This window comes from Pleurodeles waltl, chromosome 1_2, assembly GCF_031143425.1.
Source record: "Pleurodeles waltl isolate 20211129_DDA chromosome 1_2, aPleWal1.hap1.20221129, whole genome shotgun sequence".
NCBI lineage: Eukaryota > Metazoa > Chordata > Amphibia > Caudata > Salamandridae > Pleurodeles > Pleurodeles waltl.
In genome coordinates this window covers 671935386-672079564 of record NC_090437.1, presented here as the reverse complement: position 1 = coordinate 672079564, position 144179 = coordinate 671935386, and the positions used below count along the sequence as shown (strand labels likewise).

General features: G+C 45.0%; 1 protein-coding gene across 1 annotated transcript; it reads right to left on the bottom strand.

The window, feature by feature from the left end:
* Positions 1 to 68781: 68781 nt before the first annotated feature.
* Positions 68782 to 120036, bottom strand: LSM6 (LSM6 homolog, U6 small nuclear RNA and mRNA degradation associated). The gene is made up of 4 exons (XM_069242616.1): positions 119848 to 120036; positions 117270 to 117370; positions 79989 to 80102; positions 68782 to 69120 (listed from the first exon to the last, which is right to left on the bottom strand). Exons 2-4 carry the CDS (start codon positions 117361 to 117363, stop codon positions 69086 to 69088), a joined length of 243 nt encoding a protein of 80 aa, XP_069098717.1. The 5' UTR covers positions 117364 to 117370; positions 119848 to 120036; the 3' UTR covers positions 68782 to 69085.
* Between the last annotated feature and the right edge of the window lie 24143 nt (positions 120037 to 144179).

The window sequence follows — 144179 nt, the reverse complement described above, 5'->3', positions numbered from 1 at the left end:
ACTCCGGTTCCGGTCTGCTTGCAGTTAAGTACCCGCATTGTCGGAGGGCAGACCAAGGGGGTCTTGAGGAGTACTGGAGGGGCACCAAGTAGGCACAAAAACCACACCCTCAGTGGCATGGGGGTGGCCGGGAGCAGTGTGCAAACAGGGCATCGGGTTCTCAGTAGAACTCCATGGAGGGACCCCAGGGTCACTTAGGCGCTGCAGGCAGGGCACAGGGGGGCCTCTCGGGCAAGCCACCGACTTGGAAAGGGTGAGGGCCGCGTGCTGGTTTTTGCTCCACCAGTGGTCGGTTTCTGTCGGACCTGGGGGCTTTGGGGAAGTGCTTCTCCAGGTGACGGATATCTTCGTCCCGGGCAGTTGCGGTCGGGGGGGTCCTTGGGATTCCCTCTGCAGGCATTGTCGTGGGGGTGTAGAGAGGTCAGCCCAGGGTGGACACATTGTTGGAGCTGCCTGGGGATCCCCTCTGGCTAGTTGGTTTCTCTAGACACGGGGCGGGGACGTCGGGTGCAGAGTAGTTGGACTCACGCTTCTGGAGTGAGGTGAGAGTCCCTTTAAAGATGGTTTCTTTGTCTTCTTTTAGGACAGGTCCGCTGTCCACTGGAGTTTCTTGGTCCTCGGTGATGCAGGCAGTCCCCCGGAGGCTTCTCAGAGGTTCCTGGTCCTGCAGAATGCGTTGCTTCTTTTTTTGCAGCTTTTTGAAGCAGGAGACGGGCCGGTAGGGCTGGGGCCGAGTAAGTTGGTGTCTCCTTCTCTTCTCTGCTGGGTTTTCATCTCAGCAGTCCTTCTTCTTTCTTGAGGTTGTCAGGTATCTCTAGAGCTGGGTTCTGGGTCACCCCTAAATACTAAATGTAGGGGTGTGTTTGGGACACAGGGCAGTAGCCAATGGCTACTGTTCCTGAGGGTGGCTACACCCTCCGTGTGCCCACTCCCTCTGGGGAGGAGGGCACATCCCTATCCCTATTGGTCCTAGTCCTCCAAAGTACGATGGAGGATTTCTCAAGGAGGGGGTCACTTCAGCTATGGAAATCCTAGGGGTAGTCCTGGCTGAGGGGGTGACTCCTTGTTTTTCTGATTTTCCCTCTGGACTTGCTGCCAAAAGTGCGGGCTTGTCTGGGGGTGCAGGCAACTCCACTAGCTGGAGTGCCTTGGGGCACTGTAACACCAGGCTTGAGCCTTTGAGGCTCACTGCCATGTGTTACAGTTCCTGCGGGGGAGGTGTGAAGCAGCCATTGTTTCTGACCACAGAGTGCACAAAGGCACTCACAGCATGAGGTCAGAAACTCGTCTGGAAGTGGCAGGCTGGCATAGACTGGTCAGCTTACACTAGCAGTTGGGCTACACTGGCATCAGTGTGAGCTTATCATGCTGAGAAGTTTGATACCAAACTTCCCAGTATTCAGTGTAGCCATTATGGTGCTGTGGAGTTCGTAATGACAAACTCCCAGACCATATACTCAGTATGGCTGCCCTGCACTTACAATGGCTAAGAATTGACTTAGACACTGTAGGGGCATAGTGCTCATGCCACTCTGCCCTCACCTGTGGTATGGTGCACCCTGCCTTAGGGTTGTAAGGCCTGCTAGAGTGGTGACTTACCTATGTCACAGGCAGTGGTTTGTGGGCATGGCACCCTGAGGGGAGTTCCATGTCGACTTTGTTTTTTCTCCCCACTAGGACACACAAGCTGAAAAGCGGTGTGCATGTACTGAATGAGGGGTCCCTGAGGGTGGCATAATACATGCTGCAGCCCTTGGGGACCTTCCCTGGCCACAGGGTCTTTGGTACCAGGGGTACATTTTACAAGGGACTTAACTGTGTGCCAGGGCTGTGCCAATTGTGGAAACAAAGGTACAGTTTTAGGAAAGGAACACTGGTGCTGGGCCTGGTTAGTAGGGTCCCAATACACTTCCAATCAAAGATGGCATCAACATTAGGCAAAAAGAGGGAGGTGACCATGCCAACAGTGGCATTTTCCTACAACTTCATTATATCTAAAGAAAATAAACATAAAATAGTAAAATCCTCAGTTAAAAGTTTACAAAAAAATGTGAAGAAATATACATGGTACAAACATGACCTTAGAAGTGTGAAAAGTGAGCTCAATCACCTATTAAAGCAACATCATAGACACAGTTCAACATCAGTGTGACTAGTTCTCAAATGCCCAGGAAAAGTATAAACAGCAACATAATTGAGAAAAAAGAAGTATTTTGAAAGACAAAGATGGTATGATATCACCAGGTGGGCTGACAATCATGATGCAAAAAAATTCTGGAGGTTAATTCATGGACTAGAGCATGCATAACTGAAAAGCAATAATATTGGCAGAGACATCTGGTGTCAATATCTGTCCAACCTATATTGTAGGCCACTAGTGCGGGAGGGAGATCATAATGCACCAGGCTCAATCAACTTGGAGATATCAATAGAAAATATAACCAAAGCAATCTCCACCTTGAGAAGCAACAGTGCTCCTGGACCTAAGGTTGTGCCTATTTCAGTCAATAAAAAAAGATCCCAACATTTGGAAGGGTCCCCTGATGCAGTAGTACAGAGCATCCTTATCAATGGAAATGATCCCACAAACCTAAAAGTGACCAATACTGTATCCAGTTCATAAGAAGGAAACCAATTCTAATCACCAAAATTATTGAACCATTGCAGTATTTGATAGTGAAGCCAAAGTCTTTGCATGAATACTAACGGATGAACTTGAACAATGAGTGAACAGCTCAAAAATATTAACAGTCCATAACACAGCCTGGCCTTCAGGAACTTTTCTGATACTCCTGATAACATCATGACAATGAATCTATTAGCTGAAAAAAGCAATACCCAAGGAACATCTTTATTTGCCTGCAATGTGGGTTACAGCATAGCAGTTGATAAAGTAAACAGAGCAACTCAATAGAGAAAATAAAATGACTGGAACATTCTGGGCCACCTGTTCAAAACTACCCGCCTCCTACAAACAAACACCTGGGTAAGGATTAAGCTTAGACAGGGAGGTTTTGTCTCCAAGAAAATATATCTACCAATTGGGTGCTCAATCAGGTCTGTGTGCTTCCCCTCCTCTCTTTAAATTATATACTGCTGACCTAAAACAGTCACTAACGTATCCACAGATTTATAATTAACTCAATGATTTCATTGAACCTGTACAATACAAAGATTGTGCATGTTGGAAATGGCCCTCTCCACGGGGTCACCCCCAAACCTTTTGTCTTTCTCCTCCTACTTTTTGCTGGATTTTTGCTTGTTGGGCTTAGGGACTCTTTGCCTTTTACCACTGCTAACCAGTACTAAAGTGCTTGTGCTCTCTCCCTAAAACATGATTTGATTGGCTTAAACCTGATTGGTATACTTAATGTACATGTAAGTCCCTTGTAGAGTGGTATACCATATACCCAGAGCCTGTAAATTAAATGCTACCAGTGGGCCTGCAGCACTTGTTGTGCCATCCACTTAAGTAGCCATTAAAAAAATGTCCCAGGCCTGCCATTGCAGCCTAAAGGCAGTGTCCCACTGCCATGTTGACTTGGCATTTAAAACTGTTTACCAAGCCTAAACCCCCCCTTTTATTACATATGCCACCCCTAGTGTAGGCCCTACGTAGCCCATAGGGCAGGGTGCTGTGTAATTAAAAGGGAGAACATGTACGTTTTAGTTTTACATGTCCTAGTAGTGAAAGACTCCTAAACTTGTTTTTTCACTACTGTGTGGTCTACCTCTCCCAGGATAAAATTGGGGATGTCTTATTGGATTTAATACGTTTTAATTCCTAGATCAGAGGTGGTAGGTATGTTTGGTATCTATGAACTTGTAATGATAAACCCTCTTTAATGGTAAAGTCGGATTTATCATTACAAGTTTGAAAATACCACTTTTAGAAAGTTGGCATTTTCCTGCCCTTAGCCCTCTGTGCCTGCAGCCTGCCTTAGCCATATGACTGGATGTAAGTGACAGATGAGACTTTGTGAATTCACCCCAGACAGTCACCCAATAGTGGGATTAGCAGAGCCTGAATGGGCCATTAACTGACTTGATGGGGGAAGGAGGTAAGTCAATCCCCAATTCCATCTGAATAGCCTGGGCTCTGCCACCACACAATAGGCTTAAGGCCCTGTGTTATAAGTGTAGCGAGCTGGGAGCCAGGGCAGGGGAGACAGGAAACTCCTGGAACTTCAAAGAACCCTTCTGGAAACTTCTCCGAACTTCTAGGAGCAGGGCCTCAGGGTATAAAAATAGGGCTCTCAGACCTGCGGAAGGACTCCCAGAGGCCTGTCTGCTGCTGGGACCTGCTGTGCATTCTACCACACTGCTGCTGTACCTGGAAGGACTACTTTGCTACCTGGGGCCTGCCTTGAACCTTTATAACCCAGCCCTGCATCTTCACCTGCACTCAGGACTTCAGAAGTGACTCCAAGGGCTAGTTTAGCTGGCCTCTGTTCAAAGCTACAGGGACATAACAGACTCTCACTGTCTTGAACCCATACTTGGACTCAGTCTGAGTGAGTCTTAACAGGTCTCCATCCACTCCTGGACTCTTGGTTGTGGTGCTAAAGGTGCCCAGGGTGCCATGTTCTAAAACTGAGGACTTGCTATTTTCAACCTTAAACTTTAAAAATGCATAACTCTTTTTTTAACTAATTGGATATTGATGGTTTTGGTGTCAAATAATTTATTAAACTTTTCTCTATGTGTTTAAATTGGGTTTCTTGTGTTCTGTTTTCACTTTATTACTGTTTGTGCACTGCAGAAATACTTTACACATTGCCCCTAAGTTTAGCCTGACTGCTTTTTGTGCCAAGCTACCCAGAGTTAAGCACAGGTTAAATTAGTGACTTTTTGTGGTTCACCCTGCAAGAGATTGTGGCTGTTGCTTGACCAGGGCCCACACCTCAGTCAACCAAAACCCCAATTTCTCATAGTGCACATCAGAAAAAATAGTATGTAGGCACTTGTGGTGGATTGGGTGAATACAATTAACAACAGATTCATAATTATACTTGGGAGTGTGGCAAGACCAACAATTAAATATAAAGAGACATCTGCATGCCATTTACAATTGTTTGAGCCATATGCAGTACCATGTAAGGAAACTGTACAGAAATGTAAACAGTTGAAAGGGCAATTAAATGTTGGAGTTACTCAAGGCAAAAATAATTCCATCAGTAACACATGGCTCCCCAACGTATGGCAACAAGCTACACACATATTTATAAAAATCTTTCTGGCAGCAGTCACGTTCGTATTTGGGTTAGCCAACTGCACCCCTATTCGTCAACTCAGATTGGAATTTGGCCTACTTAACTTCTCAACAATTACAGACATTCAATTGGTAAAATACAGTCTAAGGTTAAAAACACCTTTCTCGGGTGCATTTAAAATATAATTTAGAATGCCCTATGTGAATAACCAAACATAGACAGTCAAAATGGCATTCCTAATCTAGATAGAATTCTCAAATAGATTGCTCTGAATGAGATTTGGATCAACAACAGAGATAACTGCTCATTTAAGACACAGAATAGGACCGGAGCAATTGCAACTTCATTTGGAAAGAACATCGAGGATAAAGAGAAACTATGTAGAGGACATTTACTTATGTCCTGCCTTAATTTTACTTGACTATGAATGTGAAACAACCAATCAGACCGAAATGTTTGAGATTGAGGTTTCAGTTAGATCCATTAACATCTCTTCAGTATATCTAGAATCTACTACATAAGACAGGATTCAAGTTCAAATGCTGTGGGAGATGTTGATATTGCCTTGAGTCTTTGGAGCATGTTGTCTGCATATACCCTTATCTGCTGGACCAATATAAGAGGTTCCATTGGCCATGCTTAAATAGAATTTGAGTTTGCATATCTGGCAAAGTGATGACAGCATGTGTGCAAGGGTACGGGCCTCAGCTGTTATGACAGCTGGTAAAATACCTGGACTTGGCAGTTATAGAACTGAAAACAAGAAAGGGCAATTTCCACTCAACACTCTGTACTCAACACCAATAAAAAAACAAATGATCTGTTGAGTCCAAAGGTAAATCAGCTTAGGCAGTGCCAACTGTCTAGCATAGTTGGTAACGTTATGTATATGTCTAGCTCATTAGGGGACTTTAGTTAAAGGCTAGGGTCCAAGGGAGAAGATGATTAGTCAAATAGTTTACAGCTGTTCTGCTTGACAAGAAACAATTGTGGTGACTGTTCTGCAGAGAATAAGAACTGTTTTATTTCCCATGTATATAAAATGGTTTCTTTTGGTTGCCCCCATGCCAACTTATATTTATTCTCTGATATTGGACGTCAGTAAAGTAGAGTTTTCAGAATTTGTTTTTTTCTACGACCTAAAAAAGAGATAACTTTACAGTTTAGGTTTTAGCAAATAGATGATAACCTTTATTAGCTATAAACATTTAAAAATCGCATCTTTTTTAGATGATGTGGAGTGCTATGATAACAGGCTATTCACGTAAAAACATTTGTAATGATATATATTAGTCTAACAAAAAAGATCTGTGAGCTCTTAAAAAGAAAAAGCAAGAAATTAAATGAAAAAACATTATGAACCTCACCATGCAACTTCACAGACCACACCCCAATAGATGGATCCCCAATTTCCGATGTGTGCCATTTTAAGCTAAGAACGCAGAGCACATGGTGGGTAGTCCACACCAAGCATTGCATTTTTCTTATAACCTCAGCTTAGATCTGTAGCCATAATGTAAGTTTAAAGAGATTACAATTTCAGAGAGGTATATGTATGCTCAGTTGGAGAGACGGTACTATTTATACCTGTTATTGTATTTTTTCAAACTTTTGCACTGTTTCCACACCAAATAAGTCTCGGGACTGGCTCGCTAGTCACAGTCGTAGTTGAACCCTTGAGTTCAAACAACCTGACCCACTGATATTTTCTGCACTGTCTGTGACTGTGAGAGACTCGTGACTAGCCCAACTGTTTGCAGTTTCAGGTGTGGCGTCCATGTCAATAAATCTGGAGCACAATCATACTCTTCTCTATCGCCATAAATGTGTACTGTCCATTAATGAAGTCAATGGATTTTGGCATGAAGACCCACACGATGATAACTAGATATAACCAGTGCATAATTAAAAACATTTATTAGAATCCCTACCACTGGCACTGGCAAATGACAGGGTTTTCGAACTCCAAGATTGGCTAGTTTTGATTCCCCCTCCTACCCTCTTCTTTAATCATTCTACATTTGTTGTTACTTTATCTTATTTTCACAGGTTCTTAATCATCACTGCTTTCTCACTTTATCACTATGTTCCTACTATTAGCTCATTCGCCTTTTTTCTGATGACTGCAGGTAAGCCTTGGTCTCCAAAAATAAGTGCTGGTACTGACCACCTGCATAAATCAAGCACTGCCATCAAGTGAGAAGATCCGGAATAGATTTAGGGGGTTATTCTAACTTTGGAGGAGTGTTAATCTGTCCCAAAAGTGACGGTAAAGTGACGGATATACCACCAGCCGTATTACGAGTTCCATAGGATATAATGGACTCGTAATACGGCTGGTGGTAAATCCGTCACTTTTCCGTCACTTTTGGGACGGATTAATACCTCCTCCAAAGTTAGAATAACCCCCTTAGTGTCACTTGGCCTTCATGTACTTAACTCCAAAATGGATTAATATGCTTACTAAAATCCAAATTTCATTAATAAGCCTAACACATATTTACTTTAAATATTGTGTCAAACAGTGTCATGGAGAACTGTTTGTAGAATACACACTATGAATTATCTTTGGCAGTCTTCAAGAGAATCACGATAAAGAACTATTTCACAGCATTTGTTAGCACTTCCCTTACCAATACTTTTGAAAATTAGGTGATCAGCAAGTCCCCAAATATTCTATAATATTTCAAAGATAGGCAATACCTTCTCAGTGTTTTCATTCTTTGCATGTTCCTGATGGTCAACTTTGTTAGTAGTCATTCTAGGGCTCGCCAAATTGCCTCTTTTAATAGTGATTTTACTTTATCCTACTGAATGATTCACAAACCAGCTCTTTGCCTACCATGACCTCTATATATATAGTACTCTTTAGATAGTGGTTAATGTCCCTCTAGTCTTTTAAACTCTGTGCATAGACTTGCTAATACCTGTGATGTTCCTGTAACATCTGCCTTGGAAGTGTTTTACGCACCTTTAACATATCAATATATTTGTGTATGCGTGTCCTTCAGTGGGACTCAGCAAGTGGATACCTTGTTCCTACTTTCCTACTCTTTACTTTCATTGACTTCTTGTTGAATAAATGGCTGCTGAGCTAAAGCGCCCTTCAAGTAATTAGTCTTTTCTTTAAGCAATAGGAGTTCTCTGTTTTGCAGTTTATTTGCTCCACTTGTCATGGCATAAACCACAGATTATTACATTAAATGATTTGTTATTTATAAATATGTCCCTAGGACTATCCTTTCTCGTGTTCAGTTTAACCTCTGAAGATACATTGTTCAAGACCTCCCTTAACATGCCTTGTCCTTCAATTTCTCTTCCACTGCTGCAACCCTGAAACTCAATAGTGAATTTTCTTTAATGTTCCATCAAAATATTCTGTCCAAGATATAAAATGTGTTTCCTCAGTGACTGTAAAAACAATTCCTGAGTAAAATAAACCTGTATGTGCCAAGAGTACTTTTTAATAAGTAGATGCTGTGCTCTCAAAACCTTAAACATAGGTTAAAGATGCAGCTAACATTTGGCTACTGGATCTTCATTTTGTCCTTTGTAGGATCAGAGATTAGATGAAGTCAGCATGACAGATTAGCAAATATAAATATAAAATGTAATTTGCTATGCCTCCTAAAGTTAGTCACAAGTGTTCTAAGACACTGGGCATCAATTACACGTACACAGTTGGATACAGCTAGTGGCTTTAAGAATTTGGCTGCGATTAATCACGCGCTTGTGAGCCTCGTTAAAATCAACCACTTGTTGTCACACTGTGATGGAATGGGTTTGAGATCGTAATGTAAAATGGTGGGAAGACCAAATGCATTAAATGTTGCACTAATGAACACGTCATGTATCTTACAATTTTCAGGATATAAAAAAAGCACTAACTTAGCTCAAACCTAGTATCATTCCAACAGAATAGTCAACACTTCCAATGCGCTCAAAAGAAGTGTTAAATGTTTATCTTAGGTTATACCCATATTGCTCTATATTAATTCCATGCATCTTTAAATAATGCTAGAAGTAATCATCCCAGTACCAGTTCTTTATTTTTTTTTCTGTACACTCAGACAGACTGAGCAAACACACCTTATTCCTTCTAAAGGAGACTTCAGTCAATGATTTTTGCTACATTACTCTCTGTTATGCTCTCAAATCCATAACTTCTTTGCAATGTCTGATGATTATATCTTCTCAAATGGACAAGCTATGCTCAACCTCTGTCATTCTGTTTTTCAGTGGATGCACTTAGTGATAAGGTGAACCTCTTATACACTACTCGTTTGCTATCTTGCAAGTTAAGTCTTTCATTTTACAGTTACGTGGTTTGCCCTCTTCCTTTGGTTTCACCTGTTTCCACCCAAGTGCCATGAATTGATAAAAACTTAATTAGCACACTGTCCTTAAAAATTATAACTTTTGCTTTATCTTTATTTCAACTTATCTGAATACTTTTCAAGGTTAATAAAATGCCGTTTGCCACCTGTCCTTAAATTTAAACCCCAATCTGGATGTTTGATATCTTTTACTAAGTACTGTAAAGGACATTCTGCTTTTTAGTCCCAATCCCATTTTTTAAAAGGTAAATACCCCTCTTCCATGTTAGTTAGGTATTCCCTTTTGTGGTTGAATTCGAGCTCTGTTTCACCACTGAATTAATGTCCCAAATCACTATTTAATAATAGTCTGCCTCATTCCATCAATCTCTCATGATATGGAGTAGTGAGAGATGTTTATGAAGCCAGCAGCACTCACTCTCCTACACCAAGTGGATGGGGAATAACAGTCGGATTTGTGTGGTGCCCAGCCACGTCCCACTTCTCTAAGTGTTGAACTATTTGGCAGGCAGCTATGTAGCTGTTGTGATTTTGGCAGATTATTATACTTAGGAGTAATCACTTTCCCTAATTAATAAAAACATATAAACATTAATTGTCTCCACCTCTTTTGTGTTTAAACCTATGAAAGAATTGCAATTGGCACCTTTGCCAATCATCCGCCATACACCTACTACTCTGCTCTCCACATTACTTCCCTATGATGCCTTTTAAGACATTCAAAGTGACAGCTTTTTTACCAAGCACCCAGCATACATTAGGCCCATATTTATACTTTTTTTGCGCCGCATTTGCGCCACTTTTTGATGCAAAAACGGCGCAAACTTGCAAAATACAACTGTATTTTGTAAGTTTGCGCTGTTTTTTGCGTCAAAAAGCGGCGTAAATGCGGCACTAAAAAAGTATAAATAAGGGCCTAGGTGCCTCTCAGACTTCTAGCATGGTCTGTTTTTGGAGAAAAGAGAGTACAACTCTGCTCAGTAATGCACACTCTTCAACAGTGGGTGCCTAGGTAAAATAGATAAACTAAGATTGAAGAAATGTGTGGAGAAGCTGCTCGCAGAAGCTGCAGTAATGCCTTACAGGGCTGGGCTGGCTATTCTGCCAAGACAAGTTACCAGTGGGTTGCATGCTAGGGAGCTACTTACTGAGAAGGATGGGCTATCGTGACCCAGCCATGCCCCATGGCTCTATGCTAGTTGCAGCCTTCTGCAGTGTGAGCGGGCTTAACATTTTTGCCAGGGCCAATATTGGTTTCTAGTCCAGCTTTAATTCTTCTTCATGGTCAGTGGAGGCTGGTTTGCTACTCCCTCTATGACTAAAAAATGAAGCACTTTGCTAAATCTCTTGCCCGGTTTACGAAACACCAAAATGCACAGGATGACAAATGCAGAGGCCGAGAAAAAGTAGGATACTGTTTTTATCTGACGAGTGGGCATGCTGTGTGGTAGGAATGTTGTGGATCCCCAGATTCCGGATCTTCGCATTACAGAAATGTGATTAAAATGTGTGTTTTTAGCAAATGTTTGCTATTTGCAGGGCATTCTGGGTAAGAAAAAGTAGTACAATTCACACAGGTCACACTACCCTGGACTCCGCTGTTTATCTAGTTTTCAGAAATGTTTGATATTAGTGAGATTCCGTGGGTGGGAGGGGGCATCAGAGCCTGGGCCCTATATTCCTATTATACCCTACATTAAGCCACCATTGACTGCATTTGTATACAGTGTCAAACCCTTTCTCTCCCACAAAGAAAGTACATATATAAACTCTAGAAAATTTTATTTTGAGAGAAGTGTGAGAATGATAAATGAAGTAAAATCTTAAATTAAAAAAAGAAGTTATAGACATGAAATAACTTTTAAAAAAAACTTTTAACTATGGGATAAAAATTGAGAAGGAAGATGGACCCTTACCTACGCAGTGTGGTATGCTTTAGCATTGGATCTTCCCAACTAACACTGTTTGTGTTGTCTGGTAGAGTTTACAGGTGGACCTGTATACATGGTTAAAGAGGTGTGTGTTTTTTTTAATGACATATGTCAGTAGACATTAGTGCAGTAAGCAGTCTCACTCCTACCTTGACCATCTGCCTTCTATCTACACAAAGCCCCAATAAAAACAAGTGTAGGCTAATCTTCGACTTCCTCTTCATGTCTATCTCACTCTGAGTTCCGACTAATATGGGAGGCCAGGTGAACTGTTAAAAATGCCTTCCTATAGCAGTCTGCTTAGGCTAAAGAGGACATTCGTGTCTTATGCCCGTGATGTGCTCTGTGTGCAAGACAGAAGCCCACTTCTGGTGGAATTAGGATCTTGACCATCAACATGACTCTCAAAAATACAGATGACAATGGTCACATCCATCTCCTTTCCCTGTGTTGTAAAGTTGGAGTACCTGAGGATACTCTGGAAACCATTCATTAGACAGTGTGAGCATATCTACATTTGAAAACTATGGTACAAATCCTGGTGCAGAATCCCTTCAGTTTTGCTAAAAATCACTTCCAGAAAGAAAGATATCAGCATACTGTACAGCACACGTATTTCATTAATGGAGGCAGGAGGGTGAAGGCTCATGCTAAAGCGCTTCCACATCAGCCCCTTACTTATTGAAAATGGGGAAAGCTTCCAGGCCCCTCAGAAGATGAAATGTCCTATAATGCTGAGGCCTTGACCTTAGCAGTTAAGTGGTTAACCAAGCCATAAACACATGCCAAAGAATGCTTTACGGTTATTTTAGTGCCTGTTGCCTTATTTTGCCAGCAGTCACCTTGCAAGTTTTGAGCCTCATTTACAAGGCTCTTGGTTGCTGGTGCATCATTTGTTTGACGCAGCGGCGGCGCTAAAACAACTCCAAATTTATAAAGTGACGCTATAGGTCTCTAGCGTCACTTTACACCTCTGGGAATCATTGTTCTTTAGCATTGGACCTGGATGCTTCACCAACAATGATATGCAAGGTAGGCGTCCCTCCTTAAAAATTCATGCAGAACTGATGTAGATGTATTTACAAGCTTTTCGGGAAAATGACACGCCCTTTGCAAAAGTTGCGCTGAATCTCCATAGCGTCAAAAAAATAACACCTGGTCAGACCAGATGTAAAAATGACGCATTGGCAGAAGTATATAAAGAGATTATATACAAATCACCTTGGCAAGTTTTAGAACAACATGGACTTTCTACTGCTTCAGCTTAGAGTACCAAGAAGACGGCGAAAACCCCCACTATCACTACCACATCATCCACAGAGGCAGCTCAAGAGAAGGGAGCAAATATATCAGCTGCAGACTTCACTCATTGGCCTCAGAGAGGTACAGGCAATCACATATTACAGTATGAGGAGGAAGTCCATTGTACAGCAGCTCCCTCTCATTGCGCCAAGACTACAGGCGACAGTCAACAGGGACACCTACATCCCACCACAGACCAAGCTCCTAGCTGTGCTACACATGCTGGCCTCTTGGTCCTTCCAGACAACTGCAGCTCGAGTGGCTGGAATCTCACAACCATCATTCTCAGCATTCTTTCCCTCCGTCCTGGATGCCATTTTCTGGCTCACTCCCTGCCACATCCTCTTCCCACACCCATCAACTGCAGCAGGAGTTAAAACACGGATTCTATGTCATCGCTGGATTCCCAAATGTGGTGGGTTCATGGATTGCACTACGTGCAACTCGTCCCTCCTACTGCAACAGCCTATCTATGCAGGAACTCCAAAAACGCCCACTCTATCAAAGCCCAGGCCATTGTTGACCATCGGGGTTGATCACAAATGTGCTTTCTGAATAAACTGGCAGCATGCATGACACCTTCATATTTTGACACTCCATCATCAACCAATGGTTCAAGGGTGGACAATATGGCAATGGCCTATCTGTATGTAAGCAAGCAGCAAGTATCTAACAGGCACAATAACAAATAGATATGGGGGGCACAATACGCAGCTCACTGTCTGCCTACATAGATAGGGACTTCAGTATGAGGGCTGTTCCACAACATGCAACATGTATCAGTCCACACATGCAGTGCATATCACCCTGACATACATGTGAATACATCTCAAGCCAGTTTTGCAGATGTTGCATGATGTAAAGGCACACACCCATGCATAGTAGGCAGGAAATCTGGCCAACATCACTGTGTGCAAGGGAAAAGTACCATGTCCACTGGGGGTGTTCACATGCAACACACATGGGTCATCACCCATGTCATAGCTCACCCACCACGAACTAGGTGCAAGCTGACAGTTGTGTATATGGACTTCTGAGGACCACTCACAAATCTAAATGACCCATGTGTTAGGTGCACAATGTTGGCACAGTGACATCACACATGTATGCAGTGTTCCCCCACCGTGACATGCAACCATGAATGGGGAAATGGCAGTTGTGACACCATGTTACTCACTTGGTATGTGGGAGTGCATACTGTGTAGATGGCATCATGTCAACTGTCCTGGACAATATTGATCAATCAAACACCGGGGCGAATGTAATGTAGTCCAACACCAAAATTTGGGAATGACCATGGCCCATGCATGTGTCTGTGTCAGCCATGTCCAGTATGTTAACACCTACATAGTCATGACCTACAAAAGAAATTCACATCCACATTCTGGCTCTAAACACATGTAGTGTGCACACATAACATTGAGGAGACTAGAGCAATGGGAAATGGCCTCCACCAAAATATGCATATGAAAACTGGCAGTCTGGATATGGATTGTATGATGTATCTGCTCATGCACTGCATTTAAGATCACATAGATTGATTGAACAGGCCCCTGTAAATGTCATGACACATGCATGATTCACACATCATGTGATCATAACTGCGAGATGTGCATGACAATACCACAACACATAACACACATGGGAAGGAGTTTAGCAAATACATATTGCATTAAGTCTGACACTGTCTCATTTCATCCACTTCAGCTGACCAAGGATGTGGGATCCAGCTGTGCGTGATAACCCTATATGCCAACCTGAAGACTGAGCCAGCGAAGGCCTACAACCAGGCACACATTTGAACACTTAGTGTTGTGGAGCAGACCTTCGGCCTTCTCAAGGCCCAGTTTCACTGCCTGGGTGTTTCTGGGGGGAGACTGTTATATTCCACCCACCCCTCCGGTTTGTAAAATTATTTTGGTGTGTGCCATACTGCACAATATGTGTGTGCACTAATGTTCCCTGGGAAGAACAACTGGAGGGCCCAAGGGAGGAGGAGGAGGAGGACAATGCACCAGCACACAATGGTGAAATACAGAACACAGCTGCTGGTGCACGTGGACGTACACACATTGTGCAGAATTTTGTTACATAAGTACTTGTCAGTGGATGTATAATAGTGCACCAACATGTAAATAGAAGATTTAATGCTACATATGATTTGGAGTTTATGTCACAGTTCAAGTCAAAAACAACTCACGCACATACAGGAAACCATAGGTAGGCCACAACAGTCGTCAATCAAGTGTGAACACTATCATGATCCCCAAAGTACTATACACAATGCACTGATCAATGAAATGTGTGGTGTGTAATGTTTGCTTTGTCTGTTGAACAAACATGTTGACCTGAAAACACATATATCAGTCAAATTTGTGTTGGTAAAAAATAAGAACAGATAAATCAGAACTTCATGTAATAAATTCTGTCCAAACTTGATGCTTAGGTAGTAAAATAGTAGTCAATGCCTCCAACAATAGATCAGTGAGAGATTATGTGAAAAGTCAATGGGCAAATTACAAATTCACCACATCCACCTCAGTTGCACTCACATGTATGACAAATAGTAATTGTATCACAGAGGATAGTGCACCTGTATGTGTAACCCAGTGTGAGTTAAATCAGTAATCATAGTGCTGGTATACCAAACAATGTCATAGCATGTCTCATACTCTTGGCAAATTGTATGAGTCAATCAAGACACAGACCTATTTGTATATTGATGTGGGCCCATTAGCTGTCAGGACTATTTACCCAATCCACCCTTACTCACTGGGCATTTTACAACAGATATAGGCCCTCATTATGAACACGGCGGCAAACACCGCACCGCTGGCGGTGGCGGTAACAACCACCAACAGACGTGCGGTCCGTACTGCCAAATAATGAACCAATTGAAACACAGGCACCCTGAAAACCACTCACCGCCAGCAGAGGAGTGCCGACAACGATGGCAGAGCCCGCCCACAGGCCGACGGAAAGGCCCTACCCGCCCATCAAATAATGAAGCACTAGCCCGCCGTCAGTACAGGGCGGGAACCACCGCCACGCAAAGCCAGGCGGAAACGAACCAAATATAAGGAAACACTCACCGGAGGCTTACACAACACGCCGAAGCAGACATGGATAGAGAGCTGCAGATCATGCCAGCCCTGCTCCTTGCCACATACCTCCACGACCGAGACCGCCGACGAAGACGACGACGGTAAGTACCGCAACCTACTAAACAAGGGAAGAAAGGGCACAGTTACATACCCACCCACTCCACCCACCCTGCAACGCTCCCCCAACACTTCACAGCAGCACAAGCCATACACCCCACAGCAAGAGGTGCTTACCTGACACAAGGCAAATCCAACCTGGCCAAAGTACATACATGTGCCCCACACCCACAAACAATGAAACGAGAGACCACGGCTCCAGAGTGTGCCTCCATAAACAGAGGCCACACATTAACCTTTATTATGCTCACTGAGCAACCAAAGTGCATATAAGGCCAATGGCCAGTCCTTCATAAAACAAGTCAGATGGGCCACAATGGCCCCAACCTGACTCCCACAAGTGCAACGATACTCCACCTCACAGGGGCAACAATGGGGCATCCAAGCACCTCAGGGAACAGGGGCAGGGGTTGGTGGGGGCGGGGATTTACGACTGGGATGGGGCTTGGATTTGCATTCGGAAGGTGGAGGGGTTTTGAGTTTGGCCTTGGAAGGTGGGGGAGTGTGCTTGGACCGGGTGGTGGCAGATGGAACAGGTTTAGCACAGGCCTTCTTCTTCTCTGGGGAAGGGGCACGGGAATGTGAAGGGCGGACAGGGGTGGGCTGTGACGTGGAAGGAGTGGACAGGGTAAGGAGGTGAGCACGTTTAGGGCCGAGTGGACCAGTGGGTTGGAAGAGGTTAACACGGGAGAGGAAAAGTTTCTTAAGTGCAATTGGGGTGAACCTGGAGGAAGGCGTGGGAGTGGAGGTAGAGGGAGTGGTCGTAAGCAGTGTAGGTGTGCGTGATGTGGGTGCAGGTGACTGGACAGTATGCTGAGGTGTGGTGGATGTGTGATGGGTGGGTGTTTTGGTGCATTTGAGTGTCTTGGGAAGAGGGGGGGTGGACACAGTGGGACAAGACATGCTGCCAGTGTGAATGTATGTTGTCTGGGTGTCTGCAAGTCTGGTGAGTGTGCTGCATGTGTCAACTAAAGTAGTTGTGGTGAGTGCAGGCGTGGTGTCTGGGGTGCATGAATGGATGTGTGCTATTTTGGTGACTGCAGGAATAGGGTCAGCAACAGTGAATGAAGGTGCAGTGCCTGGGGGTGTGCATGTACTGGGGACAGACAGGGAGGCGGAAGAGGTGGACACACTAGGGGAAGTGGATGTTGTTGTGTGCGTGTGTATGTTGGCTGTGTGTATGCTTGTGGTGGGAGGTGTGGTGCTTGTGTTTTGAAGTGTGCTTCTTGTGTGTTGAGGTGTGTGCCTGCGTGTCAGAATGTGTGCTTTGGAAGGGTGAAGGGAGTGGGGTGCTGGAAGGGGTATAGGAGGTTGGAGGGGGGACGGAATGAGCAGGGTCACTGGCTGACGTCCAAGAGGAGGCCAGAGCCTGAAAAGATCTCTGTAGGCCAGACACAGCACTGTGAATGCCACCCACATATGTCTGCTGCATCTCTGATGCTAGCCCCTGGATGGCATTGACGATGGTTGACTGATCTACAGAGATGGTTCTCAGGAGGTCAATAGCCTCCTCCGTGAGGGCAGCACGGCTGACTGGGGCAGGGGAGGAGGTGCCTGGGGCGAAGGAGACGCCCAACCTTCTGGGTGAGCAGGCACGGGCAACTCGGTTGGGAGCAAATGGGAGGGCGGTGATGGTATGGGGGTGGCGGAAGATGACACAGTAGGTGTGGGCCCACTAGGGTCCGCAACTGCCAGGGAGCTCCCATCGGAGGAGGTATCGGAGTCACTACCTCCAGTGGTAGTTGCCTCCCCCGTGGTACTCCTCTCGCCCTCCAACCCACTGGTCCCCTTGGCGTCAGACGACTCTGCCTCTGAGGATCTGTGGGCCGCTGCATACCCACTGAGCCGGTGACTCAACTCCCTCGCCAGATGATGCTGATGTTCACAGACAACACAAGAGAACAGGGATGGGGGACAAAACAGGAGAGATTTTGTAAACAGCTGAATGGAGGTACAATAGTGGTTCACACATACACCCACCCAGAAAACCCTGCAACAGGCAGCACCTACCACTATACCCAGGGCTATGCCCCTGACTAGTGGCCAGAACCCTGCTCTACAGCCATTCCCCAAATAACTGAAGGACCTGACGTGTAGTAGACCAGGGTCAAAACAGGAGAGATTTTGTAAATAGCTGAATGGAGGTACAATAGTGGTTCACACATACACCCACTCAGAAAACCCTCCAACAGGCAGCACCTACCACTATACCCAGGGCTATGCGCCTGACTAGTGGCCAGAACCCTGCTCTACAGCCATTCCGAAAATAACTGAAGGACCTGACGTGTAGTAGACCGGACCAAAACACCCCTGCTGCCAACGGGGGTCATGATGTAGATGGACATCAGTCATAGTCCCTGCAACTAGGCAGCATAAATCTGAATGCACACACACACATCCATCAAGGGTCAAAAATATGGTATGTGTACTCACCCCCTTGTGACTGCTGTGCAGCCTTCAGGTGCCCATCCAGGTCCGGGTACGCCACTGCCAGGATGCGTTGCATAAGGGGGGTCAGTACCCGACGGGCACCCCTTCCCCGTTGGGAGGACTTCCCCAGCTGGGCCTCGCAGATCTTTCACGCCCAGTGTTGCAGGTCCTACCACCTCTTCCTGCAGTGGGAGCTCCACCAGTTGTAGACCCCCAAGGTCCACACCTCCTTGGTGATGGCATGCCAAAGTCCCCTCTTCTGGTGGGCGCTTACCTGTAACGGACACACAGAAATGTAACACAGAGGTCAGACACTAGCCAATCATATACAGCTGGCTATACGTCCACTATGGGACCGACAGTTCAAACCGACTAACAACACACACACACGCAGCATGTCAGGAACCCTGGACCATCCAGTGTCAGAGGTGCACACATGTATGCAGCCAACACCAAACACCACACACATCCATGGCCCCCAATCCTCCTACTCACCTGTACCTCTGGCCGACCTTAGAGATTGGCGTACAGGGGCAGGACCCCGTCCACAAGCCTCTCCAATTCCTCTTGGGTGAAGGCCAGGCCCTTTCCCCTGCAACACGTGCCACTTCCATGACCAGAGGCAGGACACAGCAGTACACTCAGTGGAGTACCTGCTTGCACGAGATCAGGGAGTCAAGTGAAGTTGAGGTGACGAGTTCGCTTACACATCATAACAGTGTGCACCATCACCGCTGGCAGCGATCATGATACGCTAGGATTCCCCATTGACATCCATGTTAACCAATGAATTTGCACACAGCGGTAAACACCGCCTTACGCTGTTACGTCAACCGCTAGCGGTATGAGGCCACTTCTACAACAACAGTTCTGGATTACAGGGGGCAGACATTTTGCCCAAAACTACGCATTTGTAAAACTCTCAGCTGCACAATGCAGGCCCTATTGTGCCTCAAACACCCATTGGCATGTGACAAATAACATTATCTCACCTGACCAGCCCTGATCTATCATTGTGGTCATGTTGCTGTAATTTCACGCACACTATGCATTAGTGTCGACGACAATCATGCCAACAGTGCTGAATGAATAACAATGTGTGCAGATGTATGTGTGTTCCTCACACGTGTTTTCAACTCCTCCTAGGTACAGACCCTTGTGGCGAGGAAGGGCCCCATCGGTGTACAGACCACTTGTTGACTTGCGGACCATGGTGGAGCGTCACATCATTATCAATTACAGACTCACTCGTGCAACTATTCTTTAACTTTGTGCATTACTGGATCCTGCACTGACACCGGCAATTCGTAATCAACATGCCATCCCTACTGAAGAGCAGGTGCTCTCCATTTCCTGGCCATGGGCTCATTTCAAGTGACAGTGGGCATGGGTGCAGGTTTGTCACAGCCAATGTTTAGCATTACACTGTCAAGATTCCTGAATGCATTTGTACGACACCTGCAGTCCTACGTTATGTTTCCCCAAAGTGCAGACCTGCCTGCCATCAAGTTGGACTTCTATGCCTTTGCCAACATACCCCATGTGATAGGTGCCATCGATGGCACCCACATCGCTATCATCCCCCCAAAGTCAGTGAACAGGTGTACAGAAACAGGAAGAACTTTCATTCCCTAAACATTCAATTGGTGTGTACTGCAGACCAGTACATCACACATGTGAATGCCATGTTCCCTGGTTCGGTCCATGATTCATTTGTGCTGAGGAACAGTAGTGTGCTACACAAGATGGAACAACTACAAGAGGGCAGAGGGTGTATGATCCACCTATGGTAGGTGTTTCTGTCATTTATTGCCACATAGCAGACAGCCAGGCTGTCTGCCTCTGAGGCTTGTCAATGAAAGTTCTGTATTGCACCTTTTTCTAGGTGATTCTGGCTATTTCAACTTGCGTTGGCTCCTGACACCAGTGAGGAATCCTGGGACAGATGCAGAGAGGAATTACAATGAGGCCCATGGACGTACTAGGAGGGTGATAGAGTGCACAATAGGTCTCCTGAAGGCTCCCTGGCCTATGGGCCTGAAAAGGTGTGTAGAATAGTGGTGGCCTGCTGCATGCTGCATGCTGCACAACTTGGCTGTGAGAAATTCTATCCCCCTCTTGAAGGAGGAGTGTGCATTATATCCAGACCAAGTTCCTCAGAGAGGGGATGAGAGTGATGGTGATGATGAGGAAGAGGGAGATGTAAATTCCAGGACCCAACTGATACAACTCTACTTCCAGTAACTATGTGGGACAATTGGATGAGATTGGTGTCTGTTCATCATACTGTCAGTGTGCCTTGTCATCTAGGGGGGTGTTGGGTCAATACTAATTGACACTGTGACCAGGTCTGCATAGGACAGATTACAATTTAGTCTATTTTTTCAACACATATGTCGGCACAACAACATGTAAGGCGGGTGGTGCTTTTCATGCTACTCAGATACCAATAAAGGAGTTAGCAACCAGTTGCATCCATACTTCACTTTGTTCACACTTAATGACAGGGGACATTGTAACAGGTGAAAATGTGTTTTATTTGGTGAAGGGATTAAATCATGCAGATTACAGTGATGGGAGTGGGCTAATGGTGGTTGTCCAATATGACAACATGGTTGCAGCATTGTTGGCAGTATTGGTAGGTCCATCCAGGCTTACATGAGTTTGTAGTATTTGTAGCACTGTTTGGTGGTGGATTAAGTGGGACACTTGGAGGACAGTTTTTGGCACAGTCACTTCTTAGAGGGGGCCTTGTTCTTGGCAGGTGTTCCTGTGCCATATCTTGGCCTGAGGGTCAGTTTGGGCGCCTGTTGTTGGCCTGTAGGGGTTGAGATGGATGTCCCTGTGTCTCCTCAGAGGGTGGTTCATGTGAAGTTGCTGCTGATGCTCTTGTTGTCCAGTCTGTATCCTGTGCTGTAGTAGGGGCTTCCTGTTCTGTGTGGGCCTCAGGCTGTGTTTGGACAAGCTGCAGCAGCGTACCTGCTATGCTGGCCATTGTGCATTGTGCAGTTTCCACTGCTCCCTGGCCTCTTAGTGGTGTGCTTGCTGCATCCTCTGACTCTGCTCCATGGTGGATACTATCTGGGCCAATTTGTCCTTGGTATGGTGATATGCTCCCAGGACCTCCAAAATCAGGCATGGGCTGCAGCATCCATCCTGTGGCCTCCCCCCTGGACCACTGATGCCATCCCACTGGGCCTACCCCCCTGTGCCTGTGTCCCCTGCACAGGTCTGGTGATACCACTTGTACTGGGGCCATCGTCTTCATGCCTGTTCGTAGGGGGTGACTGTGGCCTCTGTACTTGTCTTCCACCAGTCTGTGGCCTGGATACACAGGTGTGTGGATGGTTGCCTTGGGCTGATGTTATTGCCTGGGTGGTAGGGGTGTCAGTGGTATCCTGGGTGGGGCTGCTGGATGGTGACAGTCCAGGACTGTGTGAGGGGCCAGGCTGATCATGAGTTTCCAGGGTTCCACCCCCAGCCTCTGTCTGCCTGTTGGGCACTGCCACTCCTTGTCCTGTCCATCAGGGTGGCATGGGTGGGGGTGCCTGTTGGGAGGAATGGACATGTCTGTTACATTAGCATGGTCGGGTGGGGTGCACAGGCCTGGGTGGGTTTGTGCAGGTTACACACTTCGGAGCCATGCAGGATGCTTTGGTGAGGTTAGCATTGCTTTTGGCTTGGGATGTGGAGGTGCATTGTGGGTGCTGAAGGCCATTATGTTTCCTTTCAGAGGTGGGTGTCTGTGCACAGGGGGAGGGATGTGGGCCTGTTAGTGGGCATGCAGGGTGACTGGATTGAGTGATTGTGGGCTGGGTGGGGTAGTGGTCTTGGTGGGTGTTGGAGGGGTGGGGTGGTGCATGCATTACAGGTGTGATGGATATGGGGTAATTGTAGACCAATTTCCCTGAGCCCATTTCTCCAGTGAGTCCAGTGAGGCCCTCAGGGTGCAGGATGGCCAGTACCTTTTCCTCCCAGTCATTGTAGGCGGGTGGTGTTGGTGGAGGTCCTCCCCCAGTTTTCTGGGAGCCATGGCCCTGACCTTCCCCCGCAGGTCATTCCATCTCTTGCGGATGTCGTCCATGGTGCGTGGATGGTGTCCCAAAGCATTGACCCTGTTGTCTATTGTCTGTCATAGCTCCATCTTCCTGGCGATGGGTGTGTGTTGCACCTGTGCCCCAAATAGTTGTGGCTCGACCTTCAGGATCTCGTCCACCATGGTCCTTAGCTCCCTTTCTGTGAAGTGTGGGTGTTTGAGGGGTGCCATGGTGAGTGTTGTGAATGGTGTCTTGTGTGGATCTAGGTGAGGGTGCTCTTGTGTTGTTAGGTGTAAGTATCGTGGACTGTGGCGTTCGGTGTCTGCTTCTGGTGTTCTCTGTCTTCGTTGGCCTACTTTTGTTGCAAAGGAGTGTAGGGTGTGTCTGTGAGTGTTTTATAGTGTTGTGGATGTGTGTTAGGTGTGTGGGTTTCTAACTTATCCAATGTGTGCACTTCTTACTGTTGAGTCCACTTGCAGCCCATGGCGGTCTGCACTGCCAATGGTCGTTCGGCTTCCACTGACCGCCGCAGTGATTTATGCTTCATTATTTGATGGGTGGGTTGTTGGTGTGCTCGGCGGTGGCGGGGTGGGAGGTCCAGCATTTCCGCCGACAAGGTCCTGGCGGTGACTGGTGGCAGGGTGATTTTTGTCAGATTCAGTTGTTTTCATCATTATATGGCGGGTTACTGTTCACCGCCAATGGCGGTCTTCTGTTCACCGTCACCACGGCGGTCGACGGTGTTTACCCCTGTGTTCATAATGAGGGCCATAGTCTGCAGCTGTGGATAAGAACTCATCACAAACACACCCATACGGAAGGACAGCAGAGCCACACTCATGTCCTTAACAGGACCAGGTACATTGTGAAGTGGTCTCACAGACTACACAAGTGCTACGTCTGGAGTCAAGATATGTGTGGGAGTCCCTCACTCAACTCGCCAGCAATGATTACGGAACTAATACTAGTGTGCTGCATGGGCAAATGACAATTAGGAGCATGAAGAACTGGACAGTGAGGATGAGGAAGATGAGGAGAAGGGTCAAACTGTCTCAGCAGTAGTAGTGATATGGCTGATGTACGATATACTAGAGAATCTGTGTTCCACCTGCGTAAATGACTTTCACAATGTCACAAGTTTAATACAAAAATCATCATTGTACCCACGTAAACCAACACATATAAGCACACCTGCAGCCAACTTACCTGCCCAGTCACAGTGTGAGAAAGCCTCCTGTTAGCATGGCCTTCCCAATACATATGACTGAAACTGGTGGTAACTGACACTGACTGTACCCTAGATCTGCTAACCCATCCCAGTGCCAGTACTCTGAATAAAATGTAAATTAGAAAGTGGTACAGTTACCATTCCCAATGCCCGACTCCTGTAAGTCCCTAGTAGATAACAGGGAAAGGGGGATTCAAACAACCTCTAAGTCGGTAGTATTTAATAGGACAGGGAAGTCTAGAAGCAGAGTAGAATTCCTGCACTGAACTGTGCTCTGCTGTGCTGCCTGCCACCCTGTCTGAAAGCAGCCCTGCCTTACAGACTGGCTTCAAAAAGTGAAATGTGTGCCAAATCTACATTGTGAGAAATTGTACTTCCAGAGTGTTAGGTCAACTTATTTTAACATAAAATTCACCTGTAAGGTCTCTCTTAGGTGCCCCAGGGGTGCGGTGCCATGTAACTATGCAGGGATTTTTGATAGGCCCTAGTGAGGGGAAAACTGCCCCACAAAATATGTTCTCATTGTAGAAACTTAGCTCCGTAGGCTAACATGGGAATCACTGATATAAGAAAAAATATTGCTATGAAGGAGCTCAATGAGTTATGAAAGGACTCCAGGGTTGGTAATTAGTTATTCAACAATGGTCCACTATAGTAGGTATCATAATTAATACCAGAAAGAAGACATAAGACTCCCTTTCCTGCAATCAAAATCACAGGCTGCTGGTGGCCTCACATGGGGTGGCAAGCAATGTTCCCTCTAATTTTTTTCCACTGTGTGCGGCAGTGTGAGGTCTCTGTGCACTGTAGCCAAGGATACGTGCGCCAAGAAATTGACCATTCACGCGAACGCATCGCATAACTACCAAGATCTTTGGCATTAGCCTCTCCATACCACTAAAGCAAAAAAGGGATATTTGTATAAACATTACTCCATGCAATAGGGCATTAAGGCAGTTTTGTGACCTGGTAGCACACCCCAAGGACATGACCTGTTAAGTGCCACCTACACCCCAGTTAGAGAAAACAGAAATCAGGAGGTTGAACCATTATGAAACTTTAATGAATACTCTCAGAGTGCTGGAGAGGGCCCTGCACATCAAATACAGACAGTTGTATAATTACTTAACATTTACAATTTGATGAACACACTGCTGATAAATGCCATGGTGCCCCTGCCAAGATACAGGCTGAGAAATGTTCCTACCCCACCCACACATGGACTGTAGGAGGAGCTGCATCATAGTTTAGACAAGTCAGGTGCCAACATTAGATGTGTGACATGTTTGTTTTTCTCGCCGATCCTTGCCATTCTTCCAGTGCTGATAAACTCGGTCTAAGTCAACTTTCCCATTTGAGAGGTAAGTCTTTGTCCTCATCAGCATATCTAGGTGACTCTCCTCTAGTCTGTTTCTTAATTTGGACTTGATTGAGTTCATGAGGCTGAATCCTCGTTCACAGTCTGTACTTGAAGCCTGGAAAGTTGCACATACATCAACAAGCTGAGATACAACACTATATTGTGCAGCATTACGCAGAGTGAAATTCACCATGTCTTGAAAGGTCCTAAACAATCTGTTTTTTATATACACTGCCACCACATATTTATAATCTCTGTACTGCCGAACAACATCATCAGGGGTGTCACAATCACCCAGGACCAAGACCTTCTTTTACTTTTCAACAAGTCTTTGTACATTCTCAGTCCCAAAATCAAACTGTGATTGTGTTGTTACTGTATGGAAATCAAAGCTTGTCCATTCCTTCAATTCATCTTCTGGGAACTTTCTTTCCATGTGCTCACAAAGAAGTTGAATGAAAGATAACATTGGCTCACTAACATACTCTCGGTCCTCTCTGCACAAAGCCATCAGATCTCTTACTGTGTTGCTCAAAAAGACAGTGTCGCCCAAGTACTGTTCCTTTATTTGGGTAATTTTTGCTCTTGCGTACTGTACAGCTTCAAAGGTGGTCAAAGAGCTTTTCTGAAACAACTTGCACAAAGATGCAAGTTCACCCAGAATGTCATTTAGTGCTGCAAAGGAAATGTGGAAGTTTGAGTCAGATAGTTTTTTGCAGCAATATTTAGCAATTGGGTCATTCTCCTCAACTCTTTCATGATCAAAGTATTTGAGAGCAACCTCGTAATTACGCAAGAGTGCACCAACAGCAAAATGCCTTGAAAGCCACCGCACCTCATTGAGTGGCCGAAAGGAGACCACTTCACATTCAGTGACCAAAGCAATTTCATCCAGCTTGGACTTCCTTAACGGAGAGCGGGAGAACACAGTGTAGACAGTCCTCAGTAATGTTTCCATTTCCCTGATCATCTGCACTTTTTTCCAGGCATCATCAACGCCCAAATCTTCTCTGTGTGCAAAACAGTGCTGCTCAACTAGATGGGGAATGGGTTGTTTGAGACGGGTAGCAACACCATTGTTCTTTCCCAGCATCACTGATGCACCATCTGATGTGAACATGACCATTTTCATAAGATCCAGCTTATTGGCAGTGTAGAAGTCCTTTACAGCTATAGTGATAGCATGCACTCAGAGTTACAATTCCCCCAAACACTGTTTTGTGCTCTGTTGATGTTACAGATCGGAACGTGAAGTAGAGGATGAGCATTTTTGTAACTGAAATATCTGTGCTCTCATCAATTATCAATGTGTGATACCGAGCACTGCGAAGTTCTGCCATGAAGTTAGAGCGTATCACGCTGTTGATGGCCTCTAAAAACTCTAAGGCATAGTTCTTGCTCCTCCAGCTGTCTAGTATCTTCACATACAATGCAACTTGGGCATGAATGTTTTGAACAGATAACATTGACGTGTTCATTTTGACTGCTAGCAACACATTGTTGATGAGAATCTTGATCTCCTCAGGCAGGGATCTTTGCCGTTCAACCACTTCTAGTCTGTTTGCTCTGTCACTGGCGGTTTCAGTTATCATGGTGCGCACTCCAAAACGCAGCCTGGCAGCAGCACTTTTATTTCTCAGTGTCACCAAAGCAGATTCATGAACTTTGCTACATAAATGGCGTTTCAAGTAGTCCAGCTTCCAGCCATCATTCCATTTCTTCCCAGTAGAAAAGTCCCCTGCAATCTTTGCTTCTGCACATACTTTGCAAATCAGGCATACTTCTGGATTGTATAGAAATAGCTCTCCGAGTTGTACGCGAACCATGCTCCGGGGCTTCTGTGTCTCTGTCCCCACAATTTCTTTCAGCCATTCTTCTTTGAACACAAGACAGCATTTCTTCCTTTGTGAAGCACTGCTCTCTGCAGAAGTCACAGCTTTGCACTTGAACAATTTGGTGGCAATCAGTCTGACCCTACTGTGCCGCAAAACCTGCAAAAAAAAGAGGGACATTATTTAAAGTGAGGAACATTACTTAAAAGTTGGTTTTTATGCTATTGAATGCAATCTTCCAGATAAGACTGAGCTGTCTCTTGGAAAATGTTGCAACTAGCGATAGTAGCAAGTAATTACCTGGGCCTTTCTGTTTGATCTCACACCTGCCTGTATATGTAACACTGTCTAAGATCTCTGCAATAGAAGAAAAAAAATGGTTACAGAACATGCTTGTGTTCCAGTATTTCAGATGTACTACAAGGAAAAACTACTAAATAATTACCTGGTCTTTCTGCTTGTAGTCACGTCTGCCTTTTCTAACCAATGTTAGCACTGTCTAAGAAGCCTGCAAAAGAAAGAAAAAAAGGGTTGAAGAATGTTGTTATTTTATAAGGTACTAGGTGCATCACAAGTGAAATCTACCAAATAATTACCTTGTTTTTCTGCTTCTACTCACATGCGCCTTTTAGTAATATATGAGGAGTGCTGTCGGCGATGCCAGCAACAGAAGAAAAGGTGGGTAAGGTGGTTAAAGTAGGTTGTAATATTCCACTTTACTAGTTGCACCACAATTAAAATTTGCTACATTATTACCTTGTCTTTCTGCTTCTACTCATGTGTGCCTGTTCAAATGTGTGTAGCAGGCTCTTCGATGCCTGTACAAGAGGAAAAAATGATTAAAGCACCTGAATGTTTCAATGTCTCAGTAGCACCATAAGGAAAAACTAGCAAATAATAACCTACTTTTTCTGCTGCTACTCCGGTCTGCCCATCCTCATCTATGACCAGTACTGTCTGAGATGGCTGCAGCAAAAGAAAAGATGGTTAACAGTTAGTTACAGCATGCTGTCATATTATAATGTGCCAGGTGACCCCGATGAGGTATCTATCAAATAATTACCTGGTCCTTATGCTTCTACACATGTCGGTCCATTCAAATCTATAACTTGCTCGGTCCGACAAACCTGTAATAGAAGCAAAGATGTGGATCATGAACATGATTTATGTAGAGACCCTTAATCCCACCTGGAACGTCTACAGAATTACCTGGTCTTCCTTGGTACTCACGCCTGCCCATTCAAATCCAAATGTTGACCGGCTGTAACTGGAAAGAAGATATTTAGCATAGGTTAAAGGAGTTACAAAAACATTATGCATGACAGTTCCAGAGCAAGTGAGTAGTTACCTGGGCTTTCAGTTTAGATGAACTCTGGTTCCATACTATCATCCGTTTGGAAACCTACATCACGCGTTAGACATTCGATGATGCAGCCTTTACAGGCCTCAAGTTATCTGCTTGGCCACTCGCTGTGACTAATCAGATTCATAAGGGTGAGCCATTTTTAGGCCTACTGGCTCGTTCTGGTAAGCTGACAAAAGAAAAGTGTTCTGTTCATTCGGACAGTGAATGAGCAATGAGGGTGCCTTTCATTCTTGTTATTGTCTTGTCACATTTGCTGTGGGTTCAACAACAGAAGTCCAGTGCCAGCTTATGTCTTCTTACAATTTCCTGCTTATTTTATCCTGAAGATTAATGGTTACTTTTATGCTCTGACTGCAAAGTTAGAGGATTTAATAAAGTGTGTTGTGGAGTTCAGTTTACAGGGGGGCAAATTAGCCAGAGCATTACATCATAAAAAGGACTGTAAACCTATTCCTGTAGATAGCTTTTGAATGCATCAACATGTTAATACTATGTGTAATACAGTTTTAAACGAGGACTTCCATTCAGTGACGTTAGTAGCAGGCTTGGACCTCCCAATACTACACATAACTATGCTAGATGGACTAGTCGGCAATTGTATTAATTGATATTGCATTAACAATTCATTTACCACTAATTACTTTTGTTTGCAGTTCATTGAAAGTGTTTGCACTATATGCATACAACAGGTAGTGAAAAGTTCATAAGAGCTGCAGAATATTGTTTTTAGCTTTACCTTGGGCCCCACTCAGTTTCACACTTCAATTCACCTCAATCCCTGGATTACCTACAAGACCACAACTGTGGGCCCCCATCTCCAAACAGCTGGAGGAGATTACTTGAAGCTCCAGTAGCCTAGGTTAAAGCATAATGAGGCTGATTGTAGCCCCTTTTAGGTTACACCCAAAGGCATTAAGGGTACATTTAGAAAGCTGACCTATGAATGTATTCTGCCCACTGGCTGTTGTTGTCATTTTCCTGCTTTCCATTTGCTAAAAGTGATGCTCCGGTGGCACTAGGGGCTCTTAAATATGCCCCTTACTGTGTATTACATTTTGTTGTTAGGTACATATGAGTCTCCATCTTGATTTACTGTGTAGGAATTAGTATGTCTGGTCAGGTATTGTTAGATACATGCCTTTGACTTTGCTAGTAGTATTTTGATACCTGTGTGACTAGGTGTGTTCCCTATGCGGAGGTAGCTGTCAGGTTGGGTATGGAATCACACAAGCTCTCTACAAACATCATTGAGCAGTACATGTGACAATCTGGTTGTGAATAGGTACACATCCCAACACAGGTATTCATATCCAGTTGATATGTGTAGGTAAGTCATGGGACATGCATTGGTGGGATGTTGTGGTTCTTGCTGTCAGCCTAATTCAAGGATGTTTTACTCACACACTGATGCATGCCCCTTACAGTCTCTCACTTGCATCATTTTGTTGTGACAGCAATGTTGTTTGTTTGCTACTATCCAGGGGTAGGGTGATGTAACTCACACCAATCACCTGTGGTGTGTGTTACATCATATTTAACAATGACTGCATGATATCTGTTGCACTACATGCGTGGGGGCCTCAGGAACTGCTTGCTAGTCAACATACACATCATGTTCATCACATATGTTTCACTCAATCTGTGTGGCGTTGTCTCTGGCTCTAACCCACTCATGTCCCTTTGGTAAGTAGTCATTGTATTTCCTTCAGACAATCCAATATGTTCCAAATGATCCTGCTTCAGACACACATACAACACACAGGTTGTAGTTAGTGCTTTTATTCACAGGTATAAAACTTAAGTGATGTACTGATGTATATTTCATGAGACAACAACTCCAAGAGATGTGTCAAGCTATTGGATGTCCAGGCAGAGTCCATGGGGAGCATGTCATAGGACATGTGTAGGAGAGGAGTGCTCCAGTTAGGAGGAGGACCACATTGCCATTACGGAAAATTTCCCTTGATGACAGTCCACAAATGTGAGAGGTGAACAGAGGGAGAGTCAAATTGAGGACAGTGCCAGGTGTTTGGACACTGGCATGATCTTAAGCACGGGGCAAAAGAGAAAGTGGTTATGTGCCACATAAATTGCTAACAAACTGTTTTTCGCCAAAAGATGAGTATTCCACATCTTCTTCCTTTGATGTATGCTGTGCCTCCTGTGAGAGGTGTGTTATAGGTGTTGAAGTAGATGGAGGCACACACACATCAGGGGCCAAAGATGTGGATCCCGTGATCGTGGCAGCTTTCATCTGTGGCAACACATAAGGCAGCACGGAAACAAGGAGGATCTGCTGGTTTTGTAAAACAGCAGCAGCTTCACGGTGGTAGGCACCCTAGCTGCCAATGAGGGAGTCCTGCTTCCGCCCCATGGACTCCAAGACATTTTGTATAGCCCCCAGTCTGTGAGCAAATTCACTGGTGCCACTTTGTAAGGGCATTTGCTCATGCCGCTGCCTCATCACACCAGCGATGTAAGCCAGGAACTGCTGGAGGCCACGAAGCGGAGAGAGGATGCCTCGTATGGCAGTCGTGTTGTCCTTATTCAGACTGAGGCATCTATGGACTGTCTGTAGATTGCCCACCATGGTCTACATTGCCACCCACACATGATCTGCCAGCTCATGCTGTACTCCTACCCCAGTCTTTTGGAATGTTAGTTCTGGGTCCTGGGAGTCCGGCCTCTGGGTGGGCTGGCAGGTGGTGTATGTTGGATGGATCATCTGGAGACCCCGCAAACCTGTCAAGCCTCCCCACAATCGGAGATGGTGTCTGCATGGCACCCAGGATTTCCTGGAGGGTGTAAGAATTTATGTTTTTCAGCTGGTCATCCACATCATCAGAAGAGTCCAGAATAGTCAGCTGGCAAATAGGGATGGGCTCATCCTCTGAAATGAGCTACAGATATGTTAATGGTGATCTCTGCTAGGTGTTGACATGAGTAATTAGGTTGACATTCAAGGATTCAGATTTAGCACTTTCAGTGCCTCATTTATGAGGTCTTAGAGGCACACTGCATAACCGGAATGTAATTTCTTTTGAAATGTTTCTTTTGACGCTCAGTGGTGCTGTGTCCCAGCCCATTTTCACAAGCCCACACAAAGCCATCTTGCGTGGCTTTTCATGGCCTTGTAAATATAGATCCCTTTCACACATGACACTGCATGTAAGGTGCGTTCCATGGGTGCTGCTACGGATGTTCCCACACAACACCCATGGAATCCAAAGCAATCTGACACATTCCCAGATTTACAAGTCTGGGAATGTGTCCCATTTTTACACCACCTCAGGGGTGGCATTGAAGTGTCACAATAGGGAGAAATAAAATAGGGAGAAATAGCATTTTTCTCCCTGTTTTTTCCACTTTATATGTTTGCTGCATTCTGCAGCACACATTGAAAGAGGAATATGCCATTAATGATTGTTTGTGTGCAGTAAGGCATCCCTTCCTGCACATATTCAATCATCCCTGCAATGCAGGCACCCTTGCACCATGGTGCAAGGGTGCCTGTGTTGATACTAGGCAGCAGTTTGTGCACCTGTGCTGAGAGAAGTACAGGGATGGGTTGTATTTCTTTAAATACGACAAATCCCTGCACTTTAAAAATGACGCAGCCCCACACAGCAAGATGGCTTGCTGCACCATGCTGCGTCATTTCCTCTTATATGAGGCCCACAGTTCAACAGTGATGTGTAGCGAACCCATTTCTCAGATGTTTGATGGCTTGTCGCATTTCTTCTTTGGTTAGTCTGCTGTAATCGATTGACAAGTATTTTTTGTTGGTTGTATATCTGGTAGAGACTGCGGCATTGGATGGTTCAGAAGCTCTTCAAAGTGTTGCACCTGTCTTCGTTGTTGGCCTTCATTACTCAAGATTATCTTCCAAGCTTTGTCTTTAACAGGTCTTTTAGGCTTGCTGTATCTGCCAGAGTGTTTGCTTGTTTTGTCAGAGTTCCTTCAAATTGCCATGTCTGGTGATTCATGGGCTTCGCGGGAAGACAACTGATAAATCTTTGTTTGGATGCCCTTAAGCTTCTGTTTGATTCCTTATTGGTTTCAGTGAACTCACCTTAAGCTTTCACTTTTCCTGCTATTTTTCGGCTGCTGTTGACTGCACCTTTCTTTTCATTTCTCACTAGGATTTCGCGGAGGGTCACAGTGGAGACCCATTCTTTATGTTGGTGTTTCTTGTAGTATAGTACCTCATGACAGGCTGATGTTACTGTTTTTTTTATCTTCTCCCACTGACCTTCTACTGGCTCTCTGTTCTCTAGTGTCCTGCAAGACTTTAAACTTGTTGCTGAGAGTGACTTGAGTATTTACTCTAGTTCTGTGCATCTTTGCAAGGGGTGGTGTTATTTCACTTTTGTTGGTTTGTTGGTTCTATTCAGAATTTCTTCAGATTTAGCTTCAGCCTGGCCATGACGTGATAGGCTGACGCCACACCCACTCCTCTCATCACTCTCATGTCATGCATGGACCTCCGGAACACCCTGGTAATGTAGACATTGTCAATCTGATTCTGTGTTGAAGGGTCTGGTGACACCCATGTTTCCTTGTGTGTTCTTTTATGTGGGAATACACTGCCACCTATCACCAGGCTGTTCAGGGAGCAGAGATCTGCAAGCCTTTCACCATTCTTGTTCATGCCATCAAAGTCATGGTTGCACATGGCTTCTTCATACCCAACAATGTTGCTTCTAGTGTTGGCATTGAGGTCCCCCATCAATATGGTAATGTCTCTCGGAGGGAGATTCTATAGGATGGACTGGAGTCTGCTGTAAAACCGTTATTTTTCCTCTTCTTCACTATAATTTGTAGGTGCATGGCACTGGATAACATTTGTGTTGATACTCTTTTTCTTTGTGCAGAAGATCACTATAACGATTCTGCGACTGTGGGCTTCCCATCCAATCAGAGCTCTATTGGCTACTAGTGATAGCATTAGTGCTACTCCCGGAGTGTGTGGGAGTGGGCCGCACTCTTCGTCATGTCCAGAGTACATCCTGGAGCCAGTCTTTTCTGTCCAGACTATGTACATCTGGTCTCGCTGATGCCAAGCAGGGCAAGGTTGTAGTTCATCTCCGCTGCTACTTGGTCTGTCTTACCTGTCTCATACATGGCCCTTACATTCCATTTCCTGATGGAAATGGTCTTAGTCGAAAGCAGGTGGACCTGCTTTGTGGCTCTCAGGGTCTCTGGCTTTCACCACAAGGCGTCATAGATCTCCATGAAGGAGATTCCTTAATGTGGGATGTCTATTGGTTGACGTTTCTGTAGCTAGGATGTTTTACATGGTAGGGTAGCTAGCTCCGTGCATAGCCCTCCTTGTGCAGCTTGGCTTTTGACTGCCATGACAGCAGTAATAAATACAAATATGGTTAGACTCTGGAGAGGGGGTGGAGAAATTGGAAGGTACCATACTTAGCACGAAGTCAGAAGGGCTTAGGCAGGGCAGTAAACATACCTATTTAGAGATTTATTGGAAATTATAATTGGTACTAAATGCAGGTGTTGAGTTTAATGTAGTTACAGGTGATGTTTAAAAGAACCTTTAAGTTTACATGTTTCTTGTATTCCAAGGAGGACTTTCTAGTACTTTTCTTCTTTGGTAGTTCAGCGTTCAACGCTGTTGATTATAAGATCGTAATCCCGGATAGGTTTCCTCTTAAATCCGAATGATTCTGCATACCATTTTCCACCCTTCATTTACAAAAGAGGCAGTTTTGAACATTAAGATGACATATGAAAGATTTGTACACCTTTTCGAATGAAAGTTTAAAATCTGGCCTAATTCCGTTCTGTAGGGTTTGCAAACAGCTGCGCAGCAGAAAGAGTAACCTGTGAAGTGATCACGGAAATTACTTTCTGGAAAAAAACCTACACAGGAACACATTATATGAATGCATGGAAATAATGGTAATTGACAAAATTGTTAGACTTCATGTTGTAGTGTTTTATGAATTCAAGATTGTACAATAAAAGGTCAGTCTTGCGTGGCGGTCTTTTCCGACAGAAGCTGTTGAATTATTTCAGCTTTTTGTATGAACTGGAAGCAGAGGTGTTGGTAAAACTAAGGATTTCTAGGGCTATGCTTCTGAATGCCCAAGGTAAGTTCCTAAAATTATTACATTTGTATCAAATGCAATTGAAAAAGTATTTTTGTTAATGAAGCCCTTTCATGGGTAAACATTAATACAATTTTGCTGTATAGTTAACTATTTTTTGTTGCACTGCATGCATTCTGGGGAATGTACTTTTGTGACAGTCACTAGAGTGCAGTGCTCTGTGAAGTTACAGTAATCTCACTTTTTTGTTTAAATGAAATGCATTACAAAAAACTATCCATTTTTTCAAATGTCACTTAATATCCTGCATTTTGAATTATTTATTTTTCAGTATAATGGTCTAGATCAGAGGTCTTCAAACTTTTTGATGCCAGGACCCCCTGTCAAACATTTTTAGGTGTAAAGACCCCCTTCTGACAAACATTTATAGAATCTGGTACTCTGCATTATCGACAATCATAAATGTCCCCACTATTCCCACAACAAATCATTTTTACGGTCAGAAAATAGTATTAAACAGTGTTTAGCAAGTCAAAGGTCAGCGAGTGTGGGAGCGTGGTCAAAAATGTGGCTAAAATGAAAGGTCCTAATTTATGAGGAATTGGCACAGGGCAGTGCCCCATGTCTTCTTGCTACACTGCACTACGCCAATATAAAAGGGCAGGAATGGACCGTATTCATGAAATACAGTGCATTCCTGTCCTTTCCCCTGTGCTGGTGCACAAATTGCTGCGTAGAGCAAATAAAGGCAGGATTGTTTTGTGCAGGAAGGCATACCTTCCTGCACAAAAAAAATCCAGAGGGGCATTTTCCTCTTTCTATATGTGCTGCAGAATGCAACACACATGGAAAGAGGAAAAAAACAGGAGAAATTAAAACATTTTTCCTACGTATGCCTGCTCTGGGGATGCGTAAGGTTTTGGCACTGCTCCAATTCATATGATTTTGTCAATCTGGGGCATCGTCAAAATCCATGAGTGTTGCATGCGAACACCCACCACAACGCCCATGGAACGCCTCCTTGACGCAAAGTAAGGCAACTCAGAGACTTGTGCTGCTTTGCCTTACTCCATATATATGAGGTCATGCAAAGCCATGCAGGGTGGCTTTGCGTCACCTCATAGGTATGATTGAGAGGCTTGTGCTGCTGAAGCGTCAAAAGTGATGCTCCGGAAGTGCAAGTCTTTCATAAATAGGCCCCAAAATATTTTGCAAGTTTTTAAAAGTCTTTCACTGTCAGGTAGCTACATATAAAATAACAGCAAGGTTAAATGGAAAATAAATAAAAGAAAGTTGTTACTCATTGGGAAGTGCACTGTAGTGCATTATGAAACCTTTATTAGTTTATACACTGCAGAAGTCTGTGTATAACCGGGCAGCAACAGAATTAAATCTTGGTTGGTGCAGTGGAAAATAGCGACGTGTATTTTTAATGCCACGATCTCATAGCCTGTGACAAAAAGTACTATGAATATGTAAGGCATTATTTTATACTTGCATTACACACAGTATAAGATATGCCGCTACAAAAAGGTTTATGATAAAATGGTGCTTCCAAAATGTAGACTTAAGTAATAGACAAGCATATGCAGTACCATTTTTTAATAGCTGTCCAGTCAACATCTCCATATGAAGTAAGTGCTATGTAAATACAATTACAATTAAAAGCACACACTTCACAGAGCAGTTGTTAACTGTGCACTGCCACTCAAAAAGAATAAATGTTTGTCATCACAAAGCTTTGAGTGACTTGATCATTTAAATCCAGAACCAGCATCCTTTACAGCTGCAGATTACCCTTTACATTTGCAGATCTACTTGTAGCGCACATTTGCATTTCATTCAGGAAGCAAGCACCCTGGCACAAAGTTGTCTTTAGCTGTCTGTGTGGCTTTGTTTCACAGCACAGGAGACTCAATAAATGAAAGTTCAGCTGAGGAATTTTAATGATCGGACAAAGTGAGGCTGGGGGAATGGGCGCCCCACTGCCCAGGAATCAACAGCCCGCCGAGGGTCGGGATCCACAGATTGAAGTCCTCTGCTCTAGATTCATTTATATCAGTCTCTAATTTTCATACTGAAGAAAATATTCCAGCTTTTATAGCTGTTTTAACCACTTTTTGCACCCTGTTGCATAGGTGAATTAGGCATACGGCTATTCCTTCCCTTAATCATTTATTAACAGTTAGAGGGATTACTAGCAAGTATTGCTAGTTTTTATGCCTTCAGTGGCGTGTTTTGGGTGGCCCTTCCTGCAATGCAAAATTGTACTCTTTAGTGTTATGAGACTATGGCCCCTATTTATACTCTGTTTGCGCCAGATTTGCATCATTTGTTTTACGCAAATCAACCGCAAACTTAACTCCATATCTATAGTTTGACGCTAGACACGTCTAGCGTAAAAAATATGGAGTTAATGTCATTTTAAGTATGCGTGAAACCACCTTGCATCAATGAGATGCAAGGTGGGTGTTCCCGTCCAAAAAATGACTCAAACACCCTAGCGCCATATTTATCTAACAGGGCAAAAATGACGCAAAGTGGGAAGCGGACCCAAAAAGTGACTCTAACCCCAATTTGCATCAAATTTTAACGTATGGGTCAGGGCAGGCGTTAAAATTAGGGAAACACGCCTCTACTTAAGGAAAACACACACAAGCAACATTACAAACCAACAGGACAACATGGAGGTTCTACTGATGCAGCTTGCAAGACAACGCCAAGCACAGGACCAACGGCAGCAGCCACCACCACCCCAACGCGGCCCAAAAAGGCAGGAGAGACTTTTCAGAAACAGGACAACCCTCATGGCCTCAGGGAACAGGACATCATTCAGAGGTATCAACTCAACTGGCAAGCCATACAGCAGTTGCTGCGCCATATTGAGCGCACAGCTAGCCTGCAGACACCAAACAACATACCACCGGTGACCAAGCTGCTAGCTGTCCTGCATATGTTGGCAAGTGGCTCCTTCCAGACCAGGCAAAGGGAGCCCTGGTTGCTGGAGTACCACTGCCCTCATTCTCGACATTCCTGCCCAAGGTGTTAGATGCCATAATCTCCCTCACACCCCACCACATCAGCTTCCCCAACACCCAGCAGAAGCAGCTGGAGATAAAACAGGGCTTTTATCAAATCCATGGCTTCCCGCACGTGCTCGGTGCAATTGACTACACCCATGTCCAGATCGTCCCACCTGTAGCAACGTAGCACCTATTCAGGAACAGAAAGCGCACACATTCTATCAATGTGCAGGCCATAGTTGACCACCAGGCATTGTTCACAAACATCTTGGCCAAGTATCCTGGGAGTGTACATTACTCATTCATATTCCGGCACAGCAGGTCAATCAGCACTTCCAGCATGGACAATATGGCAATGGCCTTCTTGTCGGCAAGTAAATAGACCTAGCAATATACACACAGCACAACCCTGTAGGACACATAAGACATACACCACTACATTGACACATGGGTAGGGTGACACTGAGGTGTGACACTGGTAGTTATATTGTACACCCTGAAACAATGGGATACACACCTCTGGACAAATGAAGGCTGCCACTCTAGAGCACCAAGGGACCAATGTCAAAGCCCACAGTGACAATGACTTAGCCTGCACTGTAAGTACAACTTAGAACCATTTACAATTACATTAGGCCACATAGTCAATCGGCCACCCTCCCAAGCAGTAGGTAGCGTGGAAGAGGTGTGCAATGTGTGTTGCAGAAGGTCTAACACCATGAGACACATCGCATGATGATGCAGACTCACATGTAGGTGACACAGAAATACTGAGGCAGTACCAACATCATACACCACTCCTGGTGTGCTGTTTCCACGTTGCAATAAGGAAGTTGACTGTGCTATGAACACATATTGATGTGCCACCAATGCAAACAGCACACTGTTGCACACACTGAAAGAGCCAATTGTCCATCTAAATAGCATGTGTACAGGGAGATGGCCCTTCCTGCACAGATACATCAACCTCCACAAAGCAGTTAGCCAGGTTCCCTGGAGCAAGTTCGGTAGTGTAGGTGCACGGTTGCACATTAGCTACTGGCAGAGGGAACAACAAAGGCTTGCCTAGAAACAAGTCACAAATGGGACAATTGTGCATTGTCAATTCCGAATAGCTCAGTGCTGCCAACTTATGGCGATGTGTTGTGCATTGTCACCTAACCAATTCAAAGGGCCTCAGTGTTGCATTTCATCTGCTATGACATATGTCTAAATGTATGGAATGTCCAGGCCATGTATTGCAACCATGTTACCACCACATCTGAATCCATTGTGATTGTGGATGTAACATGTCCCCACCAGTGAAAGCACACTGAAACATGTGGGACACTACACAACGCATGGTACATACATACTGACCAACAGTTCAGAAACCAAATCATAGATCCCAGGCCAATGAGCCAAATACAAGTTGTCATGTCAAACAACCCAGTGCAGAGAAGACCTCACAGAAGCCCAGGAACTCACACAATACCACAAACACATATGAGTAACAGACGATGCAAGATATCAACTGCCATGCTACATGACATTCCTGTTGCAAGCACTAACAAAATACTCACTCCTATTATCTTTTGCAGAGGATCAGGGTTATAGGATCCAGCCATGGATCATGACCCTATTCCCCAACCCAAGCACATCAGCAGAGCGTGCCTATAATGAGGCACATCGGAGGACACGCACCATTGTGGAAAGGACTCTTGACATCCTGAAGTCCAGATTCAGGTGCCTGGACATCACTGGATGCCCCACACATTGTGCGTAAAATTATACTGACCTGTGCTATCCTGCAACATTTGTGAGGATGAACATCCCATTATATGAGCCGGACCAGGGACAGCCTGAGGAGGAGGATGAGGCGGATGGTAGCAGGGAAAATGAGGGGGGACAGCAGAACACAGCTGCAGGAATGCGCCGCAGACAGCAAATTGTACACAACTTGTTCACTTAATAGTCACTCTACACACCTTGTTAAGATATGTGAATAAACACCTTACTTGATCACAAAATCCTGCTCTGGTGTCTTCATTCTCCATCACATGTACCTTAGGAATGTGAGTATTACCTCAGGGAGCATGTTCCTAAGCCAAATCTGACTACTTCTGATGCAACATCACATGTGATGCATATGATTGTACAGCAAACATCACACACATATAAAAAATACTCATCTCTTGAATGTCACATATGAAGGACACGATCAATGGACCACAACATATGAGTCACATCCACGTTGCCAACATGGTTAACTGTAGCACATGACACACAACTATGACATCTACAATCATAAGGTAAATAAGGGCTCCATACATGAGGCAGTGGATCTGAAATATCAGAAGTACAGGAATGTATGACCAGACCCCTGACATTACTAAGTGTGACACTTGCAATGTTTGCAAGGAGCTTGTGTGACAAGGGAGGGCATCATTTGTAACAATGGATAGCATAATTGTCCCAGGTATGACAAGCAATGTTCACAACACATGCCCTGCGCAGTCCATCCCTGGAAATCAGTCCTTCCACTGCCATGGAGCCCAATCCTGACACAGGGTACACATGCCCACACACTTGGACTGCACACTTCTGTGGAATGCACATCTGAAAATATGTGAACACATGCAGCCAGGGCAGCAGGTCCACCACAGCAACATAAATAACATAACTAATTGTAAAGAGTCAAACTGATGTGTACCAAACATTTTATGGGTGGAATTAGGCACAGTGTCTCACAGTATGTACCAAACATGTACACATGTCAGACATTTGTGTAGTCCACACACAAGTCACCATGAACTCATAACCAACAATTAATGAAATATGAGGGGTCACATATACTACATAGCACTCATCAGCCATCCTCAATGATACCTGAGTTTTGTTTGTCGTCTGAAATGTAATGTCCCCCAAGTCAAACAACTACACACACCATATGAGCCAACACATGTTACACACATACCATGACTGTTGTAGATCACTGATTGCCATCAAATGTAGATACACATTTGGCACACATTCATACGTTTGCATGACGTCCAAAGTATTGCATGCTGTTCCTTCAGAAACACACAAACATCGTTGTTAGAGATCATTCACACCCAAATAACAAAGTAGCATGCTCTACCACATGTGGCCATACTGTATATTATACACTGCAGGCCATACCATCCTATCTTCATGTAGATACAGGGTGCATCCATTTTAAATCTTAGAAAATCACGCAATCACAGATAGAGTCAAAAATGTTGACGCAAATGCATTGAAAGCACCCGCAAAAGCAAACTATACATGGGCCCTTAGCGTGAATTCCCCCCATGCACCACACTCATGCGGATATCCATTAAAATTGAAGTATACAGGTAATGCGTTGTATTTTGCCTCACATGTAGGTGATGCATCGAAAATATTCATGCAAACATCGTATGAGTAAAAAAAATACACATATGACGTAAAAAGTGCCGCAAGGAGACAGGAAGTGATGTAATAGGAAATCCTGTTTACAGGCATGGTATAGTGGGTGTACTTTCACTTTCACTTTACAGTCTGTGCATTTGTTGACTGTGTGGCTGTATCTCGGTGTTGCTGGTGTGTTGATTGCATTTATTGTATCTTGTGGTGTCTCTCTTGTTGTGTCTTTTGTGAAATCTATGTGTTACTTGTACCAGTGTATGTAATTTTGTGTAGTTTAGTACCTTTCATATTGTATTTGTACTGTCGGGTGTCTGTCTGGGTGTTAGATTAATTGGGGTTCTTAAGTTTGGGCAGTAAGTTTCCGTTATTTTCATTTATTTTCTTTTTTTTCAATATTAACTATTTGAATTTGTGGTTGAGGGAGATGTCGGGAAGGGTGAGGCTGACACAGATGGGGGAGGAGCAGCTTGGGGGCTTTGTGTGGCTGGTGTGCCACTTCCTACCCATGATGCTCGAGATGGGTGGCCGGGTGATACAGGGGTATCACACAGAGACGAGACGGCTGCGGTGGGAGAAGGTGCTCCACCACCTGAAGAGGGTAGACCATACCAGCCGCAATGAGCACCAGCTAAAGCATCGCTGGGCTGACCTGGTGGCCAGATAACAGGATCTGCTGGCCACCTGTGTGTGGTGATCGGTGGCCCTGTTGGTGAGTATCACATTGGCAAATGTGAAGAGTAGAATGCTCCTGAGTGACAGTAGCGGATGTGTTGGCATGCTGTATGCAGTGTTTGCGGCCAGGTTGAATGCAAACAGAACAAAGTGTTAGTGTCCCAGTACTGAGATGGAGTCCACATGTCTATGGATGTTAACAATGCAGTTCAGAGGTTTGTTGAGTCATGTATGACTATCACTTAGGGCCACATGTACAAAGCTCTTTTTTATCGTCGCAAACGGCCCAGTTTGCAGAATTTGTCTATTTTCTATGAGAAAAAATGCTTTTTCCAATGCACAAACCCAATTTTGCCATTCCACAATCACACTGCTGAATCACAAAATAGGGTTTGCGAGTTGCATTTAGGAAGGGGCGTTCCCTTCCTATTTGCGAGTCGCAGTCCGATGTATGATTGTTTTGTGACTGCGAATGCCGTCACAAAACAATTGCAGTTACCACCAGTTCCAAGCTGGTGCTAACCCATTCGCAAAAGGGAAGAGGTCTCCATAGGACCCCTTACCCTTGTGAATGGATGTAAAAACATTGGTTTGGAGCAGGCAGTGGTCCCACGGACCACTGCCTGCTCTGAAAAAAAGAAAATACAAGTTATAATTTTTGTTTTTGATATGCATTCTGTTTTCCCTTAATGAAAACAGGCTGCATTTAAAAAAAAAATACTGCTTTATTTAAAAGCAGTCACAGACATGGTGGTCTGCTGACCCCAGCAGGCCACCATCCCTGTGAGTGCCGCCATTCCCAATGGGTTTGCAAATTGAGACCTACCTCATGAATATTCATGAGGTAGGTCATTTGCTACCCCATTGTGAATTGCAAACAGTGTCATTGACAGTGTTGTACATTAGATTTTCCTACTCGCAAATTGCGAGTCGCTAAGACTCGCAATTTGTGACTCACAAAACCTGACCTTCGTACATGTGGCCCTTAGTCACCCATTTCAGGTGCCATGGCAACACCTGTGCCCATTGTAGGAGGCTGGCCTGGCTTGTAGTGGGTACCAGAGGTACTTACACCTTGTGCCAGGTCCAGTTATCCCTTATTCGTGTAGAAGAGGTGTTTCTAGCAGCTTAGACTAATAGAAGGTAGCTATAGCAAAGCAGCTTAGGCTGAACTAGGAGACATGTAAAGCTCCTACTATACCACTGGTGTCATATGCACAATATCATAAGAAAACACAATACACAGAAGTACTAAAAATAAAGTTACTTTATTTTTATGACAATATGCCAAAAGTATCTCAGTGAGTACCCTCAGTATGAGGATAAGATTTATACACAAGATATATGTACACAAACCAAAATTATGCAGGTAATAGCAAGAAAAGTAATGCAAGCAGTGTAACGTTACAGTAGATTGCAATAGGAGCACATAGGTATAGGGGCAACACAAACCATATACTCCAAAAGTGGAATGCGAACCACGAATGGACCCCAAACCTATGTGAGCTTGTAGAGGGTCACTGGGACTGTAAGAAAACAGTGAGGGTTAGAAAAATAGCCCACCCCAAGACCCTGAAAGGTAGGTGTAAAGTGCACCTACTACCCCCAGAGAGCACAGAAGTCGTGATAGGGGGTTTATGCAGGAGGAACAAACACCAGCAATGCAACAACAGTGGATTTCCGGACCTGAGTACCTGTAAGACAAGGGGACCAATTACAATAGTCGCGACAGTGTCGAGAGTGGGCAGGAGCCCAGGAAATGCCAGCTGAGGGTGCAAGGAAGCAGACACCAGTTGGAAGAAGCTTTGAGTTCTGCAAGACAGAAGAGAGCTAGGAACTTCTCTTTTGGGGGATGGATGTCCCACATCGCGATGAAGCTTGCAGAGGTGTTCCCACGCAGAAAGACCGCAAACAAGCCTTGCTAGCTGCAAGGGTCGAGGTAGAGGTTTTTGGATGCTGCTGTGGCCCAGGAGGGACCAGGTTGTCGTCACTTGGAGGAGGAGACAGAGGGGACGCCCAGCAACTCAGGGAGCCCTCACAGAAGCAGGCAGCACCCACAGAAGTACCTGAACAGGCAGTTGGAAGAAGAGTGAACCGGAGTCCACGAGAAGTCACAAAAGGGAGTCCCACGACGCCGGAGGACAACTCAGAAGTTTGTGCACTGCAGGTTAGAGTGTCGGGGACCCAGACTTGGTTGTGCACGAAGGAAATCCTGGAAGAGTGCACAGAAGCCGGAGCAGCTGCAAATCACGAGGTACCCAGCAATGCAGCCTAGCGTGGGGAGGCAAGGACTTACCTCCACCAAACTTGGACTGAAGAGTCACTGGACTGTGGAAGTCACTTGGACAGAGTTGCAGAGTTCCAGGGACCACGCTCGTCGTGCTGAGAGGGGACCCAGAGGAGCAGTGATGCAGTCTTTTGGTGCCTGTGGTTGCAGGGGGAAGATTCCGTCGACACTAGGGAGATTTCTTCAGAGCTCCTGGTGCAGAGAGGAGGCAGGCTACCCCCAGAGCATGCACCACCTGGAAACAGTTGAGAAAGCCGGCAGGATGAAGCGATACAAGGTTGCTAGTAGTCGTCTTGCTACTTTGTTGCGGTTTTGCAGGCGTCCTGAGCAGTCAGCGGTCGATCCTTTGGTAGAAGGTGAAGAGGGAGCTGCAGAGGAACTCTGGTGAGCTCTTGCATTCGTTAAATGGTGAGATCCCCAAAGCAGAGACCCTAAATAGCCAGAAAAGGAGGTTTGGCTACCTAGGAAGGAGGATTGGCTACCAAGAGAGGTAAGAGCCTATCAGAAGGAGCCTCTGACGTCACCTGCTAGCACTGGCCACTCAGAGCAGTCCAGTGTGCCACAGACACCTCTGTTTCCAAGATGGCAGAGGTCTGGGACACACTGGAGGAGCTCTGGGCACCTCCCCTGGGAGGTGCAGGTCAGGGGAGTGGTCACTCCCCTTTCTTTTGTCCAGTTTCGTGCCAGAGCAGGGCTGGGGAATCCCTGAACCGGTGTAGACTGGCTTATGCAGAGATGGGCACCATCTGTGCCCATCAAAGCATTTCCAGAGGCTGGGGGAGGCTACTCCTCCCCAGCCTTCACACCTATTTCCAAAGGGAGATGGTGTTACACCCTCTTTCAGAGGAAGTCCTTTGTTCTGCCTTCCTGGGCCAGGGCTGCCTGGACCCCAGGAGGGCAGAAACCTGTCTGAGGGGTTGGCAGCAGCAGCAGTTGCAGTGGAGACCCCGGAAAGTCAGTTTGGCAGTACCCGGGTTCTGTGCTAGGGACCCGGGGGATCATGGCATTGTCCTCCCAATGCCAACAATTCCATGATCTTAGACATGTTACATGGCCATGTTCGGAGTTACCATTGTGACGCTGTGCATAGGTAGTGACCTATGTACAGTCCACGTGTGTAATGGTGTCCCCGCACTCACAAAGTCCGGGGAATTTGCCCTGAATGATGTGGGGGGACCTTGGTTAGTGTCAGGGTGCCCACACACTAAGTAGCATTGCACCCAACCTTCACCAGGTGAAGGTTAGACATATAGGTGGCTTATAAGTTACTTAAGTGCAGTGGTAAATGGCTGTGAAATAATGTGGACGTTATTTCACTCAGGCTGCACTGGCAGGCCTGTGTAAGAATTGTCAGAGCTCCCTATGGGTGGCAAAAGAAATGCTGCAGCCCATAGGGATCTCCTGGAACCCCAATACCCTGTGTACCTCAGTACCAAATACTAGGGAATTATATGGGTGTACCAGTATGCCAATGTGAATTGGTAAATTTAGTCACTAGCCTGTTAGTGACAAATTTGGAAAGCAGAGAGAGCATAACCACTGAGGTTCTGGTTAGCAGAGCCTCAGTGAGACAGTTAGGCATCACACAGGGAACACATACAGGGCACATACGTATGAGCACTGGGGTCCTGCCTGGCAGGGTCCCAGTGACACATAGAATAAAACAACATATATACAGTGAAATATGGAGGTAACATGCCAGGCAAGATGGTACTTTCCTACACCCATGCATTCTGTCAATGATGATCAGGTAAGACACTGTCAGCATACCAAATTTCAATGGATCCTGACAGCAAAGTGGGCAATCCATGTTTAGTGCTACATTGTCATCATTACACACACATGATCCCTGCCATTATGTTGGCAAAGGGGGCATACCCGGCTTAGGGAACACTGCCAATGGGGCATTTGTTACTAACATACAACTGTGCCACATCTGTCATGGACCACTGAACACATGATAATTGCAGACTGAACATTGAGCCACATATCCATCACACAGTAACTCAGTGTCCCTTGATGCACAATCCACAATACCTGAGTCACTTATATTGCAGTGCACTAGGGAAGTGCCATGGAAATTTTCACCCAAATACAAATCATGCCATGGAGTACATCTTAAATGGATTAGCCACATATGGTTGTTGTAGGGTTTAGCACCACATGATTATTAGGCCCAGTGCATGTGTGCAGATGTGTGGCTCTCACTCACCGGAGTGTCAGTGTCAATGTGAGTTTGCATTGGTGTGTCTGTTGTACTGTCTTCATGCAGGATCACCAGCTCACTCATATAAAATGTTACACACCGTGATATGTTGCCCACTTGTATGTACAGTGATATGACACTGAGCATATATTTCCATCCATGTCTTACAGGTGGACCTGCCCCCTATACCATTGGATAAGTGGCAAGATTTCAGGACCCAGACGTATCCAGTACGTGTGATAATGTCTGTCCCGTGTAGTGATTGCGGCTGTTGTGTGAGTGACTCTTGTGTGTTGCCCTCATTGCAAGATATGATGAGCTGACACGTGATCAGATATCTTAGTATGCTGGATGGTGACATAGTGTTCTGTGTAAGGTTTACCCATTCACAAGCAGAGAGTCATATCTTGGGTGTCTTGTGCTGCGCAACAGGCAGCAGCGTGTGAACAAGGTGATTAGTAGCCACATGTAGGCCCACATGTGACTTGGAAGTGCACCAGTGTCAGTATATTGGCACTGGGTCATACTCATTCTCAGAGCACAGTGATGGATCAGTTATCCACACAAATTGGTGCAACTCTGTTTTGTAATGTACATGTAGGACTGTAATGGTAATTGTCCCCCAGCATGTAGCCCCATAAGTTGTACTCCATTTACGTGACTCTTCTGTAGTATGTAATAGGCGTGTATGCAGGTCAAGGCCAGATGTCTGCAGGCATCAATGTGGGTGTTTTTGGAATTGTGCTGGCATATCAGGTGTTGATGGGTGTCCATACCTGGACACATAAATGTAGATGTGAATGACCCATGGATACCTTATTCTTAGGTATCAGCCCTCCTCACGTGTCAAGCCTCACGTGTCAGCCCTCCTCACGTGTTCCACTCACTAAATCCATGTATAAGTGGACATGCCTTCATGGTTGACCCCGACAGTTGTCATGATATATTGCATGCCCAATCCCCCCTGAGGCACAGGGGTAGGGGAACAACATATATGTAGGTAGATGTGATGGGCACAGTGTAGATGATAGTCATCTCATTCAGGCTTGCATGTGTCCCAAACAACACTGACCCCTTATAATTAGCAACTGCATACCATACTGCCAATTACATCTACTAGTCACTGGTGCTGTGTGCTTTGAAGTCAGCTCAGATGATAAAGATTAGTGGGCCTGGCTCATGTGAAGTAGTTGCTGCGTTTGCATTGTGACACATTGCACAAAATCAATGCACAGATTACTTTATTTGGTCCACTATTGTTGTGCTTTGCTTTGGTGTAAATGACATGATGGGTAGGCAGCGTTGCTATTCGTTCATCAGGGACATTGTATTATCTGGACTGTGATTCGGACTGCATGAGCAAATTAAGGCAGAGTGTTAGAGTATCATCTGTACATACATCACAGAATGATGACACCAATGGTTGCCTGTCTCAATTTAACAGCTGCCAACATGGATGTTGCGGAACTCCTGGCTTTCCAAAAGAGAGCAGTGCAATATCGCCATATATTGGATGTTCAGTCTGGGTCCCGCAAGATGGCACGACGCTATCGAAAAGAGTGAGCCTCAGGGAAATGGCGGGCATTCAGCCAAGGGGGACCCGCAATTGCCACAAAGAGTGGACCGAGCATCACACCTACACAGGGGCCCACAGCTGCCACCGTCACATCTGCCTCACCTGCAGCACCATCAACATCATCACCACAGCCCACCACGCCTGCTGCAATTAACATGTCAGCAATAAAGGAGCTCCAGAGGGATGTGAAACAGGTCCTCAAAAAGCTGGTCAGCCTACACAACGATGTGGACCGGAATACAAAGATACTGAGGGCCATCAAGAGGACACTCAGGAGAGCCAACTTCTGAACTCTTGCCTCCCTTCACCCCTAGTTCAGTCCCCTCCCTCCTCATTTCTCATCATGTTTTGTAGTGGGTTTAAGGGGGTTAGTGATAGGTTAGAGTAGGGTAGTTGTTTAGATGGGATAAGTAGGTTTGGGGGTGGTTTTTCATATTATTACATGTTAGTTTGTGGATGGGTGGGGGTTAATTTTGGGGCTTTTGTGTATAAAAAAAAATTAAAAATAAAAATATATATATTTGTTTAGGATTAGGTAGTATATGTTTAGGTTAGTTGTCCTGCATGTGTCTCGTCATATAAAGGGGGAGGTGGGCGTCCAATGTTTAGAGTGTGTTGTTAAATGTGTTAAGTAAGCTTAGCATAGGGTAATTAGGGCCAGTTGTGGGTAATGTATAGGTAGGATAGATTAGGTTAGTATAGGTGTTTTACTTAGTTTTAAGTTCAGTTCCATACATAGATAATAAACTTTGGGTACTCCCTTACTGCATGTGTCATATGCTTGGGGCTCAGGTTCTTTGCATGAGTGTACAGTGCCAATTGTCTGTTGGTTTGGAGATTCCGTCCTGCATCCACATCCCTCTCTTGACATGTTAATTCCCACTTCCAACTGAGCTGCCACATTGGCAGCTACAACAAATCTACTTCTCAATGCATCTGCCATCCAATGTACCCACCACTCAAGGTGACCATGGTTCCCATGTATTTTACAGGTAGGTGTGCTTTTCAAACTGTAATTGTTTGGATCCTGTATTGGGATGTTGGGCACTGTGGGATGTCTGCCTGCAGCCTGAAGTTCATGTCAACACTGCTAAACTGAGCAGTACAAAATTCAGAAGAGGTCAAGTATAACAATTTTATACCAATGTGTTTCACTTGTACTCCCAGCTGACGCTATTGGCCGAGCACTCTTACACAGCGATTCCTGCTGTATGTAGTGGGTAAGGCATGCATATTTTAAAACAAATGTCACATACACAGTAACTTGCTTCTAGGGGATGTGGCCAGCATTGACGTTCATCTTGTAGATACCTTGTGCGTAGATATCTGCGCACAATCTTTCTGCACTTTTGTACTGACACTCTGTGACCATAGACATGTTACACGCATCACAAATCTCCAGCAAAGTAGATGTGTCACATTACACAGAGGCAAGGTGGTTGTGTAGGTGCTGTTTATTTTAAAGTGCTGTAGTGCAATATTTACATTGTCCAGGTCTGTGACCCCATTAGTGTAAATCATTCTGTTGTGACACAACACAAGTGCAGGGTTGAGGGACATGTCATTGGACATGCTGAGGTTAAGTGTTGTTCAGTGCAGGGGAACATGAATTGCCAATGGAGTAGTGAGAGACAATTGCAGTCCATAGTGGAAAGGTTAACAGTGTGTCGGTGAAGAGTGCATGTCACCAATCTGTAGCAACACTGGCATGTTGTCAAGCACAGGACAAAGGGAAATCACTGCCCATGTGGCATGGGCTGGTGCTACCGGGTACTCCTACGGGTGAAGATGATCTGTTCCACATCTTCATCCTCTGATGTGTGTGTTGTCTCCTCTGCCCTTGATGGTGGTGGGGTTGAGGGGGCCACACACACTTCAGTAGTTGGAGAAGTGGACACCAAATTCCCAGCAGCTGCTATCTGTGGAAGTACTTATGGCATCACTGCAGCAAGGAGAAGCTGTTGATTATTGAGTATGGCAGCAACATCCCTGTGGTAGGCAGCCATGTCTGCCCTGAGGGAGGCCAGTTCCCCGTGCATGGAGTCCTGCTTGTTGTCATTCATGCAGCAGCAAGATTGGGAGGGCAGGTGTTGTGGCAACTCCCTCACAGCAGGGGTTAGGTCCCTCACACACTGTTAGACTCCATGCAGTGGAGATTGTGTGCCTTGTTTGGCTCCTGTCTGTTCAGTGGTCATTATCATGCACATGCGCATACCCTCAAGGCTGGCTGCCATAATTTTCATACCCACCTGCACCTCCTTGGCTAGCTCCCGCTGGACTCCCACTACTGTCCTCTCAAAAGTGGTCCCTGTGTTGTCAGAGTCCTCAGCTGTGTTTGAGCTGGCAAGTCATACTATTGGGTGGTGAGTGGGTCCTCTGGGAAGGCTACTACATGAATGCTCCTCCTTGCGACTGGAGGTGGTGCCTGGAGGGTTTCCAGGACATCTTGGAGGCTTCCCTGGCTGATGGTTGTCAGCTGGTCATCAGGGTAGTCCAGGACAGGCAGAGCCACAGGAAAGCCATCGTCCTCTGCAATGAGATATTGTACAATTAGCGTGTCTGTGTTGTGCCAGTTGTAATGTGACGTCACTGACTTCCTATTGGTGGTACATTGTCATCTTGGTTCCCATGCACTGTTCCTGTCATTAATGTTTCCAGTCTCACAACCCTATGCCCCACCTGCATGTCACATGTAGTGAAGGGCAGTTTGGGCAATTGTCTGCGTCACATCTTCTAGGTGTGGGTTCTGTCCAATTTATGGATTGCCACCTTCTTGTCCTCATCAACCCTCCCCCTCTGCTTCCGTTTGCATGGTGAGGCCTTGCAATGAATGTTGGTGTGCTGATGCCACAGCACCACACATGAAAATATGGCCCTGCCGCAGTCTTTCATTTTTCACATACACCTATGCGGTGCAGAGACCTAGCACCACACCATGCATCGCATTTCCAGGAGCCAATGCATTTGTTACCATTGGTAGTTTCTCATGTTGATGTTTGCTTATGTGTGCTACATTGCATTGCACTGATGGACCTGGCAGAGTTCCGTTTCCTTTTGTGCCTATGCGGGTGTGTTCAACTTCCTACACACATATGTCCTCCCCCTCAATGCAGTTGTCTTTGCACTATGATGCCTGAGATGTGGCATGGTGGCATTGCAGCTAATGTGACACATGCACGGGGCTCAACCCAGGGATGGCCAGCATGGGTATGAGATTACTGCTGTGTATATCATTATGTATGCAACAGTGCCTGACGGTTATTGAGGCTATCGACATGACCAGTTGACAGGAGTTGCACTTGGCTAGGGATTGATGGGGATTGATCACATAGTCATATTGAACCCTCATTTTGAGTGTGTTTGTTCTATGGGCACCTAACTGCCATTTCCTAATTGACAAGCGCAAACAGCACAGGTACTTGTGGTAACTGATGTCAATGGGGAATGCCGCTTGAGCCAACGGCCTGACACTGGGCATTTTCCTATAGTTTACATTCTGACAATACCAGCTGTCCTGTGACACAAGACCAGTTTTACGTTCTTCCCTACCCTTCTGGTCTGCTTCAGCATTTCCACCAGCCTTGGCATGGCGGTGTACCCCCATGCAAAGGTTGTTGGTGTTGCATAGTGCTGTGCAATGGTGGCATTAAAAAATGGTGCAAGACAGCGCTAAACTTTGATGCAAAACTGTGTTTGCGCAGTTTTGAGTCAAAAAGTATAAATCTAGCCCTATGTGTGCTAGGACCCTTGCGGCTCTAGGCAAACTCAACAAAGGAATTAAGTAACCTACTCGGGGAAATAAGGTGTGGTTAATAATGGTTATGATGTAATCATAGTGCAAGTGTGTGATCGTATGCTAAGAAATAAAGAAGTATGTCACAGAGCTCTGCGTGTGGCCTGTTCATTGGCATGCTCCCATGCTACAAATGGTGATGAGTAGGGGATATGTGCCCTAAAGAAACAAGACTGTTCTACCTGAGAGTTTGCAATGATACAGAAAACTGCTTGTGCCTGCCACATGCACCCAACATCGATGAGAAGTAGTTTGAAGTTGCCATGTGTGGGGTCAAAGCCCCCCTCCAGCCCATATGCGACTCTTGAAGAACCTGAAGGCCCTGCGGAAGAGAGAATTCAAAAAGCCCACCAGAATCCATTGGTAAGGCTGAAAGAAGAAATACTGTGTCGCCCCATAACGCAGAGCCTTCATCCATGCAAAGCAAACGTTAAAAGCAGTGATAACCAGGTATGATGCAAAAAGCTAAATTCAACCATGATGAAGTGCGAAAAACAGAACCGTTACTAACCCTCAAGAAAGAAGACGATTTACCACCTCAGATTGAGCATGATGACCCAAGTGAGAGCACATGGCCAGTGCTCTCAATGGTAGTAAAAAAAAGTGCATGAAATACGATGCAGTTCTGCTTCTGAAACCGCCACTCGCCTCTGCCAAGAAGAAAAATATTGGCTCCAGCTAGACCACATAGATGGAGGAGTTTGATGACTTCATAAATGCCCTAGAAGAAATAGATGATAAGACAATGAATAAGTACTTAAAGAACCTCACGGGTAGTATAAAAAATAAAAAAAAAGGGTGAGGAAAATCTTGCAGATTGATGCAAAATCATACCGTCAGATCAAAAAAACATAGAGTACCAAATTCAATCCAATGCTGACTATAAAAGGTAAGTTTTCAATCCAGCGAGACGGCAAGCTGGTGAGACGCTGAACGAATTTGTTGAAAGACTTGATGTTCTTAGCAAACACTTTAAGTTTAGTGAATTTAATGATAAAGAAGCCAAATGCCCCAGAGTCATTGGTGGCTGTTTCAGACTATTTCAGAAGAATCATGTTGAGAGAGACGCTCAGTTAAGAGAAAATATAAATGGCTGCAAGAGATGATGAAAGAGCAGATTGACAAGCTGCTGATACGGAAGCTGGAACAGCAAAAAATGAATCAGCATTGGTCATAAAAGCAAGCACAAGTAAAAGGTAGATGCATGCAAGTCAACGTCTTCAAAGAAAACAAAGTGTTTTCGGTGTGGGTTTTTATTTCCCTATGAAGGTAAATGTCCAGCCACAGGATAGATATGCAGAAGTTGCGGGAAAGAAACTCCCTTCATAACGGTTTGCAAAGTGAAAGAGAAACCAAGTATGTCACGGCGAGGAGAGAAAATGGATGCCAGAAGCATTCTCGCCATGCCCATAAGGCCAAAAAGCAGCATCAGTTAAAACAAATAGAAGCCAGACAAAGTTGATCGTCATCAAGCTCATCCTACAAAGGCTCTTCAACGTCATTATCAAGCGCCAGTGAAGACGACGGATGTGCGACGATTATATCGAACAAGGAACAACAGGCGCATGTTGGTTTGGCTGCTTTCAAGGAAGAACAAGAGCCAAAGGCAAACTATCAAATAAAACAACTAAATTAACTTCTACACTACCCCGAGAGTACAATAGAAGCCAACGGTTGCCCCATAACCTTTATCATAGACAGTGGTGCGTTGATTACCATCATGTCAGTTAGGAAGTTCAATACCCTGTCTGTTGTGCCATGCCTCAACCCTTCAAACACAAAGGTATCCACGTGGACTTCTTCTAAATCATTGCAGAGTTAAGGTCATTCACAGAAACAATGCAACAGAAACAATGCAACAGAAAGCACTATCAATGCAAGGGCCAATTCACGCTCTTCAAGGAACTTCATGAGGTGGATGTCTACTCAGTTTTGCCATTGCTATTGACATGGGACTGATATTTCTCAATTACAACCTCCACATGCAATCGGAAATTGTGAGTCAATTTCTGTCATTGTTTCATGACCCAGGAAGACTCAAGACAATGAAAGTGTGACTTTGCATTAATGAGGACATTCACCCTGTTGCCCAGCGGCCAGCAGAGTCTCATTTTACTTGCAAGAAGCCGTTGAGATAGTACTAAAAATGCTGTTGAAGCATGACATTATTGAGTGCTCCACCGGTCCTACGCCATGGGTTTGACAGTGGAGGTGCAGTGCGTATCGGTGTTGAAATGTGCCAGGCCAACAAACCAATTGTGAGAGAAAGATATCCTGGTCCACACTTAGTGGACATGTTCATGCAACTAAATGGTGCCAAAGGCTTCTCCCGCCTTGACCTGAACAAGGGATATCATCAACTTGTGTTGGAAGAGAACTGCAGGTACATCACTACTTCTCTGACTCATGTTGGTTTGCTCAGATACAAAAGGTTGAGTTTTGGAGTACTGTCAGCTGCAGAAATATTTTAGGGTGCTATACGTCAAATAATTCAACATAGCATGCGTGCTTTTAATCACAGTGATGACAAACTCTTATTTCGAGCACCACACAAGGAGTATAAAAAGTCTCTTACACCAGTGTGCCAGTTACTTGCAGATGCAGGTCTGACTCTGAACTCAGCAAAGTGTGAATTCCACCAGACCAATTATTTGGGTACATATTCTCTAATGGGGGAATGATGCCAAACCCAGATAAAGTGCAAGCACTGTCGGCTACTTGCCCCCCACTAGATGTCACCATGCTGTGATCCTTCTTAGGCATGGCCAGTTATTGCTGAAGGTACATTTGTTACTTTGCTACAGCGAGCGCCCTATTGAGACTTGACAACACGAAATGTCCCTTTCTGGTGGTCTGATGAATGTGACCAAAGTTTCAAAAGAATAAAACGTGCGATTGAGAATTCAATTGAGATGACCTATTTTGGCCCCAAGGTACATACTGATATCACAGTACATGAGCCCGGTGGGATTGAGGGCAATCCTTGCTCAACATAATGGTCCTCGAATGCTTAGACACATTGTGGCTTAGGCCAGTCACAGCCTGTCTGACACAGAAAGTGCCTATTCTCAGCCAGATAAGGAGAGTCTGACTGTAGTGTGGGCCTGCAAACATTTTCATATGTTTCTAAATAGAAAACGTTTCAATATCATTATTTATCACCAAGCTCTGCTCACTATTTTTGGAAACCTGAAAGCCAAGATGCCTCTTCGCATTGAGAGGTTGGGGTTGCGACTGCAAGAGTATGATTATGTAATTGTGCACAGGCAGGGTAAAGATCAGAACCCTGTTGATTACTTTTCATGAGTACCACTGCATCGTCACAGTGCGACATCCAAAACAGCTGAGGAGTACATAAACTTAATTGTGAGGTCCAGCACACCAGCAGCCCTATCCAATGAACAGATTATTGCTGCAACCAATGCTGATGCTCAAATATATAATTTCAACTCAATCGTGGAAGAGGAGCACTTGACCTTTTGCTGATGATGTTGAATTTCGAAAATTCTAAAACGTACAGGATGAACCGTCTGTGACCAAGGAAGGTGTTGTATTGAGGCTTGAGAATTGTCATACCTGAAAGCCTAAGACAGTAAGGCATTGAAATAGCCCATGTAGGACACTGTGGCATTGTAGCCACCAAAAGAGCCCTAGGAAACAGAGTGTGGTTCCTGCACCTATGTGAGTGAGTTTAGAGGGAAATAAAAGAGTGCCATCTTTGCAACTGCCTTTCCCCCAGAGTAATGCAGCATCCATTGCAGTCGCTGACCTTCCTGCACAGGTTTGGGAAACAGTTGCAGTTGATTTCCTTGGGCCCTTAGGAATCGGACATCATCTCATGGTAGTCATTGATGAGTATTCACACACTCCTTTAGTAGAGGAGTTTTCATCAATGACCCATGACAAGGTCATCTAGCGGCTGGACGACATCTTTGCAGCATAGGGTATCCCCGCCATTCTCAAATCTGACAATGGCTGCCATTCAATAGCAAAGAATTCAAGGAGTTTCTGATCAGACTAAGGGCCATATGTACGAACACATTTTCCCATAGACACAGAATGGGTAAAACTCTTTGCTACATCTGGCCCTAAATGTTAAGCATCAAAAGAGTACACCGCACCCCCGCAAGAGATTCAGGAGTACCCTCAAAAGGGTAATTCAACAAGCATCGATGGGAAGGTTGAGTTAAATCAAGCCATGTGTCAAGCCATCTGTGCTTATCTTTCAACACTTTACTCCACAACTGGTGAGTCCTGCCATCTTGCTATCAGGGAGAGCCATTGGAACCAAACTGCTACAGTGGACAATCCATGAATGCTTATTGAATGGTTCGTGCTTAGAAAAAGACATAGAGGCAAGTGAATTTTCAAACTATTGTTCTCACTCGACATCATGAGTCAATAAGTTTATTTGTTTTAAAATAATTGATTTGCGGAGTATAGCATCAAAGTAAAAAAAGAGAGCAGCACAGATCTGATGAGAGCTACATCAAAGCCATCATCTCAAAGCAATCTTTCACAGACACATAATTTGGCCTCATCTCAGAAACAGGTGGCTGTGGACGGAAACAAAATAGATGTAGTACAGGTTTGCATGTTTTGGCAACATTCAAATACTGAACCCTCAAGTAGCAAACGTTTGATGCTAAAGATGAGGCACCTAAGGATCCTTAAAAATTGTCCCACATAACATTGTTTAGTTTTATAAAAATCTAAATTCAGTGCTTCCACATTTACCACATTTTTATTGATTTCTGAAATTATACTCTTGCATTTATTCTACTCTAAAACTCGCATAAATAAAAAAAGCCTTCAAAATAACAATATGGCTTTCTTGGGTGCATACACTTATAGAAAAAGTTGCCAAAACTCACAACAAATCAAAATGCACAACTCTCACGTTTGTTACGTGCCCAAGATGTATTATCTCCTGATAGGTCTGAGAGAACTGTGTGGATCAAAACTTGTCGTTTCCTTCTGTTTAACCTGGTAAATTGGTGCATACCTACGCTTGCTTGAGGGTCAAGGAGGATCCAGGTCATGTAGACAGGAGCGTAAATAAGGAGGACTTTTTTACTGACACATTTTAAACAGAAGTCTCTGTTGGCGTTTTCTCCACATCATATATCTTTCTATCAAATTTCCTAAGATCTTATTTAGGGCAGTAGAAAGGCGTTTTGGATCATTCTTAGCCTAAATATCTTAGAATGCCTCGAGCCATATTTTTTTCCAAAGGGAGCTTTGTTTACGCTTTATGTGGTTTCATCAGGATGCAAACTTTTGGTTTACATATGACGTCATCCAAGCATTGGTCCCTTCCCATCTCAACAGAGGCAGTGCCTCTCCAAACAGCATCCTTGCGACTTACCCAAACCTTTAATACTGTGGCCCTCACATTCAAGAATTAAAAAAAGAAAAATGAGACTCCCTCTGAAACTCAAGCATCACCCCATGCCTAGTAACCACAACAAGATCTCTCGTTGCATGTGCACCACAAGCAGTTGTATCACCAGACTTTGGTTCAGACAGTGCAAGAATGAAAACAGGAGATGTCAGGTTTTCTTCTGCACTGATTTGAGGGTCTAGAACTTCATCTCAGTTCAGTTTCAACAATGTTCCATCTCCTTTCCTCTTCTGAAAGTAGCTGAAGACTCATCTCTAAAAAAAAACGTAGTATTTTGCACGTCAGGCATTAGACCCTGCTGCAAAGTTACCAAGCCACCATCCACCTTTCCTGCTGTTCTATAGCTAACCCAGCTTTTTTTCTTCTACTATTTCTCTTATGCCCGACAGTATATTGCAGGCCCCTTCTCTTGCATTGATTCACGCCGAATAATTACAGTCATAGACACATATGCTTGTTTGAAGCAGCTACCTATAATGCCAGTGTAGGCAAACAGAAAACAAAATGATGAATTATAAAAGGTTTTAATTTTTCTGTTAGAGGCAGTGACTTTTCATATGTTAGCCTTTTTGGCTCTATCTACAAGTCTTGGGAGCCTCATGACAAGGCACAAGGGTTTACAATATTATTTTTCTTATCTTGAACTTTTTGTGTGGCAGAGTGTACCTTTCCTGTCTGACTTCTAGAGGATGATGACTGCATGTAAGTTCTTAGATGAAAGGATTCTGAATGTTTTTCTTACTGTCTGGTGAAAGTGGTGTTGTCCATCCCAGTCCCTCTATCTTCTCAGATTTCTTTTAATTAAATATAACAACATACCTTCTATCTTTTACGCTACCCCAGCATCTTTTGCTTCGGCAACATGTATTTTAAGTCATTTACACTACATAACACAATAATATCTTATAGCAGTCTCTGGTGTTGATCCATGATTCTGGAACTCTCACCCAGAAGACATTAGAAAGGCACTTAAGGAAGCCACTAAGTAACGACCTCTCCAATCCCACTTGCATTGCCAACTCTTCGTCGCTTTACAGACAGATTGCAGGTTAAATTGGATTTAGGTGCAGGTATACCAGGTTGCCATTGTTGACTATTCCAGCTAGTATCCACACACCTAAATCTAGCTACAAGTTAATCCCCATGGAATGGCGAATAACTAGGTTGACCTTTTTTTTTTTCCGGTGAGCATCTCATTGCTGGTGCGGTGCAACTTCTATGACAAAGCATTCCACCTATGGTTTTGTAAAGGGTCCATACCCCTTTTTCAGGTAAACCACCTAGTATATAGACTTCAGATGGAAATGTCACACCATATAAAGGTTATTTAAAAGAAAAAAGGTAATTCCTTTAAAAGGTTTCATACTTATTTGCGGTCACAATCTATAGCTGGGTGGATGTACTAAATGGTTCATTTCCCCTCTCGCTGAATGTTATTTTACATACTCTTGCTGCATCATTCAAGATTCATATGTGACTAAATGGAACTTTATGAAATGCATATGGCAGAACATCTCGGTGATAAAGGGCAGCATCATTTTAGGAGTGAAGAAAGTCTAGAAGTAGAGGTGTCCACGTTTAAGAAAAAAAAACACTAGCTCTGATCTAGTCTTTGTCCTGAGCAGTTGAAAAGGGGCTCAATCCTCTTTCAACTGAATGGCGCATTGAATAAAATCCAATACAACTGAACGAGGGGAAAAAAAAAAAAAAACAATCAATGACAATCAAAATAAATATCCTCAAGGACTAAACTAAACTAAACTTGAGCATCGCCGAAATAATCGCACCCTCCAGCCCACAATTATCGCCGACCAACCCAGAATTCAAGTTCTCTTAAAGCAAAAATGTCGACCACATGTAAGTGAAAAGCTCAAGTCATTCTATTTTTACGAAACAAATCTGGTCTCACTAAATGTCAATGCACTACTTGTCTTCTCATTATTTCTCTATTTAAACAGTGGACTTTAATATGCTATTTAGCTGAAGTTAAACGTGTGTACACATTTGTTGAGCTGCACGCCCACACTCACGTGAGTAAAGAGAAGAGTTAAATACTTGCCAGAAAAGCCATCCTTTTTTCGAGCCAAATGTAAACGCGGCTTATTGAAGGTGTTGTGACGGGTCACCAAACAAGTGGGAATCAGTACTGATCTGTTGTTGTGTAAAGAAACCCGTATTTGCACCCGGATTTTTTCCATTACTCTTCAAAATGGTAGAGTGGTTGCTACGCCCACGAGTATGCAAGCAACAGAGGACCTCAGAGAAAACTAGAAAGTAAAGAAACGCATTTTCTTTGATAAAAACGGTCAACAAACATTTCATTTTAGTCTGTTGCGAAATAACAAAAGTCATTGTCTTTTGACTGACAGCTAAACAGGAAGAAGCTCTGGTGTAAATATCCTCCAGAAGTCAGTGCGAGGCAGGACGTCGACGCCAGGACGGACATCTACATAACGGACTGAGGATCAAAGGCAACATCAGGGTCCCTGGTGTCTGCTCCAGGGGCCGCGCGCCATTACTACTTGTACCAAAGGTTTAATGTCCCTAGCCACGCGGCTCTCGGAGCGGGACTCGACACCAACACATATCAAGACTCATGTCTTATGACTGTGAGAGGTGGAATGAAAGTGGGCTCAGCAGGTAGTCATTCATCATCAGTTTTAACAGAGAAACAGAATGAGTACCTGAGGATGTCTCTCACTCGCGCTCTCCTTCGGCTTCATTCTCCACCTGCTAATTACTCCGCCCCAAATCAAACGTTCCCCTTCCTACGGTATGGAAAACAGTGCTTGCAATGCCCGCTTTGAAATATGTGCAATCAGGGGACAAACAATGCACACAAATTATATAGATGGAATATATTGATAAAAATATAAAATCAAAGCATACAATAACAATTAGTATGCAAATGAGAGTGCGATAAATATTGCATATTACAAGATAAGTGCTGAAAAATGGGCCATAACCTGTATGTGGTGCTTACCACACCAAAATCTTATTACCCTGGTATTTACTGCACGTTCTGCCCCTCTCGCAGGCACATTGTGGCAGGAATGGGCTGTCACAATTCAGCGAAGGAAGAATCCAAAGATGCAGCTGGTAATTATGGAGTACCATAAACATTACACTAGTTGCAATTACTCTCAGATGTTTGCACAGATATAATAAATTACAGAGGCACTCATAACGGAGGTGTAAATCGGTGTTTTTTTCGCCTTCAGTTGCACCCTCACAGCAGCAGAGGTTTTTGTGAACAATGGGACAACTAATTTACTATTCTAACTCCAATGGTAGAATATTTGGGGAAGTGCAAGGAAAACTGGAATTGGGGAATGACCATTTTACACCCATGTTAGCATGGTTTGCCTTTTTTTTCCCTCCAACAGCCCCTCCCCAACAAAATTCTCCTTGTAACCGGAGCATCTTTAAATACTCATCTGCTCTTCTCATTTGTACTTATCAACTTTACACATGTTTCGGATGCCCCGGGTATGTGTTCGCATAGGGCTTTACAGAAATATGATGGCGTCCATTGTGAGCCCTCCATCTCTGTGGATAATACTTTCTCACTTATGTCTCCCCAGTCACCCAGAGAAAACCCGGATTTAAGACACAGAACATGCTCTTGCCCCTTTAAAATCTGAATTTGAGGAACATCCAGTTATTTTTTAGGATAAGCACAACCTCAAGTAGATCCTGGTTATAAGAGCAATGTCATACTTTTGCCTCCAGTTGACTGTTTTTCAGCAGGACAAAATGAATCAACTCTACAGGCTACTAGACCCATCATCTTAACTGTTGCTTGTTACGACCAAGGCCAAGCTGACTCTCAAATCTAAAATAATTTAGTGGCTTCACTTTCTTGTCCTCGATTTTCAGAATTTTGGAGAGGCTTTGCAGTGTCACATGAAAGTTTGCAGTGTAAAGTTTGATTGTTTTTGTAGTACTGGGGTTAGTAGCCACAGACTGCTGGTACCTTATTTGACTATTACAGTACCAAATGTCTACGATACGGAAACATCTGCAAATTGCATCTGTGTGTCAATGAAGCATTTCCTTGTACTCGCCCTGCTTGCCCGTTTCCTCCCTTTGACACTTTTCTAGAACATTCAAGACTGCCAGTTGATGGTTTTCTTTTCACAGACGAAGCTCCATATGTGCGCCTATTTCAAAACAATAGATGCTAGTCTTCAAAACCATATAAACACACCAGTGACTTAACTGGAATACTTTTGTTTTGATCTGGAGAGTTATTAAACAATAGATAATTATGGATAAGCCATCAGAAACAGACGCAATTGCAGTCAAGAGGATGTATTTGCAAGTGAACTACAAGGAATGGAACAACGCTTCCTAAAACAGGGCTATCTGAAAAATCTCTTAGACACGAACAAGAGAATCAGAAACCGGCAAGCTCTTCTCACTGCTCCCATTAAAGGTAAATGCAAGGAACGTAACAACTTGTCTCTTATTATCCCCTACAACACCCTCAGTCCTCAGATCTATAAGATTTTTCAAAACAATTGGTTCTATTTATTAGCTGACAACACCGTGATAAAAGGGATTACTGATAGACCTAGTATCACACATAGCAGGGGGCATACACTATGCAACCGGCTATGTCACAGCTTCATGCCATCTGTAACAAACGAAACATAGTTACCCAAACCACCCAGTGGCGTTCACAAGTGTGGGCATTGCAACATTTGCCGTGATGTGAAAGATCAAATAGCTACCTTTCAATATAACACCAAAACATCTTACAGGATCTCAAAGTTTATGAACTGCAATACCAGACATGTAGTATATTGTATAATATATATTTGTCAACGTATCTATGTGGGTAGCACCATCAGGCCTTTCAAAGGAAAAATTCAAGAGCATATTAGGGCTATTAGGCATAACAATACAGATTATCCTTTTGCAACCCATTACAACTCCACACATGGGCAAAGAGAAGTTCTGGGGATTACTGTTCATGGCATTGATACATTAGGCACCTGTCCAGGACCCTAATGTTAAGATGTATGGGGAGCAAGTGGATTGTTAAACTCAGAGCGGTTGAGGAGGGGCTCAATATAGAGAAGGGTTTACATGTCTTCCTGTAAAGTATGTATACAGTAGTCATGCAGATGTTTTTATTGCTCTTTTCTTCTTTTTTTTTTTTAGTTTTGAATCATTTTGGTATGTACTGCATATAACAATGTATGCACCATTTTAACATACTAGTTCTCTGCATACACTTATATTATGGCAAAAGAGCTTAAGTACCCACAGACAATTCGTCTTGTATAGATTTGATGGAATGTTTTACAGCAATATTTCTCTAGCAATGTTCTTTATAATGTGCCTACGTTTCTCTTTTGACATGTTTCATTATGCAGGTTTAGTGCGACTATGGCCATAGTCACGTTACTGTTATATTTGTCTGTGTGACACAACATATTTCCCATGTGCAAGCATGGTTTGCTCTACTCAAAATGTAAGGCTCATCACAACTTATTTGCAAAGATTTAGTTATAAAGCTTTTCTGTGCCTGATTTGTTATCTTGGATATACTTCCTGATTTGGGGTTTCTGCCATTTAATAACTATAATCTATGTAGTCTCTTTTCTCTCTCCAATGCAATTATCCGTTTCAACATGGAATTACATTCACTATACCTTTGGGGTTTATGCATGCTCCATGTATTTGCTTTTCTTCGATAATACTCAACACTCTTCTATAACTTTGCGTGCTTTTTGACACCACTTTAATATGGTGCTTTTTTCCTCCTCTGTTCCCCCACATTGAGCGCTGCTTTTAGTCCTCTTTTTACCACCATGATTTTTGCTGTTATATAGGACAAAATGGCAGCACTCGTACAACTTGTATACTCAGTTCAGCTCAGTACGCGGTATGATTTATATATGGTGAGGCGACATGCATATGTCTATCCCGCTGGTTCAGCGAAAATTTCAGTTTCCGCCTTCCACTAATGACGACCATAATTTTGCCAATGTTTCATTCTTAGACCTGCCCCGTTCTTTGTCGACATCCATGACATCATTGGATGTTTTGTACCTTCTCAGCATCTTATCTTACCTAACATCTTCGTGCATATTATTTTTTCGGAATTGCATATTAGACTTTTCCATGCTCATATTGTTTCTGTCTCGTTACTTTTCCTGTATCCGAACTAGTGGTATTTACGTACTTAACATGTCTCTTCAAGACGTAGGGTTTTTTGCTAAGCGCCCTTTCCTTATTTATGACTGTTTTATTTGAACACACAGTCTGGAGTATATTTATCGTACTATACAATCTGTCTATCCATTTTTTCCAAGCACAAGATATGCAATTTCACCCTCATAACAATACTTTTTTTTGTCTCTATTGTGGTATCCTCTTTCTATTCAGGCTGATCATGGCCGTGCCCACCGGCTATATCACGATGTCACAGGACTTGGTAACTTAAATTCAAGATTTATGCTTTTTCTTGAATTTTTGAACCTTGCAACATTTTTGAGACATTAGACTGTACTTACAATTGGAGTATGTCGTTATTTTCTCTATGTATTACTCCACCTTAGCTTTTCTCATCTTTTCTAAGAGGCCCACTTTCGAGGTTTTTATAGATTGCATGTTCTAAAGCATGTTCCACATCACCTTGTGGTGGTTGCTTGGTGAGAGATGGGTGTCGGGCCCAGCCGGTTGGGACATTTTTCAACCTTTGTTTTCTTGCACGTGTGGTTTTATGCATCTATTGTTTAGCGCTTTTTAGCATACACATGATACACTGTTAGAAGCATGCCTGACACGGCTCTTGATTTGGAACCTCACGAGAACTAGATTCCCTGTTTATCGTCCAGTGATTTCATTGTATTTCTTTGTTGTATGTTCACTTTACAGCCTTGAGAAAGTCTTGTTGACGAAACATGTGTTGGCTGTTGTTTCTCTGGATTCATGATGCATTGGATGAATAAAACTTTCACCATACACATACTTGTAGTTTGAACTGATTGCTACAACACAGCAAGGAGTGAACTGCTAGGACTATTGTTGTGTGCCTTGGTACAACAATATTGCATCTTTGAATACTCATCTCCTCTTTTCATTTGTACTACCTTACACATGTTTTGGATGCCTGGGCATGGGTTCGCATAGTGCTTTACAGAAATATGATGCCGTCCATTGTGAGTCCTCCATCTCTGTGGATGATACTTTCTCACTTATGTCTCCCCAGTTACCCAGTGAAAACCTGGATTTAAGACCCAGAACATGCTCTTGCCCCCCTTTAAAATCTGGATCTGAGGAAGATCCAGTTATTTTTTAGGATAAACATTACCTCAAGTAGATCCTGGTTATAAGAGCAATGTCATACTTTTGCCTCCAGTTGACTGTTTTTCAGCAGGACAAAATTAATCAACTCTACAGGCTACTAGACCCACCATCTTAACTGTTGCTTGTTACGCCCAAGGACAAGCTGACTCTCTAATCTGAAAGATAAGTGGCTTCACTTTCTGGTCCTTGATTTTCAGAATTTTGGAGAGGCTTTGCAGTGTCACATGAAAGTTTGCAGTGTAAAGTTTGATTATTTTTGTAGTACTGGGATTAGTAGCCACAGACTGCTAGTACCTTATTTGACGATGACAGTACCAAATGCCTATGATATGGAAACGTCCACAAATTGCACCTGCGTGTCAATGAAGCATTTGTAGAACCTTGTACTTGCCCTGCTTGCCAGTTTCCTCCCTTTGACACTTTTCTAGAACATTCAAGACTACCAATCGATGGCTCTCTTTTCACGACGAAGCTCCATATGTGCGCCTATTTCAAAATAATAGATGCTAGTCTTCAAAACCATATTAACACACCAGTGATTTAACTGGGATACTTTTGTTTTGATCTAGAGAGTTATTAAACAATAGATACTTTGCTAGTAATCTTTTCATACTTATTGAATCTAGTAACTACGCAGCTACATCTAGTCTGAGACAAGCAACCTTCTAGTTTACATTAAAATGCGTAGTTTCCTAACGTGAACCTTCCTGTGGCCCTATTACACACAGGGCACACTTTCTCTGTTTGCGCCACGGCGCACATTACAACAGGTGCGCCAGGCAAAATAGCGATAGCACTCCCCATTACATTGAATGTGCTGATCCCACAGCATTTGTGATCTTGCGCTACCCTGGGGGCAGGGCATTCAAGTGAAAAACAGAGTGGCTTTGAAGCAGCCGCCCAATGTTTCAACCTGCTTGCACTTTTAAGAGGGATTAAAGATCCCCATGTAGGCGGTTGCAATGAATGACTGCACCCGCCTGCAAGGGGATATCTGATTGGGTTGGCGGGTGTCCCATAAGACCCCTTTTCCTCCCTCCAGAGGGCTGCCATCAGGGGGAGCACTGTAAGTTCACCTCTTGACAGCGTCTTTCCCTCTGCGCCCGCATCTATAATTTGACATGGGTACAGAGGCAAAAGGATTCCCTCATTTGCACATGACCACGCAAACACCCTCTGGTGATACTGCTGGTGCACATGTAGCGCCAGTGCTATCTGTATTACAGAAAGGGCAGCAAAAGGGTCTGCAGCCCTTCCTGTAATACAAGAGGGCGCACAAAGCAGGCACACATGCCCGTTGCACCTCCGGGCACTTTCCATAATACCGGCCCTGGTCTTCTCTTAAGCAACTGTTGTTTGTACATTAGTAGCGTTAGAAAGGGTTTGGCTGGGGAGCAGAGTGCCGGGCACACAAGCATAGTATTAGGTATTTACATTTTGCTTAGGGTAAGTCCTGAAGTAAAACACTTCTAGTTTATGTGTAAATATTACTTATGCGTAAATAGAGACACCTTTTGCCACTCGTGCTTTAAAATTTTATCGCTACACAAAATTAAAACATTTCTGTTCATTGTAGAAGATAATTACAGCAGCAATGGGAATCTGGCACAGCAACGCAGTGTTTTTATCTCCCGACATTGCATATGCTTTACTGACCAGCTGCATAGTTTTGTTTTAGGTGTTTTTTTTTGTGTCTGACGAGCGAGAGAAATGGGTTGAATATTGTAGTGAGAGGTATGCTTTGTGGGAACTGGTTGCAGACATGGGGGTTCTAGGTGTGATCTTTGGGGCTGTTTTGGACCCACTAGCAGGTCCCATCATGCAGTTTTAGGAGGCATGAGTGAAGGCCCTTACATTCAGCCTTTTTTAATATTAACTCTGGGTTGCTGAATGTGCTACTTTTTCAGAAATCTAAAGGCAGAAAAACTGGTTTGGGGTGGGTTCTGTTTCAATTGCCTCTAGTGTGTTCTGTAGACACAGTGTGTGTAGGGATGCTCCTCACAGATGGGTAGTCTCCGGCCTGGAGCACCCACAACAACAAAGGCACAAAGACATGTGAACTATCTGCTCCTGGCTATGAGCAGCCACGAAGACACTGAACAGGAAGGAGACAAAAGGGTGGTTTTAACTAAAGACCTTTCTCACTCTTAACAGATTTTAGCCCCCTTCACCTCCACCATCCACCAAGCAGCAGTGCTATAGGAAGACTAATCAGGAGCCACTCAGCAAAAAGACCTAATCGAATTTATTGCCTCCTTTTCCCTCACCCTACTATCTGGGTTTCCTCCCTCTTGCATCACTTGCAATACACGTCCACTGACAGGTAAAACAACATCACTGTTATCTTGTACACAGGAACCAGGGGCTTTCAAAATAGAGACCATGGGCCTCCATCATTCTGCTTTGCTTATACGTACAATGCATGTACTACAATGGCCACAAACACAATATATACACTTGGATGGGATTAGATGACGGTATCAAATCTAACTGCGCATTGGCGAGATGCTCTCAGCCAGTGCCAAATATATATATATTTTTTAAGTAAGTGAGAAACAGTTCATTACAGAACAGAAAGGGATGATCTTTAAATGGTATCTTTTTTTCACACCAACTCCCTTGCTCAGCGTACAAACCCCATACTAAGGTTGGTTTAATCAAGAGAGTGTTTAAAAGGGCAGCCCTAAGCTTGGCGCTTGCAGAATTGGACGCTTAATTTTTAAATGTGTACACTCAGAATTGCATGTTTAAGCTGTCTGACCAGGATATGGTGCACTATGTATAATAATGTTTCTTGCTACAGTTGACATCCCCCAATTGCCTGTTATATTAGAAAGCCTTCTCCCACTATAATCCTAAAATCTGGCATGAAAAATTGACCGATTTACTTCTACTTGATAATCTCCTTTCTTTTTTCAGTGACCATCTTCATACATTCTACTGTCTGCATGACTTCTATTACTGAGCATAGCCTCCTCTCACGCCTGTCTTCATCTCCTACTGTAATTCTTCAATTGGCAGATACCTCCTTTCATAGATCAAAACCTCTCCTCTTTAAAACCCTATCCCTGTAACCTAACTTTATCCAGTCTCCACCAGACTATCTCACAAATCACTCACCCAAAATCACATAGCCCACAATAATGATCACACCTAACCGGTATTAATATAATCAATTACAAAGTAAGGGGAGTAAATGCATGCAATCTTTTCTTGAGTGCACATGACCAATTACAATAACCACTGGATTAACTGTTAAACTTGGGTTCCAGAGTATCATGCTACTCGATGTAAAGCGTGTTAACGCCGCATCTGAGTTTGTGCTATGCAAATAAAATACTCATGAGTTGTCAAGTGCTCAAACCAAGTAACGTTGTTATCTAAATACAGTGACTGTCTGGAGCACTGCAATTATATTAACGGTGTAGAACATGATGCAAAAATTGTTGTGTTAAATTGTGAACATAATTGTTTTTTTATTAGGTAAAAAAACTTCAAGGCTATTATCAACTGCAATATGAACAATTTGTACTTCATCTGTTATTAGTAATAGATCAATATGTGCCGGAATGCCCAGTGCTAACGTCTGGATAACTTATAACTATAGGTATAACGCAGCGAGGTTTATCTGTCTTTTCTGTCAGATGGTATGGCAGTCAGTAGCAGCCATTTAGAGGGTGAGTATTCAATTTGGTGTTGGTGCCCTCATGCAGATTTAGCAAACGCTAATTTAACAAAATTATTGTTGTATTAGGTTGAGCATTAATAATATGTTTGCTGTGCTCCAGGCAACCATATTTTCATATAAGTAAGGGCCTTGCTATCACTCATGACCCACCTTCTGGTAGCAAAGTTGTAGCCTGTTGTGGCATCAGTCAGACCTCTTACTTTGTCCACAATACAACCAGCCACTACAGTCTCAGAGAGGGGTTCCTAATAGCTAAGATAACTTTGTTATTCAATGAAGTCTAACAGTACTGATGACGCCGAGACACCAGTGGGAAATAAAACGTCTCATCATTGTAACTGCACACAGGTAAGAAAAATAGAATATAATGTTTTATTTGCATGTCTTTTAATAGATGAGCTCTTGAGGATTTCCCTTTTACCCAACGTACTATAGGAACTCGGATCTACGAAGCCTCAAGTCAGAGGGGATGGGGTGGAGGTAAAGCTCAGCACCTCTCCACCTCATCCACTGGAGCTCGGGTCTTGCACTAAGGTAGATGGGCTTTTATGTGCAACATCAAAGCGAGTGTTTGCTATCAGTTGATGAGCTGCATTAAGTGCACCGTTACTATTACTTACATTTTTCAGCTTGACTGCGGGATAATTTAAAGCAAGTGAATCTATGAAAGATTTAATACTAAAGAACAAGACAATGTCCAAAGAAAATAAACATCTTCAAATAGTAGGCTTATTTGCCGTTAGAAGATGGCTTGCATGTTTCTCACATTTTACATCATAACATCTTTATAGAAATATAGCAGACAAACTGTACAACACTGTTGTTTCACCTATTAGCCCAAGCCCTACCCTGTTTCACTTCACACTGCAATGAGCAAATGGCATGTTTTTTGGGTGCAAAGATGTTCCAATCCATTTATGGTGCAAGACTCGCTAACCTAGACAACACAAGCAGGTCTGATCTGTATATGTGACTTCACTGAAGTACGTCTATTACTAGCAGCATTACAAAATCAAAACAGTATCAAGCAGCCGTCATTGTAGTCCAACAAATAAAGGAGATTACAAAGATACTGTAGGGAAATGTTTTTATTTAACAAGGAACATAGAAGATACAAATGTGTGAACAAAGGGCTCTTCATGACAAAAATAGTAAACATATACACTTTTTTTTTTAACTGTTTCAAGTTCGCATTCGAGGCAAAAAGTACTTATTCCTTCCCAGCAATCTGCATCCCAGACTTCTTGATGGGAACACTGGAGAGCAATATTCCGAATTAAAGTATTAAACCGAATGAGGATCTTTTTGAATCCGCTGCCTTTTCTTTATTAAAAAAAAAAAAAAATACAAAAAAAAAAAACCTAAACATTTCCTTTGTCACATTCTCCTCTTCTGTGTGCTGATGTACAAAACTGAAACGGATAAACCAAAAAGGAAAGAATTAATGACTTTGCTACTTTGAAACAGTTTAAGCGATTTTCAGACTCAATAAGGCACTAAAATACATTAGGTGTATGGAGTATCACATTTGTTTCAATTATGCAACTACACATTTTCAAGCATTTTAGGGTGTCAACCTTATGCTATTAACTGCATTTATATACTACCCTTTCTTTTTTTTTATAAATCGCTTGGCAGTACTGACAACCAATACAAACAGTTTAGTTTGAACTTTTACCTAAAGGTCACGAGGAAAGGGAAAATATTTGTGATACTGAGGAAGGGGGGGGGGGGGGTGGTAACCAATTGTAGAGTCATGAAAGCTAAAGCTCTTCATTAACCCCCAAACCGTCACTCCTTCAAATCCACATGGAATCTGTTGTCAGGTTTCTCCCCAAATAGCATTCATAGGCTGTACGTCTAGGCCCTTATTATGTGTAGCACAGAAAGTGGGAAATTGTTCCCCAACAAGGTACTGGGAATGTCTCACCTGTCAGGAGTTCGTACACAAAATAAGGAACTCCACAGGTAACTTAATTTTGGGTCTGGCTTTCACCTGCAGTATTAAGATAATCTCAGGGTAAACATTAACAGATCCAATAAGTGTCAAGATGCTCTTCTCAGAGTGAACTAGCGCACTATAAATTATTTTCCATTTCAATCTGTGGTGCTCCTGCAGTCCTCAAAATTCTTATGAGGGCCAGTCTATTAGTCTGTCATAGAATGGAGACATTCAAGAACAGGGCACACTACCATTGAGTTATTTTTTATGTTAAAAGGAAGTCAATGGAGGGATCTCTGGGGTTCCAACTGGATTTTGATTTTAGGTTTAAACTAACAACAGAGTTACTACCATTCCTAGCATCCTGGAGCCTAGGCATTAATTTAGTTAACATGGTGGTGTCCAATGGAATGCAGTAATATACTGCAAATTGATAGCAGTCACACATCCCACTGCCTGATTTTGATGGATAAGCAGAATCTTCCACAGGTTATCCAAATGAAAAAAGCATACAAGTTTCATATCCATTATCATATCAAACACACAAGGTGATTGGAGGAATGCTTGCAATTTTCTACGCAATGGCAATCGCTCAAGGTACCATCCCAGCCCACTGTTCTTTTGGTTACCAAGCCACTTCATTTTGGACTTAGCCATATGCAAATCAACATAGAACATTCCAGCCCGACCTGCCATGTCCTTACTGAACCAGAAAACAAGCAATCTAGGGCGGTTTTCGCTCTGATAACGTAGTGGATCCATTTTAGTTTGCTTGGGTTTAAGAGTTTAGCTTTGCTTCGGCTTGGAGCCCTATGCCCTTTTACCTAGATAAACATGCTCTGCTTTGCTATTTATTTTAGCATTGCTTGAAGTTCTTGCATTTTGGAGGAAAGTTCTAATCTTATAATCAGTTGCCATTCTCTGAAAGCGTCATTATTAGTAATGTACGTATTGGATTGTCATCACGTCCTTTGCTTCACGTTAGACAGGAACAGAATGTGAACATGTCAGGCATTTGCTGTTATAGTGCCGATACAAGTTTGCGCACACAATCCGACGCTTAGGTACATACCCACATCAGGATGTCTGCACGGACAATAACATGGGCCTTATAAAAACACTTTGTGAGACCAAGGCCATTAAAAGGGGTTCCACCCAGGATATTCCATCTATACTGCATAACACTTTGCAGCAGACCTCAGCCTTTGTATCTCTACGAAGCCCGATTTGGAGGCTGACTGCCAACCTTATTATAAGGTAGTGTGGGTTGTGTCGCTTCTCATGGAAACAGCATGGGCAGATTAGGTTCACCAGGCCTTGCTCTCTTTAGGGTAGCAAATACGCTTTAGGGAGGAATTTGTATATTCATGTTTATTGCAAAATTTTGGGTTTGTTCATACTCGCATTGCTTATTCTCACAATCCTGATTTTGCCACCTGTTATTATCCTAATCATTGCAACTCATGATTTTTTATTGTATATTGCAGTCTTTTCAATAAATGTATTGAAAACATCCTGCATCATCTTTCTTGCCTATTTCTGTCTAAGAGGCTCATTTCTACCGAGAGATAAGAATAAAATTTGTTTCACCATAATTTTCCATGAGAGCTTTTTCAGAGTGCATGCGATAGGCTGCCAGAAATCACCTTCACTATCTGGGTTTTGGTGAGGTGCTGCTAGACAGCCAGACGTATTGGCCGGACAGCTGGAAACTGATGTAGGTGAGACTCAGTCACCTACAAGCAGAGGTGGTGCCACCCCTAATCCAGCAGTCTCGTAGAGATACAAGAGTCCTTATGACAATAAAGGATCGTCAGCCAGTTACAACTTGGTTCTAGTGGCACTGTGAGCAAAGACCCACATCTGTGCATACCCTTACTACTTAGGGCTGTACATCAAACACCCAAAACGTGTTGGAAGAATGCTTGCAATTTGTGTAACCACTAGCAATCACTCGGGGGAAGGATCCCAATTTACTCTTCTTTTGATCACCATGCCACCACAGTTTTGACACAACCAGATGAAAATCAGCATTGACCCTGGCCTTCATAGGAACAGTCCAGCCCAAAATACCAGGTCAGGTCGTCACTCAAATGGAAAACAAGCAAATTAGGATCAGTTTTGCCCTGACAAGGGCTCATCTGTCAGGTACAGTTTGGTTCCGATTAGGAGCAGGGTCAGTGCTGATTTGCCTATGGCTTGGTCCCAACAGCAGTGGCAGGATGAGTAAAAGAAAAATGGGTTGGGATGCTACCCTGAATAATTGGCAGAGGTTGGACAAATTGCAAGCATTCCTTCCATCACCTTTTGTGTGACAGATCCATCATCGTATATTTTTTTCAAACTCGGATCTGCGGTGGGTAGCCTCACACGGCCACAGTTGCACTGAAGTGGATAGCATGAGTCAATGATAATGGCCACGGCTGCTCTGACCTTGTTCCAAAAGAGGATAAGGTCATTTTAGCTTGTAACTAATTGCACATTGCTGGATTTCTTGCAGTCCCCAGGGCAATCGAGACACTCGATAAAAGGGAACAAAATATTAATGGCAATATTTAAATTGCAGATACATTTGTGACAAATTTGTGCCATGGGCAGACACTAAACCAGTAAATTGTGGACTAACTCACAACATTTATGGGTATACATGAACATAAAGGAGAGGGGACTAAGGACCCAGAGGTATTGCAAAAGAAAATATGAATGGTACCAAGAGGTCTACCATGTTAAATGTGGCAGGTAAGTTGATCAGGGTAGGTGTAGCTACATAGCACTTGATTACAGACCGTAAGCACAAAGGTATACATCCATTATTGGGGTACAATTCAAATTAGATGTATGCCAAGGAATGTTGTGTATTCATGAAGCCCTTTATACAATCAGCAGTTTAGCCATAACATAGCTATAATAGGTTATTCTGCACTGTGCAATGTATGGGCTGAACTGTACAGAGGTATGCTAGGGTTGCAACGTTCAAGCTTGCAAGAGCAATGCATGAGCAAGGCGTCCATTCCAGGCCTTTCCCTCTGCATCCTAGTACGTTTTGTCTGGAATTCATAATGAATAAACAGTACTGCAAGCATTAGAATACAAAGAAAAAAGAATCCTGGACTGGATGATCAACTATGTATGCTGAAAGTTTGAGAGATCCAAAAGAGTCCTATTTAGGGGCATAATAGGGGTTTTTTGAAAGTAGGCTTAAAATGAATTCAAACAATTATAAAGTTTAAGAGAGCCCAATCTTCTAGACGAAAGGAAAAGAGGTGGGAGAAGAACAGAGCATGTTATGTAACATCAGTCTCCTGTGTGCACATCCCAAGAATGCACACATAATCGCTCTCATTTGGGTTCTGCACTCAAGATTTATGTTGCTGGCAACTTATAGTACTGAATTCTGTACTGGTAGACCACATTCTGTCTCCCCCCTCAGGCTGGCTTTTAGCCACAAAGCAAAGCACATAAACACAGCTATTAACACCAAAATCAGTTACAGATGCCCCCCCCCTTATAATACCCACCCAGATGCCACATCTCAGTCCCTTTTTGGGTCTCCCATACAGACAGCACCGGTTGCTGAAGAATCAGTGTCTACAATACAATGCAAAGAAGGGGCCTTTGGCTCAGTCCCTAACTCATGAATAAATGACTCTTGTTTATCTCAGTTTAAGGCTCCAAGCTCCATGGCCTTCCATCATAATTTTGTTTTTGTCCTGCTCCTCGATTGGAAGCTTCTGTAGTGTTGGGGGCCCTAGGCCCTCATGCTACTAAAAGAACTCACGCAGACACTATGGCATGGTCGGTAGAACTGGCCCTGGGCACGTGCGCCCAGCCCTTTTTATTGGCAGGGTCACCTGACCGGTGACACCTGTGTTCAGTGGGGTGTAGATAGAAGGCCAGCCCTCAGCCGAGTGGCTGGCAAAATACTAGAATTTGTCCAGCAGGACACTACATTCTTCCAAAACTTTATTGAGGAACAAAAACCACCACCATCAGTCTCTCGGCCTCGAGAAGGCAGGCCGCAGGATTGCAGTGGACAGGTGCAGCTGAGAGCACACGGACACTTCTGCACGTGTCCATGATTTAACCAGGTACAGCAGGGCACGAACACTGTGTGGAAGAAGTCCGGACTCTGACAGTCAGATGGCTGGTTAAGTGTCCACTGATGCACTGTGGTTCAGTCTGGTGGGCACTCGTGGTGAGGCTGGTGGTGTTTACAGTTCAATTTGTTCGAATTGGGCGTATCATTCAAATTGGGTGCGTCATTCAAATTGGGTGCATCAAAGAGCGGTGATAGAGTCCGCTGTGAGTACGCTTGTTGAGACATCCTGGCTTCATGAAGGCCAATCCCGCGAAGACGGATGACATCTGTGATGGCGTGAAGTCGTCCTCTGAAGCCTTTGTACATCCTGACACTTTGTTGTCAGAGCTGCTTCCAGACCACCTCTCGTTTGTGGATTCTTCACTCTGGAACTTCCTTGAGGCCTTTTCAATGGATTTGCCACGGGATTGGCGTGGACTGTGCTGGGCTGCGTGTGGGCCATCTGCAGGCTGCTGCAGGCTCTCCGACAGGAGCCACGGTCAAATAATTCGTGCAACCACAAGGGGGGAACCTCTCGTTTGTGGATTCTTCACTCTGGAACTTCCTTGAGGCCTTTTCAATGGATTTGCCACGGGGTTGGCGTGGACTGTGCTGGGCTGCGTGTGGGCCATCTGCAGGCCGCTGCAGGCTCTCCGACAGGAGCCACGGTCAAATCATTTGTGCAACCACAAGGGGGGAATCTTTCGTAGTCAGTGCGCTTGCCAACATGGACCAGGTGTAGGTGGGCTCTCAGATGGTCTCAGGGAAATGGTCTCTCACGTTGCCAGGAGGATGTCTAGCTGGTGTCGTGTTAATTCACTGAATATAGTCTTGGTGTGCTGTGACCTGTTGGAGTCTCCATTGCACAGCCTTGCTGTCTCCTTGACTTCATCGTTGGGGCAATGTCAAGTCCTCTCTCACGCTTGGGAGGCCCTTTGTCTGGGTTGCCACAAGACTGCTTGTGGTCTGTGCAGGGGCTGCTTGTGTGCCACGTCAGGGCAGCTGCAAGACCTCCTAGGAGCCACTGCCTAGTCGCTCGTGCCATCACAGGGGTAGATGGATCTGGGTCACAACCTGCTCTTGCCACCGAGAGCAGGTGATCATTGGTTGACTGGTTCTTCAGAGCATCAAAGCAACGGTGTAGGACTCCAGTCTGGTTGTTTAACTGCTCCTTTGATGGATACCGTGATGCACATGGCAATGATGGTGCTTGCCATTCGGAGACCTGGACGACGAGTGATGTTGCTGGAGTGAGGATGACTGGAGGGACTTTGCCATAGCTAGTGCAGTCTTTCTTTTCCTCATGTGCAGATGCTGGCAGTGATGCCATCTGCTTTAAGCAGCCGGTGACAGGAGGCTTGGATGGTCGCACTTTGAAACGTGGGGCAAGTACGTGGTTTGCGCATGGCGTCTTACATTTGGTACTCCCGCTGAGCTGTCTCCAGTGACGTCATCGCACCCCGGTGGCTGTCTGGTCAGTGGGTGCACTCTTTCTTTGTTGCATGAGTCCTCCATCTCTCCACCCTGTTGATCTTCCGCTCTTATTCTTCTGTGGTCACCAGGTGTTGCAGTGTGACAGGTAATGTCACACAATCTCCTTTCTTCCTTCTTCATAGCGTGGTGTTGCGCCACGCTGTTTTCTCCTTTGTTGTGGCGTCTGGCCACTTGTCTTCCTTTTGTGTGGACCTTTCGAAGGTCCTGTCCAAGGCCTAGGGGCTCTTCCCCGTGTTGCAGTGGTGGCATCGTGCCACTCAGGGTGTAAGACTCGCCTGCTGCGAGTTGCTGCTGACTCCGTCTTGAGGCAGTGTGGGGGAGGACACTCCTTGATTCGTCTCAGGCACGTTGCAGGGCACTGACGGTGGGTCACTTTCTTTCCCGCCTCCTCTTCACTGAAGGGCGCAGTGCTTGCGCCTTAAGGCAGTGCCTTCTCGGCACTGGGTCCTGCTTGAACCTGGGTGTGCTTTGCAGGGGTTGGTCCATTCTCTCGACCTGCTGTATGATGGGCCAACGTTGACCATTCTGTGTTGCAGAAAGGCCGGTTGGCACGGCCTCTTGACCCGTGCATTACGTCACACTCTCGGGTGCTCTCTCCATCTTCGCAGGCGTTGCCTTAGTCGTCACGTTCTCTGGAGCAGCTCTCTGCGCATGTGACAATCTCTTTTTTTTTCTGGGCATCCTTTGTTAGCACCTGGCAAGTCCCTTTCTTGTCCTGCAGTGATGTCCATCACTGCTGGGACATGTGGCGTTCTTTCGGCGATGGCGGTGGATGGCCACCAGGGGCTGCGCAGTCCATGTGCGCTCTCCTCGTGCCTCACGTGGCACTTGCGTCCATTTCTCACTGCTTCAGCTTGGCTGGGACAGCTGCAGTCTTCTTCCCTGTGCAGCGTCCGCGTCGCTTCCATCTTCTGCGCCGTTTCCGTCTTCTGCCCCATTTTCCTCTGCGGGCGCGCTGTTGGTTTTGTGCAGTCACTCTCTGGGGTGTTGCTGTAGACTTTTTCAACAAAGTAGGTTTTTCCACTTTAAAATAGAACTAGGGTGCAGTACCGACTTTGGCCACTGGATGCCACTAGTGCACTTCTTTCATGCTTGAAAGACACTCTCTTCCTTTTGTGCCTCGTTTGTTGGAGACAGACACCGGAGAGGAACCAGGCAGGAGGGGGCTCTGGAGGGGGCTGCAGAAGCTGCAGGTAAGTGTCTTTTTCTTTCTTTTCCACCATTCTGTCTTCTTTTTTCTTTTTCTTTTCTGTAAAAGTTTTTTTTCCTATTTTCTTGAACAGCCTCGTTAAAAGAGGCAGGCAGACAGCACAAAGTTCAGTGGGGAGGGGGGGGGGGGGGGGGGGGGCTGGAGAGGGGACTCCAGGCCCTTGAATTCTTGACGGGTGCGTGTCAGCACCTCTCCCCTTCCTTCCACGCATTTTTTTTTAAGTTCGTTTGGGGCCGGCCCTTGGCTTTTGTACTACTTTGGTGCATGTCTGCACCACTGTATTTCACTTAGCTTTGGTGCATGTCTGCACCAGTGCACCTTCTGTTTAGTTTTGGCCGCGGCAGCCTTCCCTGATGCTGCAGGACGTGTTGGTGGAATTTGTTTGAAGTGGGGCGGCCCTGGGAATACCTTCTTCGGTGCGCAACAGCACCATTATTTAAAAAGAAACGGGGAAAACGGCCCGTTGCATTTTCTTTAACTTTGGTGCACGATTGCACCATGTTCTTAAAGCGCGGCCGCAGCACTATGGTACACGCTGCGGACCGCATTCTTTTCTTGGGGGCGGGGGCGACCGGCCCCAGTCATGGTTTGGCGCCCTGTTCCACACGATGCGCAGCCGCGCCGACACAGGGGGACACCTTGCGCCTCATTTACGGCGACCGCAGCTGTATTGGCAGTGCTGCGGGCACGCTGTTGGCTTACTGTTGGCGCACTGCTCACAGGGGGGTGGGAGGTGCGGTTGTCAGGGCGCTGCCACTCTTGCATAGAGGGGCGGCAGGATAGACCCTAGGTCGTGCGCTGGAGGGGCTGCAACGGCCTTCTTCTCCCCCCAGCACATCGTAGAAGATGCTCCTTGCGGCCACGTGGGATCGGACCCACTCGTCGCCAATGTAGTGTTGGGGGCCCTACGCCCTCATGCTACTAAAAGAACTCACACAGACACTGTGGCATGGTCAGTAGAACCGGCCCTGGGCACGTGCGCTCGGCCCTTTTTATTGGCAGGGTCACCTGACCGGTGATGCTTGTGTTGGGTAGGTGTGGGGTGTAGATAGAAGGCCAGCCCTCAGCCGAGTGGCTGGCAAAACACTAGAACGTGTCCAGCAGGACCCTACAGCTTCTAAACTATTGTTTTGACTGTATGACTTGCATACTCCACTACACAGGAGCAAGTGTTTTTTCCTCACACTTCCTACTTCTTCCCACAGCCACAGTCCTGCTTGTCCATTGCCCCCCACCACTTCCCTTCCATGCTCTACTTTATTTTTCACATTGCTTTTGTGAAAGCTCGGCAGCCACACACTAATACCGGGCTGCTAACCTTTCCTAATTTGCTCGCATCCCAGCTCATGCTTTATTTTCTTAACTTACAGTCCCAAAATTTTATAAAATCCAAGATGGGCCTTTGTACACAACTCTGTGGATGCAGTGTGAATTTTTTTTTTTTTCAAAGTATAAAAAGCATTTGAAGATGGCTTCTTGTGCATATGCATGGGTGCAGATGCTTAAGCAGCAAGCTTGGAATGGTTTATCTGTTATGAACAAAAAAAGTTTCCAGAGGACTGCACCAAAGCCTGCACATGGGCTCCATGTTTGTGGGCTCCATGTTTGAATTGTTTTTGTCATAAAGTATGCCAATCCAAACAAGTAAATCCAATAGTTAAAAGCCTGCACTTGAAAAAACTGGAACATACTGGCTTTCCCAATGAAAGTTCACTATACAGGAACAGAAAGACAATGGGATGGTGAACAGATCACAGATGGGACCCAGGAGAAGAGAGGCTGTGTATGAATAACAAAACAGTTACTTCAGGGACTAACTTGTAATCACTTGTTTATTATCTCCCTGTCGAACACACAAAGGGTAATGGGAGGAATGCCTGCACTAAGTCTAGCCACTGGCAATCATTTAGGGTAGCATTCCAACTATTGTTCTTTTGCCCACAATACCACCTTAGCTTGGACCCAGCCATATGTAAGTCAGTTTTGACCTTGCTTCGAGAGGAAGAGTCAAGCCTAAACTGCCAGGCCAAATCCTCCCTAAACTCGACTACAAGCAACCCCAGTGCCAGTGGTTAGACATACTGTAAACATTTCTCCCATCGACTTGTGTGTTTTTGATGCAACGCCTTTAAGTGGCCAAGCGTATAGCCAGACATGGGTACCTTGCTCACTGTACCACTGGAACTAAGCTACACCTGACTGAGCTCCCCGAATCAGGCAGAAACTGGTCTTTGTTTTCTTGTGTTCGGATTCAGATAGGGCCTGGCATGGCTAGACTGTTCTTATTGAAGCAGGACCAAGACTGATTTGCATTAGGCTGGGTCTAATCTAAGGCTGCACTAAAATGCACCTGAATGCTAGAGGTGCAGAAAACAATTAAAGGAGCAAATGAAAGTGCTGTATGCCTATTCCCCTGGGAACATACAACAAAGCTGACAGACAACCTTGTAGAGGATTTAATAGTTTTACTCCTGTACAGGTAGAGCACAAAGCCTTACAATCAGAGTCCAGAAAACCCTCTCATACTCTGAACAAGGGCTGCAGGAAACACAATCTCTTCTTTGACATGAAAACCCCAAAAGAGCCCTTGGTAGGAATGAAGGATTTGTAAAAAGGCTATCCTGGTCCTTAAAAGAAAAAAAAACACACTGTTGGCTTAAAAACAAGCATTCACCCCATGTACCAAAGCCATTTTGGTATCAATGCAAAGTTACCAACTCCCAAATCGGGGTACTAACTGATTCGAAAAGTAAAGGGTGTCTCCCTGAACGCCTTTCTCTTTGTGAAGTAAGGTAAACGTTTTAGAGGCGTAGGTAGCAGACCACTGCCTGTGTCACTGAAACATTGAGAAAAAAAAAAAAAAAAAAAAAAAAAAGTACATTTCAAAAAAATATTCTTTTTTATTTTTTTTTATTAAAACCAGCATATTTTTCTTTAAGTAAAGTCTGGCTGCTTACATTTTTTTTCTTCATTTAAAAACAATCACAGACATGGTGGTCGGCTGACATTCGGGAGTCACCATCCCAATGACTGTGACCGATCGGACTGAGTTTCAATTCTTGACCTACCTAATGAATAATTGGGTAGGTTGGACTGTGATCCACTAATTCGGAATTTTACAAACCGACCTATTAGTACATAGGTTTGTATGCAGAATAAGATACCGGTTGCAAAATGACTGGGTCTAAATTGCTACCACTTTTTGCAACCAGTATCTTTGTTCACCTTCGTGCTTTAATATTTCATTTTCCAACACACAAACAACTGGAAAATGAGCACTTTTATTTCCAGATTATGCCATTCCTATTTCATGAGACATGCAAGCGCTGCCTGGACTGAAAGAACAAATAATTATTTTACTTATTCCCCCCAAATCAGAATTGGCTTCATATTGTTTCTAGACAAATGTTTCGCGAAATCAGATTTGGTGAGACCTGCTCAGTGTGAAATGCCATCACTGCTGATTAAATTAGTTTGACTCAATTTAAATAACATAAAATAACCAAAGTACTTAAAATAAAAATATAAAATAACCTAAGTACTTAAAGCAGTTTACCATTATTTCCTCTGATAAAGGCATCACCATACTTGTTTTTCAGCTGTCCGTTAACATATTCTTCTGTCTGCTCGAGGGCAATGTTCATGTAGCCGTCCAAGCAGGCCAGGACACCTGAAAAACAGGTTAGTTTTAATGAAAGAGGCAGGGTTATCAGCATTTGTAACCAACAGTTTTATTAACTAACAGGTCTAGCAACTAGTGTATGCATCAATTTACAATGTACAAAATCCTTGTAATGCAGAAAAAGTCTGGATTGCAGAAGACAAAGTTGTAGCTCTACAATTAAAAACAGAAAGACAAGGAGAAGATCATGGACTAGGAGGTACAAACAACAGCAAGGATGATTCTGCATTGAATTCCTATATTGGAGCCTACATGCACACCACTATGCATGCAATGGAAGGTATCCTATGCTTACCTAGAGCATTAGGATCCAGGTTATGAGGAAAAAGGTCATAGGTTATTATTAATTTTTGGTCAACATGAAGATGAGGATATGGAGTTTTAGAAAGCTTGTCCACTCATTCTATGTCAGGACCAGAGGCTCCAGTTATGCTTCTCTTTCTTCACTTTTAATTACTTCAGCAGCCAATCAAAGTCAAAACACAAAAAAGTACAAGTCCCATGAATATACATATCACGTGATAGCCATAGAGAGGCTCTGCTTTATAATGCTCACAACAAAGTAACAACTCCTCTTTCTATGCTGCTTCGCAGCCAGTTAACTACTATCAATTCTTGACAATACTATCATTGTTTTCATGACATATTGCTGTGCTTATTGTTGCCGTTAACAGTTCAGCACGTGGTTTCTATTTTAGGCAAGCTTGCCGATTTGCAGTTCATTGAACCGTTTGCCGGTTTCATCTGGAGTGTCTTGACCTCTCGTACGCGGCCTTCCCAGACCACATCTTCGCAGTGGAGTGGCAGCAGGGGAGTGAAGAAGTGCAGCTTTGCCACGCAGTCCACTTTCTATTTTTAGCCAGCTCTGAGGCTAAAGCGCATTCGCTAAGAAAAATCCATTGGCGAAGAACACGTTAAGACGCCTGTGATTGTCCCGTAGCCCTTACAAGAGCTTGTACTCCCATATTACACCCCAAGGGCTCTATCCTTGGGGTTGAAATAATTTTGAGACAGGCTGGGCCTCTTTTTCTGTGGGCAGGGCTCCCCCCATATCCAAACTTAACCCTTATGATAACTCCCCTGTTTTGCAGGGTTTATTAACCTGCCCTTTGGTCTGTATCACCTCTATGGACTGTTGCCTTGGCGTTTGAATTGCCTTCTGTCAGCATGGCTGCCATAATGAAGAGATGGGCGATGAATATTATGTGGATGATCCTGCTGGATCTTTTGAACAGGACCTTGTACATGCCTTAGATGCTGGTGTGCGTCAGAGTAAATCAGGCCTTGGCCCAGGATATTAGACCTATTAAGCATCATCTAATTGGCTTCGCCGAACAAGGATGGGTGGCCCCCTTGGGTTCTCAGAGTACCGAAGAAACCTCCCTGTCTTTCAGTTCTCAAGTCCCCAAGGGGGATAGAAGTCTGTATACACTGATTTTGAGAGCCTTATCAGATCCCTGACCAAGGAGCATGATTATAACACCTCTACTTCCCACCCCGAAATCTAGGGCTCAGGAGGAATATGACTCCTCCTCATCAGTCCATTCCTCAGACAAAGCGTACGATCCCCCCCCCAGAAGCGCGAAAAGAAGACACACCACCCAGAAGAAGCTGTTATTCCTCTGAAGGTACTTACCTTTGAGCTGGAGGATATAATTCACCCCAGATCTACTCTATGGCTGCCTCCTGCCGAGGTCGTAGATTATGTTGAGTCCCACATTCGACATGGGTTCGAGAAGGAGGTTCGGTCTAGGCTCTGTTCTGAATGCCCCAGACCAGATTTTCTTTCCAAGGTGACAGACTCCAGACCTTGATCCCAACATTGGTCATGTACCTAAAAAGGTTTTCAGGGGACCCCAAGAAGGGTATTGACTGCGTGGTTGCCAGGACAAACTCCTGAATATGGCCAGCCACTTAACTAAGTTCCTGAAACTAGGGTTCCAAGCTAAGGAATCAGGAAATTCCATTGACCCTGATGTTCTTGTGGGTTGGGCTCAAAGGGCCCTATGCTTCAAGGGGAACGCTAATTGTGTGATTTCAAGCAAATGTCACCGCTCCATTTTAATAAAGATGAACCCCAAGTTAGCGGACCTCGCTTCTTCCGAGTCAGGGGCTTTGAATCAAGGTTTGCTTTTTGGTTCTCCTTTCATCAAGGAGCTCTCTAAAGTTGCGGCTACTTATGCCAATCTGGACAAGGCTCAAGGTTCTATCAAAAAGGTGCTGCATCCACTTTTTCAAGGGGCTGGACGCTACGGAGGGCGTGCTTTCGGACGCTTCTTCGATCAAGGCCCTCAGCGATGTTACTATTAGCAGGGCAGAGGGGGTTTCCAGGACTATGGCTCCTCCTTGTCCACTTTCTACCCCTCTCGCCTGAGGGCAGGTCGCTCCAAATTCTGAAGAGGGGGGTCCAGAGGGAACCAATCCTATTCCCAGGACTCAGGATCTACAGGCGAGCCCAATTTCCAGTTCAGAGGTGTTTTTTTTGGGGGGGGGGGGAGGGGGGGGGGGGGGAGGGGGGAAGGGTTTTTGCTTCACGCAAGATCACTCATGACTCTAGAGTTCTGGAGACCATACAGGGTTTCAAGCCAGAATTTTCCAATTCCCCCTCTCAGTTGACCCCTCTTAATTCGATGTATTTTTCCCTTCGAGACTGCAATTTCATTTCTGCAGAAATTGGCAGAGCTCTTGAAAAAAGGCACCATTGTCAAGGCTCATCCTCACCCGAAGGGTTTTCTCAGTCCAATCATTTTAGTAGACAAGAAGGACGAGGATTCCCAGCTTGTTTTGAACCTCAAAGAATTCAATGGATGGCTTGTTTAATGGCCATTTTAAAAAATGGAGAGCATTCACTTATTGAGAAACATTCTTCAGGAATGGGACTGGATGGTTTGTTTAGACTTAAAGGATGCTTACTTGACCATCCCTATTTTTTCTCCCCACTGTCGGTTTCTCCATTTCTTTTGGGAGGCCCATTGTTACGGATACAAATTCCTTCCTTTCGGCCTCTCATCAACTCCTTGGTACTTCATTAAAGTGAGGAGACCGGTTGTGGAATTAGTTCGAGCATGAGAGGTTTGTCTGATAATTTACCTCAACGACATCCTCATCATGGCTCAATGCCCCCTCCTTGTCCTCTCCCATCTGGAGTGGTTCATCTCCCTCCTCCAAGATCTGGGGTTCATGGTCAACGCTCAGAAGTCGGTCTTAATGCTGTCTCAACAGTTGGATTTCCAGGATTATCGGGTGGACTCTACCCTAGCTCAGTTGGTCCTTCCCCACCTCAAAAAGATCCATACAATCAAGAGGGAATTGAGATTACTATTGTCCAGACAGACTGCATCATCGAGGGCAATTGCCCACATGCTGGACCTGCTCTCTTCCTCAATTCAGGTGATTTTTCCAGGTCCCCTTCATTACAGGGCTCTGCAGCATTTGAAGATTTCACATCTTCGGAAAGGCTTCAGTTATGTGGATCAGGGTCCCCTCTCGGAGGAGGCTCAGACGGAGATGCACTGGCGGTTGGACCATATGGAAGCCTGGCATGGCAGGGAAATCTTTGGGTCCTCCCCAGAGATTGTGAAAGAGTCTGATGCCAGTCTCTGGGGAAGGGGAGCTTTTTGTGGGCCAGTGTCTACAGGATGTTGTTGGTCCAAAGCGGAGTTTGACCTTCATATCAATTGTATGGAGCTCCTTGCGATCAGGAGTCTATCCCTGCTCAAGACAGATTGTTGTATCCTTCTTCGAATGGACAATATCTCAGCGGTGAGATATGTCAACAAACTGGGCGGGACCAAGTCTCACATTCTGGCGGAGATTACCAAGGACTTTTGGCATATTCTGTCTGCAACACCGGATCTAAGTGGTGGCGGAGTATCTGCCAGGGTGCAACAATTCGGTGGCAGATTGGCATTCATGTCATCTCCGGGACTAGAACGACTGGAGACTTTATCCGAAGGTTTTTCAAGTCCTCCAATCCCTGTGGGATCGCTATATCTCTTTGTCTTCTGCCTCAACCACCATCTGAAGAGGTTTTTCAGCTGGAGACTGGACCCAGAAGCTTTTGCAACAGAAGCCTTCCTCCAGGTCTGGTTTCTAGATCGGGGTTATGCGTTCCCTCCTTTCCGGACGGTCCCCAGGGTTTTAGCTCAGATCCGTCATCAGTAGGCGGATCTCGTTCTGGTGACTCCTCTCTGCAGAGCCCAGGCGTGGTTCCCGGTGACTCTGGAATTGAGCTGTGGGTGCAGCAAGCGTTAATTCCGCACAGGCCTCCTTCTCGATCCGCTAGGCCTTCCACATCCTCTAATCCTATCGGGTCAACTAGCTCTGATGGTGTGGCAACTTTCATGGAAAGATGGAGTCTCTCAGGCCATTCGCAGGAGTCTTCCAATTTTATTTCAGGTGCCTGGTCTTCCAGTACCCATAAGACTTGGAAGCAATGGTGTTCTTGGTGCAGTGCATGGAACGCAGATCGTTTTTCAGCGGATTGCAGTCTGGTCCTGAACATCTAATCCTTTCTGGCTTCGTCTGGTTTAGCTTACAGGTCGATCACTACTTATCGGTCTGCTATGTCTAAAGTCATTTACCATTGGACGGTAAACAGTGGGGGAGTTATCCATTGTTAGCAAGCTTCTAAAGGGCAACAGGTTGGCTAATCCCCCTCATCTGTGTTATTCTACTCTTTGGGATGTGAATATAATTTTGAGATTATTGGAATCTTGGCCAGCTAATCGATTCCTTTCTAGAAAACAACTCTCTGCTAAGCTTACTATGCTATTGTGTTTAATCTCTTGCAAACGTGTTTTTGATGTTAGAGCCTTGGATTTGGCAGGTAGGGTTTTCTCCCCTGAAGTGTAACTTTTTCCATATCTCACTGCACTAAATGTAATTCAGAATTAGTGTATTACCCTTATTTTGTGGACAATCCTAAAATGTGTGCGGTGCAATGTTTAAAGGCGTACGAGATAAGTACAGAAGAATTTAATTCTGATAGGGGGTGGACAGTTATTCATTTCACTTGTCAAGCCCTATCACCCTGTATCGTCAGCTACTTTGGCAGGATGGGTTCGTTGGCTCTTGAGCAAGACCTGAATTGACATTTCAAAGTTTGATGCCCATTCTACTAGAGGGGCCATGGCATCTAAATCCTTTGCCTTGGGATCCAGATTGAAAGACATTTTAAGGGCGGCAGATTGGTCACCAGAATCTACATTTAAATCTTTTTACTATAAGCCTATTGTTAACATTGCTTAAGTGGCTGTGGATCAGCTTTAAACAAGCATAATTTGAGCCTCCGGTCCCGACATAGAATTAAAAAAATTAATTCTGGCAGTCGCACGAAGAATTTTAAAATTCTATTAAGGACACAGAGGTGAGGATTATCCCACACGCACTGTTTGATCTGTTATTGTACTATTTATTCTGTGAAACTATTGTATTTGATGCGGCTACAGTGCTTTTCCCTCCCTGTTACTGTTACCATTGTTGTGTTCTAGTTCAGTTTTATGGCTTGGTCTTCTCCCTTCAGGTAACAACGACAAATGATGCTTTGGTGTGTCAAAAGGACTTCTCCCTGCAGTTTGGAGCCGGTGTCCTCTCGTTCTTCCAAGGCTGGACTTTCCCTTGGGACTTCTACAGTTCTGGTTTTTGATCCTCCAACGTATGCTCTTATTTTCGATTTGTGTAGCTGTTCCTGTTATGTTTTGTGCAAAGAAAGAGGAGTTAATACTTTGTTGTGAGCATTATATAGGAGGCCCTCTCTATGTTTATCACGTGATTTGAAGTTTTTTGTGTTTTGACTTTCTGGATGCCTGCTGAAGTAATTAAAAGAGAAGAAAGAAGCATAATCCTCGCCTCCGTGTCCGGCATAGAACTTTAAAATTCTTAGCGCAAATGCCATAATTGTTCTTTATTCTTGGTCACCCGCGGTGTAGTGTCTTTGTATCAGATAGGATTCTGCCCTTCTTCCAGGTGCTGTACCTTTAAGAGACATGGTCTCAGTTGTATCCCAGCATTAAAAAAATATATACATTTTAAAATTGAGGGTATAATCCATAAAAGAACACTCAACAGTGAAATGAAAAACGGAAATAAACTAGAGGTGGCTTTGTGAGTTACAAGGCATAATGACGTCTTTAAACAGCACATGAAGGCCAGCAGTTCTTAAAAACGTCTTCCTAGTTTCTAGATTTCATCTGCTAGTTAATAAGTAAATCGTGGGGGTGACAAAGACAAAGCGTGTGCATATCCATTACTGTACAATAGCAAAAGGCATATATATATATATATATATATATATATATATATATATATATATATATATATATATATATATTTGCCACACACCTAAAACAAGACAAGTTAACGTACTTTGATAACTAGCTGAAAAATGACTGACAATTCCTTTTTAAAATTCAAGCAAACAACTACTGGAAAACAGGCCACAAGGGCTCGATACTGCCCTCTGTCCCTACAAAGGAACACATTAAGGCCCAAGGGATGTGGAAACACCTCCCCAAACCACCTGCGCAAAATCAACACTGATAGAAATCCTTGCTTAAAACTTTACAAAAAACGTCGGAGAAGAATCGAGTAACAAGAGTGGATAAAACTCCCCTGGAGAACTACAGGCTAAATGATTTTAAGGCCGACATGTACACGCTGAACATTTCAATACAATTATATTAGCTTAGTTAGCTCTAAAATGATTTTAACAGTTTAACTAATGTTTCAAACGTTCCGATAACCGCCAGCATGCTTTCAAAACTTAGAAAGCCTGTTGCTCCAACATCACATATTAGAAACTTTAACTTTGGCTTAAGGATACGAACTTCAACCCCAGCAGCTCCATTTGCTTTTTTGAGGTTTGATGCCATCTACGGATAATTTTGGTTCACCGTTGCCCTCTGGTGGACAGTTCTTTTGTGACGACGATTCTTTCGTGGCAGTTGAGGAATAGGTGAGCGCAGGATAGGTAACTATTATAACTGACCTAATAAACTAATGGTTATCTATTTGTTTTATCTTGCTTGGCTTTTGGACATTTATAAAAAAAAAAAATAAAAAAAATAAAAAAAAAACACAATTTAAAACAGATAGAGGACAATCATAAATCTTGGTCTTGACTCTCCTGAGTTGATTAAGGTAAACCTCTCAAAGGTCCAAGCCTACAGTGACAGTTTCCATGGGGCATGACTGTACCCTGTGCGAAGAAACAATCTCGCAAGGCAGAAAATAGAGTCACTCCGATCTTGATATTGCATTTAGAACTCTGTGGCGGGTGCGGTACTATTAATTATCATCAAAAGCTTTATTTCGGACACAAAAGGGACCATAAAAGCACACACTAAAAGCAGTTAAAATAAACATTAAAACACTCGCTATAGTTACAAAAACATGCGTAGAATTTAAAGGCACAATTAAAAAGTGTCAACCTACTACATTGCATGACCAGTTGAACCATGCGAAGTGCAAAACATTTTAACAGAGACGCAATATAAAATTCAAAATAAAACTTGTAACTACTAGGCGAGAGGTTAATCTATCAATTAAAGCATTAAAGAATTTCTTCTGGTAATTAAACGTTTGAGGAAAGAACATAGACTGGCACAATTAGATGGGGAATCAATAGGGCTAATCGCGAGGATCCAAGTACCTGCTTCTGTAGAGCCAGGATGAAAAACCTCTTAGTAATGTCACTATAGAACTTACAAAATGCAACTTTGCAGTGAATGCTCATCACAGGGGCATATCAGAACTTTCGAGGGCTCAAATTGGCCAAGACGAAAACCAAGATGCCACCTTATAAAGCTTTACCTGAACCTGGTGAGTAATAACCTGTCCCAGAAGCCATCAATCCACATTAGATATGGTTCCAAAAATTGGGACATTTGAATCCTCACATACTCTTTGCTGGGCATTTTTCTTCTTTTAGTTCTATACCCTCTTTAAGGGGTGTCAACGTTTCCTCAAATGCAGATTTTATCCAGAGTACATCCGCTTTACAAATTGGAGTGACTGGAGAAAAGTGCTGGTCTACCCAACTTTGTGAGTTCAGTATTTATATAATCAAGCCACAGGATATTCATGCCTTTCTCACACTTTAGGCAATCAATGATGATCGCTCTATTTAGCGAGGCATGAGGGTGCGCCCAGATGGAGCACAACGAAGTCAAGGGGCAAGTTTAATGATATTTTCTGCAAAATCCATCCCTAGCTCCTGATGTAAAATATAGTGGAGCATGAACACCCAGGAGTCGCCTAAACACCCTATGTTGTTCAACCTGAAGAGAGCTCATGTTTGAATAGCCTCAGATCGCTGCACTATAAACAAGAGACTAAAGACACTTCCCTCTTATAAAATTCCAGGGGGGGAAGCGGGGTGGGGGGGGGGTGGGGGGTTGGAACCGTTCCCCCCCCCCCCGATCCGCTTAGCCAGGTTAAAAATAAAACCCACCACCCCTAGAAATATCTATCTCACTTTAGCTAAACATGGGCCCCAATTTCCCCTGGTATCCATAACACCCAGATATGAAAAGTGCTCGGTCTGGGCAACCGGCTGACCATACAAACAAATTCTCTGCATCCTACAATTTCTAAGCTTACATACCATAATGATAGTCTTAGCTTGATTTTGTGACCAGCCCAGGGTCCCCATAAGAAAGAACCGCATCACCTGCGTATAGCAATACAGGGAACCTTTTTCCTACCAGTGAGCAGGGCCTCAAACTGTTTCAAGAAGGGATGCATTAAGGCCATTAGTGTACAGAAGAAACACAATAGGGGCCAAAACACAGCCTTGCTGAAACCCCCCCACCCAAGATTGAAATTCCCTGTGCCTTCACCAGACGGACCAACCCTCACAGATGCTGCCAAAGCATAATTAAGAGCCCTCAAAAACTGCACCAGGTTAGCCTTCACTCCAAGGTCAGGTAAGACCTCCCAACATTTTTACCTGACCAACCTGTTGAAGGCACAAGAAAGGTCCGTTATGGCCAGGCAGACGGTGCCCTGCCTTGTAACAATATATTTACATTCGGACAAAGGATATTATAGTAGGTTAAAAAAAAAAAAAACAAAAAAAACACAACACTTGCTAATTTTTAATACGGTCAATAAATCCAAGTCTCATTGTAAACCGGCCTCCTAACTAAAAACATTATTAGGTAATCATTTGGCAACAACACCATATTGCAACTAACTTCAAGACTGATTAACATATGGCTTGTCTTCCTCTAGTGTGGTACAATGGGTGAAAAACGATGGACAGGAATTGGGCCCAAACGATCCCCAGTTGCTGAAATTATTTCAAGCATTTGTTCCACTAATTTGTTGTAACAGGTTCTACAAATACACACAGGAATAAAGGTATACCCAGAGATAGGTCCTCCGTTTGCTTTGCCACAGGACCCAAGCTACACCTCATTGAGAAGGCTTGTCTTCCCATCTGGACGGAATGTGGCCTGGCAATTTGGGACGGACAGGTCCTATCAGAGCAGGTTCAAGACTGGTCTCGGTCTAGAGTGGCACAGTGGGGGAAATACAATGGATTGGAATGCGGCCATGAGCTATCACCAGTGGATGAGATTCATTCAAGTCCTTGCTCCATCACTTTGTTATAGTAAACTAAGATGCCGTAACTGAGGTCCAAGCTGCTTGATAACGCTTATGAATGGTCCGTACCCCATCTATAGGCCAGAACAAAATACAGTGATATGCAAGAAGGCATTGGGCAATAACTAGCAGTTGTGATGGCTCAAGTCAACAATGCTGCTTGTGAATAACTATGCTAGCACAGTCGCCCTTCTCTACAATGTATTCCCCTTCATTCTACAGTCGTATGCCAGCCATCTATATGTTTTACACCTAGTCCGTACCTAGAATGAACACCAAGCTCAAAACATTCCAGAACAGTCCTCTCCTAGTAGTTATGAATTTCTTTCTAATTGATCAGCTGTCACCATTCCAATAACTTTGCCAATTACATAATTAAATATATACCTCCATAGGACAAGGCTGTCAAGATAATCAAAGACAAACAAGAAATACTGAATAAACAGGCATTAGAAATATTCAATGTGCCCATCAAAATCGCTGAAACCGGACAGTGAAAGTCGATGGTGAATTTAGAAGTGACAAAAGAAAGAAGGTGTGAGACAAATGTCAGATACCAGAGTGTTCTAAAAAATGGGGCACGAAGATCAAAACCAAACAAGCATTTGCAATGAAATGGGTCTTGGGTTTGCTCGAGTTAGAACTATTGGCGTTGTAATTTCCTAACTGGACTTTTCTTTCCACATAAATTGAAAATGAAAAGTAAAACAGCTGACATAGGATAGCTGATTCAAAGCACAACTGCCACCATGAGCATGATCGCAAAGGTGAGACACAAAAAGAAAAAAAGTTTGCTCACAGTCAAACGTATCGGCAAACATGCAATTATCCATTTAACCCCTAGGGTGCGGGCACTACCTCCCTGGTACGGGTTACGACCAGTGGCCGACACCAGGGAGGGGGTTAAAAAAATAGTTTTTTTCTCTCCCCCCGCCCCTTTGTGACGTCACTTTAACGGCCCCAAACGGCCTTCCCCACATTTGGGAAGGCCTCGTAAGAAAGGGGAGACTCTCCCCTTTCTTACGAGGCCTTCCTGAAAGTGTTTCCTGGCCCCTGATTGCAGCACAGCTGCGATCGGGGGGGGGTGCAGGAAACACCACTAGACACCAGGGATTTCACTTGGGGGTGGGGGGGGGGGGGGTTAGGAGGGAAACAGGCCGCAATCACCACCCCCCGCCCCCCAGGGGCATATATATATATATATATATATATATATATATATATATATATTTTTTTTTTTTTAAAAGGTAGGTGTCCCCTGCCCAAAGAAATGGACAGCGGGTCGCCGGTGGGCAGGGCGACCGCCTGTGGGGGCAATATTTTTTTTTTGTTGTTGTAGGGTTTCCCTGGGGGCCCCCCAAGGAAACCATACAACAACAAAACAAAAAAATAGCTCTCTCTCTCTCTCTATATATATATATATATCTCTCTCTCTCTCTCTATCGATATAAAAATCACTTTTGTCAATACGTGTGTGATTTCCCTGGGGGCTGCGATCGGCCCCCATGAAAACCAGACCCACATATAAAAGAGATCTATATTATATATTTGCCACCAGTTGTTTGGCAGTTGCAGCTTGCGTCTTCAAAGCAATGCACATACTTCAACTGACGCATTTCAACTGTAGCTTTTAGGCAGCAATAAAAAAGTCAAGTAAGTATTGTGATTATGTTTCTGCTACAAAAGGGTCAGACTTGTCTAGTGCCAGTTTTAGTGCCATAAAGAAGCGCAGAAGGTTTATATGCCTACTGCAAAGAGCAAATCTGTATCTTATGTAAATAGCTGAGTACATTAGTAAAGTCAGCCATTACCTGTGCTATAATACAAATGAAATGTATGTGCGGGGTGGAGAGTGGGAGCACCAATAATGATTGTTGGACTGGGCACAGGAGGTGCTAAAGACTGTGACGAATGGTATGTGACAAGGTGTTTTTTGAGTGTCTTGAAAGAACGTGCTGATTGAGGGAAGAAGCGCAGGTAAGGTGGCCTCTACTGTTGCACATACAGGGGTGTGGAATTTATTAAAATATCTACTTGTCCAGGGGACAGGTTGCTTCTCAAATCTACTTGTCCTGTAAAAAGATCTACTTGTCCCTTTGGTGCCATGTAGTGTGGCGACAAATTATGGCAGCAATCTCATTATGTAAGAGCTCTGATAATAGCCTCTCTGATTATGCCAGGGCTACTACCATAGTAGGGCTTGCAGTTTCAATCCCTACTGTAGCAATTTCCTTATTTTGCCACCTTTCTGCAGATCTGCATACTGGGGCTGGAGGAAGCAGTAAGCAATAGTTCCAGGGCTGGAATGCCTTTGAGTCTGCAAACCTACTAACCTGCATGTTTTAAAGATTTTCACCAGCTTCTCTCTAATATTTTCCCATAATAAGAAAGGTTGGACATTTACTCCTGACAATGGCAGAATTAGAACTTCTAAAGTGGCTGGAGGGAAAATGAACTTGCAAATGCTCAATAGATTTTCACATGAGCAAATCTACACATCGTATTTACCCATGCTAAAATACAGTTCACAAATATTTTATAGGGGTACGACATATACCATGGGTGCACTTTTGTGACTTTCTTTAAGAATTTGGGGCCACATGTAGGTAGGTTCAGATTTGCGACCCGCAAATTGCGAGTCAGAGCGACTCGCAATTTGCGAGTCGCAAATCCGAATGTAGGATGGTGTCCCTGACACCATCTGTGATTCGCAAGGGCTTTGCAAATGCCCACCTCATGAATAATCATGAGGTGGGTCGCAATTTGCGACCCCCTTGCGAATGGCGGCCCTCACAGGGATGGTGGCCTGCTGGAGACAGCAGACCACCATGTCTGTGACTGCTTTTCAATAAAGCATTTTTTTATTATTTTTGTAATGCAGCCCGTTTTCCTTAAAGGAAAACGAGATGCATTACAAAAACGAAAAATGAAACGTTTTAGTTTCATTTTTTTCAGAGCAGGCAGTGGTCCACAGGACCACTGCCTGCTCTGAAAAAATGTTTACAGTGACATTCACAATGGTTTTGCGAAAGTGTTAGCACCCATTTGAAATGGGTGCAAACTGCGATTGGTTTGCGCCCGCGTTCACAAAACAATCCTACATTGCACTGCGAGTCGCAATTAGGAAGGGAACACCCCTTCCTAATTGCGAGTCGCAAACCCGTTTTGAGATTCAGTAACCAGGTTACCGAATCGCAAAACTGGGTTTGTGCATCGCAATGTGCTTTTTGCATGTCGCAAACAGCTAAAGTCGCAGTTTGCGACATGCAAAAAGCTACCTACATGTGGGTCTTGGTCCCTAATTAGGTCTAGTGTTAACAAAGACATTTTGTTTTTATTAAACTTCTATTTCTCTCTCTTTCGGCTGGCTTTACTGTGAGTGATCGCATTCTGCTCTTCCACACGGAGCATATTGGCACACAAAGTAGTTTTGTTCAGTGGCAGGAACTACAGTGGCAATCAGTGACGTAACGAAACTGGAGGGTGCCCCTTTGCAAAGAACATGGAGGAGCCCCCTCTCCAGACTCACTAAGGGCAGGTGCTGTGCTGAAGGGGCCTCCTGGAGGGAGGCTGTGGGGCCTTTGTTATGCCACTGGTGGCAACGTGTGCTTTTAGAGTTCAAAAACGTTTTTTTTTTTTTTTGCCAGTGTTTGTTACAATGTTGAGGGCCTGGTAGATCCCACAACAATAAAGTGTTACAAAAGCCATGTCAAAACAAGACACGCATTGATGAAACTAAAAGACTTATAAAAGTATGTCAGATCAGTTGGCTTTGTCAGTGTTTGTTTATTTTCATGCTTCCCATAATCGTGTTGAAAATGGTTACACTGATTTTCCATTAGAAATATTTTTGGGAAATACTAGCATGCATCAACACATTTTACTAAATGACACTTCATTTGCATCTAATCAGAGAGCATTCTGGGAGCATTATACTTAGCCTCATAGCCTAAACTTTTCAAAAATGTGTATACACGTTTGTTTTTTTTGTACTGGAACCAACGTCAGTAGTGAAGTGTGACCTTAAAACATTTATTTACAGCACTTACCCTAATAATGAAGGCTTTCAAATAATGAACCATAAATACAAGTTCGAACAGCATTGTCTTTTGGAAACACATTACCTCAACTGCAGAGAGTTTCACTCTCTGTAAACAGGCAGCCAAAGGGTTTGTGCTGCAGAGGGTTGGGCCTACTTGTCCCAAGGACAAAGTAAACATAAAAACTTGTTGCCCTTGACCCCAAACAGGATGTCCCGGGCGTCGGGCGATAGGAATTCCACATCCCTGACGTACCTCACACACACCATCAATTTTGTGACTGTCTACGTAGGCTAGTGTTTTAGAGCAACAGTTTAGCCAATAGCAGAGATGGCATCTTGATGGATGACTGCTGCCGTCACTCGGGTTATAGAGGGCAGCTCTGACATAGGATCAGAGACTGAGATATCAGATACTGAGACAGCATCTGAGGGATAGGACAATGACGCAGACTCTGGGAGTGATTTTTCAGTCGGAGGAGTCCCATTCGATAACTCCTCTTCCAGTAAATTATGAGGGAGGTGATGAGGACAGTCCTGCTGTCCCTTTGCAAGCACAGTCTGTGCAACGGGGTAAAAGTGGGTTAGCCCAACCCAGAGAGCAGGTGAATGCGGCGGCAAGCAGAGAGAGAGAGTGCTCTCTTGGGAGTTCCCCAATTTAGTTCAGCCCCAAATTCCACCGCCCAAATCGTATTGTGGAGACATCAAAATTATCTATCGCAAAACAGACTGATGTTGTAAGGTAGGCACCTGTGTTTTTGGTCCTCGGTTCGGCGGCCATATAGAGAAACCCACTAAACCCAAACATTTCTGGAAACTAGACATTCAGGGGAGTCCACAGAGGTGTGACTTGTGTGGATTCCCCAAAGTTTTCTTACCCAGAATACCCTGCAAAGCTGAAATGTTGAATAAAAACTATTTTTCTCACATTTCTGTCACACAAACTACAGGAATATGCTGAAACCCACAAAATTCCTACCACCCAGTGATTCCTCACCTGTCGTGATAAAAACACTACCCCACTTGAGTGCCTACACCTAGTGCCTGCGTCAGGAATGGATCACCCCAGGGTCAACAGCTGCCTCATGTAAGGACCAACATTGGCCGTTGTGTGATCTATTCCTGTTGCGGGCACCAGGCCTACCCACACAAGTGAGGTACCATTTTTATTGGGAGACTTGGGGGAACGCTGGGTGGAAGGAAATTTGTGGCTCCTCTCAGATTCCAGAACTTTCTGTCACCGAAATGTGAGGAAAACGTGTTTTTTTAGCCACATTTTGAGGTTTGCAAAGGATTCTGGGTAACAGAACCTGCTCAGAGCCCCACAAGTCACCCCATCTTGGATTCCCCTGGTGTCTAGTTTTCAAAAATGCCAAGGTTTGCTAGGAGTCCCTAGGTGCCGGCTGAGCTAGAGGCCAAAATCTACAGCTAGGCACTTTGCAAAAAACACAGTCAGATTTTAATGTAAAAATGTGATGTGTCCATTCTGCGTTTCCTGTCACGAGCATTAGGCCTACCCACACAAGTGAGGTACCATTTTTATAGAGAGACTTGGGGGAACACAGAATAGCAAAACAAGTGTTATTGCCCCTTGTATTTCTCTACATTTTTTCCTTCCAAATGTAAGACAGTGTGTAAAAAAGACGTCTATTTGAGAAATGGCCTGTAATTCACATGCTAGTATGGGCACCCCGGAATTCAGAGATGTGCAAATAACCACTGCTTCTCAACACCTTATCTTATGCCCATTTTGGAAATACAAAGGTTTTCTTGATACCTATTTTTCACTCTTTATATTTCAGCAAATGAATTGCTGTATACCTGGTATAGAATGAAAACCCATTGCAAGGTGCACCTCATTTATTGGCTCTGGGTACCTAGGGATCTTGATGAACCTACAAGCCCTATATATCCTGCAAACCGGAAGAGTCCAGCACACATAACGGTATATTGCTTTAAAAAAAGCTGACATTGACGGAAAAAGTTACAGAGTAAAACGTGGAGAAAAATGGCTGTTTTTTTCAGCTCACTTTCAATATTTTTTTTATTTCAGCTGTTATTTTTTGTAGGAAAACCTTGTAGGATCTACAAAAATGACCCCTTGCTGAATTCAGAATTCCAGGATCCAGCATTGGTTTCACACCCATTCCTGTCACTAACTGGAAGGAGGCTGAAAGCACCAAAAATAGTAAAAATGGGGTATGTCCCAGTAAAATGCCAAAATTGTGTTGAAAAATGTGGTTTTCTGATTCAAGCCTGCCCGTTCCTGAAAGGTGGGAAGATGGTGATTTTAGCACCAGAAACCCTTTGTTGATGCCATTTTCAGGGAAAAAAACACAAGCCTTCTTCTGCAGCCCTTTTCTCCCCATTTTGTTTGAAAAAAACTAAAGTTTCACTGTATTTTGGCTAATTTCTTGGTCTCCTCTAGGGGAACCCTCAAACTCTGGGTACCATTAGAATCCCTAGGATGTTGGGGGAAAAAAGGACGCAAATTTGGCGTGGATAGCTTATGTGGACAAAAAGTTATGAAGGCCTAAGTGCGAACTACCCCAAATAGCCAAAAAAGGGCTCAGCACTGGGGGGGGGGGTAGGCCCAGCAGCTAAGAGGTTAACAGGGCCGATGGTGAAGGCGGTAACAAAACTGCCCCAGGGAGGGACAAACAAAGCATTTACTAACAATAACAAAGGGTTTCTGAAAGGCAAGCTCATGAACGAGTGGTAGTGGTGGGTGAGTGGTGGGCGCGATTAAAAGCCTACGGAGAGATTACAACAGGTCACAGCACACGCGTGCACGACCTATAAAGGATAGACATTTTTATTCCTAAATTGCGATATGTATCAATCTTATACCACAGGGGCCTGAACAGAGTTGCATAAAGTACAGATATAGGAAGTAGAAATTAAGCTGGCGTAAGGAGCTAAAACAAAGAATGATTATCTGTTGTAAAACAGTGTTATGTAGCCATTTCATGACTCTGCAGGAAGACTTAGGGCCTAATTTACAAGAAAGTCGGGCATGGGTCTCGATGTGCCACTTATCTTGCGTCCCCCTACCACCACCTAATGACACCAGATTGCGCTGTTAGGACAACAGCGTCAACATTTTTGATGCTATTCTGGCACTTTGATTACAATGGGTGCGTCCTTTTAATGCCCGATTTGAGCAGGCATTAAAGAAAAAGAAAAACACTAATGTGGCGCAAGGAGGCCCTTAGTTTTTTAGGTCATTGCATCGAACAGTACCTGGATTAATAGGAAGGACTTCTGAGGAGTGTTAATACTTCTAGGGCATGCTAACAATTATGGGGAGTTTTGGACTACAACTCCAAGCAGACTATGCAGCAGCCATCTTTGGTGGTTGCCACTATAAAAGGGAACCGCTTCCTGGCTCAGGAATGAGTATTGAGTGCCTTCCAGTGCAAGGAGAGGATCATCTATTGTCTTGCCAGTGGATCAGCAGCGGATCACAAGAGGTGTTTGCGACAGCTGCTCTCCAGCATTGAGGGCTACAGGGTCTTCACTACAGAGAAATGCAGTCAATCTCAAATGCAAAGGAGGGATCTTATTTAAATTTCAGTAGATGTTCCAGTTTTCATAGAGGAATTTAGGTGTGTGCACAGATGCACAAATATGATATGCTCATTGGCCATATGATCTTATGAGTTAGAGGGAAGAGACCAGCACCCATTTTTTACTTGATTAAAAGGAGGAGTATGAGGCCCACCAGATAATATTTAAAGGAATAACAGCAGAAGAATTTCAAATATAAAGGCCTTGATCTTGTTGTCCGCAAAGGAGAAAACATAAAATTCCTGATAACTGTGGAAGAACGTTTGCGACTATAAATCTTTAAAAATATAATAGGAATTAGCAAAACAGTAAAGTTGCAGGTGACTTCTGGAAAAGAAAATGATCCTGGATACTGCAAAGCAACAGAGGCAGGTTGTTTTCAGAACGGAGTCAGACACCGAAAAATCTGCAAACACTGTGACTTATTTTATTTGTTGGTGTGGCAAGTAGAAAACTATCTGCAGAATGCAAAGTAGAAGAAGGCCGATAACACGGAAATAAACTTGCAAAACTGTGCTATACAAATTCAGTTTAAACATACGCAAGCTTCTCCAATGATGCACATTATTTCTAAGCGCACACAAAACTTCTAGCCATTTTTCAATTTAAAAGTATATTTTTGTTAATTATTTCAGGTCACCACTTTAAGGACCATCTTCAAACCAAACAAAGGCCAACTGCCATAGAAATACATTAAAATAATGTGTGTCCTAGGAGTACAATTTATACCGCGTTACGTTAACACCGCTACTTGAAAGTCGCATTACTGGTTGTAAGGGTCACAGGACGCACTGCTCAATCAGAATTAACGATACTGACTGCACACAAGTTCAAGTTGGAACCAAATTAATGCGGGCACATAACCTGTTCTAGCGTGTAAGTTTGACTTTCATTTGTGCCGATGCACGTCTAGAACAAACACTACGAATAAATAAGCGGGCCATTGGCTCCTGCGCCACGAGCCTGGGTGCGCACACGGAGGGGTGACTTGGGCATAATGGGGGTTAGAGGAACTTCAAAAGGGCCTCAGAACAACGGAAGTACCTTCTAGTCATGCAAATCTCTCCAATACTGTCAAGCGCGTGTAAAACTTTGAAATCGCCATGGAGCGCGAGTTTGCACTGTGTAAGAAATAATTTTTTAAAAAGTAGCCAGAAACAATGTGTAAAACATGGACGCTGACGCTATGTTAACTATCGTTAGCCGGTGCTTTCGAGGAGGGCTAAACACAGGAAAAGGCAGGACATATGCATGCCTTTCACAAATACAATCAAAGCAATTTTAAAAGGCAAGCCCACGAACAAATGAAAGTGATAGGTGTGGCTTAACCCTACAGAATAGATAATAACAGGTTGAAAAGCGCTGCTAATGCTTGACCTAAAAAGGATAGAGGTGTGAAGGAAAGCAGGAATATATTGTTAGTCAGGAGTGAAGAGAGCTGGTAGAGAATGAGACTGAATTTCTCTGAAGCAGTTTTAATTCTAACGCAATACATGAAAAAAAATCTGAAAGCAATGAATTGTGTGCCTACGTAAGAGCTGAGGAAACAATATTTAAAGCACACTGAAATACTGAAAATAAATAGTAGATCACATATAGAGAGATTAAAGAGATGCATAAACGAAGGCAGAAAAAAAACAAGTGAATTTCTCTAAAGGGGTGATTAATGGTGGCGAGTAGATGAATGGGGAGGAAAGCAAATGAAAGAAGAGCAAGATTAGTGTTGAAACGGTATGAAGACAAAGCAGACATAGGAAAAATGAGGTGACATGAGGAAGAAGCTCGGCTGGAGATGGAAAATGGCAAGAAATCTTGACAATTTGTCAAAAAACAGTTTAAAAGCAAAATAATCTGTTGGAAACAAACTGTACAATAAAAGGACCAGCAGGAGCCTAGAACAGAAAGAGGGCCATAGTACTGTCACTTTCTCTAGTCCTAAAGGAGAGATTTGAGAGGGAGCAATTCACATGATTAGAAGCAAACAAAGATAGAAAACAACTAGATGCAATGAGAAGGGTGTATGAGAGAGGAAATAATGCTATGTATTAAAGTTGCACTTTTATTCTTTGAAAATATAATCTAAACTGAAAAGATGAGAACTGAAAAAAGTTACTTACCTGTAACTATAGTTATCCAGTATTTGTATATTTCATAAATTCACACGCTTGAATAATCCACATGGGAGTTCCACAGTACATGAAAAAAGTAGTGAATAAAACATTTCCATAGGCTATAATGCTAGCAAAATCATACATATAGCCTATCCATGTCCTTTTGCAAAAAGGAACCAAACTCGAGACACGACCAATCCCCAGAGAGGCTCACTCCCTCAGATTTTCCAGCACAAGAGTGAGGAATAAGTAACAAAAAGGAAATGCGAGCCTCAAAGGGGAGGAGGGTGGGTCGCATGTGAATTTATGAAATATACCAATACTGGATAACTGTAGATAGAGGTAAGTAACTTGTTTTCTTATCCAGTATTGGATCTTTCATAAATTCACATGCTTGAATCTGAATAGCCAGCAGTACTCCTAATAACCGTTATGCCCGCTGTGGATGGTCGCACTAAATAACATATATATATATATATATATATATATATCTGAAATTTAAGTAATTTTAGGATTTGAACATGATGCCGATGTATAATGAAGCAAGACGTTCTAAGGAGTACAAATTGAAACATAAATGGCGGCCATCAGGCCGATGAAGGCAGTTGTGCCGAAACGCGTTCCTGTTGGGATCGTACATTAAATTGGTGAATACATGCTCTGGAGTGCTGTTTCTTCTTAAACAAGTTGGAGGAAAGTGTTGATACATACATACATATATATTCCTCTCCACCTATAAAAGTAAAACAGGTTAAACAATAATTGCATAGGAATTACAAACTATTGCATATAGAATTGAGTATACACATTCAAGGAAAAATCCTACCTCAGTGAAAAAGATGAGGTAGGACCGTCTGTCCAACAAGAGAATCAGCTCTTTGTGTTGATTCCAAACAGTAATGCTGCGCGAAAGAATGTGTAGTCTTACACGTTGCAGCCTGACATATCTTGTCCAAGGCAATCCCTTGAAATAGAGCAGTCGATGTGGAAATTGCTCTTGTAGAGTGTGCTTTTGGGCGGCTAGTTAATGGTTTTCCCGCCTTCGAGTGGCAAAATTGGATGGTGGATGCAATCCAATGAGCTATCATAGCCTTTTTGACTCCTGTACCCCGACGGCTTTGGGCACATGAGACTAATAGCTGGTCTGTCTTCTGGAGCTGTTTAGTACGCTGAAGGTAGAACTTCAAGCATCTCTTGATATCAAGTGTGTGGAGAGTCCTTTCCACCACCGTTGATGGAGTCTGGAAGAAAGTTCTTAATATCACTGGTTCGTTCAAATGAAAAGAAGAAGGCACCTTAAGGGTGTATCTCGGGTTTGTTCTAAGAAGAATAAAATCATCTGAAAACATAAGATAGGGTTCCTTAGTGGTAAAGGCCTGTATATCCCTTACTCTTCTCGTGGACGTAAGAGCAAGAAGAGATGCTACCTTTCATGAAATATATTTCAGTTCTGCTCTGTGTATAGGTTCAAACGGGGCTTTCATTAATTGTGAAAGAACTACATTTAAATGCCATTGGGGTGGGGGTGGACCCCACTGGAGGGAAAGTGCGAAACAGACCCTTCATAAACTGTTTGATTAGTCTGGATGAACCAAGGTAGGGCGTATCTGCAGAACGTCTATAAGATGATATAGCAGCCAAATGGATCTTAACAGATGCATAACCAAGCCCAGTCTTTAACAGAGTGAGAAGGTATGATATAATTTGCTCTGGCAAGACTTAACGGATGCAAATTGTTTTGATGACACCAGATACAAAACCTCTTCCATTTGAGCCTGTAAGTCCTGTTTGTACTGTTAGCTCGTGCCCTAGACAAAATTACTTTGCAGTATTCATCAATGCTCATGCCATGAAATTCAGGAGCCATGCGTGCAATGGGAGAGATGCTGGATCTGGATGGAATATCTGACCTGGACTATTCGTTGGAAAGGTCGTGTTTGCTGGGAAGACGTAATGGATTCGCCACTGACTGGAGAAGGAGTTCTGTGTACCAATACTGTCTGGGCCACTTGGGTGCTATGAGTATGAGCTTGCAACCTTCTGATTTCATCTTCTTCAGAAGCCTGGGAATCAATGGAAAGGGAGGAAAAGCGTATGCAAAGATCTCAGACCATCGCATCGAAAGAACATTCCCCCACGACCCTGGGAGTGGGTATCGACTGGAATAAAATTGGCATTTGGTGTTCGGATTGGTGGCAAATAGATCCAGGGTTGGCCATCCCCAGCATAGAAAGATGTTGTCTAGTTCCCACTGATCGAGTTCCCATTCGTGGCAGTTGTCGTCCGGCTTGTTGAGAGAGTCCGCTAGGGCGTTGTTGATACCTGGAAGGTGTTCCACTCTCAGACAAATCTTGTGAAGTTTGAACCATTCCCACAGAGATTGTGCTTCTCTTGAGAGGGAAAGAGATCTTGTTCCTCCCTGTTTGTTGACGTAGAACATGCTTGTTGTGTTGTCTGTGCGTACCAACAAAGAGGATCCTGCAATACGCGGAAGGAACGCTTTGAGCGCAAGAAATATTGCTTTTAATTCCAGCAGATTTATGTGTAGTTTCCTCTGTGCAGTCGACCATTTCCCTTGAATGCACATGTCCTGCAGATGACCTCCCCAGCCCTCAAATGAAGCGTCCGTGGTGACAATGAAATCTGTCATTGGAGTTAGAAAGGTCAATCCCCGAGAGAGATGGTCGGTCGGGAACCACCGCCGCAGAGTCTCCACCATCCTTGGTGTAATACTGATTGAATCCTCGAAGGATCCTTGAGATTGGGTCAATTGAAGCTGCAATTCCTCCTGTAATCGTCTCATTTTCAACCTTGCTAGGTGGACTAAGGTGATTGATGAGGAAATCATGGCTAGGAGTGACTTGAACATTCGTAATGAAACGGACCTTCTTTTTGAGACCTAGATAGCCATGTTGGTCAGTTTCTGTTGCCTTGCCTTTGAGAGATAAGCTTTGCTCTTGATGGTGTCGAGTTCCGCACCTAAAAAGACTATCTTGCGTGTAGGGAGAGTGCGATTTTTGGAAGTTTACAGTTAAACCTAGATTGTGAAATAGTCCTAGGCAAGTGTTGGTAGCCTTGGACGCCAGCTGTGATGTGGGAGCTTTTATCAGCCAGTCGTCCAGATATGGGAAGACTTGAAAACCTTTGTTGCGGAGAAAAGCTGCTATTGGAGCGAGACATTTTGTGAAGATTCTTGCCGCTGACTTTAAACGGAATGGGAGAACTTTGAATTGATAATGGGCACCGGCCACAGTGAAGCAGAGATATTTGCAATGCTTTACATGTATTGGTATGTGGAAATAGGCATCCTGGAGATATAGCGATGTCATGTAATCTCCAGTGTTCAGGAGGTGTAGGATTTCAGACAGTGTGATCATACCAAAGGATTGTTTCTTTAGAAACTTGTTCAATTTTCTGAGGTCTAGGATTGGTCTCCATTCCCACGACTTTTTATTATTAAAAAGAACCGGGAATAGAATCTGAGTCCCCTGTGTTGCACAGGGACCTCTTCTATCGCCCCTTTGGAGAGCATTAGGAAAACCTCTTGCTGAAGCAAGTGAAGAGGAAGCGGATGTGATTTTCCTGGTGGATGGTGTGGTGTTTTTTGTATAAATTCTAGTGTATGACCTTGAGCCACTATAACCAGCACCCATTTATTTGTCCAATGTTATGTTTTTCCAGTTCTGAAGGTAGTTCGAGATATTCGCTCCTACTTGATGTAATTGTGGAAGCGTAGCCGGTGCCAGACAAGGTCATTGCTTGCGAGGTTGATCCTGGGTTGGATCCCTCCCACCATGTCTGATGTAGGAGGCCGTGGATGGTTGCCTGCAAGCTTGCTGACAGGCCGGGCTATATTGGGGCTGTTGGTACTGCCTATGGTTGGAGCCACGAAACTTAGAGAAACACCTACCTCTTGCTCCCCGAAAGGGCTGTTTCCTGTACTGCAAGGTACCCAGAGAACGAGCAGTGTCAGTGTCAGTTTTGATGGCCTGTAGGGCATCATCTACATGCTTGCCGAAGAGAGATTCTCCGTCATAGGGCATATCTAATATCCTGGACTGGACCTATGGCCTGAAATATGTTGCTTTTAACCATCCCTGACGGCGCAGTACTGCTGCTACTGCCAGCGGACAAAAGCCCGGGGGGACTATATCTAGAGAGCAGTCAATGATCTCCTCTGATGTACGTTCTCCTTCCTGCAGAATTTTGTATGCCTCAGGTTGCTTGTTCTCAGGAATGAGCTCTAGGAAGGTGTTCATGTCATACCACATCTGGCAATCATAGCGCCCCAAAATCGCTAGAGAGTTGGCTGCACAGACAGTTATAGCCAACATGGCCGAGAATCTCTTGCCCATGTTGTCCAGGCGCCGGTCTTCCTTATCTGGAGGAGTAGATATAGGCGTCGACGGATTCTTAGAACACCGTTGGGTGGCTTGGGAAATGACCGAATCTGGCTGTGGATGCCCTGTTGAACACACTGGAGAGTCTTGTACTTTTTATCCAGCTTTTGTGAAACCAATGGAACAGTAGCTGGATTCTCCATAATTGTAATACCTTCACTCCAAATAAAGTCTATAACTGGAATTGCCCTCACTGACTTTCTTGCCTGTTCTTTAAAGTCATGGAGGAAGCATTTCGACTGTGAGACCGAGGTTGGTAAGTGAAACCGTGTGGCTGCTCTAGCGATAAGGTTACGAAAATCTCCTGTATCCTCTGTTGGAGGATCTGATGGACGAGGAGGTGGTGGTGATGGAGTAGGAGCTAAATAATCATCCCATTCATCGGTTGGATGTTGGGGTGTCGAAATCTCTCCTTCATCTTTTGAAGGAGGAGATGTCATCTGTGGGAGAGGCGACTATTTTAGACTGCAGTGTATGCGTGGGAGTTGCTGGAGGTGGATATAAACTCCTTGGTGTAGCAGTTGCGGAGGGAAGAGGCGGCTGCAATCCAGCGGCTATTGGGAACCAACTCTTATAATCCTGCAACATAGACTGCAAATCTTGAATCAGAAAGGCAGGCACTTGCACAATGTCTCTTGGCTTATGTGAAGGCTCATAATGTCTTTGAGGAGTATAATACAATTGATATTGTTGCTCGTACTCATCCTCATCTTCTTCCTCCTGATACTGGACATGCAACTGTGATGGGCTGTGCGCATCACCAAACGGCCCCTTATCTGACTCCTCCCAGTCTAGCAGATGACTAGGTGGTTACCTTACTTAGTGATGTATCTTGGGGTATAAACCGTAGACCTAGAAATCGCAGTAATTTTCACTGTAGTGTGAAGGTTGGGAGATCCAGAGGAAATGGAATCACGCTGTCTTGACATGCAGGAACTATTAGCATCATCAATGGTGCCGTTGATGGATTTGATATCAACAGTCTAGTCGACGGTGGTGTCGCTGACAGTGGCATAAGCAACAATGCTCTCGTCAACGATGGTGTCGACGACAGTGCCCCTGCCGTTGGTGTTCTCGTCGACGTTCCCTTCAACAACGAGGTCTTTTCTGGAGCCGCTTTCGTCGACGGCACCAACAACGGATGTGACTGATCTGTGATTGTAACTGAAGGAATCGGAGCCTTTATAAAACAGACGTCGACGAGACTGTGGAGATGGTAGCTGTGGAAGTCGTCGACGACGGTTGTGTTGTCATCAACTTGAATGTGAGAGAAACCTTTCTAGAAGTGCAAGGCTCTGATGAAGGAGAACGGCAACAGGACTCCTTTTTGCGCCGAGGAGAGGATGACTCAGATGAAATTGAGTTTTGAATGTTCTTGGCACCCTCCTTATGGTGTGTTTTGTATTTCTGGATTTCTCAGGTTGCCCCATGTCCGCAGATCTGGACCTTTTATGAGGTCTTTCTGAATCACTCTCCTCACCAGAAGTACAGGATTTCGCCTGTAACCAGGTCAACAGTCTTCTTTCTCTAAGGGTCTTCACAGAGAAGGTACGGCATATCTTACAATCTTTTTCCTGATGCACAGGATGTAAGCAATATAAACAGTCCTTATGAGGATCATCCACGTGCAGCCTCTTCTTGACAAATCAGACATTTTCTGAAGAAAATGTTGTCTTAAGAGGAAGAAAATGAGCAGGGCTCAGAGAGACTCCCTTCACACGACGTGCGGTAGAAAATCTGAGGGAGTGAACCTGTTCTAGAGGGTGCTGGAGCCTGACTGGTCGCAAGTCGAGTTTGGTTCTTTTTTTGCAAAAGGACATGGATGGGCTATATGTGTGATTTTGCTTTGATTATAGCCTATGGACATTTTTTTATTTACTGCTTTTTTCATATACCGTGGGACTCTCACTTCGATGACGGGGATGATTCAAGCATGCAAATTTATGAAAGATCCAATACTGGATAACTAATAATAATACACAAGGAGGAACGTTGGAAGTGAAACTAGCCTTGAGAAACTGAAATGAGAAAAGGGATTGCATAACGTTAAGGGATAAGAGAGAAACCAAGCACACAAGCTCCTTTAAAGAAGAAAAAGTGTCAACTGAAGAACAACTTAGTAGAAAAAGCACTAGCAAAGCCAACAGGTCTCCCCTATGTAAGTGCTATTGACTTTGCCAATGCATTTTAGCCATGGTGTACTCCAGCGTGTGTGCGGTTCAGCATGGCTAAAAGTTAGTGGTATGAACAAGAGCGGCATGGAGTGTCACAGAGTGGATTGGTGAAGAGTGCAGTAGTGTTGTGGAGTGGCACAGTGTTGTGTACTGGAGTGGCATAGAGTGGATTTGCGTAGAGTGGTGAACAGAGGAGTGGCGTAGAGCAAAGTGGACTGGTGTAGAGTCACACTGGCAAAGTGTTGTAGACTGCCGCAGCATAGCGTGCAGCTGCATACAAAGCAGCATTGGTGAATGCAGTGACGTAGGGTGTTGCATAGTAGAGTGCAGTGGAGTATAGTAGAGTGCAAAGGAGTGATGCAAAGTAGAGTGCTGTGGCGTAGTGCTGTGGCAGACGCAGTACTGCAGAGAAGAGTGGCATAGAGTGCAGTGTTGTAGAGTAGAGAGCAGTAGCATGGAATTGTATAGATTGCATTGCCATTAATTTGCAGAGCAGAGTGGCATAGAATGCAGCGGTGTTGAGTGCAGCGGCACAGAATTCAGTGTCACAGAGTGGCGTGGCGTGTATTACAGTGGTGCATTGTAGAATGCAGCGGTGCAGAGTAGAGTGGCATAGAGTGCAGTGTCGTACAGTATAGTGGTATAAGTGCAGTGGAATACAGTGGCAGAGTGGAGTGAAGCAGATTGAAGTGTTGCAGAGTAGAGCATCTTCGAGTGCAGTAATGTGGAGTGGCAGAGTGCATTGGCGTAGAGTGGCAGAGAGAGCAGTGGTGCAGAATACAATGACTTAGAGTCAAGTGGTGCCGAGTAAAGTGTTGCAGAGTGCAGTGGCATAGAGTAGATTGTTTCAGAGTAGAGTGCAGTAGTGTAGAGGATAATGGCGTAAAGTGTGTACAGTGCTCTGGCAGTGTGCAGTAGTTAGAGTTGTGTACAGTGTCACAGAGTAAAGTGCAGTGATGTGGAGTGTACTTGCTAAGAGGGCAGTGTTGCAGAGTGGCACAGAGTGGAGTGCCATTAAGTGGCAGAGAAAAGGCTTTGCTCCATGGGAGGGGCGAACTCACACTGGACAGCCTAAACAAACAGAAAGCCACAAAATGTGAGTTACAAACCACAAATCCAATGGTACTCAAACGGTGGAATGCATTCCTAGGGAAGCTTTCTGAATGTCCCCAAGAGGTCTTTAGCAAACCCGACAGCTACACTGTCAGGTAGGCTTCAACCTAAAAATGGGTAATAAAAACTAGAAGATGCTTGCAACATGCTTGAGCCACTGCAGAGATTATTGAAAATGATATGAAGGGAAGTGCAAGGAAATATGAGAGTAGAAGAAACAAGGTGTGGATACATTATGAATGGAGAAGAGAATGTGAAGCCAAAAACATCTTCAAGAGAATGTCTAAACTAAGGAGCAGAACAGATACATTCAAGAGGTGATAGAGCAAACAAAATGACTAAATTAGCTAAAAAGACTTATCTGACAGGCAAGCTCTGCAAGAGGCTTTACATGGAAAGGAAAAGTAAATTAAGTATAATATGACAAACCATAAAATAGAAGAGGAAAGAGGATATAGAACAGTACACTACAAAACCCTAGCACCGATATCAAACCAAAATTATTGTTATAAGAGAAAGTAAAGATGTTCTATGATAAAGACTTTAATTGGGAGAACGTAAAAAGCCTGGTCATTGGGCAAAGATGACATGTAAGGGTTTGGCTATGATACCAGTGCTTTCCTCAAGGGGTGGTGGAAGAGCAAGTCTTCTGTTTTGCACGTTGAGCCTCAGGTCTTCACCTGAGGTAACTCAGCCAAGAAGGCCAGACTCAAAGCCCTGAAGTTTTTCCTGACAACCTGTGCGTATTACATACAAATGAGGCCTTCGTATATGTTAAACGTGAATGCTCTAGCGTGTGTACGTGGGAAGTCAAAGGCCTATTGAAATATATGTAATATTTGGAACAGTCATAATAGCTAATAAAGTGTTAGTGCTAGCCATATTATTTCATTAAAAAAGCTGAGTCATGAGAAAAAAATTAGACCGCAGACTATACTCTAGGATGCAAAGAAACTGGTTTACTTCTATGGCAAAGCTGTAAATCCAACGCTCTGAAAAGAAAAAAATATTATGCATGCTTCATCTTGGCTGTGTCTAGGATGCAAGACAAGTTGGAGACCTGTTTGGAAAATTCTTCAAAACCTGTTGTATGTATGAGAGAAATAAGTTTCAAATGTTTTATAAAACATGAATACAACTGTGTACAAGAAGACTCACAAGCTGTTAAACAACAGTGGAAATTGCTGTCCAATAGTGACAAGTTATCATAGAGAAATACGTTGTCTGAGGGAGACAACAAAACTGCTAACCAGTGGACACTAGTCAGTGTTTTCAGGAGCGAACTCAAGCCACAGAGATGGGAAAAAAAAAAAAAAAAAAAAAAAAAAAAAAAAGGCCCCGTAAAAGTAGATACAGGCAAATCAATATGTCTACAAGATGACATGTGAAAGTATCGCAGTGGAGCAAAACTTTCTTTGCAGGAAGATGGCTGGAGTATCCAGAAGGGGAGACAAATCAAAAAGCACATAAGGGGACACATATAACAGCGTTGCTTAAGGAGAACACTGTTTGAAAGGGTGCCAACGTCAGCATTCCCAGAGAAGGATACAAAGGGACACAAACTAGTCTAAAAAAGTAGTAAATAAAAATAAAGGACTTAGCGCATGCAAGCTGTGATGAAGAAAAGTCTTCAATAACTGATGCTAGTGTTGGGCAAAGAGAGTGCTATTGCTCTTCTGGTCTAGTAAAAGCAAGTATGCATCAGTGAAATGAGGCAGAGGAATGCTTCATTAACAAGAGCCATTTCATCAAAACTGTGTCTCTTACTGTACTTACTAATGGGAATGTGGCAGTAAACCGACTCATCTCAGTGATAGATTAAGCATTAGATAAGCATAAGCCTAATGGATGTCCCAAAAGTTACATCTGGGTGTAGGGAAGAACACGAGGCTAGACTAGTGATTAGATGTCAACTGGCATATCAGTGGATCACATCTAGCCAGCTGGGGTGAGGTTCTAGTGCACTGTAGCCGTTTGTCTCCCAGTCATACTGGTGTGTGTGTGGTGTGCAGGGGTTGAGGGGGAGGGGGGGGATGAACTGCCTTACCAGGTGCTCCGATTGAGAGGTGAGGCGCAGCTATAAGCAGTCTTGTGCTCACCGTGTGTGCCCCATCACATGGCAGTTGTGAGACTTTGCTGGTGTGTTACGCCAGACAGTGAATGGCTGGTTCACACTGGAAACAGCAATCAATCCAGCAGGCAAATGGGTTGTCAGCACACGCATACTCAGTGTCAAGTTTAAGTACAGGAGAATACTAAAAGGTAGCATGTACTGCATACGTCTTTCATAGTTAAACACAATAGGATATTTGGTGAGGAAAATATTATAAGATTTGAGCTACAAGTGGAAAATAAACCGTCTGTCAGTGCGAGTACCTACAAGGTCTCTAGATGAGAAGTGGACAGTGTAACGTCCTCTCAAATTGCAGTGTGAAGGAGAAACAAATTGATGGCTGTAATACTCATAAATTTGAAAGAAGATTGGTGTATTGTTCAGGTATCAGTACTGTACATTAACAAAACAAATACTATGGTTTGAACTATCCTTACCAGTAAACCTCTTCTACGATAAACCATGACAGTTAAGATGCCAAGATGGAACGTTGTAACACTTACATTGTAGGTGGTGTTGTGTGGACCAGTGCTAGCATATGGTTATACTGTTTGACGTTTCACCAAAAGTTGGGTGGTGTTCGACCCGTCATCCTTGGAGTGATCTCCCCTAACTTTTGGCCTCTTCATCCCAGGTTGTTGCTGTGTGCTGGAGTCTGTTTTTGCTGTTTTACTTACTCTGTTCCCTTTACCACTGCTAACCAGTGCTCCCTATGTGAAATTGTATGTGTAATTGGCTTTTCCATAATTGGCATATTTGATTTACTATTAAGTTCTTTAGTAAAGTGCACTAGAGGTGCCCAGGGTCTGTAAATCAAATGCTACTAGTGGGCCTGCGGCACGGATTGTGCTACCCACGAGTAGCCCTGTAAACATGGCTCAGACCTGCCAATGCGGTGTCTGTGTGTGCAGTTTTTTTAAACTGCCAATTCGACTTGGCAAGTGTACCCACTTTCCAAGCCCAGACCTTCCTTTTTATACATGTAAGGCACCCCTAAGGTAGTCCATAGGTAGCCTCACGGGCAGGGTGCAGTGTATGTTAAAAGGTAGGACACGTGCTGGTGTGTTTTTACATGTCCTGACAGTGAAATACTGCCAAATTCGTTTTTTCACTGTTGCAAAGTCTATCTCTTTGATAGGTTAACGTGGGGGCTGCCTTTAAATATCCTTAAGTGCGGTTTCCCTTTGAGAGCAGATAGAAATCTGGAGTTTAGGGTCTCAGAACTCTCAATTGAAAAAATACATTTTCTAGTGAAGGAGGTTTATAAGATTGTTAGTTCTGTGACTCTGCCTGTTTGTGGATTCCTTGTCTGGGTCAGACTAACAGTGGGCTGTTTGTGCATCTCCACTAGACAGTGACAAAGGGCTCTGGGGTGTAGCCCGCATATCCTGATGAACCATGTGGGCTAGAGTGGAGGGAGGAGTGGTTACTTACAACTGAATGGGCTGTGCCTGCCCTCACGCAATGCAATCTCGAACCCCCTGGTGAGTGTTTGGGGCCAGGCCAAGGCATGATCCTGTAAACAACAGAGACTATTCTTTGAAGCTGGGCAACTTCAAAGGCAGAAAGGGGTATAAGTATTGGACCCAAAGCCCCAGACTTTAGATTACTTCTAGATTTACTTTTGGAATCAAGAGGAAGCTCTGCCAAGGAGAAGAGCTAAAGAGCTGCGGAGAAGTGCTGCCCCTGCCTGTGATTGTGCTTTGTTGGGCTATCCTGCAGTTGCTGCTTCTGCCTGAGGAAGGGGACAAAGACTGGACTTTGTGGTATATTCCTGCTTGAGAAGAATCTCCAAGGGCTTGGATTGAGCTTCCCCCCTGTTCTGAAGTCTCAGGGTCATCAAAGACTTCCTCTGCCAGCACCTGGACTCTCTGCTGAGACTCCTGCCCTGCCAAGTAGTACCTAATCCAGTCCCTGGGCCCTTGAAAGGAGAGGCTGGTGGAAAACCAAGAAGATCCAAGGAAACAGACTTCGGACGACTCAGACTTACACCGCTGCTGAATCCCGTGACACCGCCTGCAACTGAAACTGTGGTCCTTGCTGGAGTGCGACGACCCCGGAGGCTCTGTGGAAGTCGCTGCATCACATCGTGACTGCTAGACTCTGCCAGAAGTACGTGGATCTAACGCTTCGCCCCGTCGCCGCCTCACCTCTACAGCAAGTACCCGAAACCTCTTTGTGACGCCTCCATTGTGCAGCACAGGAACCGATGCTGCAATCTCTGACTGCACCGGCTTGTTTCCTCATTTTCACAGGGCACTGTACTTGGAGGTCCGTGTGATTCCATGACCAGCGCCAGTGACGTTGGATTGCTGAGACTCCGTCACGACTCTGTGATATCACCTAATCGAAGCATCTGTGTTTCTAAATGCTATATTGAAGTTTAATCTTTTAAAAATTCATAACTTTGCTTGTGTATGTTGGATTCTTTGCTTGTGCCAAGCTACAAACAGGGGAAGCAGGGGTTAACCGGGTTAGTTACTCCTTTGCCCTGACTAGAGTGAGGGTCCTTGCTTGGACAGGGGGCAACCTGACTGCCAAATACCCCATTTCTAATAGGTGGTATATGCTTTGCAGGCATCTTCTGGCTAGTTGCAGAGGAATGAATGGTTTCTACACACTAAGTTTATGCAGTAAGTTGGACCTAGGTATGTGCGCACACGTTTGTGAAAGAGTTTATGTCCTTCTGTACATTTTGTAACCATTCTTGAGTTGGTAATCATATTCTGTGCTATGCAATGTGCCAGTTTTTGTTTTATTTTGATCTTTCTTAGCTGAAATGAGAAACAAACGTCACAGTTCCGTTTTGCATTTTGTTTAAATGCTTTGCATGTGGCTGAACTGTATAGCATGGTCACTGTCAAATTTACCACTCATCATGAGGGCTCTGCCATTGGTATCCTTTTATGAAAAAAGGAAATGTTTTGTAGCTTTTTTTGTGTGCTGATACTATGATATGGGTCAGGATATTTCTGTCCTCCTGTGATGTGCTGGAAACATTGTCTCAAGAATGTACCTCTTTAGAAGGTTGCAGGACCTTAATGTAAAGTCTGAGCTGCTGTAGCTCTTGGTGAGATCGTGTACGGAGAACAAAGTTGTGATTTTTTAAATTGAGTTTGATGGCCCTTTGGGGGCTGGGTGGCGACTCATTGATGATGGTGAAGAGTTGGTTGGGATTGGTGTTGATTCAGCGTGTCATGGCATCCTTCTTTGTGGCTTTGATCTGGTGGTGGTAGTTGTTGAAGGCCGCTTTGACAATGGCACGGTAAGTGTTTCTACTGATCCACCACTTCCTTTTCAAGCTGCTTGCATAAACATTTCACTGTGTTGAGTTCAGAGGTGTACCAGCTGGGTTGTCCATTGGATCTGAGCGGTCTGGCCGGTTTGGTTGGAGCGGCTAGGTCAGCGGGTCCAGTGATCCAGGTTCTGAAATTCTTTACTGTCTGGAACAGGACTGAGGAGATGTTGGGTTGGATGGTGTTGAGGGCGTGTTTCCATTGGTGTTGAGTGAACTTGGTCCAGCTACATGATGGGGCGTTGTAGTTGTTGGGGGTGGTTCGGTGGGGTACGGTGACGATGAAATGTACGATGGAGTGGTCTGACCAAGTGAGCTCCAAGGTGTGGCTGTAGCTGATTCTGTTACTGGATGTGAAGATGGGGTCCAGTGTGTGCCCTGCCTTGTGCATGGGGGGCTGTGACCAGTTGTTTGCGGCCAGTGTACTCCATTTATTCATGGAGGTCTGCGGAGTTCGTGTCTGTAGGGTCATCCAGGTGGAAATTTAGATGACTGGGTTAGTAGGAGGGAGCCTGGCTACAGCGGCAGCAGAGGGGAGCTGGTAAATGACCTAAGGGCTGATGCGGATGCAATGTTTGCTTTCAGTTCCTTGAACTCACTCTCGCATTTCTCACACCACACTTACTTCTAATTCTCGAGCATGAGTTTGTGCATGTGTTTGGTTTTATTTGCAAAGAAATCAAAAGTAATGCTCTGCCAACCCCAAAAGCAACCTCAATTGGTCTTTATATGTTGGGGAAGGATTTTTTTCTATTGCAGAAAACTATTTTAACTTTGGAGCTATCCCATTGCCATTAATCCAGTCACCCAAATACTCCATCCCTTCCACTCTAAACTTTTACTTATCCTGGTTGTCAACCTACTTTCCTGCAGGATTAGCAACACAATTCCAAAAGTCATATCATGCTTAGTTAAATTTTTCCCAATTATCCTAAAAATGTGTCACATGGGGTATGATCCTCAACAAATAGAGCATGGTCCTCTGAAACACTGTGGCTGCCAAGGCTAACCAGGATGGCATCCTCTTGTACCGGCATGCCACCTCTAGCATATCAAAAGATCTTAATGGGCGCGAATCAGGGTGTAGCACAATCTGATGGTATGCCCAGGATAGGTCTAGAATGGAAAACACCTGGTCTCCCCTAAAGGTGCTTATCATCTCCCCTATGTTGGGCAGGGAAGCCTATCTACCCAGATTGCCCTACTCAAATCTTGTAAATCTACACAAATCCGTAGTTTGCCATTGCCTTTCTTAGCAACCAATACCAGAGCTAACCACTCTGGTGCTTCCATTTCCTCAATTACACCCTCACTACACAGCCTCTGCAGTTCTTGGTGCAGAGGCTCCCTCATGATGAGTGGGTCATTACATGACTTATGGAGTCACTCTGTCCTGCAAAATAATCTCATGCATGAACCCCTTTATGGTTCCTAAATAGTCAAACACTTCAGGATACTCTACAACGCACAGCACACTCACACCCACCACACATGCACCCAACTCTGCTCCCAAAACTTGATCTAGATGGTTGGGGACCAACTCAACACACAAGTCTCTTTGTCTGGGCCATTCCAGTAGAAAAGAACCATCCTTGGCGAAATAAAAACTTAGGATGCCACCACTACTTGCTGGAACTCTTAATGTGCTTAAGTAAAACCCAACATCTCAATGGGCTTACTACTGTACGTCACCAGGTCTACCTCAGTTTCGAGCTCAGGATTAGGAAATTTGCTTAAACAAAATTCCTTCTTTATAACAGTATATCTGGCTCCAGAGTTTGCCATCAGAGTCACACTCGCCAAGCCCACCTTGAAGGTGCGGAAGGACTGCCTTCAACACCCCTTCAGATTTGTTGAACTACCAAGATTACATCTTGGCATTCATTTAATCTTCCACCTCCACCACACTCACAGAGGCTTTAGTCTTCTTTACCCCCACCATCTTTCCCCGACACACCCTCGTAAAATGCCCCTTAATCTTACACTTCCTGCATATTTGTCCAGTAGCAGGAGAACATGCCCGTTGCTACATGACCTTTTAGACCACATTTACAACATGTTAACACTCTCTTGTGTCCTAGTCTTTTGGCTCCAATGTCGCCATCTTCCTTAGGTTTCCGTGTGACCCTATGGATCACCTCTATTTGGTCTTTGGAGGTCAGCTTCTTCAACCCTTCACCAGTAATTTCAGTTATCGTAATCAAATCGATGGTCAACTAAAGTGTTAACCTTTCCATATTTAACAACTCCTCTTGTACTTTCCTGTTGTTGACTTTCAGGACCAGTTGATCCAGCAACATTTAGTCCATTCACCAGGGAATTGACTTCCCTTTAGAAATTTGAACCACTCCACCTCTTCCTTTTTTTCTTCCAAAAAACTGCATCGAACTTCAGCACTGTAGTCTGGAATTAATTACTTTCCACATCTTCATCCTCATCCTCTAAAGAAGGAAGGAATTTCAACACTCTCCTTCCCTCTGCCCCCAAACAGTGCTTAACATGGTCAACTTCTTGGCTGCTGTGAAAATGTCACCCCCTATCGCCTGGACCTAGGCCTCAAAAACATCTTTCCAGCCCTCCTATGGCACGGATGGTCTTGGGGGTCTTTGCAAACTTTGGTGCTAAAAACGCCTTCAAGATGAGACGGGAAGGAAAGTGCTTACTTACACTGCAGGTCAATTAGTGGAGATAATGGATGGTTTAGACAAAACTCGAGCAAAACTTAAGCACCAATAAAAGCATCACAGCAAGTGCAATTTCATCTACTGTCTAATGAATCCACTGTTCTTATTAAGTACTCCAGGTCAATGTATGCGATCTTATTTGCATGCAGTTATCTTGCCAGTCTTCCTGACGTTGGATTGTGTGCCAGATACTTGCAACAAAGAGGCCGCTGTTGCCTAGCAACCAAAATCAAACATCAGACTTTGCGGCGGCTGACGACTTTTGTGTTGCCTAGCAACGGAGAGGAATATTTTTGCGTGCCGTCAGAGAGAGACAGTGGTTGACCCAATGTGCTGCACGTGCCCCGCCTTAGGATCAGAGGGCAGTGCGAGCATGGACTTCCTGCTTCGTTTCAAAACTTTCAATATACCTTGTTTGCCTTCACCTCCCCTGATTCGCCTTACTTTGGGAGTTGGGATGCTCTACAGAGATGTGCAAACACAAAGCAACAGCGAGCAGTACAGGCGCGATCCAAGATGAATATGTCGGAGGCTATGCAGGTCTTGCAACAGCTCTCCTCCTAGTCAGAGAACCACCCACATTGACAGTGAAAAGATACCAGTTGAGTCCTCTATGATTTTTTTGAGCAAGCTTACTTGTGACACACTGGGAGGGAGACTTCCTGCAAAATGACAACCGCAGTTGTGTTCCAGAATCTCCACACCCCAACCTTCCATAATTGAAAAAAATGCAACACAGAGTTATACACCTAGCCCTCTTATTGTTCAAGCATTGCATCACGATGACATGGAAAGTTTGTGTGGCACTTGATGCTGGACTTTGGCTACGCAACCTGCAGAAATGGGCTAGAGCGGAAACAGCTGTAATTCCTCTGCAAAAGGGTGGAAGCGGCCAGACTGGATTAATTTGGGATATATATACACACACACACTGCAATGGTAGAAGCATAGAACATTACACCATCCTAGATCATCAAGAATGTACTGTTCTTCTGTAGAGAGCCAGGATGGAGTGGAAGTCTTCTACACATGCAACAATATTACTAAAAAAGGAGCACACAGAATCAATACATAGATCCATCAAAACAAATGTAGTATTCCAATATCTGTCCATGCCTTTGGGTCTTACACAGCTTCACAGATGAGTAGCTTATTTGGCGACAGTGCATGTGTATAAGTTGAAAACCTTAAATGTTACTGACCCTAGAGAATGTGAGTGGAAGCCTTGTGGAAGTACTAACCACATCATGTGGTTTGTATATGAAATGTCTGCTCACCACTGGGCAGTCTGGTGTTATTGAGGTAATTATATACCACACAACTATTGTTTAGAAGTGAGCGCTTGCCCGCAAAGTTATACTTTTGTTATAAACCAATAGATACTTAAAAAAAGAAAACAAAAATAACTTAATGTGAGTGATAAAGCAACTTAAATAAATATAAGAGGGATGCATGGGCATTCTGTCATTTTAATAGTTAATTATTATGTTTGTAAAATGTCAAGAAACATTAAAAAAAACAATTCTACTGAAGAAAAATGTGTCCCAAGTCATTCTGTAGCATTAGGAAAGGTCAACAGTGCCAATTCCAACAACAGTGAATATAGTTCTGCGTCCCAGTATTCTTTTTAGCACAAAATGTAGAACCACATAAGAACTGGACTCAGTTTAATATTATCGATCATTTTCTCATTGTGATATCTTTTGTAGGCACTCTATTTTGTGGTACCTCCAGATTAGGTGATTCAAGCTATCAGAGTGAAATAGATGTGGTGGAGAACGAGCTACAGTCACTGATCTGAGGATGGAGTCTAAATGTCCACATCACACAATGTGTATGTGAACCTACACACAATGTAAATCAAAATAAACAAAGGATTATTTGACAAGAATGGGTTGCAATGCTCACTTGTTAGCACACAAATTGTAAGATAAACGACACAAACATAAAGGAGGAGAAAAAAAACTGACAGTATAGCTCTGTACCACATATGAATGTAATCTTTTTGCGCACTGAAAAAAAGGCACAACACATTTTAAAAACTTACCTCGATAATCTACTCCTGAGTTCAATTTTACCACCACTGGTCTTCCAATGATCTGCTTCAAGAAGTCACTTGGAGTTTGTTTCCGAAGACTCATTGTGTCACTTTTAAGAATAAAAGATACAATTTAAAAGCACACACAACTAAATACGAGAGTGATTACATATATGCTTTACACTAGCTGAAATTAACAATTCATCGAAATGACAACCACGAACATAAGTAGACGAAAATTAAGAACAAACACGCACCAGACTAACCACCCCCTTTTTGCTCAGATAAGATACAAATGAGTAATATATATCGTAGCCATTCCCAGACTCGGAGATGAGATTATTTGCCTAATGAGAAGAGACGCATGCACATTTATTGAGGTTACAGTAAACGCCTCTGTATTGTCCTTGCAGAGCCCCCACAATTCTACTCATCACTGGTAGGAGTGCTTCAATTCAGAGATACCATCAGATCATAGAACCCAGGTTGTTCATTTATTACCGTGGTTGCAGCTTGGACCCCAAAAAAAGTCTGTTTTTCAGACATGCTTCATCAACTTCAGAAAGTCCCCATCTGCACCCCACGGAGTAAAGATCTCCTGTCAATAGGGAATGGTGTTGAGCCTCTCCATACCATCAGTCACTTTCACAGCATGGTTCCTGGGAAGTTTACCTTACATATCCTTCTAGCTCTCGTCAGTGAACCTAGAGGCACTGGCTGCCGCTAACTAGTCCTTCAGAGCAACTCCCCTGGATAGACGTATTGGACAAAGGAAGAAAGCGAACTGGATTCCTAGCCAGGAACAGAAGAATATGGAAGGAAAGTAAAATACGTCTGTACCCAGAGTGGTCACTTGATATTTGTTCCACAAGGAAAGGCATACCAAAGTGACTGTCAAGTGAAAAACCCTGTGCCACATGCACTCTCCATAGGTGGTGAGCTATGGTTGAAGGGAACCATGAGGGCACTGTGGCATTATGGACATTTGAGAACTAGGTGTCCTAAAGATCATTCATTGTAATATGATGGAATTTGTGTTAGAAGAAGGTATCAATGTTAAGAAGTTCTTGGCCTGCGAGACCTAGGTGCATATATGACTATAGTTGAGTGGAAGTATCACAAACCTGAAGAGATTCTCCCTGGTGTCAAAAGCACATGCTTAGTATCATGTGTGGGTGACATGAAGTACCACATTGTCAGAGTGCAGGCAGGAGTCAATGTCAAGACAGGCGTGGTCGACATAGGGATAAGAGAAGAAAGCTGATGGACATCTCTTGAGCAATGATTTGATCGTACTTGATTTGGTACCAAGGGTCTACATCTCTTCGATCAGGTCAGCTATGTGGATCAGAGCACAGACTGCATAGATATCTCAGGAAGAGAAAGGGAAGAACATAGATAATCCAGGTATTCAAAAAAACAGAGAAGGGTATAAAGCAGATCAGCGCAGATTGAGAAGGCACAGGCCAAGACACCTGCCTTTCTTACTTCAAACGCAGATGGATGACGCACAAAAAGCAGGCGAAGTGTTGGTGTATTGGTCACTACCAGAGCTGCAGGAAAAGTCAGCAAGAGTGGTCAGAAAGCATTACGTTCGCTGGGAGGTTGTACTGCTGTAAAATGAGCCAATAAATCCTAAACCATGAGTTGGTAAAGGGCTAGTGGTTCCCCAAGTGCGGAGGAACTTCCTGTTGTTACTAGACAATGAAGTGCCTTTAACAAGACACCTGGGTGTTAAAGACCAGATGGGTGTTAAAAAGACCAGGTACTGGTTGGACTTTTTGTTCTACTGTTCGGGGATGTGTAGAGAGAGCAGTTCTGAAGGAAGCGCCCTGCTTGGGAATTAAGTGTTAAGTCAAAACGTTTCCAAGGCACCATTAGTGCCACTGCCATCAGTACGTGTGCCATTTGAGCGGATAGGCATTGATGTTGGGGCTGCACCCCTCGCCAGTCATCAGGAAACAACTACGTCTTGGCTATGGTGCATACATCTTATGGTTGGGGGAAATAATTGTTTCAACAACGTGGAAAATGTCTCTTTTTCTGTTGAAAAACAAAAGCAATCACACATGTCTCAACAGGAATAATAATGCCTGCTACTACAGCAAATGGTAGTCCGTCTTTCTAAATATGAGTGACAAGAGGATGGCAAAAAGCATCCGAAAGCTATTTTATTACCCTCTAGGTACAAAACGTCTTCAAAATAGTTTATTTTGAAATGGGACACAGACTTTGGTTGTTGTGGCTTGCAATGGCTTCTGGTCACCTGTACACAGATGCCTCCTAGTGGTACTTCAGTGTCTTGCACTGCTTAAATTAGTTCAGAAGTTTGGTCCTGTATTAGAGAAATTACATTTGTTCAAATGTCTACACACCACTCATAACACCTCATCACGGGAGAAAGTGACAGTAGCTGCTAAACTCATATTGTAAATTACGCAGACAACTCACTCTTGCACACCTATAAATGTTGGCCATTTATTTTCAGTTGAGACACAAATACTTAAGGACAACTGATTATTGGGACACCACAAAAGCAGCGGGAGCTGCAAACCAGACCCTTTTTGACGGTGAAAGTTACACTCACCTTATTAGAAGCTGCGCGATAGGGACGGAGGTTGAAAGAGCTGCAAAAGAGCGGTTTGAAACAGGGAGATAGGCCTCGGCGCAAAGGCTGCAGCATACGCTGGAAGTAGAATGCCGACCTCGGTGAGAGTTGCAGAGCTAAGCGCAGAGCGGAGGGAAAGCCAGAGAATGGCGCAGGAGATGACGTTGTACAGTCCGGGTGGCTCTCGATGGGAGAAAGCGCCACGGAAGCTGCGGAGGGCGGAGTTCAATCATCCTAAAGCCCGCCACGCCACCGAGGAACTTTTCACCGATGATCCTGTAGCTGCAGCTCGCACTGTTTCATTGGCCGACGAGGTGCCCTAGGCTGGCGCAGTTAAAAGAGATTAAAGTGGTGGCCAGACATTAAACTGTCAATACAGAAGTCTGTGTCAGAGGTACTTTATGTGTACTCTTCGGGACGGACCAAGCCAGTAGATCCGGCTTTCAAATAGAAAACCATATAAAGTCAGGTATCTACAAATGGTATGAGGAAGTCAGTAAAGCGCGCTCAGGTCGTGGGACGGACATTTAAAGATGCATACTGTAGTTATAAGAAAAATAATGAGAGATACAGTATCAAATGTAACAAAGTGACTGAGTGTACTTTTCAGCTGAATAGCCCCTTATGCGTTCCAATGGAAGCACTTCTGGAAGGTAGACTGATTCACCAAATAGCCAATAATATAAAGGTAGCAAGTGATACTCTAGGTCAGTGGTTCCCAACCTTTTGACATCTGTGGACCCCCACTTTATCATGACTGGAACCCGGGGAGCCCCATTGAATCATTATTGGAATCCAGGGACCCCCTACTGAGTCATTGCTGAAAGCTGGAGACCTAGGCCCTCATTCTGACCCTGGCGGTCGGTGATAAAGCGGCGGCCAACCCGCCAACAGGCCGGCGGTCCAAAATATGCAATTCTGACCCTGGCGGGAACCGTCAACACAGCCCGCCGCATTAACACTCCGCCCGCCACGGCGGAACAAACAAACAGCGCGGCGGTCCCCGCCAACAGCCAGGTGGCAGACAATGTACCGCCCACCCTATCACGACCCACCAATCCGCCACCTTTTCCGGGGCGGGAGCACCGCCGATAAAACACGGCGGAAAAAGACTACGAACGGGAAAACGCTCACCTCCACATACACCACGCGAGATTCCGGCAGTATGGAACCCGAGTTGCAGGTCATCCCCGCACTCCTATACCTGCTCCTGTACCAGGAGCACGCCCGGCGGCGCGGAAGACATCGGTGAGTACTGCACCTACGACACAGGGGAGGGAAAAGATTACCGGCACACACCCACCCACCCACACCCACTACAACACACACATCAATGCATTCCCACAGATCACTGTCACAACCCACAAACCCCCCCCTTCCGAAAGAATGCAAAGACCAAAAGAAGAGATCTCAAACGGGCAGATATATTGAAAAATGGACAGCAGTAATCCAAATAAATAAATAAACTATGTACAAAATATATACATCTACTAAATGTAGTCCAACCACTGTCTGTGGACCACAGGGGTCCTGAGCAAAGGGGCAAGGCCCAGTCCCACGACAAGAACTCCACGGAGAGAACACTGCAGGGGCATCAGAAAGAAAAAAGGACAGGCACCTCAGGGGGAAGGGAAGGGGGGGCACCTCAGCCACTTGAGTACACGACGCCAGATCCACGAGGGGACTCCATGACCACTGGCCCTTCCTGGGGAGAGCAAAGCCACAGTCCAAACAGTCCATACAGTGGGTGGCCTGCCCACTGGGCCATCCTGGGGAGAGCAAAGCCACAGTCCATACAGTCCATACAGCGGGTGGCCTGCCCACTGGGCCATCCTGGGGAGAGCAAAGCCACAGTCCAAACAGTCCATACAGCGGGTGGCCTGCCCACTGGGCCATCCTGGGGAGAGCAAAGCCACAGTCCATACAGTCCATACAGCGGGTGGCCTGCCCACTGGGCCATCCTGGGGAGAGCAAAGCCACAGTCCAAACAGTCCATACAGTGGGTGGCCTGCCCACTGGGCCATCCTGGGGAGAGCAAAGCCACAGTCCATACAGTCCATACAGTGGGTGGCCTGCCCACTGGGCCATCCTGGGGAGAGCAAAGCCACAGTCCAAGCAGTCCATAACAGACTCCACTGCCACTGGAGGAGGCATGTTGGCCAGAGGACATCCTGCAGCCCTGCCCGAGACAGATCCTGCCCTGCCACGTCCGCCAAAGGGCCAGCGGTTCCTGCCTCGAAGGGCCCAGTTCAGCAGTCCTTGCCTTGAAGGGCCCAGTTCAGCGGTTCTTGAGACGGCGGGCCCCAGCGGAGCGGTGCTGGAGACGGCGGGGCCCAGTTCAGCGGTTCTTGCCTTGAAGGGCCCAGTTCAGCGGTCCTTGCCTTGAAGGGCCCAGTTCAGCGGTTCTTGAGACGGCGGGCCCCAGCGGAGCGGTGCTGGAGACGGCGGGGCCCAGTTCAGCGGTTCTTGCCTTGAAGGGCCCAGTTCAGCGGTCCTTGCCTTGAAGGGCCCAGTTCAGCGGTTCTTGAGACGGCGGGCCCCAGCGGAGCGGTGCTGGAGACGGCGGGGCCCAGTTCAGCGGTTCTTGCCTTGAAGGGCCCAGTTCAGCGGTTCTTGCCTTGAAGGGCCCAGTTCAGCGGTTCTTGAGACGGCGGTCCCCAGCGGAGCGGTGCTGGAGACGGCGGGGCCCAGTTCAGCGGTTCTTGCCTTGAAGGGCCCAGTTCAGCGGTTCTTGCCTTGAAGGGCCCAGTTCAGCGGTTCTTGAGACGGCGGGCCCCAGCGGAGCGGTGCTGGAGACGGCGGGGCCCTGTTCAGCGGTTCTTGCCTTGAAGGGCCCATTTCAGCGGTTCTTGTCTTGAAGGGCCCAGTTCAGCGGTTCTTGAGACGGCGGGCCCCAGCGGAGCGGTGCTGGAGACGGCGGGACCCTGTTCAGCGGTTCTTGCCTTGAAGGGCCCAGTTCAGCGGTTCTTGAGACGGCGGGCCCCAGCGGAGCGGTGCTGGAGACGGCGGGGCCCAGTTCAGCGGTTCTTGCCTTGAAAGGCCCAGTTCAGCGGTTCTTGCCGTGAAGGGCCCAGTTCAGCGGTTCTTGCCTTGAAGGGCCCAGTTCAGCGGTTCTTGCCGTGAAGGGCCCAGTTCAGCGGGTCTTGAGACGGCGGGCCCCAGCGGAGCGGTGCTGGAGACGGCGGCCATTCTATGGCCAACTGCTCATTGCCTGGTGGTGCCCTCCTGGGCAGCGGGGATGGTGCTCCTTCAATGCCCACCTGGGCTGTGGGTGGTGGGGCCCTCCTGGCCAGCTGGGCTGGGTCCTCCCTGGGCAGCGGCTATGGGGGTGGTGGGCTCTCCCGGGGCAGCTGTGCCGGTTCCTCCCGGGGCAGCGGCTATGGGGGTTGCGGGCTCCTCCTGGGCAGCTGTGACGGGTCCTCCATGGGCAGCAGGCCTGCTGCCTGACTTCTCCGCCTTGCTGCCCTTGCCCTCCTTAGTCGGGAGTCTGTGGCCCTTTCCTCCCTTTGGAGTTGTGGCTGTTGACGGTGGCTGGCTAGTGTCCTGGGGGGATATCGAATCCGGGCTCCGGCGGCGGCCCTTCCGCCTTCTGCTCCTCTTCCCAGGGGGTGGGCTGGCTGTCCCCTTGCTGCTGGGCGAAGATCCAGACCTGCGGGCTGGTGGGCTCCAATACCCCTGCACCCTTGTCAAGGGGGCTGCAGGGCTGGTGGTGGCTGAGGTGCTCTTTTTACCCCGACGAGAAGGAGGGGGGGGCTCAGGGTCAGGAAAGAAGGTAGTAGTAGAGAGATAGATTTTCTTGGGACAATGGAGAGTGGTAGGTACAGTGGGTATGGGAGTGGAGGGAGAGGATGTGGTTGTAGGCGAGACAAGTTTGCTGTCTTTGGGTGCAGGTGCAGGAGCGGGAGGCTGTCGTGAGGTGGATGGCTGTTGGGTGGGTGGGTGGCTGCGTTTGTGTGGTGTGGAAGAGGGGGTGACAGACACAGTGGGAGAGGACACAGGGGACGTGTAAATGGCAGTGGGGGTGGTGACTGCACGTGTGCGGACTGGAGTGGAGGGTATGCTGGTGATGGAAACACTGGCTGATGGTGAGGTGAATGAAGGTGTGAGTGTAGACGTCACAGGGAGGGAGGAGGGAGACGAGGAGGTGGGGGTCACAGAGGTGGTAGTGACTGTTGGCATGTCTGCATCGGAATGTTGCTTGTGTGAATGTCTGCGTGATCTGTGGTGCTTATGTTTGGATGAGCTGCTCTTGGGAGTTGAGGTGTGTGCAGGCTGGTCTGATGGTGTGGGTGGGACAGGCAGAGGAACAGGAGACTGGGAGGAGGGAGTTAGTAGAGGGAGGCAGGAGACAGGGACAATGGCTGCCGTCAGTGCTGAGGCCAGAGCCTGGAACGATCGCTGATGGGCAGCCTGACCCGAATGAATGCCCTCCAGGTACGCATTGCTGCGATGAACCTCCCTCTCCACCCCCTGGATGGCATTCAAAAGGGTAGTCTGCCCAACAATGAGTGTTCGGAGGAGGTCAATGACCTCCTCACTGAGGGCAGCGGGGGTAACAGGGGCAGGGCCTGAGGTGCCTGGGGCGAAGGAGATGCCCGGCTTCCTGGCAGAGCGGGCACGGGGCGAACGCTGAGGGGCTGCTGGGAGGGCGGAGATGGTGCGCTGGGTGGCGGCTGTACCTGTAATGGCGGGGGGCACGGATGGTGCCACCCCCGCAAGGGAGCTCCCTTCCGAGGACGTGTCCGTGTCGCTGCAGGGTCCAGTCGTCCCCGTCGTGGAGCTCCCCTCGCCCTCCGTCTCACTGGTCCAGTCAGACTCTGTGGCATGGCCCTCCTGGGCCATGTGAGATGCAGCTCCCTCCTGCCCCGATGCCACTTCTCCTCCGCCTGATGATGCTGATGCACACAAGCACAGAAGGACAAACAAAAAGGGGGGGGGAGAGAGAAATAAAGAGATTTTGAGTACATGGATCACCGGTACAGTTAGCGGACATGACAGACACAGATGCCCCCTGCACTAAGTTGCGCACTTGGGGTCCGCTACGCATTCCGTGGAACATGCCCTACACGCCTAGAGTTGACAACTGCACCCATGGATGACACGGCCCAGGGATGGCTGTACTGACACACTACTGAGGGTGGTGGCTGGGGACACAGGGGCTTACGGGGGTGCCCAGCCTACAGATATCACCCTGGCCTAGGGGGACCCACAGCCCTCCTCCCCCACCCAGACACCTCCACTGCGCGACAACAGAGTAGATGATGCTTGTACTCACCCCCTTGTGTCTGCTGTGCTGCCCTCACGCGCCCATCCAAATCAGGGTAGGCCACCGCCAGGATCCGGAACATCAGGGGGGTCAGTTGACGGCAGGCACCCCGCCTACGTTGGGAGGCCATCCCCAGCAGAGACTCGGCGGTCTTCTTGGTCCCGCGGCGGATGTCCTCCCACCTCTTGCGGCAGTGGGTGCCCCGTCGATGGTGGACCCCCAGGGTCCGGACTTCCTTGGCGATGGCACGCCAAATCCCGATCTTCTCATGGGCGCGGACCTATGTGACACGTACAGGGAGGGAGAAATACCACGTTCAAGTTTGTCTGCATTATCGTTGCCAGTGGCCCAACGCCCCCCATCCCCGCCAGGCCCCCCGCCAGGCCCCCCGCCAGGCCCAACATGCCCCCCATCCCCGCCAGGCCCCCCGCCAGGCCCAACATGCCCCCCATCCCCGCCAGGCCCCCCGCCAGGCCCAACATGCCCCCCATCCCCGCCAGGCCCCCCGCCAGGCCCAACATGCCCCCCATCCCCGCCAGGCCCCCCGCCAGGCCCTCCGCCAGGCCCAACATGCCCCCCATCCCCGCCAGGCCCCCCGCCAGGCCCAACATGCCCCCCATCCCCGCCAGGCCCCCCGCCAGGCCCTCCGCCAGGCCCAACATGCCCCCCATCCCCGCCAGGCCCCCCGCCAGGCCCCCCGCCAGGCCCAACATGCCCCCCATCCCCGCCAGGCCCCCCGCCAGGCCCAACATGCCCCCCATCCCCGCCAGGCCCCCCGCCAGGCCCAACATGCCCCCCATCCCCGCCAGGCCCCCCGCCAGGCCCCCAAGCCAGCCAGTGGCCCCAAATCCATATTGAATTAAACTCACTTGTTGGTCTGGAGGACCGTAGAGTAGCGCATTCTGGGGGAGGACCCCATCCACAAGTTTCTCCAACTCCTCTCCAGTGAAGGCAGGGGCCCTTTCACCAGTCGCACCAGCCATTGTCCCTTCCAGACCGAGGTCACAGCAACACTTGCAGTATAGGTCCTCTCCTGTGAAAGTTCAAGTCGCAAGTGGATAAGTAGATAGGAAATGGCGGTCACGTCCACGGCAGTGCGTACCGCGGCGGTGCGTACCGCCACCGCCGGCGCCCTTCGCCATTAGCTCCTGAAACCCATAGGCTTCAATGTTAACCAATGCGGCTTCGCGCTGCGGTCTTCGCCCGCCGACCGCCGCGGTGTGCCACGCCAGCGCATTGACCTCACATCCCATTGTCACACTTCACAGGTCAGGCAGCCGCCATTTCGAGGGTCCACATGGCTCAATTTCAACTGCGTCACACAGGCCTAGGCCTTGCATAGCCACTCAGACACGCCATTCACTGCATAGAGAATCGTTTACTGTGCAAGCTGTGAGTACGTACCTGTGGGTTGCTTGACTGTGTGCTCCATGTTGTCCTTCCTAGGCACCGTCCGCTGGGTTTGGCGAGGAGACGGATGAATCCTCGCGTGTACCGACCGCTGGTGGACCTGTCGACAATGGAAGAACGCCACATTATCCTGACCTACCGGCTTGACCGTGCCACTATACATGAACTGTGTGCCCAGCTGGAGCCCGACCTGATGTCCCCCATCCGCCAACCCACAGGGATTCCCCCTCTGGTGCAGGTCCTGTCAGTACTCCATTTCCTGGCAAGTGGGTCATTTCAGACAACAGTGGGAATTGCTTCTGGGATGTCTCAGCCCATGTTTTCGAAGGTGTTATCCAGAGTGTTGTCTGCCCTGATGAAATACGTGAGGAGCTACATCATTTTCCCTGAGGTGGGCGAATTGGCTACAGTGAAGGGTGATTTCTACGCCCTTGGACATATTCCCAACGTCATTGGTGCCATTGATGGGACCCATGTGGCTTTGGTTCCCCCAAGAGACAGGGAGCAGGTGTACAGGAACAGAAAAAGTTACCATTCCATGAACATCCAGGTGGTGTGTTTGGCTGACCAGTACATCTCGCATGTAAATGCCAAGTTCCCTGGGTCAGTGCATGACGCCTTCATCCTGAGGAATAGCAGCATCCCTTACGTGATGGAACAGCTAGAGAGACACCGTGTATGGCTATTGGGGGACTCTGGGTACCCCAACCTGTCGTGGCTACTGACCCCAGTAAGGAATCCCCGGACCAGGGCAGAGGAACGGTACAATGAGGCCCATGGGCGTACTAGGAGGGTGATCGAACGCACCTTTGGCCTCCTAAAGGCCAGGTTTAGGTGCCTGCATATGACAGGTGGATCCCTAATGTACTCACCTAAGAAGTTGTGTCACATCACCGTGGCCTGCTGCATGCTTCACAACCTGGCTTTGCGCCGCCAGGTGCCTTTCCTGCAGGAGGATGGTCGAGACGGTGGTGTAGTGGCAGCTGTGGAACCTGTGGAGAGTGACGAGGAGGAAGACGACGGGGCTGAAACAGACAACAGGGACAGAATCATTGAACAGTACTTCCAATAGGACACAGGTAACAATTCAAACATAATTTAGTGAATGTGAACTACTCTCCTGCATCTCTGCTGCCTGTCTATTTGCCCCAGTGTATGATGACTGAGTTGTGGCTTTTCCCTCCCTATTTCAGATCTGGGGTCCCCACTACGAGTCCTGTGCTTCGTTTCCCCATGGACTACAGCTTTGTGGCAGCTGTTTGTTGACTTCACTATGTACAAGGACATATTTGCAATGTCATGTCAATTACAATATTTTGAAATCACAGCCAGACTCCAGATAGTTTTGTGCTAAATGGGTGTTTATTTAAGTGCTCAAAATGGGATGGGTGGTTTCAAGTGGGTGGGGGCTATGGTGAAGGAATGTCCATGGCAGAGTCCAGAGTAACAGTCACACAGGTGCATTGTCCAGAGGCCTGTGGAGAGATGGAGCATGGGCAGTTCAAGGATGGACAGGGTGACAATGTGGGACAGTGGGATGACATCAGGTGGTATCCTTTGCTGGCGGGGGTCTTGACATCCTACTCTGTCTTCTTGCGAGATCTCAGGGCCCTCTTGCGGGGTGGTTCTTCTCCTGCAGGAGGTGGGGGTCTGGTGGGCTGCTGTTGTGCGGGGGCCTCCTGACCACTAGCGCCGGCGGAGGTGGTTGGCTGTTCTTGGTCCAGGCTAGTGGCAGGGGCCCTTTGTTGTTGTTGAGTGTCCGTCCTGGTGTTGATGAGGTCCTGCAGCAGCCCGACCATGGTAACCAGGGTGGAGGTGAGGGCTCTGATGTCCTCCCTGTACCCCCGATAGTGTTCCTCCTGCAGTACCTGGATCTCCTGGAACCGGGCCAGTACCGTCGCCATCGTCTCCTGGGAGCGGTTGTATGCTCCCATGATGGTGGTGAGGACCTCGTGGAGAGTGGGTTCCCTGGGCCCGTCCCCCCCCTGTCGCACAGCTGCCCTCCGAGTTGCCCTGTTTCCCTGGGCCTCTGCCCCCTGGCCGGTGTGCCCACTACCACTGCCCCCAGGTCCCTGTTGTTGTTGGGGTGGTGGGTTATCCTGGGTGCCCTGTAGTGGTAGACACACCGCAGATTGACGCGCCCTGGAGACAGAGGCATGGGCCCGCTGGGTGGGAGCTGTGCTGGTGTTCCCAGAGGGGTTTGGGTCTGTGGTGGCCTGTGGCTGTCTGAGGGGAACCGACTGTCCAGAGGTCCCCGATGGTCCGGGCTGGTCATCGGTGTCCAGGTCGACAGAGCTGCTGTCATCGCTGACGGCCTCTTGGGTGGGGGGTGTGGAGAATTCTGGGCCTTCCGTGGCGGTGTGTTGGCGGTCGGGTCCTGCAGGGGTATAGAGGTATGGTTATAGTTTCAATGTGTGGCATATGGGTGTATCTGTGGGTTCCCGTGTCCCCAAGTGCTGGCATTCGTGTGTGGGGGCTTTGGTGAGGGTGGCTTGTGGGGGGGATGTGTATATGCATTGGGCATGCTTTGGTGATGGGTGTCCATGCTTAGTGGACGCATGCCGGCCTAGGTTTTGGGATGTGTGGGTTGTGATGGTGAGACATTGGCAGGGAATAGGTGTGCTGGGGGTGGGGGTGAGGATGGTGGTGGGGGTGAGGGTGAGGGTGGGGGTGAGGATGGGGGTGGGGGTGAGGGTGGGGTTCGAGGATGGGGGTGAGGGTTGGGGTATGATTTGGCATGCAGGTGGGGGGGAAGCAGTAGTGAAGCTTCAACTTACCAGTGTCCATTCCTCCGCCGACTCCTGCGAGGCCGTCAGGATGCAGGATGTTCAAGACTTCCTCCTCCCATGTTGTAAATTGTGGGGGTTGAGGTGGGGGTCCTCCGCCAGTCTTCTGCACGGCGATGTTGTGCCGGGATACCATGGAACGCACCTTCCCCCGTAGGTCGTTCCATCGCTTCCTGATGTCTTCCCGATTTCTGGGGTGCTGTCCCACAGCGTTGACCCTGTCGACAATCCTCTGCCATAGCTCCGTCCTCCGGGCAATGCTGGTGTATTGGACCTGTGTGCCGAAGAGCTGGGGCTCTACCCGAACGATTTCCTCCACCATGACCCTGAGTTCTTCGTCTGAGAAGCGGGGCTGTCTTTGGGGTGCCATGGAGTGGTGTGTATGATGTGTGGGGTGGAGTATGTGTAGTTAAGTGTGTTGAGTGTGGTGGTGTGTGTTGTTTTGTGTGTGGATATTGTGTGGGTGATGGTGTAGTGTGCCTCTGTGTGATGGTATTCTGTGTTCGATGATGTGTCTCTCGGTGCTTCTTTCTGAATTTTTTGTCGTAGGGGTTTGTGGGTGATGTGGGTGTGTGTTTTATATTGTATTGTGTGTGTGGGAGTGGTGTGTGTATGTGTATCAGGTGTGTGGAATTCAAATCGGCCAATGTGGCTGAGTTTTGTTCGTTTGTGTGTATTCTGACCGCGGCGGTGTGTACCGCCAATGGAAAACCGCGTTTGAATGACCGCCGCGTGGATTCGTGGGTCGTAATGGCATGGGCGTATTTCTGTTGGCGTGACGGTGGAGGTTTGGTCACCTCCACTTTTCCGCCGACCGCTGGTCTGGCGGTCTGTTGTGGCTGTCGGATTTTCGGAGGTTTGGCTGCTGCGGGTCAGAATGACCGTGGCGGGTTACCGCGACCGCAGCGGAATTATGGAGGATTTCTGACCGGCGGTGGGCGCCTTTTACCGCCGAGGTCAGAATGACCACCCTAATCTGTTAATATTATTTGATTTTCTATGCAGTCGCGGACCCCCTGAGGAGGCTTCGCGGACCCCCATGGGTCCACGGACCACAGGTTGGGAACCACTGCTCTTGGTGGAGACAGAGCTCGCCATACATTTTTTAAAAGACCTGGTAACAACAGGTAATGTAGAAGGCCATGACGTAATGCAGAAATAATATCTGGCAGCTGTTTTTCTAACCCAAGGGTCTTCAAGTGCACCCAGGGGGGCGCCAGGCTATGGCCAAAAGAAGCAATATGCTCATCACAGAGCTTTGATTTAATCTGTAAAAAAATGAGTAGCCGTAAACCTCTCGGTAATGGGCCATCACTAGCATGTTTTGTCATTTATATCCAAGCTGAGAGTATGTGTCAAAAGAGAAGAGGCTTCAAATACTCTTCAAAACCTCCACCCACACTTCTAATAAACACTGTGCATCCTGTTGCACCTTACTATGACCTGTCTGACCAGGGGAGTATGTTTGCCATCATGCATTTTTAAAAGAGTAGCAAACCTTAATTCCTATGTTTATATCAGTGTAGGCATATTGAAACATTGCCAATTTAATTGAATGTTTGTGACAATTTCAGGGTGGTGGGTGTGTGAAGATTTTTTTTTCCACTGGGGAGGCGCAGCAATAAAACGTTTGAAGACCAATGCTCTAACCCATGCCACCTTTGTGAGGGTTGATAGCCTACTAATTAGATAAATTGACAAGCTGTCCTCCAGCAAATACAAATTAATCCCTCCTGTTTAGGCATGACTAATTGAAGCAGCATTGCCACATTGTAATTGTTGTACACAATGTCTTTGGATTTGAGATATTATTTATACAGTAAACTGTGTGGTAACACTTCCCACCACTATCTGCCTACCAATAGAATAATCTTGCCTAACTAGTAGCATCCACCTTGTGTGCCACAGGCTCTGTCCACATGGGTCTCTGTAATTTTAATATCAGGACAAAAAAAAACTTTAATGTATTTCAGTCTGAAGTACCAAACTGTATAGGGGCATTTTGACCAGGTGGCCTGCCTAGGACCGCATGTAAGTCTAATTTACCAGAGGGACTCCTCCATTCTGTAGCATATTGGTGCTATGCACACTAGGACCCTTGTGATTCTGGGCGACTCTGAACAGGAACCATGTGATATGCAGGGAGGTGTCAGGGTGTGGTTCTGGGAAATATGATGTATTGTGCGTGAATGGATGCTGGAGAATAAAGGCAAGTTCGACCACAGCTCCTGTGTGTAGCGTAATCTATTGGCATGCTCCAGGGCTGGAAAAGACGCTACAACTGGCGACGAGTAGAGGAAAACAAGACAACGCCTCCTGAGAGTTTGCAACGGTATGGCAAACTGCTTGTGCGCGCCACATGTGCCAAGAAACAAGGCAGTCTACAACCATCACACATGGTGTTAAAGCCCTGTTCCAGCCCATACACGGCCGCAGAAGCAATCGAAGGTCCTGCAGAGGAGCGTATTCAAAACGTCCACCAATAATGCTGGTGAGGCTGCTGGCGGAGACATTGTGCTGTGCCCCGAACATAGAGCAGTTATTCAGACGAAACAAGAAAGCAACCATAATGCTTTTACAAAATGGCAATGTCTAGTAATGTAGTCCAACCACCACCTTTTTTCAAAATCCAGGTAAACCTTCAATGCCTTGGAATAAATTGCTAAGCGTGTTTGAGAATTACTTAGTTGCAATAGATGCTTCTAAATGTAGTCCTTTTCAATGTGCTGCATTATTATTTAATCATTTAGGTGAAACAGGACAACAAGTTTTTGCCAACCTGCTAGTGGTAAGTGCACCTACTGGAGAAGAAGCTTGGGATGTTTATATAGAAGCTGTTACTCGTATGGGGAAGCAATATACTGATGAACCGTCAGTTTTGTTGGAGAGACATAACTTCTTCTAAACAAAACAAATGGTTGAAGAAACAGTGGAGGACTATTTAGTGGTTCTGAGAGTGTTAGCTGCAAAGTGTGATTTTAGAACTAACCTGGATATTTATTTGAGAGATCAACTAGTATTCAATTGTTACAATAAAAAAGTCATAGAAAGGATTTTAACATATACAAATCAACACAGTGTAGTCATGGACATTGCATGCAGCATAGAGCGATCATTAATATAATCAAAAATGTTAATGGAAGATCTTAAAAACAAATTGAGTGATATACAAAGCACGGTACATGTGTCTTCGGTAGGTGAATTGGATGAGATTGATGTCAACGTTGTTTCTAATAAAAACAAGTTAAGAAAAATTTTGAAAATAAAATGCGAAGGAAATGTTACAGACGTGGATCAAAATCTCACATTAGAAACAGACCCACTTGTCCAGCACAAGGGAAGAACTGTAAATATTGTAAAAAAAAATGGCCACATCTTTAATGTTTGTAGAGCATATAAATAGAAAATGAAAGTCAACCAAATTAGCATGGATGAAGAAAAAGTATGTGATGGCATGAACAATATGTTGTTGACTGTGGATGTCAATATGTTGAAGTTAGATTTAAGGAAATGAAAAGGTGCTGATAACGCGTCCCTTTATAATAAATTATTACACATTGGGACTCGTTTTAGGCCAATGAATCTTTTGACCCAGTTGACAGACACCTTAGGACGAGATAACTACTCAACATGTCAATCAATACGTCAATAATATCATCAATATTTATTACAACTATGCATTTCACTTTAGTCAAAGACATTAATCAACTCAAGACACCACCATGACCTTGCAGTCATGAATAACCACACCAGTTTAGTATGAATTTTAGTGATATTTATTCCCTATTTGTTACAATACTACTAGCAAGTTTATTAATCTCAAAACCAATAAACACAATAACATAGTCACAATATGGCAACTCTGATAAGATTTCATCAAAGCAAGAATCACAAACATCAGAACATAGCAAAGTGTGAACATAGGCTATCATTAGCAGAGTATCGTCAACAAAGCATTGATTCAGTCATTTGTCTATTTGCGTCAGTTTAGTGAACCCCTCTCAACTAATCTCTAATTAGCATTGGCATGTTGGGCTTCATGCAAAACAATTTTAGTAACACAAATTTGGAAAACATCTAGCTATGGTCTCTGTCAAAAGAAAAGCAGTTGGTACCTAGAAAGGAAAAGCAAACAGGAAATCACAATTTCATTGTCATATAGTTACCCTCCAAGGTTTGGGTCAGCACTCAGGTTCGGTCTTCGTCTTCAGGACATCAGTTGATTTGCCATCAGTCAGGATCTCAGCTCTCAGGTAAAAAGGGGCAATTCCCTCATAAGGAGGTAAAGTGTAAATGGCAATCTATGGGCAAGGATGATTCTAAATCAATCAGCAAGTCACCAATAAAAGTGACAAAGTCTCTGGGTCATAATAAATACCATCAGCATCTCCCCTTCTCCTGGTCTCCTACTCCCTACTTCTAATTTACTTCCTGGTGACAGGGGTTTTTATCCCCTTTTCGTTGTACAGTCCCCTAAAATCTGGTTGGACAAGGGTCGCACCCCACTATCTTTGACCAATTAAATTTACATTATGTCATTGAATCTTTTCACCCCGCATCAGTTCTCAGGCATTTTATTGGTCCATATGATTGACGTCTTTAGAGGTAGAATGTCCGGTATGATTTCATCCTTTTGTAATTCTTTGCGCATCTTCGGTCAGTAGCTCCATTGCCTGTACCGGTTTGGGCGACCTTGTGCTTAATATTAATCTACACTGTTGCATTTAGTTAATAAATTTCTACAAGCGCAATGAACTTCATGAGAACGGATCTACTATAGTTACATTCAGCTTCTAGTCTGAAGAAAAACAAGAGTTCATGTCCTTTAGCAAGTCAGCACACTGCACGTTAGAAAAACACATTTAATATGAGAGCCAGGCAGCTAGGCCTCGACTCATGCTAACTAAGGCCTAAAAGATTTATTAGCAAAAGTCTTACATATGCCTATTATTATTAGTGTAAAATCATATCATAACATATCATTTCAACCTTATTAGTCAGTTTTAGTAGTCCCCGTATATATATTGATGGCCACTCCCTGTGGGCACATTTCAACGCACGTTTTCAGCAAAACATATTAATACAGTTTCTATGCAGCATTATTGTATATTAGTTCAAAAATATTTCACGTTAATATAGATTATATAAGCTATGCTCTCTCAGTCCCTCTGATGACCTTTGTCATCACACAAACATTTCCCTTTCCACCTTTCACTTTCAATTCTTCACCTTGCGCATAATGCGCATTTCAACATCTTGCCCTTTGTGTGAACTTTCCCAAATTTCATTAAACATTTTCTCCCTTTCATTTTCTTCATTTCTTTTACTTAGTTTTGTCACATTTCTCTTAATTCTTTCATTAATTTTGCACGCTCCCCATAAACCCAATAAACAAATCAGAACAATTACTAGACCTCCTAATATTTTTGCAAGAACCCCGTTCCAAATATTACTAAACCAATTCCCTACTCTGGCAATTCCTTTCCCAACTTTCTCCCAAACTCCAGGTTCCTTCAAATCTTTCAAATCTGCACTATCTCTTGTTAGGTTAGTAAGCATATCTCTGATCTTTTTGCTATTATCAGGAATGAACGAGCAGCAATGGCGCTCGTTAAGCATCTTACAGACTCCGACGCTCTTCGCTAAAAGAATGTCTAAAGCAAGCCGGTTTTGAAGAGTCATAGCTCTTTCCGCAGCAAGTTCAGTATCCATCAGGAGTATAGCCCCTGTGAAGTTTGTCAGCATGTTATCCACAATAGTAGACAACTTTCAAATCTTTATGGAGTTTAAAATAACCCCTACTGAAGGAATTACGGCTCCAAATATGTCACCAACGACAGCAGCCGCTGTCTCTCTCTTTTGTCTAGCATGTTGTAATTCAGACATTTTAGGTATTTGCTTTAAGTCATCAGACTGGTAAATCTTTGGGAAAACTATCCCCAAATAACATGTCTCATACCATCCCTTAGGGAGACGGCAATAAGCATTAAGCCCACAGATATAATAGATCCCAGGGATCGCTGGATCCTGTCCATTCAACATGAATATCCATTTACTCTGAAACAGAAACACATGCCTGCCTTCACTCGTTCCCACAAATAAAGTGTCATGCTTAGATTTCGGCCTATATATACAAAGCCTACCTACATGTAATGCATCTATAACTAATTTGCCCTTCGTCTTTATTGCGGTGTAAGCATAATCATTTGCTTATGTAAGTTTTTCTAGTCCCTTTTCTAACCTTTCTTTCAGTGCTTTGCGTCTATCATCAGTATGATCTAAAAAGCTTTTCTCTACAGGCGTTAATAAGCAAGTCAGATTGTTGCGGTGCGCATAAGCTGTCCCAAATGTTAGTGTTGGCTCAAAGAAACCCCTAACTAATTTTATACTATGCTCTTTAGCTAATTCATTCAGAAACTCAATCACTGGCACAAAGGAAAACACTACATCTAAATTAGAATAAAAATATTGCACATGTTCCTGGTCATAGAATCTTGTTAGCAGCAAACTACAGCTTATCCTGTATGTTAGTGGCAGACTATGGTAGGTGACCCTTTCTTGTACTGATGAAGTAATCTTTGTGCACACATAACAGTTCCTCGCATCCATAGTATCAACATACTCATTCAGTAAGCGATAGAAGACATTAGTAGCAAGTTCCCCCTTTGGATTAGTTCCCTCATGCAAATATTTTGTATCCTGCTCAAACTTCTCCCACGGTGTTAGTGTAGCAGTCTCAGGTTTTGAAGCATTGTTAGTCACTTTCTTATCCAACCATGGCATTCCCACAATCACACCTACGATTATTATTGCACACACAATAATTAAGATAACACTTAACCAACCACACACTCTACCCTTTTTGCTACTACCTCTAGTGTAAACCATGATCTGTAAAGAATCAGATAGCAGCATAACTCAAAACAAACAATCAACTTGAGGACGATTTAAAAGCTCTTTTAAATTTTTATTTTAATGCAAAGTCTCTCTTTCTCTCTGCGTGTATTTACAGCATGTTACTCACCCCAGGACCCTTTTTTGTCAAATCAGGTTAGCAGCTTGTCATATTCGGTTTTCAGAGTCAATTCAGGTTATCAGTGTCACATCCGGTAATTTTCAGTCTCTTTTTCTCAGCTCTCAATTTTAATTTCACTATTTAACACAGTCTCTTTCGCTGTTTGATTTCAGGTGCCGTAGTACTGGCCTGGTACCTCTCGATCAAAACAAAATGCTAAAAATTCTTGTTGCCATTCAGATGTCGTTGCATATGCCCATTCAGGACCTGCGTACCTTCTATTTGCGACTCTTTTTCTTTTTAGTCTGCGCTCGCTTTGCAGCTCTCCTTCACTGAGATCCTCTTTTCTAGTTGTATCAATTTCTTCCTCTATTGTGTCGCAAGGGAAGACTTTCTCTCTTGCAGCTTGTTTCTTCGGCCAGTTATCACCTTTGTGCGTTTTCTTCCTGCTTGGCCTTTCAGGACGCTGAACAGCACCCTCCTCTTGTGCTTTGGTGTTTTCTCTTGACGGACCTGCAAGTGGCTCAGGAGGAGTCGGTGTGCTTTGACCTCCCTCTGCTCTTTCCCCCTAGTCTTAAGGTCTGTAACGGGTTCAAGTTCTAACCCGTATCCGTCTACTTCTGGGAGAACCTCTCCTTGTCTTGGTTCTCCTGCTGCCTCTACTGAGATAGGCCCACTGTACCTCTCTTGAACTCGTTTACTGTTTGAGGGACCAAACCGTCCTCAGTGGGCTCTCCTTCAGTCTCAGTTCCTCTTTGAATATTCTCCGGCCCTGAGACTTCCTTCTCTGGAGTTGTTGTTTCGGAAACTTCAAGTTCCTCATCAGTCGGACACGTCACCTTCTTTGTGTGACTGGCATGTATCCAGTTTGGAACTCCTGCACATTTCACAGCAGTGGTTGTTGTCAGTATTACTTGATATGGTCCCTTCCAACGCAGCTCCAAACACGACTTCCTCACGTGTTTCTTGACAACCACCCAGTCACCGGCTTTCAAGGTGTGACCTGGATCACTGATTGGTGGCCACGTGTTAGCCTCCACCTGGTGGGAAAAAGAGCGGACCACATCAGCCAGACCCTTGCAGTAGTCCAACACCATATCATCCGTGATATTCACAAGAGCACTTGCAGGTACTGTGGGCAACCTCATAGCTCTGCCCATGAGAATCTCATGGGGGGATAGTCCTGTCTTTTCATCAGGTGTGTTCCTCATTGACATCAGCACTAAGGGCAATGTATCTGGCCACTTCGTATTGGTAGCTGCGCACATTTTTGCCATTCTCGACTTCAAGTTACCATTCATCTGTTCAACTAGTCCTGATGCTTCAGGACGGTAGCTACAATGCAGTTTCTGCTCAATGTCCAATGCAGCACACAAGAGCTTAATCACCTCATTGTCGAAGTGTCTGCCCCTATCTGATTCTAAAGAGACCGGGAATCCGAACCGTGGTATTAACTCTCTAAGCAACAGCTTTGCTACTGTGAGACTGTCATTCCTACGTGTAGGGTATGCTTCAATCCAGTGACTGAAAACACACACAATCACCAACATGTACCTCAAGCCTCCACACACAGGCATCTCAATGAAATCCATTTGCATCTTGCTAAATGGACCTCCAGCTCTCCCTATGTGGCTCAAAGTCACCACAGTCCCTTTTCCTGCATTCATCTGTTGACAGATGATGCACCTGTGACAGGTAACCTCTGCAGCTTGCCTGAATTTCGGATTGAACCAATCAATTTTGAATAATCTGATCATTGCGTCTCTCCCAAGATGTGCCTGACCATGGTAAAGCCTTGCAAACTGGGACAAAAGACTGTTTGGCAAAACCAATTTCCCCTCCTAGACCCACAAGTCGTCAGCTCTCTGTACACATTGCATTCTCTGCCAGGAGCGTTTTTCCTCTCTGCTAGCACGGCCCTGCAGTGATTTTAGCTCATCTAATGTATCAACCACTCTTAATGCAAAGTTCAAACATGTTTCATTTTCAGTTTCCGGTAACAATTCCCACTGATCCCTGAACGATATACAGTTCAATGCGCAAAATCTTGCGACTTGATCTGCATAGCCGTTTCCCATTGACACAAAGTCTTGTGACTTAACATGAGCATTGCATTTCACCACGGCAATTTCAAGAGGTAACTGAATCGCATACAACAAATCCTTAATCTGTTTGCCATTTTTCACTGGTGAGCCAGAAGAGGTCACGAAACCCCTTTGTGACCATAATTGACCAAAATCATGTACAATTCCAAATCTGTATCTGCTGTCAGTATAGATAGTAACTTTCAAGTTTTCAGCTGCGTGGCATGCCTTAGTAAGGGCAATTAATTCAGCTACTTGTGCAGAGTACACTTTTTCGAGCCAGGAAGCTTCTAGAATACCGGTGATTGTACACACGGCATAACTAGCTCTCAGTATTCCGACTGAGTCTCTCAAGCATGATCCATCAACAAACATAATGTAGTCATTTTCTTCTAACTGTGTATCTTTGATGTCAGGTCTGGGTTTGGTGAATAGTTCTGTTACCTCAAGACAATCATGTTCCACTTCCTCTGTTTTAATAATCTCAGCATTTTCAACAGGAAGTAGAGTTGCCGGGTTCAATACAGTACACCTCTTCAAAGAAACATTCGGAGACCCCAGTATAATGGTCTCATATCTCATTAGCCTAGCATTTGTCATATTCTGAGTCTTAGTTCAGGTTAACAGAATTTCAACTGAATGTGGAACCATTACTGTTAAGGGATGTCCCATTGCTATGCCTTCACACTGTGTGAGGCTCTGACCAACTGCTGCAACTGCGCGCAAACAACCCGGTAAGGCTGCTGCGACTGGGTCCAAAGTAGCTGAAAAATATGCTACAGGGCGGTTTGGACCTCCATGGACCTGTGTTAATGACAGACAAAGAACAAGCATCACGTTCATGACAAAACAGTAGGAAAGGCTTCGTGTAATCAGGCATACCTAAAGCTGGCGCCCTGCACATGCACTCTCTCAATTCCATGAATGCCTCAAGCTCTTCTTCGGACAGGATTATGGTATTCGGGTCATCCTTAACTTCCTTGCCTGTCAGTTTTATCAATGGCTTAGAGATAATCGAAAAGTTGGGAATCCACTGACAACAGTAGCCCACCATTCCCAAAAACATCCTGACATCTCTCTTGGTTGTCGGGGGATTCATCTGCAGTATGGCCGTCACCCTTTCTTTTGATATTCTCCTGGACCCTTTCTCAATCAAGTGCCCTAAGTACTTTACCTCTTTCTGACAGCACTGCAGTTTCTTTGGGGACACTTTATGTCAGTTTTTTCCCAAATGGTTCAGTAAGGCAATTGTATCATACCTGCAGTCGTCTTTCGTTCTGGACGCAATCAACAAATCATCAATGTACTGCACCAGAGTCGAACTGAAAGGCAGTTCTAACGACTCTAAGTCCTTCTTCAATATCTGATTGAAGATGGAAGGTGACTCAGAAAACCCTGAGGAATTCTGCACCAAATGTACACCTTGTCCAGGAATTTGAAACTGAAGAGAAATTGTCTGTCCTCATGAAGAGGCACAGAAAAGAACGCTTGTGACAGGTCCACAACTGTGAACCACTCTGCATCACACGGAACCTGAAACATGATTACTGCTGGATTTGGCACTATGGGGCAACATTTTACCACAATATTGTTTATTTTCCTCAAATCCTGCAGAATTCGTACCTTCCCACAAGGCTTTTTCAAAACCATTATTGGTGAATTACATGGGCTGCTAATCACTTCTTTCAGAACTCCTTGTTTTACAAAGTCCGCAATTATCTGCGACACCTGAATGAGGACATCTTGTGCCATGTGGTACTGCGGCACCTGGGGAAACACTGCATTTGGCTTTACCTGTACTTTAACCGGTTCTACTCCTTTTATCAGTCCCACTTCCTTTCCTGTCAGGTCCTACACTTTCTCTGTCACTGTTCCCTGCAACTCAGCTGGTAAGTCAGACACTCTAAGCATCGGGAATAGGGTTATTAGAGGGTATTCTTCATTTACAGTCTCCGTCTCTAACTCCGAAAACTGCCCATCATCCCCCTCATCACTGTTTGTCTGTACCTCAATCCCTTCATTAGAACAGGTAATCGAACATTTCGTCTTGCACAGTAAGTCTCTTCCCAGTAAGGACACAGGACTAGAATCGCAGACTACAAACTTATGCAGTCCCTGAAAGTTTCCAATCTCAACCTGGACCGGGTCGGTAATCGGGTTTGTCAAATACTGATTTGCTACTCCTACCACTCTTATGGTACGCCCTGAAAGTGGCAATTTCAGGACTTTTACACTTCTGACTGTAGAGCGTGTAGCTCCTGTGTCAACCAAGAATGAAACCTCATGTCCCATCACCTTCCCCTCTTCAAAGGGTCCCCTCTGATCTACTTCTAGGGACGCTGCAAGCCTGCACTCCTCACTGTCTGAACTATCATCCAACCATTCATCATTTATTCCCTCCTCACCACGCAATGGGAACTGCTGCACTGTGTTATTTTGACTCATCATTTGGCCTGTGACCTGCTGAGGAAGCATCACCTGTTGCTGTCCCAATGGAGCTAATAGCTAATGGTAATTGCATTTGCTGACTAGGTACCATGGGAACCTGCTGTTGTACCTGCTGCATTTGTGCTGGTTGAACACGGAGCATTTGTATTTGCTGCATGGGCTGTAACCCGTGCATCTGAACCATGTTATTCTGGAAGTTCTGATTTTGACCTCTCAATTGTGGACCCCTCATATTTTGAAATGTACCGACATCAGTATTTTGTTGAACGACACCATCATGCACCACATTTGGGCATTCACGCTTCCAATGCCCCACGCCCCCGCACATGTGACATGGTGACATCTTTTTCATCCCCTGCGCATCATTTTGAACCACAACAGTATTCAAGTCTGGACCGCGATTCACAAAACCCCGACCTCAGCCTCTCAGCTGTGCCTAAAATATGCCATTCCCTTGCGGTTGCTGCTGTACCATCTGCTGGATTCCATTCACCTGCATGCCTGCCTGCCTGCGCTGCCTTAATCTGCATCACCATCTCTTTATCTTTCAACTTTCTCTGCTTCAACTCAATCTCATCACTGCAGTATTTCGCATACTGTAACATCTCATCAATCGGCTTCGCTTGCCTACAGATCAAATGATTCTTAATCATCTGGCTAACCTCTGGTCTCAGTCCTTCAACAAATCTGAACACAAGATGGTTCATGTCTTTCGGCTCAATAGTCTCAGTGCCACTGTAATGCTTGAACGCTTTCAACAACCTCTCATAATAAGCATGGATTGACTCTTTGACCTCCTGTGACGTCCGGTCGATTTTCTGCCAATCAGTCACTTTCGGCGACACTTTCTGCTTCAAAAACTCAATCACTTTATGATAGTACTTCATCACCTCCTCAGATGGTGCTCCAGTCACCTTATCCCTTGCTGGTTCCTGCGTCGGCCAGTCCACACCTCTCTTGCATTAAAGCCATAAGTCAGGTGGAACAATGATCTCAAACAAGGTATTCAAGTCCTCCCAGAGACACTTCGCAAGCTTCACAAACCTGTCTGTCTGCTGATATCTCTCTATCGGTTTCTCCCTCAACCTGGGATAATCATTTGTAAATGACAGAATGTCTCCCCTAGACCACGATACATGGACTAGAACCCCTCCAGCTGTTTCTCTCATTGGTAACATCTTTACTGTTCCCGTGTCCGGTGAAGCTTTAGCCTGATTTGATTCCGGACTGTCACTTTTCTCCTTATTTCTTTTCTTTGCCCATCTGCCTTCCCACTTTTCTAATGCTCCCCAGATTTGCGCGCTTTGCAGTTTCTCTTTAAGATGCGCCCTCATTCCGGTAGACCTCATGTGCTCAAAATCTTTAGAATCAAAGTCTAATCTGTAGCTTCTTTTCAAATATTGTATTTATCTGCCAGGTTCGCCAGCCTCTGATGCACCTTGCCCACTTCTTTAGTGATTTTTGGGCACAGATACCTCAATTCTGCTTCTGTGTATGACTCTAATCGGTTTACCCCCATTGTCCCTTCCACTAGTTCCACAGCTTCTACTCCCAGTCTCACAAAATTCAGGTATTCTTCCCTTTCTGGCTTATCTGCGGTTACCGCAGTATTTTGTGAAGCATAAGTCTTTTCTAACCACTCATTCAACTGTTGCACAGAAAAACCTTGCAGTAAAATATTCCCTGCATGCATCATTGGCGACTGTGAGGTATTTGTACTCATTGTCTGTGGGGTTAGCACACCTAACCCTGCTTGCCTCATTGCCTCCAAAGGTGCTTCAATCGGACTAAGGTCTATCAAGGACCTGGGTCCTTGAGCTGATTGCTCTCTTGGTGCCATTAATTGGGGAGTTCCTATGGACCCTCCTCTTATTGCCTCTTGGGTCATCACTCCCTGATCACACACACCAGGCTTACCCTGCACATACAATGGTACCGTCGGGACCAACCGTAACTGGTAATGATATGGCAGCTGGTGTCTGACCTGGTCCCAAACCCCGTGGAGCAGTAACTCCCAAAGCTTGACTCACTGTGGCTGGTGCAGGTACTAACGGAGGTCCTGCCGCTGGACTATAACCCGGAATCAGCTATTGCTGCGGCTGGGGCAGCAATTGCAGAGTTGGATCAATCTGCACTAACCTCGATTTTGTGTATATCGGATCAGGTGGCACCATCAGACTCGTAGTAGTCTCTAGTACTGGGACGTCTGGATAAATCCTCTGTATCTGTGGCGGAGGTTGCAACTGTATCTGTATGTCTGGCGCAGTGGGTATACTGACACCATTCTGTATCAAAACCGTATCACTAGTCTGCACTGTATTTGTAACTTCCTTACCCTGCGTCGGGTTCCCAGGACCCACACTAGTGCTCAGGGCATTGTCATTTATTGCATAAGGTGGTAGGCGAACATGCAACAACTGGTTAAGAAACTCTTCCTCGTCTGAATCATCTTCATCTATCCAAGACCTCTTACTCTCTTTTGGATTGCTAGAGCTGTTATCTGTCTTACAAGTGGCTTTCTTTCCCTGAGTCTCGTCTTCTTGTGTTATTGCTGGAAACAATTTGAGTCCGTCAACTATTCCCCTTCTCCACATTTTGCTCTTGTTGTCCCATTTAGCCTCGGCTAAAGTCTTCTCTGCCCTTTTCATTCTCCTCTCAAATTTATGCTGTCTTTGTCGTATGTCCATTAAATCCCAGACTTCTAATGCCTCATACTGAGCTAGTCTCGGAGGCGGCTTTTGTACACTTAACATCCACCTCAAATTCTCTAAGATCCTCGTATTGAACGTTCCGTGCTCCGGAAACGCCAAACATCCCTCCTTCTCTGTTAATTTGCGCCATTGCTTCATCCATAGGCAAGGTGCAACTCCCTTTTCCTCCATTACTATATAAGCTGGAGTACCCTCAGGCGGTGTAGGCTCCCCCTCACTTGCCATAATCTATACGTCACCTTTCAGAGCGCTCCTTAAAGCCTTGAAAAAATTCATCTTTGCGTCTTTTGTTTTTGTTTTAAACTAATCAGGAAGTGACTTTAATTCCCAGGACACTCTTCACCCACCTTTCTCAACCTTTTGCCTCTCACGGACGGCTGCCAATCCGTCTGCGACCCCTCTCGGCAATTGACATATCCCAGCACGGCACTACTGACGTCACACTCACACACTGCAGCTGACAAAGTCTTGCGGCATGTCTTCCTCACTCTAGATTTATACCAAACTAATGCAAAATTACTGCGAGCACCTTTAACAACATCAATAACTCTAATTTGCCGGTTTACTACAGGAAGGGTATCGCATTCGCTT

Coding starts and splice junctions, on each gene's coding strand:
- LSM6 (XM_069242616.1), bottom strand. CDS start 117,363: ATGAGTCTTCGGAAACAAACTCCAAGTGACTTCTTGAAGCAGATCATT. Junction 80,103..117,269: donor CTCAGGAGTAGATTATCGAG/GTAAGTTTTTAA, acceptor CCTGTTTTTCAG/GTGTCCTGGCCTGCTTGGAC. Junction 69,121..79,988: donor CTTTATCAGAGGAAATAATG/GTAAACTGCTTT, acceptor TATCCGTTTCAG/TTTTGTACATCAGCACACAG.